This window comes from Crinia signifera, chromosome 4 (assembly GCF_055691185.1).
Source record: "Crinia signifera chromosome 4, ASM5569118v1, whole genome shotgun sequence".
Lineage (NCBI taxonomy): Eukaryota > Metazoa > Chordata > Amphibia > Anura > Myobatrachidae > Crinia > Crinia signifera.
Window position 1 is genome coordinate 3,335,703 of NC_139220.1, and position 134,170 is coordinate 3,469,872.

A 134,170-nucleotide genomic window follows, 5' to 3' on the forward strand; every position below is an offset into this window, starting at 1 on the left:
TGGTTTCCCTGTAGTGTGACCGCCCCCCCACATCGGGATTACAATGGATGGGTTCCCTGTAATGTGACCGCCCCCCCACATCGGGATTACAATGGATGTGTTCCCTGTAGTGTGACCGTCCCCCACCCTCGGGATTACAATGGATGTGTTCCCTGTAGTGTGACCGCCCCCCCACATCGGGATTACAATGGATGGGTTCCCTGTAGTGTGACCGTCCCCCACCCTCGGCATTACAATGGATGGGTTCCCTGTAGTGTGACCGTCCCCCACCCTCGGCATTACAATGGATGGGTTCCCTGTACTGTGACCGTCCCCCACATCGGGATTACAATGGATGGGTTCCCTGTACAGTGATCGTCCCCCACCCTCGGCATTAAAATGGATGGCTCCCCTGTAATGTGACCGTCCCCCACCCTCGGCATTACAATGGATGGGTTCCCTGTAATGTGATAGTCCCCCCACCCTCGGGATTCCAATGGATGGGCTCCCTGTAGTGTGACCGCCCCCCACCCTCGGCATTACAATGGATGGGTTCCCTGTAATGTGATAGTCCCCCCACCCTCGGGATTACAATGGATGGGCTCCCTGTAGTGTGACCGCCCCCCACCCTCGGCATTACAATGGATGGGTTCCCTGTAGTGTGACCGTCCCCCACCCTCGGGATTACAATGGATGGGTTCCCTGTAATGTGACCGTCCCCCACCCTCGGCATTACAATGGATGGGTTCCCTGTAGTGTGACCGCCCCCCCCACCTCGGGATTACAATGGATGGGTTCCCTGTACTGTGACCTTCCCCCACCCTCAGCATTACAATGGATGGGTTCCCTGTAGTGTGACCGTCCCCCACCCTCTGCATTACAATGGATGGGTTCCCTGTAGTGTGACCGTCCCCCACCCTCGGCATTACAATGGATGGGTTCCCTGTAGTGTGACCGTCCCCCACCCTCAGTATTACAATGGATGGGTTCCCTGTACTGTGACCGTCCCCCACCCTCGGCATTACAATGGATGGGTTCCCTGTAGTGTGACCGTCCCCCACCCTCGGCATTACAATGGATGGGCTCCCTGTAGTGTGACCGTCCCCCACCCTCGGGATTACAATGGATGGGTTCCCTGTAATGTGACCGTCCCCCACCCTCGGCATTACAATGGATGGGTTCCCTGTAGTGTGACCGTCCCCCACCCTTGGCATTACAATGGATGGGTTCCCTGTACTGTGACCTTCCCCCACCCTCGGGATTACAATGGATGGGTTCCCTGTACTGTGACCTTCCCCCACCCTCGGGATTACAATGGATGGGTTCCCTGTACTGTGACCGTCCCCCACCCTCGGCATTACAATGGATGGGTTCCCTGTAGTGTGACCGTCCCCCACCCTTGGCATTACAATGGATGTGTTCCCTGTAGTGTGACCGTCCCCCACCCTTGGCATTACAATGGATGGGTTCCCTGTACTGTGACCTTCCCCCACCCTCGGGATTACAATGGATGGGTTCCCTGTACTGTGACCGTCCCCCACCCTCGGCATTACAATGGATGGGTTCCCTGTAGTGTGACCGTCCCCCACCCTCGGCATTACAATGGATGGGCTCCCTGTAGTGTGACCGTCCCCCACCCTCGGGATTACAATGGATGGGTTCCCTGTACAGTGATCGTCCCCCACCCTCGGCATTACAATGGATGGCTCCCCTGTAATGTGACCGTCCCCCACCCTCGGCATTACAATGGATGGGTTCCCTGTAATGTGATAGTCCCCCCACCCTCGGGATTACAATGGATGGGCTCCCTGTAGTGTGACCGCCCCCCACCCTCGGCATTACAATGGATGGGTTCCCTGTAGTGTGACCGTCCCCCACCCTCGGGATTACAATGGATGGGTTCCCTGTAATGTGACCGTCCCCCACCCTCGGCATTACAATGGATGGGTTCCCTGTAATGTGACCGCCCCCCCACCTCGGGATTACAATGGATGGGTTCCCTGTAGTGTGACCGCCCCCCACCCTCGGCATTACAATGGATGGGTTCCCTGTAGTGTGACCGTCCCCCACCCTCGGGATTACAATGGATGGGTTCCCTGTAGTGTGACCGCCCCCCACCCTCGGGATTACAATGGATGGGCTCCCTGTAGTGTGACCGCCCCCCACCCTCGGCATTACAATGGATGGGTTCCCTGTAGTGTGACCGTCCCCCACCCTCGGGATTACAATGGATGGGTTCCCTGTAGTGTGACCGCCCCCCACCCTCGGCATTACAATGGATGGGTTCCCTGTAGTGTGACCGTCCCCCACCCTCGGGATTACAATGGATGGGTTCCCTGTACTGTGACCGTCCCCCACCCTCGTCATTACAATGGATGGGTTCCCTGTAATGTGACCGTCCCCCACCCTCGGCATTACAATGGATGGGTTCCCTGTAGTGTGACCGCCCCCACCCTCGGGATTACAATGGATGTGTTCCCTGTAGTGTGACCGCCCCCCACCCTCGGCATTACAATGGATGGGTTCCCTGTAATGTGACCGTCCCCCCACCTCGGGATTACAATGGATGGGTTCCCTGTAGTGTGACCGTCCCCCACCCTCGGCATTACAATGGATGGGTTCCCTGTAATGTGACCGCCCCCCCACCTCGGGATTACAATGGATGTGTTCCCTGTAGTGTGACCGCCCCCCACCCTCGGCATTACAATGGATGGGTTCCCTGTAATGTGACCGCCCCCCCACCTCGGGATTACAATGGATGGGTTCCCTGTACTGTGACCGTCCCCCACCCTCGGCATTACAATGGATGGGTTCCCTGTAATGTGACCGTCCCCCACCCTCGGCATTACAATGGATGGGTTCCCTGTAGTGTGACCGCCCCCACCCTCGGGATTACAATGGATGTGTTCCCTGTAGTGTGACCGCCCCCCACCCTCGGCATTACAATGGATGGGTTCCCTGTAATGTGACCGCCCCCCCACCTCGGGATTACAATGGATGGGTTCCCTGTAATGTGACCGTCCCCCACCCTCGGCATTACAATGGATGGGTTCCCTGTAGTGTGACCGCCCCCACCCTCGGGATTACAATGGATGGGTTCCCTGTAATGTGACCGCCCCCCCACCTCGGGATTACAATGGATGGGATCCCTGTAGTGTGACCGCCCCCCCACCTCGGGATTACAATGGATGGGTTCCCTGTACTGTGACCGTCCCCCACCCTCGGCATTACAATGGATGGGTTCCCTGTAATGTGACCGTTACCCACCCTCGGCATTACAATGGATGGGTTCCCTGTAGTGTGACCGCCCCCACCCTCGGGATTACAATGGATGTGTTCCCTGTAGTGTGACCGCCCCCCACCCTCGGCATTACAATGGATGGGTTCCCTGTAATGTGACCGCCCCCCCCACCTCGGGATTACAATGGATGGGTTCCCTGTAATGTGACCGTCCCCCACCCTCGGCATTACAATGGATGGGTTCCCTGTAGTGTGACCGTCCCCCACCCTCGGCATTACAATGGATGGGTTCCCTGTAGTGTGACCGTCCCCCACCCTCGGGATTACAATGGATGTGTTCCCTGTAGTGTGACCGCCCCCCACCCTCGGCATTACAATGGATGGGTTCCCTGTAATGTGACCGCCCCCCCACCTCGGGATTACAATGGATGGGATCCCTGTAGTGTGACCGCCCCCACCCTCGGCATTACAATGGATGTGTTCCCTGTAGTGTGACCGCCCCCCACCCTCGGCATTACAATGGATGGGCTCCCTGTAGTGTGACCGCCCCCCACCCTCGGGATTACAATGGATGGGTTCCCTGTAGTGTGACCGCCCCCCACCCTCGGGATTACAATGGATGGGTTCCCTGTAATGTGACCGTCCCCCACCTCGGGATTACAATGGATGGGCTCCCTGTAATGTGACCGTCCCCCACCCTCGGCATTACAATGGATGGGTTCCCTGTAGTGTGACCGCCCCCCCACCTCGGGATTACAATGGATGGGTTCCCTGTAATGTGACCGCCCCCCACCCTCGGGATTACAATGGATGGGTTCCCTGTAGTGTGACCGCCCCCCACCCTCGGGATTACAATGGATGGGTTCCCTGTAATGTGACCGTCCCCCACCTCGGGATTACAATGGATGGGTTCCCTGTAGTGTGACCGTCCCCCACCCTCGGCATTACAATGGATGGGTTCCCTGTAGTGTGACCGTCCCCCACCCTCGGCATTACAATGGATGGGTTCCCTGTAGTGTGACCGTCCCCCACCCTCGGGATTACAATGGATAGGTTCCCTGTAGTGTGACCGTCCCCCACCCTCGGCATTACAATGGATGGGTTCCCTGTAGTGTGACCGTCCCCCACCCTCGGCATTACAATGGATGGGTTCCCTGTAATGTGACCGTCCCCCACCCTCAGCATTACAATGGATGGGTTCCCTGTAGTGTGACCGTCCCCCACCCTCGGCATTACAATGGATGGGTTCCCTGTAGTGTGACCGTCCCCCACCCTCGGCATTAGAATGGATGGGTTCCCTGTACTGTGACCGTCCCCCACCCTCGGGATTACAATGGATGGGTTCCCTGTAGTGTGACCGTCCCTCACCCTCGGGATTACAATGGATGTGTTCCCTGTAGTGTGACCGTCCCCCACCCTCGGCATTGCAATGGATGGGCTCCCTGTAATGTGACCGCCCCCCCCACCTCGGGATTACAATGGATGGGTTCCCTGTACTGTGACCTTCCCCCACCCTCAGCATTACAATGGATGGGTTCCCTGTAGTGTGACCGTCCCCCACCCTCGGGATTACAATGGATGGGTTCCCTGTAGTGTGACCGCCCCCCACCCTCGGCATTACAATGGATGGGTTCCCTGTACTGTGACCGTCCCCCACCCTCGGGATTACAATGGATGGGTTCCCTGTAATGTGACCATCCCCCACCCTCGGCATTACAATGGATGTGTTCCCTGTAGTGTGACTGTCCCCCACCCTCGGCATTACAATGGATGGGTTCCCTGTAGTGTGACCGCCCCCCACCCTCGGGATTACAATGGATGGGTTCCCTGTAGTGTGACCGTCCCCACCCTCGGGATTACAATGGATGGGATCCCTGTAATGTGACCGTCCCCCACCCTCGGCATTACAATGGATGGGCTCCCTGTAGTGTGACCGTCCCCCACCCTCGGGATTACAATGGATGGGTTCCCTGTAGTGTGACCGCCCCCCCACCTCGGGATTACAATGGATGGGTTCCCTGTAATGTGACCGTCCCCCACCCTCGGGATTACAATGGATGGGTTCCCTGTAGTGTGACCGTCCCCCACCCTCGGGATTACAATGGATGGGTTCCCTGTAGTGTGACCGCACCCCACCCTCGGCATTACAATGGATGGTTTCCCTGTAGTGTGACTGTCCCCCCACCTCGGGATTACAATGGATGGGTTCCCTGTAGTGTGACCGCCCCCACCCTCGGGATTACAATGGATGGTTTCCCTGTAGTGTGACTGTCCCCCCACCTCGGGATTACAATGGATGGGTTCCCTGTAGTGTGACCGCCCCCACCCTCAGGATTACAATGGATGTGTTCCCTGTAGTGTGACCGTCCCCACCCTCGGGATTACAATGGATGGGTTCCCTGTAGTGTGACCGCCCCCCACCCTCGGGATTACAATGGATGGGTTCCCTGTAATGTGACCGTCCCCCACCCTCGGCATTACAATGGATGGTTTCCCTGTAGTGTGACTGTCCCCCCACCTCGGGATTACAATGGATGGGTTCCCTGTAATGTGACCGTCCCCCACCCTCGGGATTACAATGGATGGGTTCCCTGTAGTGTGACCGTCCCCCCCACCTCAGCATTACAATGGATGGGTTCCCTGTACTGTGACCGTCCCCCACCCTCGGCATTACAATGGATGGGTTCCCTGTACTGTGACCGTCCCCCACCCTCGGCATTACAATGGATGGGCTCCCTGTAGTGTGACCTTCCCCCACCCTCTGCATTACAATGGATGGGTTCCCTGTAATGTGACCGTCCCCCACCCTCGGGATTACAATGGATGGGTTCCCTGTACTGTGACCGTCCCCCACCCTCGGGATTACAATGGATGGGTTCCCTGTACTGTGACCGTCCCCCACCCTCGGCATTACAATGGATGGGTTCCCTGTAGTGTGACCGTCCCCCACCCTCGGGATTACAATGGATGGGTTCCTTGTAGTGTGACCGTCCCCCACCCTCGGGATTACAATGGATGGGTTCCCTGTAATGTGACCATTCCCCAACCTCGGGATTACAATGGATGGGTGCCCTGTACTGTGACCTTCCCCCACCCTCGGGATTACAATGGATGGGTTCCCTGTAATGTGACCGTCCCCCACCCTCGGGATTACAATGGATGGGTTCCTTGTAGTGTGACCGTCCCCCACCCTCGGGATTACAATGGATGTGTTCCCTGTAATGTGACCATTCCCCACCCTCGGGATTACAATGGATGGGTTCCCTGTACTGTGTCCGTCCCCCACCCTCGGGATTACAATGGATGGGTTCCCTGTAGTGTGACCTTCCCCCACCCTCGGCATTACAAAGGATGGGTTCCCTGTAGTGTGACCGTCCCCCACCCTCGGCATTACAATGGATGGTTTCCCTGTAGTGTGACCGCCCCCCCACATCGGGATTACAATGGATGGGTTCCCTGTAGTGTGACCGTCCCCCACCCTCGGCATTACAATGGATGGTTTCCCTGTAGTGTGACCGCCCCCCCACATCGGGATTACAATGGATGGGTTCCCTGTAATGTGACCGCCCCCCCACATCGGGATTACAATGGATGTGTTCCCTGTAGTGTGACCGTCCCCCACCCTCGGGATTACAATGGATGTGTTCCCTGTAGTGTGACCGCCCCCCCACATCGGGATTACAATGGATGGGTTCCCTGTAGTGTGACCGTCCCCCACCCTCGGCATTACAATGGATGGGTTCCCTGTAGTGTGACCGTCCCCCACCCTCGGCATTACAATGGATGGGTTCCCTGTACTGTGACCGTCCCCCACATCGGGATTACAATGGATGGGTTCCCTGTACAGTGATCGTCCCCCACCCTCGGCATTAAAATGGATGGCTCCCCTGTAATGTGACCGTCCCCCACCCTCGGCATTACAATGGATGGGTTCCCTGTAATGTGATAGTCCCCCCACCCTCGGGATTCCAATGGATGGGCTCCCTGTAGTGTGACCGCCCCCCACCCTCGGCATTACAATGGATGGGTTCCCTGTAATGTGATAGTCCCCCCACCCTCGGGATTACAATGGATGGGCTCCCTGTAGTGTGACCGCCCCCCACCCTCGGCATTACAATGGATGGGTTCCCTGTAGTGTGACCGTCCCCCACCCTCGGGATTACAATGGATGGGTTCCCTGTAATGTGACCGTCCCCCACCCTCGGCATTACAATGGATGGGTTCCCTGTAGTGTGACCGCCCCCCCCACCTCGGGATTACAATGGATGGGTTCCCTGTACTGTGACCTTCCCCCACCCTCAGCATTACAATGGATGGGTTCCCTGTAGTGTGACCGTCCCCCACCCTCTGCATTACAATGGATGGGTTCCCTGTAGTGTGACCGTCCCCCACCCTCGGCATTACAATGGATGGGTTCCCTGTAGTGTGACCGTCCCCCACCCTCAGTATTACAATGGATGGGTTCCCTGTACTGTGACCGTCCCCCACCCTCGGCATTACAATGGATGGGTTCCCTGTAGTGTGACCGTCCCCCACCCTCGGCATTACAATGGATGGGCTCCCTGTAGTGTGACCGTCCCCCACCCTCGGGATTACAATGGATGGGTTCCCTGTAATGTGACCGTCCCCCACCCTCGGCATTACAATGGATGGGTTCCCTGTAGTGTGACCGTCCCCCACCCTTGGCATTACAATGGATGGGTTCCCTGTACTGTGACCTTCCCCCACCCTCGGGATTACAATGGATGGGTTCCCTGTACTGTGACCTTCCCCCACCCTCGGGATTACAATGGATGGGTTCCCTGTACTGTGACCGTCCCCCACCCTCGGCATTACAATGGATGGGTTCCCTGTAGTGTGACCGTCCCCCACCCTTGGCATTACAATGGATGTGTTCCCTGTAGTGTGACCGTCCCCCACCCTTGGCATTACAATGGATGGGTTCCCTGTACTGTGACCTTCCCCCACCCTCGGGATTACAATGGATGGGTTCCCTGTACTGTGACCGTCCCCCACCCTCGGCATTACAATGGATGGGTTCCCTGTAGTGTGACCGTCCCCCACCCTCGGCATTACAATGGATGGGCTCCCTGTAGTGTGACCGTCCCCCACCCTCGGGATTACAATGGATGGGTTCCCTGTACAGTGATCGTCCCCCACCCTCGGCATTACAATGGATGGCTCCCCTGTAATGTGACCGTCCCCCACCCTCGGCATTACAATGGATGGGTTCCCTGTAATGTGATAGTCCCCCCACCCTCGGGATTACAATGGATGGGCTCCCTGTAGTGTGACCGCCCCCCACCCTCGGCATTACAATGGATGGGTTCCCTGTAGTGTGACCGTCCCCCACCCTCGGGATTACAATGGATGGGTTCCCTGTAATGTGACCGTCCCCCACCCTCGGCATTACAATGGATGGGTTCCCTGTAATGTGACCGCCCCCCCACCTCGGGATTACAATGGATGGGTTCCCTGTAGTGTGACCGCCCCCCACCCTCGGCATTACAATGGATGGGTTCCCTGTAGTGTGACTGTCCCCCACCCTCGGGATTACAATGGATGGGTTCCCTGTAGTGTGACCGCCCCCCACCCTCGGGATTACAATGGATGGGCTCCCTGTAGTGTGACCGCCCCCCACCCTCGGCATTACAATGGATGGGTTCCCTGTAGTGTGACCGTCCCCCACCCTCGGGATTACAATGGATGGGTTCCCTGTAGTGTGACCGCCCCCCACCCTCGGCATTACAATGGATGGGTTCCCTGTAGTGTGACCGTCCCCCACCCTCGGGATTACAATGGATGGGTTCCCTGTACTGTGACCGTCCCCCACCCTCGTCATTACAATGGATGGGTTCCCTGTAATGTGACCGTCCCCCACCCTCGGCATTACAATGGATGGGTTCCCTGTAGTGTGACCGCCCCCACCCTCGGGATTACAATGGATGTGTTCCCTGTAGTGTGACCGCCCCCCACCCTCGGCATTACAATGGATGGGTTCCCTGTAATGTGACCGCCCCCCCACCTCGGGATTACAATGGATGGGTTCCCTGTAGTGTGACCGTCCCCCACCCTCGGCATTACAATGGATGGGTTCCCTGTAATGTGACCGCCCCCCCACCTCGGGATTACAATGGATGTGTTCCCTGTAGTGTGACCGCCCCCCACCCTCGGCATTACAATGGATGGGTTCCCTGTAATGTGACCGCCCCCCCACCTCGGGATTACAATGGATGGGTTCCCTGTACTGTGACCGTCCCCCACCCTCGGCATTACAATGGATGGGTTCCCTGTAATGTGACCTTCCCCCACCCTCGGCATTACAATGGATGGGTTCCCTGTAGTGTGACCGCCCCCACCCTCGGGATTACAATGGATGTGTTCCCTGTAGTGTGACCGCCCCCCACCCTCGGCATTACAATGGATGGGTTCCCTGTAATGTGACCGCCCCCCCACCTCGGGATTACAATGGATGGGTTCCCTGTAATGTGACCGTCCCCCACCCTCGGCATTACAATGGATGGGTTCCCTGTAGTGTGACCGCCCCCACCCTCGGGATTACAATGGATGGGTTCCCTGTAATGTGACCGCCCCCCCACCTCGGGATTACAATGGATGGGATCCCTGTAGTGTGACCGCCCCCCCACCTCGGGATTACAATGGATGGGTTCCCTGTACTGTGACCGTCCCCCACCCTCGGCATTACAATGGATGGGTTCCCTGTAATGTGACCGTTACCCACCCTCGGCATTACAATGGATGGGTTCCCTGTAGTGTGACCGCCCCCACCCTCGGGATTACAATGGATGTGTTCCCTGTAGTGTGACCGCCCCCCACCCTCGGCATTACAATGGATGGGTTCCCTGTAATGTGACCGCCCCCCCCCACCTCGGGATTACAATGGATGGGTTCCCTGTAATGTGACCGTCCCCCACCCTCGGCATTACAATGGATGGGTTCCCTGTAGTGTGACCGTCCCCCACCCTCGGCATTACAATGGATGGGTTCCCTGTAGTGTGACCGTCCCCCACCCTCGGGATTACAATGGATGTGTTCCCTGTAGTGTGACCGCCCCCCACCCTCGGCATTACAATGGATGGGTTCCCTGTAATGTGACCGCCCCCCCACCTCGGGATTACAATGGATGGGATCCCTGTAGTGTGACCGCCCCCACCCTCGGCATTACAATGGATGTGTTCCCTGTAGTGTGACCGCCCCCCACCCTCGGCATTACAATGGATGGGCTCCCTGTAGTGTGACCGCCCCCCACCCTCGGGATTACAATGGATGGGTTCCCTGTAGTGTGACCGCCCCCCACCCTCGGGATTACAATGGATGGGTTCCCTGTAATGTGACCGTCCCCCACCTCGGGATTACAATGGATGGGCTCCCTGTAATGTGACCGTCCCCCACCCTCGGCATTACAATGGATGGGTTCCCTGTAGTGTGACCGCCCCCCCACCTCGGGATTACAATGGATGGGTTCCCTGTAATGTGACCGCCCCCCACCCTCGGGATTACAATGGATGGGTTCCCTGTAGTGTGACCGCCCCCCACCCTCGGGATTACAATGGATGGGTTCCCTGTAATGTGACCGTCCCCCACCTCGGGATTACAATGGATGGGTTCCCTGTAGTGTGACCGTCCCCCACCCTCGGCATTACAATGGATGGGTTCCCTGTAGTGTGACCGTCCCCCACCCTCGGCATTACAATGGATGGGTTCCCTGTAGTGTGACCGTCCCCCACCCTCGGGATTACAATGGATAGGTTCCCTGTAGTGTGACCGTCCCCCACCCTCGGCATTACAATGGATGGGTTCCCTGTAGTGTGACCGTCCCCCACCCTCGGCATTACAATGGATGGGTTCCCTGTAATGTGACCGTCCCCCACCCTCAGCATTACAATGGATGGGTTCCCTGTAGTGTGACCGTCCCCCACCCTCGGCATTACAATGGATGGGTTCCCTGTAGTGTGACCGTCCCCCACCCTCGGCATTAGAATGGATGGGTTCCCTGTACTGTGACCGTCCCCCACCCTCGGGATTACAATGGATGGGTTCCCTGTAGTGTGACCGTCCCCCACCCTCGGGATTACAATGGATGTGTTCCCTGTAGTGTGACCGTCCCCCACCCTCGGCATTGCAATGGATGGGCTCCCTGTAATGTGACCGTCCCCCACCCTCAGCATTACAATGGATGGGTTCCCTGTAGTGTGACCGTCCCCCACCCTCGGCATTACAATGGATGGGTTCCCTGTAGTGTGACCGTCCCCCACCCTCGGCATTACAATGGATGGGTTCCCTGTAGTGTGACCGTCCCCCACCCTCATAGAAACATAGAAACATAGAATTTGACGGCAGATAAGAACCACTTGGCCCATCTAGTCTGCCCCTTTTTTTAAACATGTTACCTCAAACCATATTTGATCCTTATTTTTTTGTAAGGATATCAATATGCTTATCCCAAGCATGTTTAAATTGTACTACTGTATTTGCGTCTACCACCTCTGTTGGGAGGCTATTCCACTTATCTACTACTCTTTCTGTGAAAAAATTCTTCCTCACATTTCCCCTGTACCTTCCTCCCTCTAGTGTCAGTGCATGTCCTCGTGTTCTGTTGCTCCTCTTCCTGTGAAGAATGTCTCCCCCCTGTACCTTCCTCCCCCTAGTGTCAGTGCATGTCCTCGTGTTCTGCTGCTCCTCTTCCTGTGACTAATGTCTCCCACCTGTACCTTCCTCCCTCTATTGTCAGTGCATGTCCTCGTGTTCTGTTGTTCCTCTACCTGTGACTAATGTCTCCCACCTGTACCTTCCTCCCCCTAGTGTCAGTGTATGTCCTCGTGTTCTGCTGCTCCTCTTCCTGTGACTAATGTCTCCCACCTGTACCTTGTTAAAGCCCTTGATATATTTGAAAGTTTCTATCATGTCCCCCCTTTCCCTTCTCTGCTCTAAAGTATACATATTAAGATCTTTTAGTCTTTCCTGGTACGTTTTGTGATGTAGGCCATGCACCATTTTAGTTGCTCTTCTTTGTACAGTCTCTAATGTATTTATATCCTTCTGGAGATATGGCCTCCAGAACTGAACACAATACTCTAGGTGAGGTCGTACCAATGACCTATACAGTGGCATTATTACTTCTTTCTTTCTACTGCTGATACCTCTCCCTATGCAACCAAGCATCTGACTTGCCTTCTTCATTGCTTTGTTACATTGCCTACCTGCTTTTAAGTCCCCTGAAATAGTGACACCTAGATCCCTCTCTTCCTCAGTAGTTTCCATTATAGTGCCATTTATACTATATTGAGTCTTTGGATTTCAGAGACCCAAGTGCATGATTTTGCATGTTTTGGCATTAAACTGTAGTTGCCATTCTCTTGACCATTTCTCTAATCTGCCTAGATCCTCAATCATTTGTTTTACCCCTCCTGGTGTGTCTACCCTGTTGCATACCTTTGTGTCATCTGCAAAAAGGCACATTTTACCCTCAATTCCATTTGCAATATCACCAATAAAGATATTAAAAAGCACCGGTCCAAGTACAGATCCCTGGGATACTCCACTTGTAACCTTTCCCTCCTTTGACTGTACTCCGTTTACTACAACTCTCTGTTTTCTGTCCTGCAACCACGCTCTTATCCATTCAACTATTTTAGAATCCAATCCCAAGCTTTCAAGTTTATTTAACAGTCTGCGATGTGGGACAGTGTCAAAAGCTTTACTAAAGTCTAGATAAGCTACATCTACAGCCCCACCTTGATCTATTACTTTAGTCACCCAGTCAAAAAAGTCAATAAGATTTGTTTGACATGATCTTACCCCAGTAAACCCATGCTGTTTTGGATCCTGTAAATTGCTGGTTTTGAGGTATTCTACAACTCTTTGTTTTAAGAGTGTTTCCATCAATTTCCCTACTACTGATGTAAGGCTCACTGGTCGATAGTTGCTTACCTCTTCCTTGCTTCCACTTTTGTGCAGTGGGACTACATTCGCTGTTTTCCAGTCCTCTGGGATTACTCCAGTAGCTAGTGACTGGTTGAATAATTCTGTTATTGGTTTTACCAACTCCCCTTTAAGCTCTTTTAGTATCCTTGGATGTATCCCATCTGGCCCCATTGATTTATCCACTTTCAGTTTTGAGAGTTCTGTGAGGACTTTCTCCTCTGTAAATGTACTTGTCTCTCCCTCAGTTTTCTGACTATACTTGCAACTTAACTGTGGCCCCTTCCCCTCTCTTTCAGCAGTGAATACTGAGCAGAAATAATTATTAATATTACCTGCTATTACATTGTCCCCCTCAAGAAAACTTCCACTCTCTGTCTTCAGTCTAATTATTCCACTTTTTGTTTTTCTCCTTTCACTTATATACCTAAAAAAAGTTTTCCCCCCTTTACCCACTGACTGGGCCATTTTCTCTTCAGCCTGTGCTTTTGCACATCTGATTACCTTCTTAGCCTCCTTCTGTCTAACAAGATCTAACACCTCTTTGTCCTCATTCTTCTGCGTCTGCTTAAATTTCTTAAAGGCCAACTTTTTTGCTTTCACAATACTTGCTACTTCTTTTGCAAACCACCCTCGGCATTACAATGGATGGCTCCCCACCCCCCGCTGCTCTCTAACAATGGCTGGTTGGATAAATTCTGTGTCCAGGTTTAGGAAAGACACAAATACACAAATCCAGCCCCAAATCTCTGATTCCGGACAGCCGGCTGCAGCCTGTGTGGGGTCACCTGGCACAGCAGGTAACAGGTCTGGGAAGGGGACAATCAGGGCAGCTGTTTGTTCTGGAGAAGTTAATGATTGCTGACATGTCATTCCTACAAATAAGAGTCTCATCCTGTGTGCAGCCAGTGGACGGGACGGTCACAGCTGGACAGGTAATCCCTCTATGTTACCTTATGTGTTACCCCATTTATATAGGGTGTTCTGCCTCCTCTCTGGGGCGTGTACGCGTTCTACGCTGCCTGTCTGTGGTAAATGGCGCATTGATGAAAACCTTCCCTCGTGTGCACTGGTTTTAGGAAGAAGCAGGGAAGCTGGAGACATGTTGGGCGATATGTACAAATGATACGTACACTAACGATGTTAATGATATTTCTGTGTATATCGTCCACTATGATTGTGTCCCCAGCTGATATGTTTAGTGAGAACCCTCCTCTACTCCTTTTATCAGTACTTTGAAAAAACTTTTTGGGACATGTCTTGAGGTGTTTGAGCAGGAGACGGAAGGTTCAGTTCTCCTGAAATCCGAATGTTCTGCACCTGAACTGAACCAAACTCCAGTTTTTCCCGATCAGTTTTGACAGTAGAATTTTCAGTAGAAAGATCCCAGTCAGCATCAGATCCAGGCAGAGAGAAATCCGCTCACTGGTATTGTACTATGGGGGTGATGCGGATTGAATCGGTAGCGTTCGCATGGGGGGCTGATTTTTGGCGACTGCGCATAGTAGTTATTTATGCGGATGGGCAGCTGCTGTGTGCGAGCGTGAAGTACAGGCGTGGGAGGGGGGCATGGGGCGGCGGGCCAGGGGATTCGCCAATGGGAATGACCAGTGTTTCATGGGCTGTCCAAAGAAAATGTTGGGCATTCTCATGGTGAGTCCCCAACAACAGATACCGTGTGAGAACGATGCACTGTATACAGTATGTGGACCCATTCACTAATATGGGATATGGGCAACCCACAGCCACGAAGCATGGGAAGACTGCACTCTGCACATACTCAGTAGTGATTTCAGCTGCCATCTTGGGATAGGGCATGAAGCCACCCCAGACAAAGGGAAGACTGCACTCTGCACATACTCAGTAGTGATTTCAGCTGCCATCTTGGGATAGGGCATGAAGCCACCCCAGACAAAAGGAAGACTGCACTCTGCACAGTAGCGCACTCCTTAAAGAAGGGGAATGATCATCATTAGAAGGATAAAATATGCCGGTTATATTCCCAATGATAAAGTTACTCATTGTGACATTTACACTGCAATATCAAACTGGTTGTGCAGTGTAAGTGATTGCCGCTTTTAAATAACTGGAGATTTCTCACCCAATCTCTCATCCTATTACATTTCCCCCAATGTATATTTTCTCCCAGTATTCAGCAGATTGTGTGAGTGTGTAATACGCCCCTGGGGACATGTAACGTTATCTTTCAGACTAATCTGCAACATGACTGCGGAGAAAGTCTGCAACGAGCTTGAGAACGCAAAGTGCAGCTTATCCCCGCCAGACGGAACCATATCTGCTCCCGCCAAGAAGTCCCGGTGCTGCGCCCCTCTGAAGGTAATGTCATGTCCCCCGCAGGAGGGCTACATTGTATACGGGGGGTGATAGATCTAGGCTTGGAGAGAGATAGTACCAGCCAATCATCTCCTGTCATATTTCAAACACGACCCGTAGAATGGCAGTTAGGTACTTATTGGCTGGTACTTTATTTCTCTCCAATGGTTGATGTCCAATCAGGACACTATTACACTAATAGGATCTCTAAATGCCATATCTAACCTGTATAGTTCCTTTACATCCTGGAGGTAAAATACACTGTTCGGTGTAACCCGGAGATACAACGGCAGCTTTGCCATAGATGCCGTAGATGAACGATGACACTAATATATGGGGCTGGATGTAACGCTGTGCCAGTCCTGGTGCTGTGCTGGATGCTGGCCGAAGTTTATTCTAACGGGGCAATAGTTTTTTACACGGTATGGTTTTGCCTTGTAAGTGATTGCCCCGTTAACAAAACCTCCAAGTTGGGCCGGAATACTGCACGGCCGCTGGACCAGGACACACAGTATCAGAGGTGTCTCGATTGGCGTTCCTGGGCGGTTAATGGGTGGAGTCTTAGCACATGTACTGTACAAAGATGGGTGGTTACTGGGCGGTGCCTTAGCACATGTACTGTACAGAGATGGGTGGTTACTGGGCGGTGCCTTAGCACATGTACTGTACAGAGATGGCTTTTACTGGGCGGAGTCTTAGCACATGTACTGTACAGAGATGGGTGGTTACTGGGCGGTGCCTTAGCACATGTACGGTACAGTGATGGCGGGTTACTGGGCGGTGCCTTACCACATGTACTGTACAGAGATGGACGGTTACTGGGCGGTGTCTTAGCACATGTACTGTACAGAGATGGGCGGTTACTGGGCGGTGTCTTAGCACATGTACTGTACAGAGATGGGCAGTTACTGGGCAGTGTCTTACCACATGTACTGTACAGAGATGGGCGGTGTCTTAGCACATGTACTGTACAGAGGTGGGTGGTTACTGGGCAGTGCCTTACCACATGTACTGTACAGAGATGGGCGGTTACTGGGCAGTGTCTTACCACATGTACTGTACAGAGATGGGCGGTGTCTTAGCACATGTACTGTACAGAGGTGGGTGGTTACTGGGCAGTGTCTTACCACATGTACTGTACAGAGATGGGCGGTTACTGGGCAGTGTCTTACCACATGTACTGTACAGAGATGGGCGGTGTCTTAGCACATGTACTGTACAGAGGTGGGCGGTTACTGGGCGGTGTCTTAGCACATGTACTGTACAGAGATGGGCGGTTACTGGGCGGTGTCTTAGCACATGTACTGTACAGAGATGGGTGGTTACTGGGCGGTGTCTTAGCACATGTACTGTACAGAGATGGGTGGTTACTGGGTGGTGCCTTAGCACATGTATTGTACAGAGATGGGTGGTTACTGGGCAGTGTCTTAGCACATGTACGGTACAGTGATGGCGGGTTACTGGGCGGTGTCTTAGCACATGTACTGTACAGAGATGGACGGTTACTGGGCGGTGTCTTAGCACATGTACTGTACAGTGATGGCGGGTTACTGGGCGGAGTCTTAGCACATGTACTGTACAGAGGTGGGCGGTTACTGGGCGGAGTCTTAGCACATGTACTGTACAGAGATGGGCGGTTACTGGGCAGTGTCTTAGCACATGTACTGTACAGAGGTGGGCGGTTACTGGGCAGTGTCTTAGCACATGTACTGTACAGAGGTGGGCGGTTACTGGGCAGTGTCTTAGCACATGTACTGTACAGAGGTGGGCGGTTACTGGGCAGTGTCTTAGCACATGTACTGTACAGAGATGGGCGGTTACTGGGCGGTGTCTTAGCACATGTACTGTACAGAGATGGGTGGTTACTGGGCGGTGTCTTAGCACATGTACTGTACAGAGATGGGTGGTTACTGGGTGGTGCCTTAGCACATGTATTGTACAGAGATGGGTGGTTACTGGGCAGTGTCTTAGCACATGTACGGTACAGTGATGGCGGGTTACTGGGCGGTGTCTTAGCACATGTACTGTACAGTGATGGCGGGTTACTGGGCGGAGGTTTAGCACATGTACTGTACAGAGATGGGTGGTTACTGGGCGGTGTCTTAGCACATGTACTGTACAGTGATGGCGGGTTACTGGGCGGAGTCTTAGCACATGTACTGTACAGAGATGGACCGTTACTGGGCGGTGTCTTAGCACATGTACTGTACAGTGATGGCGGGTTACTGGGCGGAGTCTTAGCACATGTACTGTACAGAGGTGGGCGGTTACTGGGCGGAGTCTTAGCACATGTACTGTACAGAGATGGGCGGTTACTGGGCAGTGTCTTAGCACATGTACTGTACAGAAGTGGGCGGTTACTGGGCAGTGTCTTAGCACATGTACTGTACAGAGGTGGGCAGTTACTGGGCAGTGTCTTAGCACATGTACTGTACAGAGGTGGGCGGTTACTGGGCAGTGTCTTAGCACATGTACTGTACAGAGGTGGGCGGTTACTGGGCGGTGTCTTAGCACATGTACTGTACAGTGATGGCGGGTTACTGGGCGGAGTCTTAGCACATGTACTGTACAGAGGTGGGCGGTTACTGGGCAGTGTCTTAGCACATGTACTGTACAGAGGTGGGCGGTTACTGGGCGGAGTCTTAGCACATGTACTGTACAGAGATGGGCGGTTACTGGGCAGTGTCTTAGCACATGTACTGTACAGAGGTGGGCGGTTACTGGGCAGTGCCTTAACACATGTACTGTACAGAGGTGGGCTGCCTTCTGGGCATGTTATGGGCATGTCAGGGTGTGTCGGTGAAAGTGGTTGTGTACAGACAAGAGGCCGCACTCGGGCAGAGAAACTGCACCGACCAATTGTGGAGCCTACAGAGGCACTAATCAGTATTTGCGAGTGTCCAGTCCCTGACTGTGGGCGTCTCAGTCCTTCCACGGATCATGTGACCCAGGGGAGGACTTTGCAGCAGCATTTGCATAGGGTTTCGAGAAGCCGCAACATGTCCCGGACATTACCAAAGAACACTGCAGTGGCCGATTGTAGCAAAGGTTGCTAGGCAACCAGGGCTCATATGGCCGCAGTGTTTTCTGATGCTGTACACCTATGTCATAATTAATTACATGGGGCCTGGCTGTTCAGAGGGCAAGACAGCCCAAGAGATCCCACAGTCCAGGAGCCCTCACAGCCCAGTGGTCCTCACAGCCTAGTGGTCCACATAGCTCAGGAGACCCCACAGCCTTGGAGACCCCACAGCCCAGGGGTCCTCACAACCCAGTAGATCGCACAGCCCAGGGGTCCTCACAGCCTAGTGGTCCATACAGCCAAGGAGACCCCACAGCCCAGGAGACCCCACAGCCCAGAAGATCCCACAGCCCAGGGGTACTCACAGCCCAGTAGATAACACAGCCAAGGAGACCACACAGCCCAGAAGACCCCACAGCCCAGGGGTCCTCACAGCCTTGTGGTCCACACAGCTTAGGAGACCCCACAGCCCAGGTGTCCTCACCACCTAATGGTACACACAGCTCTGGAGACCCCACAGCCCAGGAGACCCCACAGCCTGGAAGATCTCACAGCAAAGGGGTCCACACAGTCTAGTGGTCCGCGGGTGTGGTATAGTAGCCCGACAGTCGGGATTCCGACAGTCATTAGTCAGACGTCGGAATCCCGACTGCACAGCGTGGGGAGCGCAATGAAGCCCCTTGCGGGCTCGCTGCGCTCGCCACGCTGCGGGCACGGTGGCGAGCTGAGCTCGCCACCTATTTTATTCTCCCTCTATGGGGTCGTGGACCCCCACGAGGGAGCAGTCGGGATTCCGACGTCGGAGTATTGACTGTCGGAATCCCGACTGTTGGGGAGCCATCCGGCACCCTGGTCCGCACAGCCCAGGAGTGTCATCAGCACAGTGCTGGTATTCACACAGTGAGCCTTGTCCTCTCCTTCATTGACCCTGTTTTCCCCATAGTAGGAGAACCTCTCTGCCTGGCCCCTCTTTTCCACTGGGCTGGTTGGGCTACTACCCAGGGGCCCCACAAGCATAGGGGCCCCAGAGCAGCCTACGGCTGGCCAGCATTGGCCGGCATCCCTCCTCCTCCAGTGGTCACACTGAATGTTGGGTGTGACATCATCATGCCTGATGTTGTGTAGGTAGGGGCCCCACTTCCCTGCTTTGCCCGGGGGCCCATAATGCTGTTAAGACAACCTTCCAGAACAGGATGACTGAGGATGTGGCTGAGGATTTGGGATGGGGTAACATAACATCGCCTCTGTCTTGTGTATTTATGTGACCTATTACATCATGTCTCTGTTATTGCATACCTCCCAACTTCTGTCCGCATGAAATAGGGACACTTGCGCGTCCGAAACGGGGCGTGGCATATGCAAATGAGGGCGCGGCTTATGCTAATTAGCCGCGACCTAATTTTCATACGAGAATAGACGCTGTGCGCATGCGCACAGCGTCTATTCTACTAGATTGGGGGTCTCCCAATTGTCACCCCCCCCCACAGCGGGACAATGCCTGCCGCGGGTGGGACAGCGGGACAGGACCCGAAAATCGGGACTGTCCCTCTAAAATCGTGACAGTTGGGAGGTATGTTATTGACTTACTGCCATTTATAAGCTCAGCTGCCACCTATATACCATGACCCCTGGTGTGTGCTCAGTACTGGAATACAGGCACTTTGGCTGCAGAGTGGACCCAGGAGAACGAGGCTGTTTGGTTTAGTTATCAGATCCCACCGGGGATGGTGAAATATCTGGATAATGTTTAAACCATTATAAAACGTAGAAGCTAGTGTTGGATTACCCCGTTATCTGCCCTCTCTACGTTGCCCGATGCCGCTACCTGCTGGAGTCTCCCAGTGGTGGGATCCGTCACGTTTAATGCAATATGCCCCTAGCCGGCCTGTTTCTTATCCATGACATGATGTGCAAACTGCAGGTTCCCAATTATCTTCTATGTACTAATAGCCAAACGCTGCACATTTCACAGGGAGCTCCTTTAGAGGGCTAATTGGCACCCACAGCGCAATCCCCATTATGGTCAGACCCCTGTGACACCCCCAGTTTGGTGTGACATCAGCGAGTGGATCGTTCCTCTAGGCTCCTCCTACTGCGGCACGCTTTGCATATGGCATGAAGGTTTGTATTTGTCCCTCCCAATAGCACTGCGTAGGGTAAAGGCACTGCGTAGGGTAAAGGTTAGTACATAACGCAATACCAAATACAAATACCGAGGCCTATGTAAGCTTAGCGACTCGCTTCCCAGCAGACAGTGTAAACAGACAATAGCCACTTTATGTCTGATGGTCAATAACAATTGCGCAAACGATGCGTTCCGCACATTGTAATCTTTAAAGAATTATCAACAAATGCGCAAAATTAACACTTTTCCGAAATAGGAAGCAAGAAGCACAACGTCCCTGTTAGTGAGTGATTGCGGAACGTCTCTATTCTGTGTGGTACAGCCGGTGCCCTGCACAGGGATGATGGAGACTCAGGGAATTCATGTAAACTAGGGAGTAAACTGGCTGGGACACACTCATTGTATAACTTGGGGACTGTTACAGTGATGCTGTGTTTGGCCACAAGGTGGGGCTGTAGAAGCGGCTGGGACACACTCATTGTATAACTTGGGGACTGTTACAGTGATGCTGTGTTTGGCCACAAGTTGGGGCTGTAGAAGCGGCTGGGACACACCTCATTGTATAACTTGGGGACTGTTCCAGTGATGCTCTGTTTGGCCACAAGGTGGGGCTGTAGAAACGGCTGGGACACACCTCATTGTATAACTTGGGGACTGTTCCAGTAATGCTGTGTTTGGCCACAAGGTGGGGCTGTAGAAGCGGCTGGGACACACCTCATTGTATAACTTGGGGACTGTTCCAGTGATGCTGTGTTTGGCCACAGGGTGGGGCTGTAGAAGCGGCTGGGACACACCTCATTGTATAACTTGGGGACTGTTCCAGTGATGCTGTGTTTGGCCACAAGGTGGGGCTGTAGAAACGGCTGGGACACACCTCATTGTATAACTTGGGGACTGTTCCAGTGATGCTGTGTTTGGCCACAAGGTGGGGCTGTAGAAGCTTCTATTCGTATAGTAATACAGTAATATCGTTATCGAGTGCTCACATTGGGGGTGATTCAGGATTGATTATTAAGACGCAAATTAAGTGCGTCAACCAATGTTTTGGGTCTGCGCATACACATGTACGAACGCCTTTGTGGCAGACAGTGTTTCCTGGGCATACCCATGTGAACGCAGGTGGGTGGAAGCCTGCACAGGGTGGGCAGCTGGCATCACATGTGTGTACTGGCACAACGTTGTGTCTCTAGGATCCGCCTGTGACAGACATATTGGTGTAATAACAGTGTAACGTCTCTACCCTGCAGCTGTTCCTGGTGTCGCTATGTTTCGCTTACTTTGCAAAAGCTTTTTCCGGAAGTTACATGAAAAGTTCCATAACGCAGATCGAGAGACGATTCGACATTTCCTCCTCCACGGTGGGAATGGTGGATGGGGGCTTTGAGATTGGTGAATATCTTTCCCCTCTCCTAATACCACGTGTCTCTGACCGTCACATATAACCTTGTGTCTCTGACTGTCATACATTGCCACGTGTCTCTGATGTCACATGTAACCACGTGTCTATGACCGTCACATGTAACTGTGATGCTGTCAGACTATGGTTACGGTACCTGAAGTTCCGGGTCTTCTTTCCGGCACTGCTCGTCTGCGACCTGCCTGTTTCACTCGCCTGCAATTCGGAGGGCGGAGGGACAAAGGCACCCCAAGGAGACAATACCCCCAAGAACACCCCACAGAGTGGTCACTACACGTTGGGACGGTGATCAAATAGTTTATTTCGCAGCAAGGAGGACCGTAGATCACCGTTATGGAAAATATGATTAAACAATGCAATAATACAATGCAGTACTATTCAAGAGAAACAAAGACAATGGGTAGACTATGAAGAAAGATTTAAAGAATACTCCGTCTGCCTGATATTGTGCGCAATAGGGCCACTGTGGCACCATAGGCCGCACCTCACACAATATACTGCCACCAAGGAATGACCTGACTCACACAACAATTTCAATGAATGGCAAAAGAATGCGAATATTCCCCAAAGAGGATACCGTGTGCACTGGGGCCACCGGTGACACTTGTAGGCCGCAGCTCACACGGTATGCTGCGTTACTGAGATCACCAGGCAATATGACTTTAGTGTAAACAATGCAAACCATAAAAAAGAACATGTAGTAGGTTTCCCAACAATTAACAGTAAGATGCAGCACTTGATACTTGCATACATAACCAAACGTGTCCATACACGACAGAATAAGTCCCTGAACTGCAGTTCAATGATCAATCCTAGGTACCATGTGGCCTAGGTGCACCGTATTGGAAATAAACCTAAAGCTAGATTGGTAATCCAGGGTACTTGTGTCCAGTGCTCCGGCACAATATGGGCACTTGAAGCAAATAACAGAGAAAGGGGAAAGCTCCTTTATGGCAATGCTGGTGGAACTGTGGCCCAACACAATAAGTAGGGGTGCAGTGTTCTCCGCACCAGGTCACTGGGGCCAACAGGGCAGTTGTCGCTGGTGTATTGATGGAAAAGTCCCGTCCCTTGGGCTGTTGCCACTAGTGAGGCACTCTCAATGTGGGGAAAACAGAAGCAGCCCGGTGTAAACGGCTAGTACAAAGGCCTAGGACGGCGTCTGGGTGCGGGGTGTCAATAAGCCTGTAGCATGGGTGAGCGGGGCTGTGACAGGGTACCTGTGTCTCCGGTGCCGTTGCCAGCTCCTGCCGGTCACTACTGGAACAGGGAGCTCACTGCGGTGCACTTGGGACCTCTGCTGGGCACTTGGTTTCTCTGCTGGGCACTGGAGTCCTCTGCTGGGCACTTGGCTTCTCTGCTGGGCACTGGAGTCCTCTGCTGGGCACTTGGCTGCTGTGGAGGGGGTCCCGCTCTGCGTAGTGTGCGTCTCGGTCTCTTGGAGTCTCCCCGGCGGCTCAGCTGTCACTCACCGCCAGGCGTCGGACCGCGATCTCCCCTTCCTCCACACTAGCCGGGCGCTTGTCGGCGGCACTGTCTGACGGGGTACCTCTGCAGCTCGCTTCTCGCGCTGGACTTGGGCGTCACGCTGCTCCGTTCTGGCTTCCCCTTCGCCTGTCAGCTCCGGACCCGCGCTTCCCGCACTCCTCTCTCCTTCCGCTGTTCAGCCTCCGGCACCGCCCGCTCACCTCCCTCCTCCCCTCACTTTTCGCGCCCTTCCACTCTCTTCCTCACGTCCTGCGCTGGCAACATATCTTTCTCCCCAGCAACAGGCTGGGACGTCCCACAGCCTTGGCGCCCCCTTGAGCCACCAATGGAAAAGGGTCCCTGGGATTTCAGCCAGCGATCCAGCTGCGGGGCGGTTGCCTAGCAACCCCCCGAGTGCACATGAACCCACCATATTGACGATGGGCAAGGAAAAGGGCAAAAAGGGGGATACCCCTGGTTCTGGGGTACCACACGCTCCCACGCTGTAAGAATGCCAGTCCGCGGGCATTATGGCAGAAGCGACGGTAGTCCGGTTACAGTCTCTTGGTGAAGAACAAACATATGAGGCCTGGGCATTTCTGCATAAATAATAACTGTACATTCAGGTAAGAACGGTTTAAGGAACAATTTACAATCGTACAATAGCATTAAGGAAAAACACTTTACATTCTATACCTCAAGGGTGGGACACCCTTGGTTGTGCGTTCCGACCTACGTGTCTGAACCACCGGAGAATGGACCTCAGGGGAACCATGGCCGACCACTGGTAGGGGTTCCTCTACCACAGGAGTGGGGGATACACATGGAAGGAAGGGTACTGGGGCACTCATGAAGACTAACATGTCAGTGGGGTTGTCCCAAGGCATGCCCCCCCAGGTTCCCTGCCCCTCCACCTCAGGCGAGACTCTCGATTCCACTGGGACTTCAGCAGTGCAGAGCTTGAGTTGATCTCTGGACACCACGTTGATTGGTCCTCCAGGGGTCCTTTGGATTTCGTAGGTGTACCGGTCACCCGCGGGTGTCCTGACGACTGTGTATGGTTCACTTTCCCACATGGCGTCGAGCTTACTTGAGCGGTGGTTCCGTTTCTTCCATACAGGATCTCCCACTTTCAGGGTCTCGGGCTTATTGTGAGAGTTATAATCCTTTCCTTGTCGACGCTGAGCGCCCTCCATCCGTTGAGTAACGACTTCCCTAGCAGCGTCAATCCTCTGCTGGTGCTCACGGACCCAGTCGGTCTGGGGTTGGGTTGATGGGCCTTCCATCGGAGACAGTTCCAAGTCTTGCGGTAACTTGCCCTTGCGGCCAAACATTAGGTAATACGGGGTGAAGCCGGTGGAGCAATGTTCGGCATTATTGTAGAGGTACGCCAATTCGGGGAGTAGGGTCGGCCACTTGTTTCGGTCTCCTGCCGACAGACTGCGGAGCATGCCGATGATGGTCTGGTTAGACCGTTCGCAGAGCCCGTTTCCCTGGGGGTGATAGGCCGTGGTCCTGATTTTCCGACATCCATAGTAGGAGCATAACTCGTGAAAAAGCTGGGACTCAAAGGCGGGCCCTTGGTCCGTGAGGATGCAGTCAGGATAGCCGTAGGGTCTCGCGAAGTGCTTAAGAAACTGCTCTGCTGTAGTCTTGGCGGTGAGGTCTCGAACCGGGGTGACCACAAGGAATTTGCTGTAGTGGTCGGTGATGGTCAAGGCATATTGATGCCCACTGGAGCTAGGTTCGAGTTTGACGTGGTCAAGAGCCACGATCTGCAACGGGCGTTGGGTCTTGATGGAGTGTAATGAATCTCGCTGGGACGCGTCAGGAGCTCTCTTTAGACTGCAGGGAATGCAGGCACGGCACCAGTTGTCAACGTCTTCTCGCATACCCACCCAGAAGTACCGGGTACGCAGGATGGCTTCCGTCTTCTGCACGCCAAAATGGCCGGATTTGTCGTGGTAGGCGGCCAGAAGTAGTGGAGCCTGTTTTCTTGGAACAACCACCTGAACCACGGGGTGGTGTGTGCCGGGGTCCACACTGTCACGGACCAGGATGCCTTCTTCCTGGCGAACTCGGTCGCGATGCCGCAGCAGCTTTACCAGTTCGGGGTCAGCTTCTCTGCGTTGGTCTCGATCCAAGTGGCGGCGTTGATTGAGCAGAACCAGGAATTCCTTCAGCACCGGGTCTTGACGCTGAATTTTCCTCCAGTCGACTGTAGGGGTGTCGAGTAGGTCGGCCTTCTGCAGGCGGGAGTCTGTGACGGACAGGGGATCCGAGGTTGCCAGGTTCCTTGCTCTATACGCCTTGAATATGGGCATTTCTACATCCTCATTCGGGTCCCCTACCTCTTCGGGGGCATCGGTCACAGGCAGTCTGGAGAGGGCGTCTGCATTGGCGTTGGCCTTGCCACTACGGTAGTTAGTGGTGAACCGGTAGCTGGCGAGGCGCGACATCCACCGCTGTTCTAGAGCTCCCAATTTGGCATTCTGTAGGTGCACTAAGGGGTTGTTGTCGGTCATGACTACAAATGGGGTGGCGGCTAGGTAGTGCTTAAACTTCTCGGTAACTGCCCATACCAGGGCGAGCATCTCCAGCTTGAAGGCACTATAATTTTCGCAATTCCTCTCGGTCTTACGGAGGCCTCTGCTGGCATACGCTATTACTCGCTCGCGCCCCTCTTGAGTCTGGGAGAGCACAGCACCGAGCCCGCGGTTGCTGGCGTCCGTGTAGAGTTGGAATGGTTTGTCATAATCGGGGTAAGCCAGCAAGGGAGCGTCGATTAAAGATCTCTTCAATTGGTTAAAGGCCTGCTGTTGCTCTTCTCCCCAAGCGATTAGGGCCGATCCCCTTCGCTCCTGGCCCGACTGGCCCCTCAGTAGCTCATGCAGGGGGGATGCCACCTTCGCAAAGTTCTCGATGAATCTTCGGTAGTAGCCCACGAACCCCAGATAACTGCGGACCTCTCTGACGGTCTTGGGCGCTGGCCAGTCTCTGACGACAGTGATCTTCTCTGGGTCGGGCATCACGCCTTCCGCGCTAACGACATGCCCGAGGTACTGTACTCTAGGCTTCAGCAGGTGACATTTGCTGGGCTTCAGCTTCAAACCGCTCTGTATCAGTCGTTTGAAGACCTCGTCCAGGTGCCGCAGATGGTCGTCATAGCTCCTTGAGAAAATGATCACGTCGTCCAGATAGAGGAGCACCATTTCGAAGTTGTGCTGCCCAAGGCAGTGCTCCATCACACGCTGGAATGTGGCGGGGGCGTTACAGAGTCCGAAGGGCATTCTGTCGAACTCGAACAGGCCCATTGGCGTCGTGAAGGCCGTCTTTTCTCTATCTTCTGGGGCCATCTGGACCTGCCAGTACCCGCTGGTCAGGTCAAGGGTCGAGAAGTATTCCGCCGTTTTCAAGGCCGTGAGCGACTCCTCGATCCTAGGGAGCGGATAGGCGTCCTTATGGGTTACGGCATTCAGTTTGCGGTAGTCCACGCAGAAGCGCAGACTACCGTCCTTCTTTTTGACGATCACCAGGGGGGCCGCCCAGGGGCTATGGCTTTCTTTGATGACACCCGCCTCTTTCATTTCGGTGATCATGTTCCGGACGGGCTGGTACATGGCTGGTGGGAGGGGTCGGTGCCTTTCCTTGACCGGGGGAGCCGATCCTGTAGGGATGTGGTGGTATACCTTTTCTGCCTTACCGAAGTCGCTCGGGTGTTGACTGAACGCGGCAGCATTCCGTTCCACAACGCGGAGGACCCCCTCTCGCTTCTCAGCCGGAGTGTCCCCATCTCCGATCTGTATGGCTGCGTGCCAAGGGGGTTCGCTGTCGTCTCTCTCTTCCTCCATCACCCCTTGCTGAGCCGCCACGGCGCCTTGCCCCAAGATGTCTTGGAAGTCCACCCAGCTGATCCTGGCCACTTGACAATACTTATATAGTCTGACTGCGTATGGGTGTGGATTCAGCAGCCTCACTGGTACTCTCCCTTGGACCACCTTCGCCAGGGTCCTGGCAACTGCGAAGGGCTGTCGATCGTCAGTATCGCAGGGTTCTATCAGGGCTTCGTAGTCTCTGCCTCCTGGTCCTGTTCTGGCCTTGCACCAGACGACTTGCTCCGAGTTTGGGCGCAGGAGGATCGGGCGGCGGTCTGCGATTCGGGCCTTCCCCACTTCTCCTTGCTCGTTGACGAACCTCTGCTGACCCGCGATCAGTCGCACTGTTTGCTGCAAAGCCTTCTTCTCTTGGGGGGGGGCTGTTCTCATTTCCCACTGTAGTGCTTCCACTACTTCGCCCGGGCAGTTCCTTAGCACATTCATGCCCAGTATTATCGGCGGCAAGTATTCGTTAGAGTTGGTGGTGACCAAGAACCCCTGTTGGCCCAGGGTGGCTTTTCCCACTTGGACGTCAGTTTCCCAATATCCTTGGAAGGTGATAGGCTGGCCGTTACTGGCTAGTAGGTGTAACCAGGTTGCGGGGGGAGACACGATGTCTTCTTGTGCCCAGTGTTGTAGGAAGTCGGTGATCCTGATGGTGGACACCTGTGACCCTGTATCCAACAGGGCTGTCATCTGTACCCCGTTCACTCTGATGCTCAGGTGGGGGCATTCCCCGACGTATCGGGGCCACCATTCTGCTGGTGGTGTCGGACCAGTTAGTGCATCTCCTCCCGAGGGTCGGTCCCTTGCCTCGGGGTCCCCTCGTTTAAAGCCGTTTCTGGGCAATTTCTCTCGACGTGCCCGCTCAGCCGGCACCTCCGGCAGATCGGTCGCCCTTGCTGGTCGAATTGATCGGATGGTCTTCGGCCAGACTCGCGTGTGACTTCCCATCTTGGGCGGTTCCTTGGGCCACGGTCTTGTCGCCATTCCCCTTGTCGACTTCTGCCTTGGTTTCTGTCTAAGTCTTCTAATTTCTGTGACATGCGCGTCATATTATTAGTTAGCTCGGACATCTGGCGAGTCAGCACGTCGAGCGGGCTTGGTTCTGTGGGGGCTTGTGCCTGTTGTGTAACGGGCCTACTTGGGTATAGGGTGTCCGTGGTTTGCCCTTTTGGGGCCTGTTGGTAGACCTCTCCTTCTGCCGACTCCTCTTCTTCATCCCGGCCACTCTGGTTCATGCCCAGGATCTGCAGGGTGGTCTCTTTAAATTTGGCGAAGGAGCTGTCAGGTTGTTGCCGCCTCCACATACGTAACTGTGACTTGACTGCCTCCTCTCTCGCTCCTTCGATGAAAAGGTTGGTCAACGTTTCATCTACTAGTTCTTTCGGTGTCTTTTCCCTCAGTTGTATGGCCTTCATGGCTTCCTGCAAGCTTAGCGCGTATTCCCGCAGAGGCTCGTTCGGTCGCTGCTTTCGTGAATACAGGCGGCTCTTTAAATCTGCTATCGTCTTCGATTCGAAGATCTCCCGCAGTTTTTCAAAGATCTGTTCTACCGTTTTCTTTTCATCGGTTTCCCATGTTCTCACTTCGCGTAGTGCTGGGCCTCTCAGTTGCCCCACCAGTATTTCTACTGCTTGTTTGTTGCCGAGCTTGTATAACTGTGTCATGGAGAGTATCCTGTTTTTAAATTCCTTCAGTGTGTGTGTCCCCGGGGTGTTGTTTCCCGAGTAAGTCGGTACCCAGGGTGCTCCAAAGTAGTATGGCATGGTGATGGGTGCCGCCGTCATTTCCACCGAATCTCTTTCTCCGGGTGATGCAGGGAGTCGTCTCCTCCTGGTTGACGTAGGGGCCTGTGCTTGGTCCGAGTCTGACATCGCTGAATCCTGTTCGCGGACGCCAAATGTGATGCTGTCAGACTATGGTTACGGTACCTGAAGTTCCGGGTCTTCTTTCCGGCACTGCTCGTCTGCGACCTGCCTGTTTCACTCGCCTGCAATTCGGAGGGCGGAGGGACAAAGGCACCCCAAGGAGACAATACCCCCAAGAACACCCCACAGAGTGGTCACTACACGTTGGGACGGTGATCAAATAGTTTATTTCGCAGCAAGGAGGACCGTAGATCACCGTTATGGAAAATATGATTAAACAATGCAATAATACAATGCAGTACTATTCAAGAGAAACAAAGACAATGGGTAGACTATGAAGAAAGATTTAAAGAATACTCCGTCTGCCTGATATTGTGCGCAATAGGGCCACTGTGGCACCATAGGCCGCACCTCACACAATATACTGCCACCAAGGAATGACCTGACTCACACAACAATTTCAATGAATGGCAAAAGAATGCGAATATTCCCCAAAGAGGATACCGTGTGCACTGGGGCCACCGGTGACACTTGTAGGCCGCAGCTCACACGGTATGCTGCGTTACTGAGATCACCAGGCAATATGACTTTAGTGTAAACAATGCAAACCATAAAAAAGAACATGTAGTAGGTTTCCCAACAATTAACAGTAAGATGCAGCACTTGATACTTGCATACATAACCAAACGTGTCCATACACGACAGAATAAGTCCCTGAACTGCAGTTCAATGATCAATCCTAGGTACCATGTGGCCTAGGTGCACCGTATTGGAAATAAACCTAAAGCTAGATTGGTAATCCAGGGTACTTGTGTCCAGTGCTCCGGCACAATATGGGCACTTGAAGCAAATAACAGAGAAAGGGGAAAGCTCCTTTATGGCAATGCTGGTGGAACTGTGGCCCAACACAATAAGTAGGGGTGCAGTGTTCTCCGCACCAGGTCACTGGGGCCAACAGGGCAGTTGTCGCTGGTGTATTGATGGAAAAGTCCCGTCCCTTGGGCTGTTGCCACTAGTGAGGCACTCTCAATGTGGGGAAAACAGAAGCAGCCCGGTGTAAACGGCTAGTACAAAGGCCTAGGACGGCGTCTGGGTGCGGGGTGTCAATAAGCCTGTAGCATGGGTGAGCGGGGCTGTGACAGGGTACCTGTGTCTCCGGTGCCGTTGCCAGCTCCTGCCGGTCACTACTGGAACAGGGAGCTCACTGCGGTGCACTTGGGACCTCTGCTGGGCACTTGGTTTCTCTGCTGGGCACTGGAGTCCTCTGCTGGGCACTTGGCTTCTCTGCTGGGCACTGGAGTCCTCTGCTGGGCACTTGGCTGCTGTGGAGGGGGTCCCGCTCTGCGTAGTGTGCGTCTCGGTCTCTTGGAGTCTCCCCGGCGGCTCAGCTGTCACTCACCGCCAGGCGTCGGACCGCGATCTCCCCTTCCTCCACACTAGCCGGGCGCTTGTCGGCGGCACTGTCTGACGGGGTACCTCTGCAGCTCGCTTCTCGCGCTGGACTTGGGCGTCACGCTGCTCCGTTCTGGCTTCCCCTTCGCCTGTCAGCTCCGGACCCGCGCTTCCCGCACTCCTCTCTCCTTCCGCTGTTCAGCCTCCGGCACCGCCCGCTCACCTCCCTCCTCCCCTCACTTTTCGCGCCCTTCCACTCTCTTCCTCACGTCCTGCGCTGGCAACATATCTTTCTCCCCAGCAACAGGCTGGGACGTCCCACAGCCTTGGCGCCCCCTTGAGCCACCAATGGAAAAGGGTCCCTGGGATTTCAGCCAGCGATCCAGCTGCGGGGCGGTTGCCTAGCAACCCCCCGAGTGCACATGAACCCACCATATTGACGATGGGCAAGGAAAAGGGCAAAAAGGGGGATACCCCTGGTTCTGGGGTACCACATAACCACGTGTCTCTGACCTTCACATGTAACCACGTGTCTCTGATCGTCACATGTAACCACGTGTCTCTGACGTCACATGTAACTTTGTGTCTCTGACTGTCATACATTGCCACGTGTCTCTGATGTCACTTATAACCACGTGTCTCTGACCGTCACATATAACCACGTGTCTCTGACAATCACATATAACCACGTGTCTCTGACAATCACATATAACCACGTGTCTCTGACCATCACATATAACCACGTGTCTCTGACCGTCACATGTAACCACGTGTCTCTGACCGTCTCATGTAAGCACGTGTCTCTGACCGTAACATATAACCACGTGTCTCTGACCGGCACATGTAACCCCGTGTCTCTGACCGTCACATGTAACCACGTGTCTCTGACCATCACATGTAACCACGTGTCTCTGACCGTCACATATAACCACGTGTCTCTGACCGTCACATGTAACCACGTGTCTCTGACCGTCACATGTAACCACGTGTCTCTGACCATCACATGTAACCACGTGTCTCTGACCGTCACATCATAACCACGTGTCTCTGACCGTCACATGTAAGCACGTGTCTCTGACCGTAACATATGACCACGTGTCTCTGACCGTCACATGTAACCACGTGTCTCTGACCGTCACATGTAACCACGTGTCTCTGACCGTCACATGTAACCACGTGTCTCTGACATCACATGTAACCACGTGTCTCTGACATCACATGTAACCACGTGTCTCTGACCGTCACATGTAACCACGTGTCTCTGACCGTCACATGTAACCACGTGTCTCTGACCGTCACATGTAACCACGTGTCTCTGACCGTCACATATAACCACGTGTCTCTGACAGTCACATATAACCACGTGTCTCTGACCGTCACATGTAACCTTGTGTCTCTGACATCACATGTAACCACGTGTCTCTGACATCACATGTAACCACGTGTCTCTGACATCACATGTAACCACGTGTCTCTGACCGTCACATGTAACCACGTGTCTCTGACCGTCACATTTAACCACGTGTCTCTGACCGTCACATATAACCACGTGTCTCTGACCGTCACATATAACCACGTGTCTCTGACCGTCACATGTAACCTTGTGTCTCTGACTGTCATACATTGCCATGTTGTTACACTTCTGTCCCGGACCCGCCGGGACAGACAGTGTAGACGAGTGCCGGGGGAGACGTTAGCGGCGTCGCGCAGCAACGCCCCTGGCTTCCGTCCCCACGGCATCGTCAGCAGGCATCGGGGTGTTGCCGGGCAACGACCCCGAGCGTCTCCGTCGGCGTGCCGGCGCGCTGAGGTCATGCGCCCGGCAGTGCGGCGCACGTCAGCGTCAGCGGGGATTTTGAATAAAGAGCCGGCGTCTGCCCAGGACAGGCGCTGGTTATAGCTTTTGCACCTCAGGGTCTCAAGTGTTCCTGGTTCCCACCTATCCACTGCTCCTGGTTCCTGTGCCCAGTCGTCCTGTGTCCTGTCGTTAGATTCCCAGCCGTGTCCTCCGTTCTGTCTCTTGTCCTCCTGGTGTCCGTGCGTTGTCCAGCTGTCCGTACCCTGGTTCCCGCTGCCGTTGTCTCCTCGGAGCACAGATAAGTGGGGTCTATCCCCAGACTGCCCTTACTCGTATCTTTATTCTGATGAAACACCTCTGTGTATTGTTACACCTGTTTGGTATAGGTTTGTGTTACATCTTTACGTATTGTTACGTCTACCCTGTTTGCTACAGAGCAAGGGTGACCTCGCCTTCTTGGGGTAGTTAGTCATCCCCTTGTTCATCCTTGACATTGGTGGCAGCGTTGTCAACTCTCAAGACCTGGTGGCATCGGGGGCGGAGCCTGACTAACGGGCTCTGTCGAACGCGGCTATTATAGGCGAAGCCTAGCACTAGCACGCAGCCATCAATCCCATTCGATGACAACGGAGTTAGGGTTGGCGAGGACTCCCGGATATCATCTCTTATATATTTAGCCAGATCTGTCACTCAATCCCTGTGGAGAACGTTCCTGTGTAAAACAGTTTCACTTTCATGTGTCTGACGTTCCACCTCCTTGACATCACCTCCCCCCGCCCAGCCAGGGCTACAGTACACGCCCACCATCCACCATTACTCCACACCCACCATCCACCATTACTCCTGCACATCCCTACCCTCTGCCAGGACCCCCGCGACCCCCCCCTCCCGCGATTTGCGGGCCCCCCCGCGACCCCCCCGAGACCCCCCCTCCCGCGATTCGCGGGACCCCCCGCGACCCCCCCTCCCGCGAATCGCGGGACCCCCGCCCCCCCCCTCCCGCGAATCGTGGGACCCCCGCGACCCCCCTCCCGCGATTCGCGGGACCCCCGCGACCCCCCCTCCCGCGATTCGCGGGACCCCCGCGACATCTCCTCCCGCGATTTGCTGAACCCCCGTGACCCCCCCTCCCGCCATTCGCGGGACCCCGCACCCCTCCTCCCGCGATTCGCGGGACCCTCGCTTTCCACCCTCCTGCGAGACGCGGGAACCCCGCGGGACCCGCGGGAACCCCGCGGGACCCCCGCGAACCCCCCCTCCCGCGATTCGCTGGACCCCCGCGACCCCCCTCCCGCGATTCGCGGGACCCCCGCGATCACCCCGGTATCCGGACTATTGTTATTGTTACATCGACAGCCATTACATCGACACCATTAGTTCAACAGCTCAATAGGTCGACATGGTTTTAGGTCGACATGTCATTATGTCGACAGCTCATTAGGTCGACAGCTCATTAGGTCGACAGCTCATTAGGTCGACATGTTTTTAGGTCGACACTGCCATTAGGTCAACAGTGTCTATGTCGACAGTCAAAAGGTCGACATGGGTTTTTTCACTGTTTATTGAGCCGACATGTGCCGACAGGCGGTATTTCATGCCCTACTATCCACTAGGGCGTGGTGGGAGAATAAAATAGTGTGCCGAGCGCAGCGAGGCACCGTGCCCGAAGCATAGCGAGCGGCTGCGGTACACTTCAAACTGTGTCCATGTCGACTGTGTCGACATTTCGGCCAAAAAAACAGTGAAAAAACCCATGTCGACCTTTTGACTGTCGACATAGACTCTGTCGACCTAATGACAGTGTCGACCTAAAAACATGTCAACCTAATGAGCTGTCGACCTAATGAGCTGTCGACCTAATGAGCTGTCGACATAATGACATGTCGACCTAATGGTATGTCGACCTAAAACCATGTCGACCTATTGAGCTGTCGAACTAATGGTGTCGATGTAATGGCTGTCGATGTAAGTGCTGTCTAATATCCGTCCTAGACCCGACCACCCCCTCCCGCGATTCGCTGGACCTCCGCGACCACCCCCTTCCGCGAAACGCGGGACCCCCGCGACCCTCCCGCATATCGCGGGACCCCAGCGACCCCTCCCGCGATTCGCAGGACCCCTGCATCCTCCCCTCCCGCGATTCGCGGGACCCCTGCGACCCCCCCTCCCGGCATTAAAAGGGCCCATGCCCCCCTCATGCAATTCACGGCACCCCCCATACCCCCCTTTCTGCGATTCGGAACCCCCCACGACCCCCCCTCCCGCGATTCATGCCCCCTCCCGCGATTCACGGACCCCCGCACCACCCCCCTGCGCCCACCCTCCCTTGATTCACGCCCCCCTCATGCAATTCACGGCAACCCCCCACACCCCCCCTCCTGCGATTCGCAGCCCCCCCACGACCCCCCCCTCCTGCGATTCATGACCCCTCCCGTGATTCACGGACCCCCGCACCCCCCCCCTTGACTCACGGCACCCCACGCGCCCCTCCCGCAATTCACGGACCTCCGCAACCCCCCCTCCCGCAATTCACTAACCCCGACAACCCCCCTCCCGCAATTTGCGGACCCCCCTTCCCACGATTCAAGCCCCCCCGCGCCCCCGCCCACGATTTGCGGACCCCCTCCCGCTAACCGCGGATCCCCACACACCACCCCCCCTCCCGCAATTTGCAGACCCCCTTCCGGCAATTCCACCCCCCAGCGGACCACCGCGGCCCCCGCTCCCGCATTTCACGTAACCCCGTGACAATGGGGGATCCTGTACCACCACAAGCAGGTACCGCCCCTAGGTGGGAAATCCGGCCCTGGCTGCCGCACTGCAGGTTTCCCCACTGCCCTCTGCACCAGCGCCACAACTTTTATCAATGTCTTGCCCACATACCACTATTATACAGCCTCCTGCTCTCATGCACGCTCACTCCCTCCCAGTGGGAGGAGACGCTCACCCACTGCCGGGAGCTGCATACTGTCCCCCACCCTCCTCCAGTTCTAGGGATGCCCATCGACCATCAATGATTTTCAAATAATCGATGGTTTATGGCCGATGTTAAATACTTTTGCCATCAATGTGGGAGGACACTGCCCTGCCTCCTGTTCTCCTGCCCCGTAACTTCCGCCAGTGGAGACCCGCTCACCCTGTGTTGCCCACATTCCCCTATCATGCTTTACCGCCCAGCCTCCTGCTCTCATGCACCCTAACTCCCACCCAGTCGGAGGAGACATTGACTCCTGTATTTCTGTGCTGCCACGCTGGACCCTCACCCAGTGGCAGAAGCTGCACAGTGTCCACCACCCTCTTTAGTCCCCCGTATGCCCACACACCCCTATCACTACCCAGCTTCCTGCTCTCCTGAACCGTAACTTCCACCACTGGGTAATCGCTGACGCTGTGTTGCCCACATACCCCTATCATGCCTCATATCCCAGCCTCCTGCTCTCATGCACCCTAACATCCACCCAGTAGGAGGAGACACTGACTCAGGGCCACCGTCCGGTACTCCAGTGCTGCCACGCTGGACCCTCACCCACTGCCAGAAGCTGCAATACAGGGCATCTTTCATACAATTCTAACCATATTTCTCACAATACAAATGTTCACAAATTAAGGGGCGTAGCCCCTTACGCCGGTGTGAAGAGCGCCCGTAGGGCGCAATGAATCACCTAGTAACATTATAACCGGCCAGACCATACTCTGAGACTGTTGTTGCCCCTACAGCTCAGAGGTTCGGTAGTCGTGGGGAAACCCAATCATGGATCCGTCACAGCAGGCTGCTGCCCACTCTCTTGCAGGACAGATGCACACGCTGACGCAGAAATTGCAAGAGCTCACCCTACGGGTAAACTCACACGAGCAACGGTCTCAGTCTAGCTCCTCCTCCGGTGGGAGTCTGGAGCCCAGGTTAAATCTCCCTGACCGTTTTTCAGGTGACCGGTCTTTGTTTTTTAATTTTAAACAGTCATGCAGGCTTTATTTCAAATTGCTCCCAGGATCTTCTGGTTCTGAGGCTCAACGGGTTGGAATGGTTATATCACTCCTGCAGGGAGATCCTCAGTCTTGGGCCTTCGGCCTTTCAGATGGTGCTGAGGCTCTCTCTTCAGTGGATGCATTCTTCTCAGCAATGGGGTTATTATATGATGACCCGGACCGGGCGGCCTCGGCCGAGTCAAATCTTAGAGCCCTGCGTCAAGGGCAGGACACAGCTGAGGCATACTGTACTAAGTTCAGACGTTGGGCTATTGATTCTGGCTGGAACGACCCAGCGCTTCGTAGTCAGTTTCGGATTGGTTTATCCGAATCCCTTAAGGATGCATTAGTACAGTACCCCACTCCCAAAGACATTGATGGGATCATGCAGTTAGCCATTAAGGTGGATAGGAGATTTCGGGAGCGGCAGAGAGAGAGACGGTCTGGAGTGTTGCCTTCCTCATCTGTAGACGAGTCTACCGAGGTACCCGGAGACGAGCCTATGCAGTTGGGGGCCACTCGACTATCTTCCTCCGAAAAAAAACGCCGACGTCTCAAGGGCCTCTGTTTGTATTGTGGGGGTCCCGGTCATCTCGCTGTTGCTTGTCCGCTGAAGGCGGGAAAAGACAGGGCCTAAGTGATACTTGGGGGGTTCACTTGGGCCTGTCGAGCTTTTCTCCCTCAGATTCTGTATTAATTCAGGTATCAGTCTCTGTTACCGACCGTTCTTGGAACGGATCTGCCTTTGTGGATTGTGGGGCGGCCGGTAACTTTATAGATGAAGGCCTGGTGCAACAATTGGGCCTTATGCCCATACCCTTGGAAAATCCCGTTTCTTTTTGTGGGTTGGATGGCCGTCCACTGTCTAAAGGCGGTATATCTTTTAGGACTCCCTCCCTTCGTCTGTCGGTGGGGGCTCTTCACTCCGAAGATATCACCTTTCTTATTTTTCACTGTCCTCTCACTCCTATAGTCCTGGGGCTGCCCTGGTTGAAAAAACACAACCCTGAATTTAATTGGGAAACTGGTGAGATCACTCGGTGGGGAGGGTCCTGTTCGGATGTTTGTCTCACTCTCCCTCTCCGTGTGATGCACCCTGATTTTCAAGCTCTCCCTCCTCAGTACCGTGATTTTTCAGATGTTTTTTCTAAAAAGGAAGCCAACACCTTGCCTCCTCATCGCCCCTTTGATTGTGCCATTGATTTAGTGTCTAATGCCAGACTTCCTAAGGGTCGTTTATATGCGTTATCCGCACCTGAGTCCCAAGCCGTGGACCTCTACATTAAAGAAAGCCTTGAAAAGGGGTTCATTCGGCCCTCAAAATCACCGGTGGGGGCGGGGTTTTTCTTTGTTGAGAAGAAAGATGGGTCTTTACGGCCCTGTATTGATTACAGAGCCCTTAACAAAATTACGGTAAAAAAAAATCCTACCCATTACCCCTCATCTCCGTATTATTTGACCAGATTCGGGAGGCAGTGATTTTTTCCAAAATAGACCTCAGGGGGGCCTACAACTTAATCAGAATTAAAAGTGGTGATGAATGGAAGACCGCGTTTAATACCCACTCGGGGCATTTTGAGTATCTTGTGATGCCTTTTGGTCTAGCTAATGCCCCGGCAGTCTTCCAAGACTTTATCAATGAAGTCCTTCGACCGTTTTTAGGGGGTTTTGCCGTAGTTTACTTGGACGACATTCTCATTTTTTCCAAATCTCTTCCTGAACATCGGCAGCACGTCCGCCTGGTGCTGCAGAAGCTACAGGAGAATCATCTATATGCCAAGTTGGAAAAATGTGAATTCGAAGTGTCACAAGTGACTTTTTTAGGGTATATTATTTCCCCTCAAGGTTTCTCCATGGATCCATCTAAGGTTCAGGCCATTCAATCCTGGGCTCTCCCAACCACGCTCAAGGCCATTCAGCAATTTCTTGGTTTTTCTAACTACTATCGCAAATTTATCCGCTCCTTTTCGGACATCGTGGCACCCATAGTGGACTTGACTCGGAAAGGGGCTGACCCAGGACAATGGTCTCAACGGGCGATGGATTCTTTCAAAAAATTAAAGAAAGCGTTTTGCTCAGCCCCAATTCTGCACCACCCAGATCCCAGGCTACCCTTTTTAATCGAAGTCGACGCCTCTGATGTGGGTGCTGGAGCAGTCCTGTCTCAGAAGGGGCCACTGGATCTAAAGATTCATCCCTGTGCTTACTTCTCCCGCAAATTCTCTTCAGCCGAGAGAAATTATGATGTAGGCAATCGTGAGTTATTGGCCATCAAATGGGTGTTTGAGGAGTGGCGTCACTGGCTTGAGGGAGCTCAGCATACCATCACCGTGATCACCGATCACAAGAATCTCTCTTATATTGAGTCCGCCAAACGCCTCAACCCACGACAGGCTCGGTGGGCACTATTCTTCACCAGATTCCGGTTTATCATCACCTTTAGGCCGGGATCTAAGAACGTGAAGGCGGATGCCCTCTCCCGCAGTTTTCAGACTTTCCAGGGGTCTGAGGTGAAAGCATCTCCCATCGTCCCTTGCTCAGTAATCATGGCGGGCCTGACCCAAGATTTAGCCACCTTAGTTATTGCTGCCCAAGCGTCGGCTCCTCAACAGACCCCACAGGACCGTTTATTTATTCCCCAGAAATTACGGGAGGCGGTTCTCATGGACTTTCACTCGGCAAAAAGCTCCGGGCATCCAGGTATTGCCAAAACTTTTGAACAGTTAGCCAGGACTGTTTGGTGGCCCTCTATGAGGCAAGATGTCGACAGATTTGTGGCCTCATGTCTGGTCTGTGCGCGACACAAATCGTCTCGACAGTCTCCTATTGGGCCGCTGTTTCCCTTGTCCATTCCAAAAAGACCATGGTCCCATATTTCTATGGACTTTATAGTTGACCTGCCTCCGACTAGCAAGTTCACCACCATCTGGGTTACTGTGGATAGATTTTCCAAAATGGCTCACTTTACTCCATTACATGGGCTTCCTACTGCTAAAATTCTAGCAAATTTATTCATCACCAACATCTTTAGGCTTCACGGACTCCCGGTCGATATTGTCTCGGATAGAGGTTCCCAGTTCGTGGCCAGGTTTTGGAGACAGTTTTGTGCAGCCTTAGGGATTCAGGTCAGTCTCTCCTCTGGCTACCACCCGCAGTCGAATGGACAGACCGAGAGGGTCAACCAGGCTTTGGAACAATACCTCCGCTGTTTCGTTTCAAAGTGCCAGGACAATTGGGCTGAGCTTATTCCATTAGCAGAGTTCGCATACAATAACTCTTATCATTCAGCTATCAAGAGCTCTCCTTTTTTCTGCAACTCAGGTTTGCACCCCAAATGTAGTTCATTCATGCCCCCGGTTGATCCGTCAAGATCCTCGTCCACTGTCTCGTTTTTTAGGAAAGCCTGGAAGAATGTACACATAGCCCTTAGACAATCCTCAGCCCGGTCTAAGATTTTCTTTGATAGGCACAGAAGACCGTGTCTCTTTAAAGTGGGTCAGAGAGTATGGTTATCCACACGCCATATTAGACTTCGACAGCAATGTCCCAAGTTGGGTCCCAGGTTTATCGGTCCATTTCCGATTATCGGACAAATCAACCCTGTGGCATTCAGACTTCAGCTTCCCAGGTCTCTGCGCATCAATAATGTCTTTCATTGTTCCCTGCTCAAACCTGTCATCGGAACCCTTCCATCCAGCTCTACACGTACTCAAAGACCTGTCTTGGTTCGAGGGCATAAGGAGTATGTGGTGGAACATATCTTGGATTCCAAGGTAGTCAGGGGTCAGCTCAAGTTTCTTGTCCACTGGAAGGGGTTTGGAGATGAGGAAAGATCTTGGGTCCCAGAAAAGTTTTTGCATGCGCCCAGGCTAAGAGCGGAGTTTTTTAGAAAATTTCCCTGGAAACCGGATTCTAAGGGTTCGGTGACCCCTCCTCAAGGGGGGGGTACTGTTACACTTCTGTCCCGGACCCGCCGGGACAGACAGTGTAGACGAGTGCCGGGGGAGACGTTAGCGGCGTCGCGCAGCAACGCCCCTGGCTTCCGTCCCCACGGCATCGTCAGCAGGCATCGGGGCGTTGCCGGGCAACGACCCCGAGCGTCTCCGTCGGCGTGCCGGCGCGCTGAGGTCATGCGCCCGGCAGTGCGGCGCATGTCAGCGTCAGCGGGGATTTTGAATAAAGAGCCGGCGTCTGCCCAGGACAGGCGCCGGTTATAGCTTTTGCACCTCAGGGTCTCAAGTGTTCCTGGTTCCCACCTATCCACTGCTCCTGGTTCCTGTGCCCAGTCGTCCTGTGTCCTGTCGTTAGATTCCCAGCCGTGTCCTCCGTTCTGTCTCTTGTCCTCCTGGTGTCCGTGCGTTGTCCAGCTGTCCGTACCCTGGTTCCCGCTGCCGTTGTCTCCTCGGAGCACAGATAAGTGGGGTCTATCCCCAGACTGCCCTTACTCGTATCTTTATTCTGATGAAACACCTCTGTGTATTGTTACACCTGTTTGGTATAGGTTTGTGTTACATCTTTACGTATTGTTACGTCTACCCTGTTTGCTACAGAGCAAGGGTGACCTCGCCTTCTTGGGGTAGTTAGTCATCCCCTTGTTCATCCTTGACATTGGTGGCAGCGTTGTCAACTCTCAAGACCTGGTGGCATCGGGGGCGGAGCCTGACTAACGGGCTCTGTCGAACGCGGCTATTATAGACGAAGCCTAGCACTAGCACGCAGCCATCAATCCCATTCGATGACAACGGAGTTAGGGTTGGCGAGGACTCCCGGATATCATAACACATGTGTCTCTGATGTCACTTATAACGACGTGTCTCTGACAGTCACTTATAACCACGTGTCTCTGACCGTCACATGTAACCACGTGTCTCTGACCGTCACATGTAACGTTGTGTCTCTGACTGTCGTACATTGCCCCGTGTCTCTGATGTCACTTATAACCACGTGTCTCTGACCGTCACATGTAACTACATGTCTCTGACCGTTACATGTAACCACGTGTCTCTGACGTCACATGTAACCTTGTGTCTGACTGTCATACATTGCCACGTGTCTCTGATGTAACTTATAACCACATTTTTTTGACCATCTCATGTAACCACGTGTCTCTGACCGTCACATGTAACCACGTGTCTCTGACCGGCACATGTAACCCCGTATCTCTGACCGTCACATGTAACCACGTGTCTCTGACCGTCACATGTAACCATGTGTCTCTGATGTCACTTATAACCACATGTCTCTGACCGTCACATGTGACCACGTGTCTCTGACCGTCACATGTAACCACGTGTCTCTGACATCACATGTAACCACGTGTCTCTGACATCACATGTAACCACGTGTCTCTGACCGTCACATGTAACCACGTGTCTCTGACCGTCACATGTAACCACGTGTCTCTGACCGTCACATGTAACCACGTGTCTCTGACCGTCACATATAACCACGTGTCTCTGACCGTCACATGTAACCTTGTGTCTCTGACATCACATGTACCCACGTGTCTCTGACATCACATGTAACCACGTGTCTCTGACATCACATGTAACCACGTGTCTCTGACCGTCACATGTAACCACGTGTCTCTGACCGTCACATTTAACCACGTGTCTCTGACCGTCACATATAACCACGTGTCTCTGACCGTCACATATAACCACGTGTCTCTGACCGTCACATGTAACCTTGTGTCTCTGACTGTCATACATTGCCATGTGTCTCTGATGTCACTTATAACGACGTGTCTCTGACAGTCACTTATAACCACGTGTCTCTGACCGTCACATGTAACCACGTGTCTCTGACCGTCACATGTTACGTTGTGTCTCTGACTGTCGTACATTGCCCCGTGTCTCTGATGTCACTTATAACCACGTGTCTCTGACCGTCACATGTAACTACGTGTCTCTGACCGTCACATGTAACCACGTGTCTCTGACGTCACATGTAACCTTGTGTCTGACTGTCATACATTGCCACGTGTCTCTGATGTCACTTATAACCACATTTTTTTGACCATCTCATGTAACCACGTGTCTCTGACCGTCACATGTAACCACGTGTCTCTGACCAGCACATGTAACCCCGTATCTCTGACCGTCACATGTAACCACGTGTCTCTGACCGTCACATGTAACCATGTGTCTCTGATGTCACTTATAACCACATGTCTCTGACCGTCACATGTAACCACGTGTCTCTGACCATCACATGTAACCACGTGTCTCTGACCATCACATGTAGCCACGTGTCTCTGACCGGCACATGTAACCACGTGTCTCTGACCATCACATGTAACCACGTATCTCTGACCATCACATCTAACTACGTGTTTCTGACCGTCACATCTAACCACGTGTCTCTGACTGTCACTTCTAACCACATGTCTCTGACTGTCACATGTAACCATGTGTCTCTGACATCACATGTAACCACGTGTCTATGACCGGCACATAATACCACGTGTCTCTGACCGTCACGTGTAACCACGTATCTCTGACCATCACATCTTACCACGTGTCTCTGACCGTCACATCTTACCACGTGTCTCTGACCGTCACATCTAACCATGTGTCTCTGACGTCACATCTAACCACGTGTCTCTGACCGTCACATGTAACCACGTGTCTCTGACCATCACATGTAACCACGTGTCTCTGACCATCACATGTAGCCACGTGTCTCTGACCAGCACATGTAACCACGTGTCTCTGACCATCACATGTAACCACGTATCTCTGACCATCACATCTAACCACGTGTCTCTGACCGTCACATCTAACCACGTGTCTCTGACCGTCACATCTAACCACATGTCTCTGACTGTCACATGTAACCACGTGTCTCTGACATCACATGTAACCACGTGTCTCTGACCGGCACATAATACCACGTGTCTCTGACCGTCACGTGTAACCACGTATCTCTGACCATCACATCTTACCACGTGTCTCTGACCGTCAAATCTTACCACGTGTCTCTGACCGTCACATCTAACCATGTGTCTCTGATGTCACATCTAACCACGTGTCTCTGACCGTCACATGTAACCACGTGTCTCTGACCGTCACATCTAACCATGTGTCTCTGACGTCACATCTAACCACGTGTCTCTGACCGTCACATGTAACCACGTGTCTCTGACCATCACATGTAACCACGTGTCTCTGACCATCACATGTAGCCACGTGTCTCTGACCAGCACATGTAACCACGTGTCTCTGACCATCACATGTAACCACGTATCTCTGACCATCACATCTAACCACGTGTCTCTGACCGTCACATCTAACCACGTGTCTCTGACCGTCACATCTAACCACATGTCTCTGACTGTCACATGTAACCACGTGTCTCTGACATCACATGTAACCACGTGTCTCTGACCGGCACATAATACCACGTGTCTCTGACCGTCACGTGTAACCACGTATCTCTGACCATCACATCTTACCACGTGTCTCTGACCGTCACATCTTACCACGTGTCTCTGACCGTCACATCTAACCATGTGTCTCTGATGTCACATCTAACCACGTGTCTCTGACCGTCACATGTAACCACGTGTCTCTGACATCACATGTAACCACGTGTCTCTGACCGTCACATGTCACCACGTGTCTCTGACCGTCACATGTAACCACGTGTCTCTGACCGTCACATGTAACCACGTGTCTCTGACCGTCACATATAACCACGTGTCTCTGACCGTCACATGTAACCACGTGTCTCTGACCATCACATGTAACCACGTGTCTCTGACTGTCACATGTAACCACGTGTCTCTGACCGTCACATGTAACCACGTGTCTCTGACCATCACATGTAACCACGTGTCTCTGACCGTCACATCATAACCACGTGTCACTGACCGTCACATGTAACCACGTGTCTCTGACCGTCACATATAACCACATGCCTCTGACCGTCACATATAACCACGTGTCTCTGACCGTCACATGTAACCTTGTGTCTCTGACATCATATGTAAACACGTGTCTCTGACATCACATGTAACCACGTGTCTCTGACATCACATGTAACCACGTGTCTCTGACCGTCACATGTAACCACGTGTCTCTGACCGTCACATGTAACCACGTGTCTCTGACCGTCACATATAACCACGTGTCTCTGACCGTCACATATAACCAGGTGTCTCTGACCGTCACATGTAACCTTGTGTCTCTGACTGTCATACATTGCCATGTGTCTCTGATGTCACTTATAACGACGTGTCTCTGACCGTCACTTATAACCACGTGTCTCTGACCGTCACATGTAACCACGTGTCTCTGACCGTCACATGTTATGTTGTGTCTCTGACTGTCGTACATTGCCACGTGTCTCTGATGTAACTTATAACAACGTGTCTCTGACCGTCACATGTAACCACATGTCTCTGACCGTCACATGTAACCACGTGTCTCTGACGTCACATGTAACCTTGTGTCTCTGACCGGCACATAATACCACGTGTCTCTGACCGTCACGTGTAACCACGTATCTCTGACCGTCACGTGTAACCACGTATCTCTGACCATCACATCTTACCACGTGTCTCTGACCGTCACATCTAACCATGTGTCTCTGACGTCACATCTAACCACGTGTCTCTGACCGTCACATGTAACCACATGTCTCTGACCATCACATGTAACCACGTGTCTCTGACCATCACATGTAGCCACGTGTCTCTGACCGGCACATGTAACCACGTGTCTCTGACCATCACATGTAACCACGTATCTCTGACCATCACATCTAACCACGTGTCTCTGACCGTCACATCTAACCACGTGTCTCTGACCGTCACATCTAACCACATGTCTCTGACTGTCACATGTAACCACGTGTCTCTGACATCACATGTAACCACGTGTCTCTGACCGGCACATAATACCACGTGTCTCTGACCGTCACGTGTAACCACGTATCTCTGACCATCACATCTTACCACGTGTCTCTGACCATCACATCTTACCACGTGTCTCTGACCGTCACATCTAACCCTGTGTCTCTGACCGTCACATGTAACCACGTGTCTCTGACCGTCACATATAACCACGTGTCTCTGACCGTCACATGTAACCACGTGTCTCTGACCGTTACATGTAACCACGTGTTTCTGACCTTCACATGTAACCACGTGTATCTGACCGTCACATGTAGCCACGTGTCTCTGACCGTCACATGTAACCATGTGTCTCTGACATCACATGTAACCACGTGTCTCTGACCGTCACATGTAACCACGTGTCTCTGACATCACATGTAACCACGTGTCTCTGACCGTCACATGTAACCACGTGTCTCTGACCGTCACATATAACCACATGCCTCTGACCGTCACATATAACCACGTGTCTCTGACCGTCACATGTAACCTTGTGTCTCTGACATCACATGTAACCACGTGTCTCTGACATCACATGTAACCACGTGTCTCTGACATTACATGTAACCACGTGTCTCTGACCGTCACATGTAACCACATGTCTCTGACCGTCACATGTAACCACGTGTTTCTGACCGTCACATATAACCACGTGTCTCTGACCGTCACATATAACCACGTGTCTCTGACCGTCACATGTAACCTTGTGTCTCTGACTGTCATACATTGCCATGTGTCTCTGATGTCACTTATAACGACGTGTCTCTGACCGTCACTTATAACCACGTGTCTCTGACCGTCACATGTAACCACGTGTCTCTGACCGTCACATGTTACGTTGTGTCTCTGACTGTCGTACATTGCCACGTGTCTCTGATGTCACTTATAACAACGTGTCTCTGACCGTCACATGTAACCACATGTCTCTGACCGTCACATGTAACCACGTGTCTCTGACGTCACATGTAACCTTGTGTCTCTGACCGGCACATAATACCACGTGTCTCTGACCGTCACGTGTAACCACGTATCTCTGACCATCACATCTTACCACGTGTCTCTGACCGTCACATATAACCACGTGTCTCTGACCATCACATGTAACCATGTGTCTCTGACGTCACATCTAACCACGTGTCTCTGACCGTCACATCTAACCATGTGTCTCTGATGTCACATGTAACCACGTGTCTCTGACCGTCACATGTAACCACGTGTCTCTGACATCACATGTAACCACGTGTCTCTGACCGTCACATGTAACCACGTGTCTCTGACCGTCACATGTAACCACGTGTCTCTGACCGTCACATGTAACCACATGTCTCTGACCGGCACATGTAACCACATATCTCTGACCGTCACATATAACCACGTTTCTCTGACCGTCACATGTAACCATGTGTCTCTGACCGTCACATGTAAACACGTGTCTCTGACGTCACATCTAACCATGTGTCTCTGACCGTCACATGTAAACACGTGTCTCTGACCGTCACATGTAACCACGTGTCTCTGACCGTCACATATAACCACGTGTCTCTGACCATCACATGTAACCACGTGTCTCTGACCGTCACATGTAACCATGTGTCTCTGACCGTCACATATAACCACGTGTCTCTGCCGTCACATATAACCACGTGTCTCTGACTGTCACATGTAACCACGTGTCTCTGACTGTCACATATAACCACATTTCTCTAACATCACATGTAACCACGTGTCTCTGACCGTCACATGTAACCACGTGTCTCTGACCGTCACATGTAACCACGTGTCTCTGACCGTCACATCTAACCACATGTCTATGACCATCACAAATAACCACGTGTCTCTGTGTGTTACATATGACCACATGACTGTCACATATTATCACGTGTCTCTGTTACATATGACTACATGACTGCCACATATGACCACGTGTCTCTGTTACATATGACCACATGACTGACACATATGACCACGTGTCTCTGTTACATATGACCACGTGTCTCTGTTACATATGACCACATGACTGTCATATGACCACGTGTCTATGTTACATGTGACCACATTACTGCCACATATGACCACGTGTCTCTGTTACATATGACCACATGACTGTCATATGACCACGTGTCTATGTTACATGTGACCACATTACTGCCACATATGACCACGTGTCTCTGTTACATATGCCACATGACTGTCACATATGACCACGTGTCTCTGACCGTCACATGTAACCACGTGTCTCTGACGTCACATGTAACCACGTGTCTCTGACGTCACATCTAACCACGTGTGTCTGACGTCACATCTAACCACGTGTATCTGACTGTCACATATAATTTTCTCTAACGTCACATGTAACCACGTGTCTCTGACCGTCACATGTAACCACGTGTCTCTGACCGTCACATGTAACCACGTGTCTCTGACCGTCACATGTAAACACGTGTCTATGACGTCACATCTAACCACGTGTCTCTGACCGTCACATGTAAACACGCGTCTCTGACCGTCACATGTAACCACGTGTCTCTGACCGTCACATATAACCACGTGTCTCTGACCATCACATGTAACCACGTGTCTCTGACCGTCACATGTAACCACGTGTCTCTGACCATCACATATAACCACGTGTCTCTGCCATCACATATAACCACGTGTCTCTGACTGTCACATGTAACCACGTGTCTCTGACTGTCACATGTAACCACGTGTCTCTGACTGTCACATATAACCACATTTCTCTAACATCACATGTAACCACGTGTCTCTGACCGTCACATGTAACCACGTGTCTCTGACCGTCACATGTAACCACTTGTCTCTGACCGTCACATCTAACCACATGTCTATGACCATCACAAATAACCACGTGTCTCTGTGTGTTACATATGACCACATGACTGTCACATATTATCACGTGTCTCTGGTACATATGACTACATGACTGCCACATATGACCACGTGTCTCGGTTACATATGACCAAATGACTGACACATATGACCACGTGTCTCTGTTAGATATGACCACATAACTGACACATATGACCAAGTGTCTGTTACATATGACCACATGACTGACTTGTCTCTGTTACATATGACCACATGACTGACACATATGACCACGTGTCTCTGTTACATATGACCACGTGTCTTTGTTACATATGACCACATGACTGACACATATGACCACGTGTCACTGTTACATATGACCACATGACTGCCGCATATGACCACGTGTCACTGTTACATATAACCACATGACTGCCACTTATGACCACGTGTCTCTGTTACATATGACCACATGACTGACATATGACCATGTGTCTCTGTTACATATGACCACATGACGGACACATATGACCACGTGTCTCTGTTACATATGACCACTTGACTGCCACATATGACCACGTGTCTCTGTTAAATATGACCACATGACTGACACATATGACCACTTGTCTATGTTACATATGACCACATGACTTACACATATGACCACATGACTGACAAATGACCACGTGTCTCTGTTACATATGACCACATGACTGACAAATGACCACGTGTCTCTGTTACATATGACCACATGACTGACATATGACCACGTGTCTGTTACATATGACCACATGACTGCCACATATGACCACGTGTCTCTGTTACATATGACCACATGACTGCCACATATGACCACATGTCTCTGTGACATATGACCACATGACGGACACATATGACCACGTGTCTCTGTTACATATGACCACATGACTGCCACATATGACCACATGTCTCTGTTACATATGACCACATGACTGCCACATATGACCACATGTCTATGTTACATATGACCACATGACTGCCACATATGACCACATGTCTATGTTACATATGACCACATGACTGCCACATATGACCATGTGTCTCTGTTACATATGACCACATGACTGACATATGAACACGTGTCTCTGTTACATATGACCACATGACGGACACATATGACCACATGTCTCTGTTACATATGACCACATGACTGCCACATATGACCATGTGTCTCTGTTACATATGACCACATGACGGACACATATGACCACGTGTCTCTGTTACATATGACCACATGACTGCCACATATGACCATGTGTCTCTGTTACATATGACCACATGACTGACATATTAACACGTGTCTCTGTTACATATGACCACATGATGGACACATATGACCACGTGTCTCTGTTACATATGACCACATGACTGCCACATATGACCACATGTCTATGTTACATATGACCACATGACTGCCACATATGACCACGTGTCTATGTTACATATGACCACATGACTGCCACATATGACCACGTGTCTCTGTTACATATGACCACATGACTGCCACATATGACCACATGTCTCTGTGACATATGACCACATGACGGACAAATATGACCACGTGTCTCTGTTACATATGACCACATGACTGCCACATATGACCACATGTCTCTGTTACATATGACCACATGACTGCCACATATGACCACATGTCTATGTTACATATGACCACATGACTGCCACATATGACCACATGTCTATGTTACATATGACCACATGACTGCCACATATGACCATGTGTCTCTGTTACATATGACCACATGACTGACATATGAACACGTGTCTCTGTTACATATGACCACATGACGGACACATATGACCACATGTCTCTGTTACATATGACCACATGACTGCCACATATGACCATGTGTCTCTGTTACATATGACCACATGACGGACACATATGACAACGTGTCTCTGTTACATATGACCACATGACTGCCACATATGACCATGTGTCTATGTTACATATGACCACATGACTGACATATGAACACGTGTCTCTGTTACATATGACCACATGATGGACACATATGACCACGTGTCTCTGTTACATATGACCACATGACTGCCACATATGACCACATGTCTATGTTACATATGACCACATGACTGCCACATATGACCATGTGTCTCTGTTACATATGACCACATGACTGACATATGAACACGTGTCTCTGTTACATATGACCACATGACTGCCACATATGACCACGAGTCTCTGTTACATATGACCACATGACTGCCACATATGACCACGTGTCTCTGTTACATATGACCACATGACGGACACATATGACCACGTGTCTCTGTTACATATGACCACATGACTGCCACATATGACCACATGTCTATGTTACATATGACCACATGACTGACATATGAACACGTGTCTCTGTTACATATGACCACATGACGGACACATATGACCACGTGTCTCTGTTACATATGACCACATGATGGACACATATGACCACGTGTCTCTGTTACATATGACCACATGACTGCCACATATGACCACATGTCTATGTTACATATGACCACATGACTGACATATGACCATGTGTCTCTGTTACATATGACCACATGACTGACATATGAACACGTGTCTCTGTTACATATGACCACATGATGGACACATTTGACCACGTGTCTCTGTTACATATGACCACATGACTGCCACATATGACCACATGTCTATGTTACATATGACCACATGACTGACATATGACCATGTGTCTCTGTTACATATGACCACATGACTGACATATGAACACGTGTCTCTGTTACATATGACCACATGACGGACACATATGACCACGTGTCTCTGTTACATATGACCACATGACTGCGACATATGACCACGTGTCTCTGTTACATATGACCACATGACGGACACATATGACCACGTGTCTCTGTTACATATGACCACATGACGGACACATATGAACACGTGTCTCTGTTACATATGACCACATGACGGACACATATGACCACGTGTCTCTGTTACATATGACCACATGACAGACACATATGACCACGTGTCTCTGTTACATATGACCACGTGCCTCTGACCAGCGCAGTCTGTCATTGCTCTCTCACTTTACCGTGCAGGTAACTTACTGATGATCGCCATCGTTAGCTATTTTGGGGCGAGACTCCACAGGCCGCGGATTATTGCAGCCGGTTGCATCGTGATGGCGTTGGGAAGTTTTCTCACCGCTACGCCGCACTTCTTCATGGGACCGTACGTGACGCCATTGCCTCATTTCCGTATTATATAATTCATGGATTCTCCTCTTCTGTGATGATCTCAATGTGTGATTTCTCCACAGATATCGATATGAATCGCTGAGGACACACCGGAGCTCACAGAATAATTCCACTTTCAGTGTTTCCCCCTGCTTGGCCAATGGGACGGTTACTGAGGCCATTAATCCAGGTACACACTGAATCCACACCCAACTACATTTCTCTATGGACTAAAACAGTGGTGGCCAACTACGGTCCTCGGGAGCTACCAACAGGTCACATTTTCCAGACATCCTAGCTGCTGCACAGGTGCACTCATTACTGACTGACACATTCCAAAAGATCCACAGGTGCAGCTAAATACTTCACTTCTATGAGGAGATCTGGAAAACATGCACTGTTGGTAGCTCTCGAGGACTGTAGTTGGCTACCCCAGGTCTAAAATATCACAAGGAGCAATCACCTTTTTATTTCTTTAGTTTTTCTGTCCCCGCCATGACACGACCTTGGTGACCTGGCCACATAACATGATCTATGTAGAACACAGCGGGCGGGACTGTGGCTGAGACGCCATTATTATACGTTCAGTGTCGGATGGCTAACCTTGTTCCAATTGCAGATGACCAATGGATTGCTCAATATGTTCTCATACCCCCTTCAGCAGACTGTCATCATCATCAACATTAATGTACACTCATTGGTGCAGGCATAGAGCCACTGTCAGAGGTGCAAATACAATGAAGTTGTGGAGTCACAGGGCAGAGAACCAAGGATGGGGTCCAGTTATAGCTGGTGGGCACGAGCTATAGGAGATGGAGGGTGAAAGAGGGTGGGGCAGACTTCTGTACATGGTCATATGGTTATGTGGACAGGTGGGTTTTCGATGACAGGTTGATGTACAGGATGGGGAGGTAGTCTGATAGAATGAGGGAGAAGTCTCGGATTCCGGAGTGAAGTGCGGATACCAGAGGGGAGGAAAGGTGATAGTCATCAGCTGGCCAGAGTGGACTGTGGGATTATGGGAGTATTTATTCCAGGCCTACTGGCGCCCAAGCAAAAGTTCAAAGTGCGCCCCCTTCTGCGGTTGTGGGTGCAGCGGGCAGTCCGGGGCGAATACAGGTACCCGGGCAGCGTTTGGTCCGGAGTGTAGGCAGCGTGAAGCGCCTGGGAGCTATGGGTGCGGCAGCAGTTGGAATTGAAAATGGAAATGGGCTCTGATTGGCTGGTAGAGTGAGCACTCTGAGTCAATCAGCAGCCAGCATATCTTCTGAATTATCAAATTCTGACGCACTGTCCCCAGTGTCCGCACACTCAGCACTTACCAGACAATGCGGACTGCCTGCTTCACCGCCGCAGCCACAGCCCCCGGACCCCGCGCTGCCCCTTCCCCTGTAACCATCCCTGACTGAGGCCGCCATTAGGAGTCGGGGCCCAATGCTGGCAATGTTAGCAGCAAAGCCTGGCATGTAGGTCATACACATGTATAATGTCACTGACTAGTTCATATGAAAGGACAGGTTATATAGCAAAGGTAGTAACATTGCACTAAGAGAGTACATGTAAACCCCATGGGTAACCGTGCTAGTCAGGGCATCTGGATTATCAGCGCTTTGAACCCATAATATATGTGGTCTACAACTAGAGGTGGTCAGTAAGAATAGGGAAATATGACATGGGAGGGGGGGGGAGTATAAATATATATATATATATATATATATATATATATATATATATATATATACATATACACACACCACATGAGGGAGATAAATCAGGGAAATGTGACTCTGGGATTTGGCCAAGTGAAGATCATTGGTGACTTTGGTCAGGGTAGTTTCAGTGGTGTACAGGGGGAATCCAGATTGGAGAGTAGCAAGCAGGGAGTTGTCAGACAGGTTGCTGGTCAGATGGTTGTAGACAATTCAATATATTACAGATTTTTTTCAACGATCTAGTTCTATTATTTATTTCCTATACCCCAGGTTAGGAATTCTAATCTGCACCCTGATCTCATAGGCAAAGGTGTCTCCTGTACTATTATGGAAATATGCCCCCTGATCTCCTAGGGAAATGTGCCCCCTAATCTCCTAGGGAAATATGCCCCAAGATGTCCTAGGGAAATATGCCCCCTGATCTCCTAGGGAAATATACCCCCTGATCTCCTAGGGAAAGATGCCCCCTGATCTCCTAGGGAAATGTGCCCCCTGATCTCCTAGGGAAATGTGCCCCCTGATCTCCTAGGGAAATATGCCCCCTGATCTCCTAGGGAAATGTGCCCCCTGATCTCCTAGGGAAAGATGCCCCCTGATCTCCTAGGTAATTGTGCCCCCTGATCTTCTAGGGAAATGTGTCCCCTGATCTCCTAGGGAAAGGTGTCCCCTGATCTCCTAGGGAAATGTGCCCCCTGATCTCCTAGGTAATTGTGCCCCCTGATCTTCTAGGGAAATGTGTCCCCTGATCTCCTAGGGAAATGTGCCCCCTGATCTCCTAGGGAAATGTGCCCCCTGATCTCCTAGGAAAATGTGCCCCCTGATCTCCTAGGAAAAGGTGCCCCCTGATCTCCTAAGGAAAGGTGCCCCCTGATCTCCTAGGGAAATATGCCCCAAGATCTCATAGGGAAATGTGCCCCCTGATCTCCCAGGGAAAGGTGCTCCCTGATCTCCTAGGGAAAGGTGCCCCCTGATCTCGTAGAGAAAGGGGCCCCCTAATCTCCTAGGGAAAGATGCCCCAAGATGTCCTAAGGAAAGGTGACCCGTGATCTCCTAAGGAATGGTGACCCGTGATCTCCTAAGGAAAGGTGACCCGTGATCTCCTAAGGAATGGTGACCCGTGATCTCCTAGGGAAATGTGCCCCCTGATCTCCTAGGGAAAGGTGCCCCCTGATCTCCTAAGGAAAGGTGTCCCGTGATCTCCTAGGGAAATATGCCCCCTGATCTCCTAGGGAAATATGCCCCAAGATCTCATAGGGAAATATGCCCCCTGATCTCCTAGGGAAATGTACCCCCTGATCTCCTAGGGAAATGTGCCCCCTGATCTCCTAGGGAAAGATGCCTCCTGATCTCCTAGGGAAATATGCCCCAAGATGTCCTAAGGAAAGGTGACCCGTGATCTCCTAAGGAATGGTGACCTGTGATCTCCTAGGGAAATATGCCCCCTGATCTCCTAGGGAAAGATGCCCCCTGTACTCCCACAAAATGTTGGCCCCTGTAATCCTAAGAAAATAAATATTTAGTGGTGGTCATAGACAGTCTAAAAAAAACAAGGAATTGTATCATTCAGACACACAAGCAGACTCTGCTGACTAAAATGTTATGTGGCATACCTATATGATGTGTGTGACTGCAGCTATATCTGCATACAAACGTTGACGTTAGCTGAGTTGCACGTGACCTGCCGGCTCACTGACGCCAGCCATCTCGCACTGCATGACGTATCGCAGCTACATGTATGAGGACACATTTATAGTACCTCTATGTATTTACAGAGTGTGTGAAGGAAGGCGGCTCCTACATGTGGGTTTATGTCTTAATTGGAAATATGCTGCGAGGAATTGGAGAAAGTCCCATTACCCCCCTTGGAATTTCGTACATTGATGACTTCTCTGGACCTGAAAACACTCCTCTTTACATAGGTAATACTGGCGGTTCCAAAGATCCATCACCCCATGACCTTATCTGACCTTCTGACCCCGGGGGTATCTGACAGCACTCCTCTGTATATAGGTAATACTGGCGGTTCCAAAGACCCATCACCCCATGACCTTATCTGACCTTCTGACCCCGGGGGTATCTGACAGCACTCCTCTGTACATAGGTAATACTGGCGGTTCCAAAGACCCATCACCCCATGACCTTATCTGACCCCGGGGGTATCTGACAGCACTCCTCTGTATATAGGTAATACTGGCGGTTCCAAAGACCAATCACCCCATGACCTTATCTGACCGTCTGACTCCGGGGGTATCTGACAGCACTCCTCTGTATATAGGTAATACCGGCGGTTCCAAAGACCAATCACCCCATGACCTTATCTGACCTTCTGACCCCGGGGGTATCTGACAGCACTCCTCTGTATATAGGTAATACTGGCGGTTCCAAAGACCCATCACCCCATGACCTTATCTTACCCCGGGGGTATCTGACAGCACTCCTCTGTATAGGTAATACCGGCGGTTCCAAAGACCAATCACCCCATGACCTTATCTGACCGTCTGACTCCGGGGGTATCTGACAGCACTCCTCTGTATATAGGTAATACCGGCGGTTCCAAAGACCAATCACCCCATGACCTTATCTGACCTTCTGACCCCGGGGGTATCTGACAGCACTCCTCTGTATATAGGTAATACTGGCGGTTCCAAAGACCCATCACCCCATGACCTTATCTTACCCCGGGGGTATCTGACAGCACTCCTCTGTATAGGTAATACCGGCGGTTCCAAAGACCAATCACCCCATGACCTTATCTGACCTTCTGACCCCGGGGGTATCTGACAGCACTCCTCTGTATAGGTAATACCGGCGGATCCAAAGACCCATCACCCCATGACCTTATCTGACCTTCTGACCCCGGGGGTATCTGACAGCACTCCTCTGTATATAGGTAATACCGGCAGTTCCAAAGACCAATCACCCCATGACCTTATCTTGCCCCGGGGGTATCTGACAGCACTCCTCTGTATATAGGTAATACCGGTGGTTCCAAAGACCCACCACAGCATGACATCATCTGACCTTCTGACCCCGGGGCATCTGACAGCGCATAGCCTGGGGCATCTGACAGCACATACCCCAGGGCATCTGACAGCTCATTCCCCGGGGCAGCTAACCACTACAGCACATTCCCCGGGGCATCTGACAGCACATACCCCCGGGGCAGCTAACCATACTACAGCTCATTCCCCGGGGCATCTGACAGCACATACCCCCGGGGCAGCTAACCATACTACAGCACATTCCCCGGGGCACCTGACAGCACATACCCTGGTGCAGCTAACCACTACAGCACATTCCCCGGGGCACCTGACAGCACATACCTCGGGGCAGCTAACCACTACAGCACATACCCCGGGGCACCTGACAGCACATACCCCGGGGCAGCTAACCATACTACAGCACATTCCCCGGGGCACCTGACAGCACATACCCTGGTGCAGCTAACCACTACAGCACATTCCCTGGGGCACCTGACAGCACATACCCCAGGGCAGCTAACCACTACAGCACATTCCCCGGGGCACCTGACAGCACATACCCCCGGGGCAGCTAACCACTACAGCACATTCCCCGGGGCATCTGACAGCACATACCCCCGGGGCAGCTAACCATACTTCAGCACATTCCCCGGGGCACCTGACAGCACATACCCTGGTGCAGCTAACCACTACAGCACATTCCCCGGGGCACCTGACAGCACATACCCCCGGGGCAGCTAACCACTACAGCACATTCCCCGGGGCACCTGACAGCACAAACCCTGGTGCAGCTAACCACTACAGCACATTCCCCGGGGCACCTGACAGCACATACCCCCGGGGCAGCTAACCATACTACAGCACATTCCCCGGGGCACCTGACAGCACATACCCTGGTGCAGCTAACCACTACAGCACATTCCCTGGGGCATCTGATAGCTCATTCCCCGGGGCAGCTAACCACTACAGCACATTCCCTGGGGCACCTGACAGCACATACCCCCGGGGCAGCTAACCACTACAGCACATTCCCCGGGGCATCTGACAGCACATACCCCCGGGGCAGCTAACCATACTACAGCACATTCCCCGGGGCATCTGACAGCACATACCCCCGGGGCAGCTAACCATACTACAGCACATTCCCCGGGGCACCTGACAGCACATTCCCTGGTGCAGATAACCACTACAGCACATTCCCCGGGGCACCTGAAAGCACATACCCCGGGGCAGCTAACCACTACAGCACATACCCCGGGGCACCTGACAGCACATACCCCCGGGGCAGCTAACCATACTACAGCACATTCCCCGGGGCACCTGACAGCACATACCCTGGTGCAGCTAACCACTACAGCACATTCCCTGGGGCACCTGACAGCACAAACCCCAGGGCAGCTAACCACTACAGCACATTCCCCGGGGCACCTGACAGCACATACCCCCGGGGCAGCTAACCACTACAGCACATTCCTCGGGGCACCTGACAGCACAAACCCTGGTGCAGCTAACCACTACAGCACATTCCCCGGGGCACCTGACAGCACATACCCCCGGGGCAGCTAACCATACTACAGCACATTCCCCGGGGCACCTGACAGCACATACCCCGGGGCAGCTAACCACTACAGCACATTCCCCGGGGCACCTGACAGCACATACCCCAGGGGCAGCTAACCATACTACAGCACATTCCCTGGGGCACCTGACAGCACATTCCCCAGGGGCAGCTAACCATACTACAGCACATTCCCCGGGGCACCTGACAGCACATACCCCCGGGGCAGCTAACCATACTACAGCACATTCCCCGGGTCACCTGACATCACATACCCCGGGGCAGCTAACCATACTACAGCACATTCCCCGGGGCACCTGACAGCACATACCCCGGGGCAGCTAACCCTACTACAGCACATTCCCCGGGGCACCTGACAGCACATACCCCGGGGCAGCTAACCCTACTACAGCTCATTCCCCGGGGCACCTGACAGCACATACCCCACGGCACCTGACAGCACATACCCCGGGGCAGCTAACCATACTACAGCACATTCCCCGGGGCACCTGACAGCACATACCCCCGGGGCAGCTAACCATACTACAGCACATTCCCCGGGGCACCTGACAGCACATACCCCGGGGCAGCTAACCACTACAGCACATTCCCCGGGGCACCTGACAGCACATACCCCCGGGGCAGCTAACCACTACAGCATCTGACAGCACATACCCCGGGGCAGCTAACCACTACAGCACATACCCCGGGGCACCTGACAGCACATACCCCCGGGGCAGCTAACCATACTACAGCACATTCCCCGGGGCACCTGACAGCACATACCCCGGGGCAGCTAACCACACTACAGCACATTCCCCGGGGCACCTGACAGCACATACCCCGGGGCAGCTAACATACTACAGCACATTCCCCGGGGCACCTGACAGCACATACCCCGGGGCAGCTAACATACTACAGCACATTCCCCGGGGCACCTGACAGCACATACCCCCGGGGCAGCTAACCCTACTACAGCACATTCCCCGGGGCACCTGACAGCACATACCCCGGGGCAGCTAACCACTACAGCACATTCCGAGGGGCACCTGACAGCACATACCCCGGGGCAGCTAACCATACTACAGCACATTCCCCGGGGCACCTGACAGCACATACCCCGGGGCAGCTAACCACTACAGCACATTCCCCGGGGAACCTGACAGCACATACCCCGGGGCAGCTAACCACTACAGCACATTCCCCGGGGCACCTGACAGCACATACCCCGGGGCAGCTAACCACTACAGCACATTCCCCGGGGCACCTGACAGCACATACCCCCGGGGCAGCTAACCATACTACAGCACATTCCCCGGGGCACCTGACAGTACATACCCCCGGGGCAGCTAACCATACTACAGCACATTCCCCGGGGCACCTGACAGCACATACCCCGGGGCACCTGACAGCACATACCCCCGGGGCACCTGACAGCACATACCCCGGGGCAGCTAACCGCTACAGCACATTCCCCGCGGCACCTGACAGCACATACCCCCGGGGCAGCTAACCACTACAGCACATTCCCCGCGGCACCTGACAGCACATACCCCCGGGGCAGCTAACCACTACAGCACATTCCCCGGGGCACCTGACAGCACATACCTCGGGGCAGCTAACCATACTACAGCACATTCCCCGGGGCACCTGACAGCACATACCCCCGGGGCAGCTAACCATACTACAGCACATTCCCCGGGGCACCTGACAGCACATACCCCGGGGCACCTGACATCACATACCCCAGGGCAGCTAACCATACTACAGCACATTCCCCGGGGCACCTGACAGCACATTCCCCCGGGGCAGCTAACCACTACAGCACATACCCCGGGGCAGCTAACCACTACAGCACATTCCCCGGGGCACCTGACAGCACATACCCCCCGGGGCAGCTAACCATACTACAGCACATTCCCCGGGGCACCTGACAGCACATACCCCGGGGCAGCTAACCTTACTACAGCACATTCCCCGGGGCACCTGACAGCACATACCCCCGGGGCACCTGACAGCACATACCCCCGGGGCAGCTAACCACTACAGCACATTCCCCGGGGCACCTGACAGCACATACCACGGGGCAGCTAACCCTACTACAGCACATTCCCCGGGGCACCTGACAGCACATACTCCGGGGCAGCTAACCCTACTACAGCTCATTCCCCGGGGCACCTGACAGCACATACCCCACGGCACCTGACAGCACATACCCCGGGGCAGCTAACCATACTACAGCACATTCCCTGGGGCACCTGACAGCACATACCCCGGGGCAGCTAACCACTACAGCACATACCCCGGGGCACCTGACAGCACATACCCCGGGGCAGCTAACCACTACAGCACATTCCCTGGGGCACCTGACAGCACATACCCCGGGGCAACTAACCACACTACAGCACATTCCCCGGGGCATCTGACAGCACATACCCCAGGGCAGCTAACCATACTACAGCACATTCCCCGGGGCACCTGACAGCACATACCCCGGGGCAGCTAACCACTACAGCACATTCCCCGGGGCACCTGACAGCACATACCCCGGGGCAGCTAACCACTACAGCACATTCCCCGGGGCACCTGACAGCACATACCCCGGGGCAGCTAACCACTACAGCACATTCCCCGGGGCACCTGACAGCACATACCCCGGGGCAGCTAACCACTACAGCACATACCCCGGGGCACCTGACAGCACATACCCCGGGGCAGCTAACCATACTACAGCACATTCCCCGGGACACCTGACAGCACATACCCCCAGGGCACCTGACAGCACATACCCCCGGGGCAGCTAACCACTACAGCACATTCCCCGGGGCACCTGACAGCACATACCACGGGGCAGCTAACCCTACTACAGCACATTCCCCGGGGCACCTGACAGCATATACCCCCGGGGCAGCTAACCACTACAGCACATTCCCCGGGGCACCTGACAGCACATACCCCGGGGCAGCTAACCATACTACAGCACATTCCCCAGGGCACCTGACAGCACATATCCCCGGGGCACCTGACAGCACATACCACGGGGCAGCTAACCCTACTACAGCACATTCCCCGGGGCACCTGACAGCACATACTCCGGGGCAGCTAACCCTACTACAGCTCATTCCCCGGGGCACCTGACAGCACATACCCCACGGCACCTGACAGCACATACCCCGGGGCAGCTAACCATACTACAGCACATTCCCCGGGGCACCTGACAGCACATACCCCGGGGCAGCTAACCACTACAGCACATACCCCGGGGCACCTGACAGCACATACCCCGGGGCAGCTAACCACTACAGCACATTCCCTGGGGCACCTGACAGCACATACTCCGGGGCAGCTAACCCTACTACAGCTCATTCCCCGGGGCACCTGACAGCACATACCCCACGGCATCTGACAGCACATACCCCAGGGCAGCTAACCATACTACAGCACATTCCCCGGGGCACCTGACAGCACATACCCCGGGGCAGCTAACCACTACAGCACATACCCCGGGGCACCTGACAGCACATACCCCGGGGCAGCTAACCACTACAGCACATTCCCTGGGGCACCTGACAGCACATACCCCGGGGCAGCTAACCACACTACAGCACATTCCCCGGGGCATCTGACAGCACATACCCCAGGGCAGCTAACCATACTACAGCACATTCCCCGGGGCACCTGACAGCACATACCCCGGGGCAGCTAACCACTACAGCACATTCCCCGGGGCACCTGACAGCACATACCCCGGGGCAGCTAACCACTACAGCGCATTCCCCGGGGCACCTGACAGCACATACCCCGGGGCAGCTAACCACTACAGCACATTCCCCGGGGCACCTGACAGCACATACCCCGGGGCAGCTAACCACTACAGCACATACCCCGGGGCACCTGACAGCACATACCCCGGGGCAGCTAACCATACTACAGCACATTCCCCGGGACACCTGACAGCACATACCCCCAGGGCAGCTAACCATACTACAGCACATTCCGAGGGGCACCTGACAGCACATACCCCCGGGGCAGCTAACCACTACAGCACATTCCCCGGGGCACCTGACAGCACATACCCCGGGGCAGCTAACCATACTACAGCACATTCCCCGGGGCACCTGACAGCACATACCCCGGGGCAGCTAACCACTACAGCATCTGACAGCACATACCCCGGGGCAGCTAACCACTACAGCACATACCCCGGGGCATCTGACAGCACATACCCCCGGGGCAGCTAACCATACTACAGCACATTCCCCGGGGCACCTGACAGCACATACCCCGGGGCAGCTAACCACAGTACAGCACATTCCCCGGGGCACCTGACAGCACATACCCCGGGGCAGCTAACCACTACAGCACATACCCCGGGGCACCTGACAGCACATACCCCGGGGCAGCTAACCACTACAGCACATTCCCTGGGGCACCTGACAGCACATTCCCCGGGGCAGCTAACCACACTACAGCACATTCCCCGGGGCATCTGACAGCACATACCCCGGGGCAGCTAACCATACTACAGCACATTCCCCGGGGCACCTGACAGCACATACCCCGGGGCAGCTAACCATACTACAGCACATTCCCCGGGGCACCTGACAGCACATACCCCGGGGCAGCTAACCACTAAAGCACATTCCCCGGGGCACCTGACGGCACATACCCCCGGGGCAGCTAACCATACTACAGCACATTCCCCGGGGCACCTGACAGCACATACCCCGGGGCAGCTAACCACTACAGCACATTCCCCGGGGCACCTGACAGCACATACCCCGGGGCAGCTAACCACTACAGCACATTCCCCGGGGCAACTGACAGCACATACCCCGGGGCAGCTAACCACTACAGCACATTCCCAGGGGCACCTGACAGCACATACCCCGGGGCAGCTAACCACTACAGCACATTCCCCGGGGCACCTGACAGCACATACCCCGGGGCAGCTAACCATACTACAGCACATTCCGAGGGGCACCTGACAGCACATACCCCGGGGCAGCTAACCACTACAGCACATTCCCAGGGGCACCTGACAGCACATACCCCGGGGCAGCTAACCACTACAGCACATTCCCCGGGGCACCTGACAGCACATACCCCCGGGGCAGCTAACCACACTACAGCACATTCCCCGGGGCACCTGACAGCACATACCCCCAGGGCAGCTAACCATACTACAGCACATTCCCCGGGGCACCTGACAGCACATACCCCCGGGGCAGCTAACCACTACAGCTCATTCCCCGGGGCACCTGACAGCACATACCCCGGGGCAGCTAACCACTACAGCTCATTCCCCGGGGCACCTGACAGCACATACCCCGGGGCAGCTAACCACTACAGCACATTCCCCGGGGCACCTGACAGCACATACCCCCGGGGCAGCTAACCATACTACAGCACATACCCCGGGGCACCTGACAGCACATACCCCAGGGCAGCTAACCACTACAGCACATTCCCCGGGGCACCTGACAGCACATACCCCGGGGCAGCTAACCACTACAGCACATTCCCCGGGGCACCTGACAGCACATACTCTGGGGCAGCTAACCATACTACAGCACATTCCCCGGGGCACCTGACAGCACATACCCCGGGGCAGCTAACCATACTACAGCACATTCCCCGGGGCACCTGACAGCACATACCCCGGGGCAGCTAACCATACTACAGCACATTCCCCGGGGCACCTGACAGCACATACCCCGGGGCAGCTAACCACTACAGCACATTCCCCGGGGCACCTGACAGCACATACCCCCGGGGCAGCTAACCACTACAGCATCTGACAGCACATACCCCGGGGCAGCTAACCATACTACAGAACATTCCCCGGGGCACCTGACAGCACATACCCCCGGGGCAGCTAACCACTACAGCACATTCCCCGGGGCACCTGACAGCACATACCCCCGGGGCAGCTAACCATACTACAGCACATTCCCCGGGGCACCTGACAGCACATACCCCCGGGGCAGCTAACCATACTAAAGCACATTCCCCGGGGCACCTGACAGCACATACCCCAGGGTAGCTAACCACTACAGCACATTCCCCGGGGCACCTGACAGCACATACCCCGTGGCAGCTAACCACTACAGCACATTTCCCGGGGCACCTGACAGCACATACCCCCGGGGCAGATAACCATACTACAGCACATTCCCCGGGGCACCTGACAGCACATACCCCGGGGCAGCTAACCACACTACAGCACATTCCCCGGGGCACCTGACAGCACATACCCCGGGGCAGCTAACCACACTACAGCACATTCCCCGGGGCACCTGACAGCACATACCCCCGGGGCAGCTAACCACTACAGCACATTCCCCGGGGCACCTGACAGCACATACCCCGGGGCACCTGACAGCACATACCCAGGGCAGCTAACCATACTACAGCACATTCCCCGGGGCACCTGACAGCACATACCCCGGGGCAGCTAACCACACTACAGCACATTCCCCGGGGCACCTGACAGCACATAACCCGGGGCAGCTAACCACTACAGCACATTCCCTTGGGCACCTGACAGAACATACCCCGGGGCAGCTAACCATACTACAGCACATTCCCCGGGGCACCTGACAGCACATACCCCCGGGGCAGCTAACCACTACAGCACATTCCCCGGGGCACCTGACAGCACATACCCCGGGGCAGCTAACCATACTACAGCACATTCCCCGGGTCACCTGACAGCACATACCCCGGGGCAGCTAACCACTACAGCACATTCCCCGGGGCACCTGACAGCACATACCCCGGGGCAGCTAACCATACTACAGCACATTCCCCGGGGCACCTGACAGCACATACCCCGGGGCAGCTAACCACTACAGCACATTCCCCGGGGCACCTGACAGCACATACCCCGGGGCAGCTAACCACTACAGCACATTCCCCGGGGCACCTGACAGCACATACCCCGGGGCAGCTAACCACTACAGCACATTCCCCGGGGCACCTGACAGCACATACCCCGGGGCAGCTAACCATACTACAGCACATTCCCCGGGGCACCTGACAGCACATACCCCCGGGGCAGCTAACCAAACTACAGCACATTCCCCGGGGCACCTGACAGCACATACTCTGGGGCAGCTAACCACTACAGCACATTCCCCGGGGCACCTGACAGCACATACCCCGGGGCAGATAACCATACTACAGCTCATTCCCCGGGGCACCTGACAGCACATACCCCCGGGGCAGCTAACCATACTACAGCACATTCCCCGGGGCACCTGACAGCACATACCCCCGAGGCACCTGACAGCACATACCCCGGGGCAGCTAACCACTACAGCACATTCCCCGGGGCACCTGACAGCATATACCCCCGGGGCAGCTAACCACTACAGCACATTCCCCAAGGCACCTGACAGCACATACCTCGGGGCAGCTAACCACTACAGCACATTCACCGGGGCACCTGACAGCACATACCCCGGGGCAGCTAACCACTACAGTACATTCCCGGGGGCACCTGACAGCACATACCCCGGGGCAGCTAACCATACTACAGCACATTCCCCGGGGCACCTGACAGCACATACCCCGGGGCAGCTAACCATACTACAGCACATTCCCCGGGGCACCTGACAGCACATACCCAGGGGCAGCTAGCCACTACAGCACATACCCCGGGGCACCTGACAGCACATACCCCCGGGGCAGCTAACCATACTACAGCACATTCCCCGGGGCACCTGACAGCACATATCCCCCGGGGCAGCTAACCACTACAGCACATTCCCCGGGGCACCTGACAGCACATACCCACGGGGCAGATAACCATACTACAGCACATTCCCCGGGGCACCTGACAGCACATACCCCGGGGCAGCTAACCATACTACAGCACATTCCCCGGGGCTCCTGAAAGCACATACCCCCGGGGCAGCTAACCATACTACAGCACATTCCCCGGGGCACCTGACAGCACATACCCCCGGGGCAGCTAACCACTACAGCACATTCCCCGGGGCACCTGACAGCACATACCCCCGGGGCAGCTAACCATACTACAGCACATTCCCCGGGGCACCTGACAGCACATACCCCCGGGGCAGCTAACAATACTACAGCACATTCCCCGGGGCACCTGACAGCACATACCCCGGGGCAGCTAACCACTACAGCACATTCCCGGGGCACCTGACAGCACATACCCCCGGGGCAGCTAACCATACTACAGCACATTCCCCGGGGCACCTGACAGCACATACCCCCGGGGCAGCTAACCACTACAGCACATTCCCCGGGGCACCTGACAGCACATACCCCCGGAGCAGCTAACCACTACAGCACATTCCCCGGGGCACCTGACAGCACATACCCCGGGGCAGATAACCATACTACAGCACATTCCCCGGGGCACCTGACAGCACATACCCCCGGGGCAGCTAACCATACTACAGCACATTCCCCGGGGCACCTGACAGCACATTCCCCAGGGGCAGCTAACCATACTACAGCACATTCCCCGGGGCACCTGACAGCACATTCCCCCGGGGCAGCTAACCATACTACAGCACATTCCCCGGGGCACCTGACAGCACATACCCCCGGGGCAGATAACCCCTACAGCACATTCACCGGGGCACCTGACAGCACATACCCCGGGGCAGCTAACCATACTACAGCACATTCCCCGGGGCACCTGACAGCACATACCCCCCGGGGCAGCTAACCACTACAGCACATTCCCTGGAGCACCTGACAGCACATTCCCCGGGGCACCTGACAGCACATACCCCCCGGGGCAGCTAACCACTACAGCACATTCCCCGGGGCACCTGACAGCACATTCCCCAGGGGCAGCTAACCATACTACAGCACATTCCCCGGGGCACCTGACAGCACATACCCCCGGGGCAGCTAACCATACTACAGCACATTCCCCGGGGCACCTGACAGCACATACCCCCGGGGCAGCTAACCACTACAGCACATTCACTGGGGCACCTGACAGCACATACCCCGGGGCAGCTAACCATACTACAGCACATTCCCCGGGGCACCTGACAGCACATACCCCCCGGGGCAGCTAACCACTACAGCACATTCCCTGGAGCACCTGACAGCACATTCCCCGGGGCACCTGACAGCACATACCCCCGGGGCAGATAACCACTACAGCACATTCCCTGGAGCACCTGACAGCACATTCCCCGGGGCACCTGACAGCACATACCCCCGGGGCAGATAACCACTACAGCACATTCACCGGGGCACCTGACAGCACATACCCCGGGGCAGCTAACCATACTACAGCACATACCCCGGGGCACCTGACAGCACATACCCCCGGGGCAGATAACCATACTACAGCACATACCCCCGGGGCACCTGACAGCACATTCCCTGTGTGTATAGAGATATTGCGAATTAATGTTCTGCGGGGATCATTGAATAATCGGCTCTTCCGTCCGGCAGCATGTCTCCACACCGTGGCGCTAATTGGCCCAATGATGGGCTTCATGATGGGATCTTTCTGCGCTAAACTCTACGTGGACATTGGCTTTGTGGACACGGGTAAGTCTCCATATGTATATTTAGGAAACATGAACACACCTAGCCAGAGTTGTAAATATCAGTGTATCAGAAAAGGGTTCTAATATACAGGTATGTGATCGTCTTACTGCATCTTCCTAAAAAGACAGCACAGATGGAGAATATACAGAAAGGCGGCCTCTGTATTCAGTCACATATGGGAACCTTTAGGATTGTCATTGCTGGGATCAGAGTCATCCACTTTGAAGTTTGGGGTCATTTGGATAATTGATAATCAAGTTCAAAGTTCTGTTAAAGTTCCCTCAGGATTAATAAGACGACCTCTCAGATCACGTGTCAGATTTTATTTTATTTAAGGTACTTCTGTCTCCATGTCTCACTATTGCAAATAATACACTTTTCGGGATAATCCCCTACGTTTGCTCCAGAGCTCGGATATGTACAAGACATTGCAGGATATAATTTCTCTTCTAGAGAGTATAACCATTACACCGCAGGACACGCGTTGGGTCGGTGCCTGGTGGATCGGATTCCTGGTGGCTGGAACAGTTACGTTAATTTCAGGGATCCCTTTCTGCTTCCTCCCCAAGACTATGACTAAGGAAGGGACCAAACATGACCTCAACTTACTGAAGTTCAAAAAGAACGAAAAATCAGAGTCGGAAAGTCCTAAAAGTTCAACAATGAAAGGTGAGTTGTTAGTGTGTCTGTGTTTGTGTGGGGGGATCCCAAATGTTTAAAGGGTCATTATAATGCAAAGATTAAATATCCATTAACTGCTACAGTATAATAAATTAATAATGCGTCATAGTTTGTATATAAAGTGTATACAGCCTATATATCTGATATAAGAGATGTAGCGGAACCAGAGCAGGAACTCATTGATGGTCTTCACTCAGGGTTTCTCCTCGCTCTGAAGAAGCTGGGCAGTAACCGTCTATACGTGACGCTAATGTGTCTGAATATGCTGCAATTGAACAGTTTCTTAGGATATATAACGTACAAACCCAAGTACATGGAGCAGCAGTACGGCCAGTCCATCTCCAAGTCCAACTTCTTAACCGGTAAGTGGGCACTTTATTATAACCATCATAAAGGGGGATGAATAGAAGATGAGTCATGATGTCTCCCCCCATGCTGTTTTATGCCCCAGTCCTAGGGTAGAACAATGGGTTCTTGCTATAATTAATCCCTTGGTGAAGGGGGATGATAGCCGGTCACTTGGACATTTATCCCATAATAGTCATTTGTGACCTCAGAGGGGCTCCAGCTTCCTGTCCTTAGTGTCTTTATAGGAAGTGACTGGCTAGGAATTAAACCTAACACCTGGCCCTCTTTAAGAACATTAGTCATCTGTTCAATTCTGTGCTACAACATTGTCGAAATGGACTTGGGACAGTCCATTCTGTCACAAGTATGTTATATATTTAAAAGGTCATGCAGTTTTACAAACCAAGCAATTCAGCGACAGGGACTACCACATTTGTGGCTGAAGTGATTGGTTTGTTTTGTCCCTCACAAAACAAGTTACCAATGGGCTTATGGCAGCTAAACTAATAGTGCTGTGAATGATCTCTACTGTGAATGATGTAGCCATCAATATTATCCTCATCCTCAACCTCATCCATCTTAACTTCATCATCACACAATATGAATTCACCCCCCTGGAATCCACCATTATAGAAGTTTACGTGCTTTGATGTAATTGCTGTTAAAGGAGTTCCTCATGAAATTTGTAGGCTATTTGGATGAACATCAACTTTTCCACATTTTAAGAAAGTAGACTCCTTCACCTATCACTCACAAGGTTCCCGATTGCATTGAAAACTCTTTTCGAGAATGCACTTCAAGGTGGGAGCCTAAGTAATACAAAGCCAGTTTGTACAAGGGCCTCCAAAATGCCCTTTCCCCCCTCCCAGTAGTCAAAGGGACTGTCTGATATGACTATTTTTGGGGGGGCTTTGGTGGCTTTTGCTATATGTACTAAGCTTGGCAATGCTGGGCTTCAGTGCAGAGAGTAACGCCAGCAGGAGGACTCCCTGGCCTGAAACCCAGAAGAGACGGCATCACAAAAGGCAGCTTTTTCCGACAGAGCTGTCCTTTGCAATACTGACAACAAACTAGTAAATATGGGATTAGTATGATTGCAATAAGTGGTGTGATGTACTGGAAAGGCTTAGTACATTATGCGCTGAGTCACTTTAGAGGTGTCAATAATGTTGGGCAATTGTTTAGACCTGACCAGATGTCATAATGTTGTGTCACTCTGGTGCGCTACATCCTCAACAGTAGTGGGTCTCTGGGAATGGATAGTTTTCTGCTGGCGGCAGCAACAGCGCTAGTATTTGTTTTCTGCTCCTGCTCGTCTGTCGACTGATCACAATCCATGTTAACTCGCATTGCTTATATTATTAATGAGGTGGCGCAGCACCCACTGTTACTGTAAAACAATGCCACTGTCTGGCACTGAACACACACACGTTTAAAAAAATGCAAGATATAAGACATTTTGCCTTATTTTGGAATCAGAGTCAGCCGGGATGATCAGAGCCTGAACTCGGATCACCATCACGTGGGTTTGATTTTCTGAGAACCAGACATGCTCATCTGTACTAATAAGTCACTTAGCAAGAGGCTGCTGCCGGTATTTACTGGTCCCAAGATAACTAGAACAATGGCCGTTAGCTGCAATAATCCATACTTTCCCCTTCAGGAGTTACCACCCTGCCCGCCGCTGCTCTGGGGATGCTGCTCGGTGGGCTGATCATGAAGAAGTACAAGTTTGGCCTGCTTTCAGCTTGTAAGATGGTCTTTGTGACATCATTTACTGCCTTCATCCTCTCTATGTTTCTCTTTATGATTGGCTGCAAGAATAATGATGTCGCTGGGATAACGGTCACATACAACGGGCAAGTCATGATTTTTATTTCCTAAGTATGCGTTTAATATACCATTGTGTATGTATTGCTTCCAGTCCATAAGGAAAAGAGAGGCAGGAAACCATTGCCAGATCTCTTATTATTGTTACTAGCAGTTTTGTATACAGTGCAGAAAATACTGTACTATATAAGACAGACAGTCATGGAGGTAGGAGGGCCCTGCTCGCACGCTTACACTGAGATAGGCATGTGATACACACAGACAGGTGCGCTATATATATATATATGTTTCATAATGTCCATGAGATTGTAGAGGCCTCTCTGGTGGCTGTATGATCCAGTCACCCAGCAGGATGATGGGAAAGTGAGAGAGATAAAGTGTGTGTGGGGGGGGGGGGGGGGCTACTTCTCTGTATTTACCATTGCAGCAGCCTGTAGGGGTCTTTGCAGAAGTATAGTGGGGGGCTGCCAATCAGCTCTTCTGTCCTCTAGCAATGGGGAGAATGGTCTGCACAGCACAGCTTCCCTGTTACCACTGCAGGGGAGGCGCTGTAGTGTAGGACAGATGGCGACTGTGGCGGAAACCCTGTATTATATGTGAGAGGCGATGGCAGATAAGAGACCACTGCTGATTGGCTGATTGACACGGATAGGTGCTCTCTGTGTGGCTTGCTACGGTATATCTGCTGTACCAGGAGGCGTCGCAGTTTTATTGATGCATAATAGGGAAGGTGGATACTTTTAAGCAGCGCAAATGCTTAAAATTGGATTTAGTGTGAGGTGCATCCGGCGTATAGCGGGTGCATAGGCTGGCGCTGAGCTGTGTGTACCTTGCAGTATGTAGGTTATTATCAGGTGATGTCATCAGGAGTCTCCCCTCCTCTATTTCAGGAGCAAACTGAACACTTTCCAGGACAACTTCTTATCCGCCTCCTGTAACTCAGACTGCAGATGTGTGACCAGCCGCTGGGACCCGGTGTGCGGGGAAAACAACGTCACCTATATGTCCGCATGCCTGGCCGGGTGTAAGTCGTCCATTGGAGGTGGAAAAAACACGGTGAGTCCGGCGGGCACTTACCACTAATCCAGGAAAGAATAGTGAGAACCGTAGGGGTGTGTCTCATATAACGCCTGTGCGCAGAAATGGCCTGTAGTAACGCAGTCATGGCTTAGTGGGAATGCCACAACCGCATACCTCCCAACTTCTCCAAAGCTGAAAAAAGGACAAGTAATAGAAAAGGGGTGTGGCCTATAACACTGGGCGTGGTCCCGTGGGATGATGCGTCCTCAGGCCATGCCCTCGTTTTCCGCCCGTCTGCAATGCTGAACAGACGCTGTACGCATTGTGCGACTTCTGTATCCCAGACTGGGCCCATACACACTAGAAGATATGACGCTGGGGAACAATTCCCCTTGAGCTGATCATGAAAGATATTCTGCATCCACACTGAGAGACATAAGATATTGGCTATAATGACTGCGCATGTAAATAAAGGGCTGGTGTGCAGAGTACTGCAGGGTGTAATCAGGCCATGTATATATATATGTACGCAGTGTATCACACGCTGCTGCCGTACATCTAGGCTATACATTGGTGGTCAGTGTGGAGGGGGCATAGACCAACATTGGTGGCCGGTGGGGTGTGCATTATTAACGTGCACTAGTTCTGCACCTTGAAAACGGGAGTTACGTACCCCCGAAATATCGGTTCTTTTTTGCACAATGTAATTGGGATAAAAGTTTTTTTCAAGTATTGAAGTCTCAGAGTGCCACTGATTATCTGCTTCAATTATATATATATATATATATATATATATATATGTGTGTGTGTGTGTGTGTGTGTGTGTGTGTGTGATATATGGTGCACAAATAGCGCTTTCACTCACTTAGTGTTTCCCAGTATTTCAATAATAAATAGTACAAAGTGTGACAATGGTTATACAAGTGATAATAGTGTTTAGTAAAGATCTATTCTAAAACACTCCAGAATCTGTGCTGTGTCGTCAGAAGTCATCGAATTGGCCTCATTTCCGTAGGACCATAAAGTACATGTAGAGAGGTGACTTCTGCGCCTTCAGTGTTTAAAGCAGTTTACATGGTGACAATCCTTCTTCATTTCCTATATACACAGCGAGTTCTGTAAGTGAGAATTCTCATGTAGCGATATCTGTCACTGGAACGATCTCCTACCGTCACTTTCTCTCCTCTCAGCCGTCTCATTGGAGCATTTCAGACATGAGGGAAGTGTCAGGAGGAGGTTGTTATATATCCAGAGTGGGATTGGGATAATACCTCTACTTTTGCTAATGTACAGGTCCACCCACAGTTTCTATATATTTATACCTTTTTAGTTGATTTGTATTGTTTTAAATAAATGTTGGTACTTATGAGTTATCTGGGCGCCCGATTTTTTGATTGTATGCCTTAAGTTAAGGCATACAATCAGATGCGATGCGATGCGATATCGCATCGCATCGCATGCGACCATCGGATGCGATGACCCGATTTTTCCATAGGAATCAATGTTAAAATGGACTGAGTCCATTTTAACATGGAATTCAATGGGAAAAAGGGGTCCTTTTCATACCCCTACTATCCAAGTGGGCATGGAGTTGGATATAAACCTGTGGCGAGCGTAGCGAGCCCCCGAGCCCGAAGCGTGGCGAGCGAAGCGAGTCCCGCGAGGGGACGGTATTCTGTGTCCCCTCGCGGGGCTCGCTACGCTCGCCACGCTTCGGGGTCGGTGGCTCGCTACGCTCGCCACAGGTTTATATCCAACTCCATGCCCACTTGGATAGTAGGGGTATAAAAAGGACCCCTTTTTCCCATTGAATTCCATGTTAAAATGGACTCAGTCCATTTTAACATTGATTCCTATGGAAAAATCGGGTCATCGCATCGCATCGCATCGCATCCGATGGTCGCATGCGATGCGATGCGATGTGCCCGATCCGACCCGATTTAGAAATCGGGCGCCCAGATAACTCACAAGTACCTAAATGTTAAATTTTTTACAAAAACAATATCACGCTATGAGTTTTTCCCGTGCTGGGAGACTTTTTTGGTTTTAAGGGTCTTGGGTGACACCTGCTGGAAACACCACCTGGATACTTACAATCCAATTGTGAGTTCTTAAAATAAATGACATTTTAAAACTTGTTTTTCACAAGGCGATCGCTATGTGCATTTAAATCAGTATAACCACAAGGTGGCGGCGTTCACCAATTTATCTTGTAAGCACAAGTACCTACAGTATAAAGTGTTTTTTCACTGCGTCACATAATGATCACTCTGGATATATAACAACCTCCTTCTGACACTTCCCTCATGTCTGAAATGCTCCAATGAGACGGCTGAGAGGAGAGAAAGTGACGGAAGGAGATCGTTCCAGTGACAGATATCGCTACACGAGAATTCTCACTTCCTGCTGGTATCTCTTATATATTTAGCCAGATCTGTCACTCATCCCCTGTGTATATAACGTTCCCGCCCCGCAGGATACACAAATCCACCCCCCCCCCCTCCCCAGGGAAAAGTGTGCTATGTGTATAACGTTCTACACACCCCACCCCCATACCTCCCAACTGTCACGATTGCAGCGGGACAGTCCCGATTTTCGGGTCCTGTCCCACTGTCCCACCCGCGGCAGGCATTGTCCCGCTGCGGGGGGTGGCAGTTGGGAGACCCCCAACTGCCACCCCCGTCTATTCTCGTATGAAAATGAGGTCGCGGCTAATTAGCATAAGTCGCGCCCTCATTTGCATACGCCCCGCCCCTTTAATGCACCCCCTTGACATCATCATCCACCATTACTTCACAGCCACCATCCACCATTACTCCCGCACCCCCCCCCCCCATCTGCCAGCAAACACCCCCCCGGACACCCACGACCCCCCTCCCACGATTCGCGGACCCCCCCTCCCGCTATTCACGGCACCACCCGCGGACCCCATCCCGCGATTTGCGGCCCCACGCGACGCCCCCTCCCGCGGCTAATTAGCATAAGTCGCGCCCTCATTTGCATACGCCCCGCCCCTTTTATGCACCCCCTTGACATCACCATCCACCATTACTTCAAAGCCACCATCCACCATTACTCCCGCACCCCCCCCCCCCATCTGCCAGCAAACACCCCCCCGGACACCCACGACCCCCCTCCCACGATTCGCGGACCCCCCCTCCCGCTATTCACGGCACCACCCGCGGACCCCCTCCCGCGATTTGCGGCCCCACGCGACGCCCCCTCCTGCGATTCGTGGCCCCACACAACGCAACCTCCCGCAATTCGTGGCACCCCTGCGACTCACGGCACCACCACGCCCCCTCTCGTAATTTTCTGCACCCCCCTCCCGCTATTTGCAAACCCCCGAGACACCCCCCGCGCGATTCACACACCCCTCCAACGATTCACGGCACCCCCGCACCCGCCCTCCCGCGATTCGCGGCCCCCCACGACCCCCCCTCCCGCGATTCATGACCCCCCATGCCCCCCTCCAGCGATTCGCGGACCCCCGCGCGCCCCCTCCCTTTATTCACGGCACCCCGCGCGCCCCTCCCGTGATTGACGGACCCCCACAACCCCCCTTCCCGCAATTCACTGACCCCCACAACCCCCCTCCCGCAATTTGCAGACCCCCCTGACCCCTTTCCGGCAATTCCTTCCCAGCAGACCCCCGCTCCTGCATTTCACATACCCCCGTGAGAATGGGGGATCCTGTACCGCCACAAGCAAGTACCGCCCCTAGGTGGGAAATCCGGCCCTAGCTGCCGCGCTGCAGGTTCCCCCACTGCCAGAAGTGATCCCACGGTCCTCTGCAGCAGCAGCAGTAGCAGCACCACAACTTTTATCAATGTCTTGCCCACATACCACTATTATACAGCCTCCTGCTCTCATGCACGCTCACTCCCTATTCAGTCAGATATATTGGATGACCATCGATAGCTACAACAATCGATGGTTATACAAGTAATATGTTACTACTATCGATGGCATGGTGCAAAATCGCCATCAATGCCAACCATCGGTGGCGTCTGCACCAATGGCCATCCCTACTCTGCAACAGCCAAAAACCTTTACTACCCCTCATGCCCACACACCTCTATCACTGCCCTGCCTCCTGTTCTCCTGCCCCGTAACTTCCGCCAGTGGGGACCCGCTCACCCTGTGTTGCCCACATTCCCCTATCATACATAGTTACATAGTAGGTAAGGCTGAAAAAAGACTTGCGTCCATCTTGTTCAACCTGGTATAGATATCCATTGCTGATTTGGTAGGTTCTGGTAATTTACAGACAAATTATATTTCTTATTTGTACCCATGGATGTTTTTCTCCAGTAAATGTTTGTCCAACTTTGCCTTGAACGCATTTAATGAGCCAGCCGTTACCTCCTCTCTGGGAAGAGAGTTCCAGAGTTTGACTGTTCTGACCGTAAAGAAATTCTTTCTACTTGCTGAATGAAATCTTTTTTCTTCTAATCTATACTCATGCCCTCGTGTCCTAGATTCCTTTCTAGTAGAAAAGAGGGTGTGTGACAGTTCCTTATATTGGCCCTTGATATACTTGTACATGTTGAGCATGTCCCCCCTTAAACGTCTCTTTTCTTATGTAAATAGTCCCAAATTGCTTAATCTCTCCCCGTAGCTTAAATTCTCCATTCCCCTAATAAGCTTTGTTGCTCTTTAAAAAAGTCAGTCCACACAGTCTCAAGCGCTCTCCCCCTGCAGCTGCTGAATCCCAGGTGAAAATATTCAATCAATGATTATTTCAATGGACAATCTCTATGCAAAAACAGGGATTATCTGCAGCGCTGGGTTAATGTGCAATTCTTTATATGGGGTTCGCAGGTTTTCAAAATTAACAGATTATTCCAGAAGTTTTTTCTTCTTTTACCCAAAAAACTTTTATTTATGAAGCCAATATATATGCAAAAAAACTTTTGCCAAAGATATAAGTAAAAAACTTTTCCCAAAGATATGAATAAAAAATTGCAAAAAATACAAAATATAAAACACAGTATACAGTCTCGTTCCTTGCAGAAAAAAAGTTTTAAAATAGGCTCACCGGACCTCTCGGGGGCAGAATCTCCTACCACTTAGATGTTTCTCAGTGGGATTTCTTTAGCAGGATGAAATGCTGCTCCTTCACTGGTACTCTTCCCTTCAGGCTCCACACTGCCACTGTGGTGACCCTTCGGGTTTTCCCTGTGTTTGGATAAAGTATTCCCTCGTGTGTAGGAGATAGGGACAGGTAATCCTTAGAGCAAAAAGAACACACAGCCTGCGTTCCTCTCACCAGCCAGCACCTGCCTGCGCTCGCAGTCTGGCAGGGTCACCGGGACGCTGATCTTTAAGGCGTCTATACATTTATTTGGCTTGAAACTCTAACACACTCTTTAAGCTAGCTTAACTAAAAATAACTCACGCTGAGACAATAAAGACACGGACACCGTAACAATTAGATTTAAAGGCCATAAGTATATTTATTAATGTAGTATGACCCTCTCGTAAAGGGCTGGCAATAAGGCGCCACGGAATGCCCAGCTCTAGTCACATTTCAAAATGGCGGCGACTTAAACGCCCCAACTGATTGATATTAAATATGGGACGACTGATACGGCCCATCTGTCTAAGGCACAACCTAACGCTGGGAAGTCTCACCACCCCCGCTCTGGCCAGTGTGGACACTCCGCTGACGGAGTGCCCACCGCGCCCCCCCCCCCCCCGCAAAGGCAGGACACCCTGCCGTTTTTCCAGGGGGCAGTGCCTCCCAGCGCCCTCTCATGCCACAAGTGACCGCTGGACCGTGACGCCCTACCGCCTTAGCTGAGATAATGGTAAATGTACCAATGATTTGACTATAAATTGAAATGCCAAAGGCAAGGGAGGGTGGGTGGGGCTGAAGAAATTCTGCAAGAGGAAGTACCCCTGTAAGGACCTGCCTATATATACCCCTCTCCCTAAGCTCATGCCCCCCCCTCCAGTTCACCCAAAGGCTAATTAAACAAAACTGAAACCAACTTTAAACACACTAGCAGTCATTAACCCTTTCCTGCCAACCCAAAAAATGTAAGCCTCTTAAGTACGCTCTGGCTTAGGCAGCCCTTGCTTAATCTAAGGCGTCTATACATTTATTTGGCTTGAAACTCTAACACACTCTTTAAGCTAGCTTAACTAAAAATAACTCACGCTGAGACAATAAAGACACGGACACCGTAACAATTAGATTTAAAGGCCATAAGTATATTTATTAATGTGGTATGACCCTCTCGTAAAGGGCTGGCAATAAGGCGCCACGGAATGCCCAGCTCTAGTCACATTTCAAAATGGCGGCGACTTAAACGCCCCAACTGATTGATATTAAATATGGGACGACTGAGACGGCCCATCTGTCTAATGCACAACCTAACGCTGGGAAGTCTCACCACCCCCGCTCTGGCCGGTGTGGACACTCCGCTGACGGAGTGCCCACCGCGCCCCCCCGCAAAGGCAGGACACCCTGCCGTCTTTCCAGGGGGCAGTGCCTCCCAGCGCCCTCTCATGCCACAAGTGACCGCTGGACCGTGACGCCCTACCGCCACCGCCAGGCTCTAAGAGACAAACTAAAAATAGGCTCGAAGAGCCGCCGCATGCCACCCGAACGAAAACTGACCTAGGTGTCCGTTAACTTAATTTAAACAGGAAAAAATATCCCCCAACAATACCCCTAACCCCAAATTAGATAGGTGGACCCCATCGTTGGCAAAGTACTAGGTACTAGATCTCACTAGCAAGGGGTGGCGAACTGCTGATCCCCCCTTACTTAAAACAAATTTCGACACCGCAAAGTTCACCTTCTTCCTAGCTTTGTCAACCGCGGAGACATTAATGGAACCACGCCAAACTGTGCGGGGGACAATATCCGACCAGACTATGTGGACCAAAGGCCAAAGGCGCATCACCTCTAGGAGGTCCGCCTTGATTGCTAATATGACGGCCATGCCCTTCGTCTGGCACAAATCGTTCCCACCCAGGTGAATAGCTATTATGGCGGGGCGACCCCAAGCCCTCTCCTCACTCAGCAATAAGGGCAATAGACCGGACCACTTAAGACCCCTGACCCCAAACCATCTCACTAGCCGTCCACCGGACAATTCAGAAGCTCTCCTAGCTAAAGGGTGCCGTTCGGCCCAAAATACAAAAGAATGTCCCACTACCCACATCTGTCCTGGGGGTATTGAAGGGGAAGCTGAAAGAAAAAGGTCCTAGCATCAGAAATTATACATTCCAAAGGTTAGTACAGCAGGTAAGTTAGTAACAGTGGACCCAAGTGAAGTCGAAAACTTGATAAAAACCTCTCGTGTGTCCCGGAAGGGGGAGGTGGGCCGAATTGAAATTACTGAGGACCCACGGAGGTAAAAAAAAGCAAGAAAGCCCTTCACACCCCTGATTCCGGAACACTAGCTGTTCCAAAACCAGCGAGTAAACAACGTTTTTGGGTCAGCGCATAAGGCGCAATACAACTAAATCTTATCTAACCTTATGTAAGTCTTAAATGCAGCGGATTTCCATCGACCCATTGCTTGAATGGAAGAGTCAGGAAGCCCGCTGGCCGCTGCGCATGTGGCTGCCCCAATGCGGAAGGAGTGCGTACCATATTCGCCCTCCCTCAAACCTAGATGGTGCAAGCAACGCTTAAATACCGCTCCAAACTGAAACTTGGAAAGCGGAGTCCCGTCACTATGCAACAGCCATTGGGGCCCGCCCTGAGGTCTAGCAGCTGCGTAAATGGTGGCCAAAGCCACGGGGCACAACCTTGGCTCCGGATGACCCTGCATGGTTATCCACTTCCCTCGGCCTAGCTGATCGGTCTTAGACCGAGGAATTTTGCACTTAAGAGCACTCTCCGACAATACTACATCCGTGAACAGTATTCCTGTGTTCGCAGAAGCCCTACTGGCTGCAACCAGCTCGCTGATCCTGAAAGCGCCAAAGAAGGCCACGGAGAAGGCTAACCCAAATAGACTAGACTCAAATGGGGAGTCAGCGATTTCTGACAATGCCCCCATCAAGCTACCCAATAGGTGTAAATCTATGGGCCTGCGCGTATCAGCCTTGGGGGGGCGCTCTTTAGCCCAACCTCGCAAGGCCTTACTAAGCACGAAGGATCTAGTAGGATCTTGCATTCCCCGCAAACGTGCATGAAACGCAATTCCCGCCAAAGCGGCACCCATGGCTGCCCTGGACCTACCCCGGCAGAAATGATCCCAAACAAACGCCAGCAAGCAGTCCTCCTCAGACTTACCCTGAAACGTAAACCTAAGGCGGTGTGCTTCCCAGTCTTGCCAGGCAGCAAAGTAGGCCCGACGGGTAGAAGGTGCCAAGGATTGCCGGGCTAAGTCCGTCATCCCTGTTCTATAATCTGCCAGACAGAATGCGGGCATGTAAGACCTACCGAAGACGCTGCTGGCGCTAGCTCCCGAAAGCGTGGGAAGTCAAAACGGGAAAGGGCATCGGCAATACAATTATCCACGCCTGGCACGTGGGATGCAGAAAAATCAATCTGGGCACGCAAGCATGTAAGCACTAGATAACGCAGCAGCCGCAAAGCCTGCGGCGAGGACGCCCGCTGATTATTAATTGCCTGAACTACCCCCATGTTGTCGCACCAAAAAACAATCGTCCTGCCGGACAATTGCGTTGCCCACAATTCTACTGCAACAATAATGGGAAACAGCTCAAGAAGAAGCAGATTCCTGGTAAAGCCCCGGGAGACCCACGAAGGGGGCCAAGACCCAACGCACCATTCGCCTTGGAAGTATGCGCCAAAGCCGGCTGAACCGGCTGCGTCCGTGTGCAGCTGCAACCGTAAGCTGGACACCGGCCGTGATGGCCACAACAACTCTCGATTGAAATCCTCCAAAAAGGAGGACCACACTCGGAGGTCGCCCTTAATCTCGCCAGACAAGCGAATGGTGTGGTGAGGGTTGGAAATCCCCGCCGTGGCCCTCTCAAGCTTCCTACAAAAAACCCACCCCATAGGGATAACCCGGCAAGCAAAGTTCAGGGACCCAAGCAGGGACTGCGCTTGGCGTAGTCTAATTCTAACTGACCGAAGACATTCGTTCAACTGCCCCTGAAGACGAGAGACCTTGTCAGCCGGGAGGCGGCAACAACCAGCAGCCGTATCAACCTCAATCCCCAGGTAGGACAGACAAGTGGAGGGGCCCTCCGTCTTGTCGTCCGCCACGGGCACTCCCAGGTCTTGAAATAGCGACCCCGCGAAGGCGAGCAACTCCTGGCAAGCCGAACCATCTCGTGTGCCCACAAAAAGAAAGTCGTCCAAGTAATGGGCGATGCCCCTATGGCCGGTTCCCTCCTGAATACACCAGTGGAGAAAAGTACTACATTTCTCGAAGTAGGCACACGAGATGGAACAACCCATGGGCAGGCAACGGTCAATATAGAAACGACCCTCCAACCGGAAACCCATGAATCGAAATGACGTGGGATGGAGGGGCAAGAGGCGGAAAGCGGATTCCACATCAAGTTTGGCCAAAAGGGCTTCTGGGCCGAAACCCCGGATTACGTCCAGGGCCTCATCGAAAAGCTGGTAACGAACCCGGCAAAGCTCGGCAGGAATGGCGTCATTAACGGACCGCCCGTGTGGGTAAGACAGGTGCTGGATTAACCGGTACTTACCGGGCACCCTCTTGGGCACCACCCCTACTGGGGAGATGCACAAGTCGGTTAAAGGCTGAGAGACAAATGGGCCGCACATGCGACCCAATGCAATTTCCGCGTCCACCTTCTGTCTCACCACATGGGGCAACTCCGTAGCCGAACGCAAATTCCTGTGTGAGATAACCGTCACTCCCTCCCCTATGGGCAAACGAAAACCCGAAGTGAAATCCTCTAGGAGGAATTCCGCGTTCGGCCTGTTGGGGTACCGTGCCAGCCAAAGAGCCAACGCGGGCACCCGAACAGGTGATTGGGCCTTACTTAGCGACTGCAGCGGGCTCACTGCGGGACGCTGCAGCATCGGCGGACTTACAATCCTTAGAGGGGTGGCCTCCATCACACACTCGGCAGGCGTGTCTAAAACGGCAACTGGCGCCGCGTGTGCATTTGGAATCATTGAACGCGAAGCACTTTCCCTTGTTGGAAGGGGGCGTTGCCCCCTTCTTCCCTGGAAAGGGCTTCTTGACCGATGATTCGGACGTGGTGATCTGGCCGGTGACTTCCAGCCAGATCTCCACGTCCTTGAAACCGAGGGGTAAGGTGGTGTTACCCTCTTGGTTGCGACGGAACTTGTTGTCGTAATCCCTCCAGGCATACCCCTTGTACTTGTACAAATTTACCCTCCTTGATCTTATCGCATACCCTTTTGCGCAGGCCCCTGGTAACCGCAGTGTTGGAGCAATGAACCATCTCCGCGTGCAAGGGCGGTTCCTTCGGAACCGCTGCCTTCTTAGGCGCGCTGGCCTTCCCTAATTTCTTTGCCACCGCCCGCGCGATCAACTTTCTAATTTTATGCGGGCGCCCCTCTAGGCCTGACTCGTCGCTGCTGGCTGAGCTGTCAGTACCCGATGACCCAGATGTGGATGTGCGTGCAGCAGTAATCTCACCTGATCCTGACGGGAGCACTTCTGCCGCTGGCAAAGCGGAAGTCCCGGCCTCAACCACATCGGCGGTTCTCGACCTCACAGGGGAAGGAAGGACGGTGGATGTACCGGATGTCTGGACTTCGGCAGACGGACGTGCTGACCCGACGCCCTCGACAGCCGCTTCCGGGATCACGGGAGGCGAAGGCAAGAGGGCCGGCTGGGCCCCGGGAAGGATCGCGGGTATAGGTGGAGCAACATTCCCGCTCGGATCCATGTTGGATGGTAAAGAGGTAGTGGTGGCTGGAGCCGGCCACCTGGAAGAAACTTCTGAGGAAACAAAAGATGAAAAGTTAACCGATGAATTAGCCACGCTATCGAGGGGCCGCAGCGGCGGCCCTGCCATGGACTGCAGCATGGGGGGGTATGGGGGGGGTGGAAGCTGATGCGGATCCGCTTCCCACATGCGCATTGAACGGCGGGGCCCAAGGGGGGTATGAAGAGGCAGGAGGGGGCCCAAAGGGGTGGGCCTGCTGCCAAAAGTTCTGCTGTTGCCAGGAACCAGGGGGGCCGTAACAGGGGTAACCCGGGGTTGCCTGCGAATGCGCGGACCCCAGCTGGGAGTTGAAGGACCACGTGGGCTGGGGACCGTAATGGGGGGGGAAACGCGGGTAATGGGACGGAGCAAAAGATGGTGTCATTGACACCGGGAGAGACTGCTGCTGGGAGGAGTAGGTCTGCCAGGCAGCCATGCTGGGTTGGAACCACTCCCCCTGCCCGTATCCCTGCGCAGGTGAAGGACGGAGGGGGATCGCGAAAGTGGCAGACACTGAGGACTGGGCCGACACCAGTTGGACCACGCCAGAGGCTGGCGCAGCGGGGGCCGCGGCATTCCACACCGTGCCCGTTGGGGCACGTTGTGGTGCGGGTGGCGGACCCCCGGCTCCCCGGCTGGGGACGAGGGAGCCAGGGGGGGGGGGGGGCAGGAATGTTCGGCACTCCCTGGGCAGCAATGGTGGGGGTCACCAGTGACTGTATTCCCCCCGGGGCAGGGACGGGCGCTGATGGTGCCCGCAGCCCCCTTAGTGGGGTGGACGGGAAGGGGTACCCGTCCCCAGGCCCTGGAGGGGCCTGTAACACCGGGCTTTCATAGGTGGGTGGGACCGGCAGCCGTGTGGCAGTTCCTGGGATGTTGGGGCCGGCCCCGGCTGGGAGCTGAATGAGGCCCCTTATCTGGTATGCCGGGGACAGAGGTGGGGGCGGGGCCTGACTGGCGGAGGCGCCCCCGGGTGACCATGCACCCGGGAGCCGGGTGCCGCCATCCTGAATTGTGGCGCTGGCACCTCCGCAAACATTTATGATTGATGGTGTGGTGGACGGGGCGCCCGGGAGATGCGCTCCCTGCGCGAGCATTGACTGGGCGCCCGCCCCGGAGAACCTGGGATCGTGTAAAGACGCGCGGACGGAAGTGCCATCCGCCGCGTCATAGGCCTGCACCCCCCTGCGCGCTGTGGCGTCATCCGCCTCAGGCTCCGGCCTAGCCGGCGGGGGATCGTACGGTGAGGCAGCGGGCGCTAGGAGAGCGCCCGCTGCGGTGACCAAGGGGGAGGGAGGGGGAGCCGGGGCCACCGCACAGCCAGCCGCGGCCGGGCCAGATCCGGATGAGTCCGGATCAGGCCCCGGAAACACGAGGTCGTGAGTAAACTCTCCGGTGGGGGGGGGGGAGCTGGCTGAGAGCCCCAGGGGCGGGCGGGGGAATTGGCATCAAGGCCGGGGCACCCCCTGAGGTGGGAGCCAGGGGGGTAGGCATGTTGGAAGCCTGGATGGGCAGGTAGTCATCCAGGAAGCGCCGGGGAGGGGGAGCTGAGCGGCGGGGACGGGACATGCTGTTAAAGCACACGGGAATAAATCCAAAAGTTATACAGACAGGCACTTAGCTGTGTAAACGCTGCTGGGCTGTGACTGCACGACTGCAAGCTGCTGAAGAAATTCTGCAAGAGGAAGTACCCCTGTAAGGACCTGCCTATATATACCCCTCTCCCTAAGCTCACGCCCCCCCCCCTCCAGTTCACCCAAAGGCTAATTAAACAAAACTGAAACTTTAAACACACTAGCAGTCTTTAACCCTTTCCTGCCAACCCAAAAAATGTAAGCCTCTTAAGTACGCTCTGGCTTAGGCAGCCCTTGCTTAATCTAAATGTATGCTGCATCTTGAGAAAGACCCAAGAGGTTGAAACTAGTAGATGAGCAGCTGGAGATTGGAGCTCACAGAAAAGTAAAAAGCCGCCAGACACAAGGGAGCAGTACCGGGGTATATACAATCGCACCACGAGAGGCTCACATACATTCAAGTGAAGCCTGGGAGAGGTATCTGTGATACGCCGCGGGTGGGGGTAGATAAATACCTTGAGTCGCTGGATACTCCTGGTTCCACACCGGTTCTTCGCCGTGTCGGCTGTAGAGAACACACCACCCCAGGAACTCAAGCAAGGCGTTCAGCAGGTACAACCGCTTGTGTTTTATTTAGTGTAAAGAAATAAACAAACCATTGTCATGGTATTTCAAGGCTGTAACCAGCCTAATCAGCCTAGCACTACAATACTGACCGTACACCCGCCTAGCAGGGTCCTAGGTCCATGAACATCAACAATTTACCTTTAAAATACGCCGCGGTTCCTCCGCGTCACTGGCGAGTGGGAACACACCTCCCGCAAACCATCAACTAGGTACGGGAGAATAATGTCCCCACTTGGCAATATTGGCAACTGTGTGGGCCTAGCCACCTATTCACATTTGCTAACAACCCAACACGGATCTGATGCATACAAAACGGGGCGATGAGGAACATACAATTTGACAGTCAAATATATCTTATCAATACCATCCTGGGGAAATCCCGCTTAGGGATGCGGACCGGAATGCTGTCCTGGGCTAAAAGGCGAATGCTGGACACTTTAATTAAATCAGGCAATAACCCCTTGCAGTCTGAACTTTGGCCACAAGATGGCCGGGTTCCCTTGGATTAGGCCAGGGTAACAGCAGGGACAGCAGTGTCTTTACAACTTGCAGTAACTTTTCTACTGAGGCCCCTTTTAAGTGGAGGGTAAACACACTGTTTAACCGGGACTGGTGCGGATCCCCTCAGTATTATAGGTGGCCAGAGGGCTAACCTCACTCTGTTTTATATGCCCACTTGGTGCCCAGTACTCCAGGGCTTTGCTGTGATGGAAGCTCCATACCCACTGGTACCTTCTAGTGGGGTGCTGGGGGTGGCATGGGATGAGGCAGTCAAATGGTCAGTTCGGTAGAACAGATGCACCCGGGCAGGGTAAAAAGGAGGGTGCCCGCTAGGGTATACTGCGTCGGCGGCAGGGAGTGGAAGGGAGGCAGGTCTGGGGTGCAGAGGATACCTGGCATCGGGAACAAGTCGCAGGCTCCTGCCCGTCACGATAGGGTCTCTGGGCACCTGGAACGGCTGCTGCTGGTCACTCTTCTTCAGGAGAGCGTGCTAGTGAGGGCGCTGCTACTGCAGCGTTGCCTCACTCCGCCGCGCTGCTCCTGCTCCGCATTGAGGTCTCTCCCCGTCGGCTGCTTCTTCTCCCCGACGGCTTCTTCTTCTACTGCTGCGGCGTCAGCGGGTCCTTGGCCGGCATTCAGGCTCTGCCCTGTACATGCCGCTGGTCTTCTCCCCTCCTCCGGCACACACACTTCTTCAGCTCCCGCAGTCTCACACGCCGCGCTTCCCTGCTGCTGCTGCGACGTCTCTCGGTCCCCGTCCTCCTTCCAGCCTCCTCTCCGGCGGCACCTCTCTTGTAGCTCTGCCTCCCTCCTTTTTACTGGTTCCCCCGCTCTGTCCGTCACCCGAGGGTTCTGTTTCGCGCCCTCCGCTGCCTCCAGGAGTAACCCCTTAGGTCCTGGACGCGGGGTTTTCACGGGGCTGCGGTTGCCTAGCAACCCAGCACGCATAGTCCCTGCTGGGGTGCCACATATCCACCCACTTTAAGGATGCTCGTCCTCGGGCATCGAACTAGGTAACAGAAATGTTCCTGAAGAAAGTCTTCTGGGTTTGAATTTGGGCCCGAATGTGTACTGTCCTCGGAGAGGAGGTCCACCTACCTAAGTCATCATTTACAGTTCTTAACACAATATATACAGTGCACATCATTACGCCAGACATTATGTACAGCATGCCTATTCCCTGTACCGCAGGGGTAGCACGCCTTGCGTGCTCCTAACTGAACGCCTCGCTCCAGTCCCAGGGGGCGCGATCCCAACGGCCGCAGGAGCAGGTTCAGTGATCCTCGGACCGGTCTGCGGCGGTATTTTCGGAAGGAGTGGCACGGACCAACCGACATTCGGCCTCAGTTCCCACGGGTCCTGGGGCCACCTTGTGACGGGATCTTCCTTTTCGGGGTTCTCTTCACTATTCGGTCTGGAATCTACTGGAGTTTGGCTCAGATACGGCTTGCTCTGATTGATCCGCTGGGAGTGGGTGCCAACGCGCTGGGTGATGCCGTAGGCTGCTGCTGTATCCCGTGGTTTTTCTGCTACCACGTAGGGGTCCGCTTCCCACTTCGCATCGAGCTTACGCTTGCGACGATTGTTTCTTTTGAACACCGGGGTACCAACAGGTATGCGGTCAGCGTGGGCATTCTGGTCAGGATGAATCTTCTGGCGGTCTCTACTTCGCGCCAACTTTTGGTCGCCCAAGGCTCTTGTGTTAGTCAACCTGGGCTGATGTTCTTGCACCCAGGGTGCACATGGTTCCCAGCGGGACGGTACTGGATTGGTGAAAGCGGGTGCCTCTATCTGCTCTCTGTTATCCTCCACCTCTCCCTCTGGGTGTAGAGGCAAGCGGGAGGGGGCATCGGCGTTACTGTGGCAGCGCCCACTTCGGCACCGGTGGAAGCGCCTGCGGGCACGACGCCTGTCTGAATCAAACCGGCTTCCTCTTACTGGTACCCCACCTGGGCCCGTCACGTCTATCGCTTGAGCACCCTTTTCTCCTTCTACAACATCGAATTCCACCGTCTCGCCATCTTCGACACCGTGTAGAAACTTCTGCGGGTGGTTTCCCTTTATGGCCGTCCGGTGGACAAAAACATCATCTTTTGTGTCATTTCGGTTAATGAAGCCAAATCCCCTTCGGCCGTTAAACCACTTGACAGTTCCTCGTACCCGTGTGGCCAGTGCTCTCTTCACCACCTGACTCCTCTGGACGCAGATGATGTGCTGCAGGGTTACCTCCTCAGCCTGATCTTGGTCAACCAGTTCCTGCTTTAGGGCCGAAATCAGCTCTTCAGGGCAATTTCTTAGGATGTTCATACCCAGGATGATGGGGGAAACCTTTCCTTCTCCACAGGTGATCACCAAATACCCCTGTTTGGGTAAGTGCGCTCGTCCGATCTTCAGGTCGGCCTCCCAGTACCCGTTGCAGGTGACCTCTCGGCCGTTGGCAGCGACCACTTTCACTTGCGTGGGGGGCGGTCTAAATGGTACTTCTTTTCCCCAGTATTTTTGGAGGGTGGGTAGTTGTATCATGGATACTTGCGACCCGGTGTCTATCATGGCCACTGTCTCTATCCCATTGATCAGCACTTTGATCCTCGGGCATTGTCCTACGTACTGGGCCAACCATTCCTCCGTGTCTGGGTCTACTCCCGGTGTTCCTGGTCGCTGGCGTATTTCCCCCTGCATATCTGCCATGCTGACGGTGAGGTTCTCAATCTGCTTTTGTAGAACCTTGAACTGGTCGTCCGGTACGTTCTGTGCGGCCCGTATGGCTGTGTCTCTGTTCTTCTTTGCCCCATCTGGGCTGGTAGGGAAGGCTCTCCGTGAGTACGGCTGTTCGTGAAACCCTAGTAATTCAGGGTACTCCTCTCCTGCTTCATCCTGTGTCCCGACCACCCCAATGGCGGCGTCTTTGAAGTCGGCGAAGGTCGCACCCGACATCTGCCTTCGCAACAGTCTCAGTGGTGCCCGTATGCTCTCTCGCCCGGCTCCTTCGATCAGCTGAACTATTAGTGTCTCGTCCACATTCCTTATTTCTTCTGGGTCGAGGGCTTGTATTGCCTTACTCATTTCTAGTAGGCTGAGAGCATAGTCCCTCAACGTCTCGCCCGCTCGTTGTTTTCTTCCGTAAAACTTCAATTTTAGTTCTGGGAGGCTTCGCGTCTCGAAGGTGGCGGATAGCTTCTTTAGTATCTGTGCTACCGTCGTCTTGTGTTCGGGTGCCCATGACCTCACTTCACGGAGGGCAGATCCGGTCAGTTGTCCTATTAGGATCTGAATCTTCTGTTGTTCCTGCAGGGTATACAGTAGGCATGTTGACTCCATTCCCCTCTTGAACTCCGCAAATGTGGTTCCCGGTGCCTTCTTTTTGTCTCCGCTGTAGCTGGGCAACCATGATGCCCCGAAGTAGTAAGGGAGCGTGATTTGGGTGGTTGGTGCAGCGGCGGCTTGTCCTTGTTGTTCATCCCCGGGTGCTGGTATCTCTCTGCCTTGCACTGGCGCAGCTGGTTGCGCCGGTGCTTGTACCGCCGGTTGTGCAGCTTGTTGCTCCATCTTCCCTGCTTGGTTGTCCTCTCAGCCGACTCGTATCCTGTTCGGTTTGACGCCAATTGTGATACGCCGCGGGTGGGGGTAGATAAATACCTTGAGTCGCTGGATACTCCTGGTTCCACACCGGTTCTTCGCCGTGTCGGCTGTAGAGAACACACCACCCCAGGAACTCAAGCAAGGCGTTCAGCAGGTACAACCGCTTGTGTTTTATTTAGTGTAAAGAAATAAACAAACCATTGTCATAGTATTTCAAGGCTGTAACCAGCCTAATCAGCCTAGCACTACAATACTGACCGTACACCCGCCTAGCAGGGTCCTAGGTCCATGAACATCAACAATTTACCTTTAAAATACGCCGCGGTTCCTCCGCGTCACTGGCGAGTGGGAACACACCTCCCGCAAACCATCAACTAGGTACGGGAGAATAATGTCCCCACTTGGCAATATTGGCAACTGTGTGGGCCTAGCCACCTATTCACATTTGCTAACAACCCAACACGGATCTGATACATACAAAACGGGGCGATGAGGAACATACAATTTGACAGTCAAATATATCTTATCAATACCATCCTGGGGAAATCCCGCTTAGGGATGCGGACCGGAATGCTGTCCTGGGCTGAAAGGCGAATGCTGGACACTTTAATTAAATCAGGCAATAACCCCTTGCAGTCTGAACTTTGGCCACAAGATGACCGGGTTCCCTTGGATTAGGCCAGGGTAACAGCAGGGACAGCAGTGTCTTTACAACTTGCAGTAACTTTTCTACTGAGGCCCCTTTTAAGTGGAGGGTAAACACACTGTTTAACCGGGACTGGTGCGGATCCCCTCAGTATTATAGGTGGCCAGAGGGCTAACCTCACTCTGTTTTATATGCCCACTTGGTGCCCAGTACTCCAGGGCTTTGCTGTGATGGAAGCTCCATACCCACTGGTACCTTCTAGTGGGGTGCTGGGGGTGGCATGGGATGAGGCAGTCAAATGGTCAGTTCGGTAGAACAGATGCACCCGGGCAGGGTAAAAAGGAGGGTGCCCGCTAGGGTATACTGCGTCGGCGGCAGGGAGTGGAAGGGAGGCAGGTCTGGGGTGCAGAGGATACCTGGCATCGGGAACAAGTCGCAGGCTCCTGCCCGTCACGATAGGGTCTCTGGGCACCTGGAACGGCTGCTGCTGGTCACTCTTCTTCAGGAGAGCGTGCTAGTGAGGGCGCTGCTACTGCAGCGTTGCCTCACTCCGCCGCGCTGCTCCTGCTCCGCATTGAGGTCTCTCCCCGTCGGCTGCTTCTTCTCCCCGACGGCTTCTTCTTCTACTGCTGCGGCGTCAGCGGGTCCTTGGCCGGCATTCAGGCTCTGCCCTGTACATGCCGCTGGTCTTCTCCCCTCCTCCGGCACACACACTTCTTCAGCTCCCGCAGTCTCACACGCTCTTCCCTGCTGCTGCTGCGACGTCTCTCGGTCCCCGTCCTCCTTCCAGCCTCCTCTCCGGCGGCACCTCTCTTGTAGCTCCGCCTCCCTCCTTTTTACTGGTTCCCCCGCTCTGTCCGTCACCCGGGGGTTCTGTTTCGCGCCCTCCGCTGCCTCCAGGAGTAACCCCTTAGGTCCTGGACGCGGGGTTTTCACGGGGCTGCGGTTGCCTAGCAACCCAGCACGCATAGTCCCTGCTGGGGTGCCACATATCCAGATAACATCGGAGCCCCACAGCATACATTTAAAGATCAGCATCCCGGTGACCCTGCCAGACTGCGAGCGCAGGCAGGTGCTGGCTGGTGAGAGGAACGCAGGCTGTGTGTTCTTTTTGCTCTAAGGATTACCTGTCCCTATCTCCTACACACGAGGGAATACTTTATCCAAACACAGGGAAAACCCGAAGGGTCACCACAGTGGCAGTGTGGAGCCTGAAGGGAAGAGTACCAGTGAAGGAGCAGCATTTCATCCTGCTAAAGAAATCCCACTGAGAAACATCTAAGTGGTAGGAGATTCTGCCCCCGAGAGGTCCGGTGAGCCTATTTTAAAACTTTTTTTCTGCAAGGAACGAGACTGTATACTGTGTTTTATATTTTGTATTTTTTGCAATTTTTTATTCATATCATTGGGAAAAGTTTTTTACTTATATCTTTGGCAAAAGTTTTTTTGCATATATATTGGCTTCATAAATAAAAGTTTTTTGGGTAAAAGAAGAAAAAACTTCTGGAATAATCTGTTAATTTTGAAAACCTGCGAACCCCATATAAAGAATTGCACATTAACCCAGCGCTGCAGATAATCCCTGTTTCTGCATAAAGCTTTGTTGCTCGCCCTTGGACTTTTTCTAATTCTATGATGTCCTTTTTATAGTGTGGGGCCCAGAACTGTACTCCGTACTCTAGGTGAGGTCTCACCAATGCTTTATATAGTGGCATAATTACCCTTGAGTCCCTAGTTTCCATTCCCCTCTTAATACATGCCAGAATTTTGTTGGCCTTTTTTGTAGCTACATTACAATGGGCACTACATCCTAGTTTTCTGTCTATTTGGACTCCTAGATCCTTTTCACTCCTAGATCATGCTTTACCACCCAGCCTCCTGCTCTCATGCACCCTAACTCCCACCCAGTAGGAGGAGACACTGACTCAGGGGCACCGTCCTGTACTCCTGTGCTGCCACGCTGGACCCTCACCCACTGGCAGAAGCTGCACAGTGTCCCCCACCCTCCTCTTTAGTCCCCCGTAAGCCCACACACCCCTATCACTACCCAACTTCCTGCTCTCCTGAACCGTAACTTCCACCACTGGGGAGTCGCTGACGCTGTGTTGCCCACATGCCCCTATCATGCCTCATAGCCCAGCCTCCTGCTCTCATGCACCCTAACTACCACCCAGTAGGAGGAGACACTGACTCAGGGGCACCACCCTGTACTCCTGTTCTGCCACGCTGGACCCTCACCCACTGGCAGAAGCTGCACAGTGTCCTCCACCCTCCTGTTTAGTCCCCCTTATGCCCACACACCCCTATCACTACCCAGCCTCCTGTTTTCCTGTGTCGTGACCTCCGCCAGTGGGGAGCCGCTGACTCAAAAACACCCTACTATACTATTGCACACACACACATACACCCAGGGGCGGATCCAGGATAAAATGACAGGGGGGGCACCATGATAAAAGAGGGTTTAGGTGGGGGAGGGGCAGTGTTAGTGGTGCCAGTGTACATGCTAAGAGAGTAGCAGGAGAGGGTGGGAATGGAATTAAAAATAGGCCCTGGCATATAAAGTATGCAGGCCCACCATGGCGACAAAAGTGAAGGATGTAGTTGTGTGCGCGCCAAAGGCGCGCTCCGGAAAAGGGTGTGTGGCCACTCAACAGGGGGCGTGTCAACACCATATACAACTTCTACACATTATGCAACAAAACACTAGACCCCATTATACTTGCCCCTTACACATGATGCCAAATGGAATGAGCCAAAATTGACATAATGCCACATGGATTGAGCAAAAATTCAAATAATGCCACATGGATTGTGTCAAAATTCACATAATGCCACATGGATTGAGCCAAAATTTACATAATACCACACGGATTGAGCCAAAATTCACAATACACTTCACAATACACTTCATAAGTTACACGCCATTATGTCCATTATGTGTTATGCCAAACACCATAATGCCTATGTGACAGTCTGGCCACTTTGGCACCCAGAAGACAGAGGCCACCTTGCGGAAGCGATACTTCTGGGTCGGGATGCGTGCTGACATTGAGAGGTGGTGTCGGGACTGTGTGAACTGCAATTTGAAGCGCCCAGTCGAATTGTCCCAGAGGGATCCATTGCACCCGATTCCAAGCAGCCGACCCTGTGAACTTGTAGTACTAGATCACGTCAAGTTGGAACCCACCCCCAGCGGTTTCCAGTACGCCCTCACAATTGTGGACCATTACAGCCATTTCCTGGTAGTGGTCCCAGCTCGTGACCTGACTGCTAGGATCACAGCTGAGCTGTTTATGAAACATTTCGTCCTCCAGTACGGATACCCCGACCGAATCTTGACAGACCAGGGCCCAGCGTTCGAGTCCCAGCTCTTCCACGAATTGTGTCACCTGTACGGATGTCGGAAGCTGAGGACCACGGCCTATCATCCCCAGGGGAACGGCCTCTGCGAGAGGGCCAATCAGACCGTGATTGGAATGCTGCGAAGCCTCTCTGCCGAGAACCGGGCCCAGTGGCCCCGCCTTCTTCCAGGCTTGGCCTACTTATACAACAACACCGAGCACTGTTCAACTGGGTTCACGCCCTTCTTTCTGATGTTCGGGCGGCAGGGCAAGCTGCCTCAAGATATGGAACTGGCCCCTGAACTGGACGAGCCCAGTCTCCCATCCATCGAATGGGTGCAAGAACACCGGCACCGCATCGAGACAGCCCGGCAGGTTGTTGCAAAACACCTGGAAGTGGTTCATGCCCGTCAAGAACGGAATTACAATGCAGATGCTCGACCCGTACCACTACAAGTCGGCGACAAGGTGTGGAAGAAGAAAAATCGTCGGATCAGCAAGCTGGATGCAAGGTGGGAAGATACGCCATACACCCTCGTGACAGTCCCATCAGGCGAGTCATACACCTACCAAGTCCAGGCTAAAGACGGTCGAATCACCACTGTACCCCGTGACCAGCTGAAACTGTGCACCAGCCCAGAAGAAGACTCCGACCGGCAGGAGATGGAGAGCCCTGTGGCGGGGGAGTGGGATCCCTGGGGTGGTATACCACGTGATGACCCGTTCAATCTGCTAATGTTCTTGGGAAATGCTGTTCCCAATCTCAGGGTCAGGAGCGTCGCTCCAGAGTTGTCAGTAGATGAACCTATTGTTGCAGAACCAAATCCTGTGCCAAATGCTGAAATGGTTGTTCACGCTGAAATTGCACCTGATGTAATCGGTGTCAGGAGGTCAGAGCGCCGCACCAGGGGCGTTCTGCCCTCGCGCTACCGAGAATAACTTTACTCCTGTTCATGGAATGTGTATATTTGTTTTTGTATACTGTTACTTGTTTACAAGGAACCTTGAAAAGACTTTATTCTGGACTCACGGTCCCCGTTCTATTGCGTGCGGACACGCATTGTTCCAGCAGGGGGATGTGTGACAGCCCACTGCAGTGGCCTGCCCTTTAAGCTACCCCCGGCACTGAAAGGGGTTAATCCATGTCCCCGTGAGTGTCCAGCTCCCTTTCACGTGAAGGGAGTCTGGTCTCACAGGGATTGGCCAGCTGGAAGCGCGCCAAGGAGAGGAGGAGGAGTGTGGCTGCCCTGAGGGGTTAAGCCAGAAGAACAGGAAAAAAGAAGCGTGGAAGAGAGAAGGGCTGACCTGTCCAGCAGAGCAGCGCGCAGCGGGAGCCGGCGTGCAGAGGCAGCGTTCAGCAGACCGGGAGCCGGAGTGACAGCGGGCGTCCAGCAGCGTGCGGCCGAAGACTAGCTGAGAGAAGACCCGGCGAAGCTGTGTGACGCGGGACCTCGGCGGCTCGTCTAGACGCAGCGGTGACTGACAGGAGAAGCCCCAGTCAGGAGCGGGAGAAGACGCGGTGCAGCCCGGAGACGGAGAGTGACTGCAGGATCCAGCAAGACCCAGGCCACCTTGTACTGAAGGGGACAGCGACAGCAGCAGCCCAAGAGGAAGAGTCCAGCCAGCGTGCATCCTGATCGTGACCGGCAGGAGCCGGCAGCGGCAGCAGCCCCACAGGTACTGTGCTCTCTCTACCCCGGCCACCCAGGGTCCCTGCCACTCCTATCCACCGTCGCCCAGCCTAACATACAGCGGCCATTCTAAACCCTGGACCCCAGACAACTGGTACTCGCCTACCCCCTGGGAGATTGATACTCCCACCATAATTGAAGGTACAGGGGATACTCAACCTTATTGTCCCCATCGCCCCTGTTAGCCCTTTCAGGGCCACGGACCTCAACCTCAGGGTCTGGCTGCACCACAGGACCACCCTTGGCAGCCGTTGGTCACTTGCTCAGCAGGGAGTTACCCAAAAAAACGGGAATTCGCCTGTACCCTTTTTAGGGATTGTTGTTGTGTCCCAAGCCCCTTAGTAGTGTGCACACTAAAGTAGGCCTTCCCTTCTTTTTGAGGATTCACCGTCGCGGGACCTTTAGTAAATTCAGGGACAGTGACTGGCATCAGAAAGTGTAAGGTAATTGCCTCACAAAAGGTGTAGGGTGCCATCTTGTGGATGTTATTCATTAACGCAGTGTAGTTATTTTTTTTGTGATATCAGTCTTTCAGACACTTCTCATTGTACTTGTCTTTTATTGCCGTGTCTGTCACTGTTTTGCTATTATTATATGTGAGATTACTTATTGCTACGGTACCGTAGGTAGGGCGGTTAATGACCAGCGCCGTCTGACCTTTGAGAGCAGACTGGCTTGGCCATTGGTTGCCAGCCCCCACTTAGGAGAGTTTATATGTTCAGTTATTTCTGTGAATGTGATGGTATGCTTATCTATTTAATTGAGTAAAAGCGCAGCCAAATCGTTTTTTTCTCTCCTTAATAAATATCTGTTGCTGCCAGTCATTGTTGTTTTGCTCCTTTGTGGGTCCTCGCTTGGGGTGTTCCATCCCCTGCCACAGGTGCGTTTCCGGCGAGTAAAGGGCCGTGAAGACTCCAAGGCGCAGCTGTCAACTGACCCAGGTACGCTGCACCTAGTCGCTCCCAGGGGCGCCTGCCACACCTATTAAAAATTATGCTACATAAGTGCTGCTTCTACATGCTCATTGCCAGAGGTTCCATGCTCGTTGCCATGTGGGATTACATGGTCATTGCCAAGGGGGAATACATGCTCGTGGTAAATGGGGGACAGCCGCCGCCAGGCAGAAGTGATAGCCACTGACAGTGGCAGAGCTAGGCTGTATTCAGAGCACTGCAGGTCCCAGCTATTTGAAATAATACCCCTTTCACACCAGAAAATGCATTTCCAGGTTGGCCCCTTTTCAGGGCCATCTTAACAGCAGTGTGGGCCCCTGGGCAAAGCAATGCACTGGGGCCCTTACCCATTCTCCCCTCCTAGGGGTGGGGGTGCTATCAGCAGCAGCTTTGATGTCCCACGGGTGGCAGGGGGTGCTCTATCTTCCACTCAACATGTAGGACCTGGAGCAGTAACTTCTGCTAATTACTACTTTACTGCACAGGAGGTGGGAGGGTGAACACTAATGCTGTGTACACACGGGGTAATATGATTGCTGGGGATATATTGCTAGCAAAATATCCCCAGCAATCATATTGCTCAGTGTCTCCTTTTCATCAGCGATGAAAAGGAGACACTGCTACGGGGCGGAGGGGGAGCGCAGCAGCAGCAGACGCTGCTGCTGTCACTTTGATGGGAGGAGGGAGGGAGCAGCCGCACGGGGCTGGGGAGATCAATGCTGATCTCCCCGGCGCTGACCTCCCTGCACAGCGATCACCGGGGAAAGCCGCTGGTCGCAGGAGCATGATCCTGCGACCAGTGACCATTAGGCAGTGCACACGGAAGTGCGCAGCTGGCGATTTATCACCAGCTGCGCTCCAAATCACTGGCAATATGGTCGCTCAGCGACCATATTCCCAGCGATTTTACATGAAATTGCACCCATGTGTACTCACCTTAACATGTGGAAGGGGGCACTGAGCTGAATGAAGGGTCCCTTGTAAATGACTTCCAGGGAGGTAGGGGGTGTTTTATACGCAGGGGAGGGTTGTGGGCTTAATATTCGTCATTTTCCGGTGGATGGGCAGCATGTTTGACTGCAGATATAGTCATTATCTGGAAATAGATTTCTTAGCCTTCAATAGTATAAAAACCTAGAGTCCCAACTTTCAGGAGGTGCTGGGGACTTGGGGATCAGAGATCAGGAGCCAGAGCAATCCATTGACAAAAATATAAAACTGTACACCAGACGTTTGGAGCTGGAGCAGGGACCGGCTGCTGGAAGGCTGATATCTCTGGTTCTGGGCATGATACAGACAAGCCGCTAGTGTCGACAGAAAGGGGAGAGTCCCAGCTTTTGGAATATACTCTCTGAAAAACTCTAAGGGTCACATTTATCAACCAATATTTGCTGCTAAATTTCCGAAAACACCCGTTATCGGGGGTTAACCGCAAATATTAAATATCCCCCTAATGTATCACAGGGGACCATGGCAGAAATCTCCGATCCCTGCTGCGATCCCCCCCTGCAGCGCCGCCGGCCGCGCTGCCCGATGTTGATACATCGAGCAGCTTTGCATCCCCCATAGAAACCTATGGGGGATGCGAAGCTGCTTGATGTATCAACATCGGGCAGCCCGGCTTCGCACCCCTGGGCTATCGCCATTCTGATATGGTGATAGCCCATTGTAGCCTATGGCTACACATCCGGTCAGCAGGGTCGCGGGGGGGGGGGGTGTCAGCGCGTAACCGCGCATGCGCAGACCCCCCGGCTTCCGGCTCCAGGCATCGCAGGGACGGGCTCTTTTTGGAGCTCTGTCCCTGCGCCTAGCAGGTAATACATTGGGGCGAAATGATTGCATTGGGTGGTAATATTCCACCCAGATCGCATTGTAAATGCAATCAATGGTAAATGGGGGCCCTAGTCAGAGAGAACCTGAGAAATATGACTGTGAATTGCAATTCACAGGTTAGATGCGGACTGCTGCTTCGAAGTTGGATATCTCCAGTTCCGCAGGGCCGATTTTCAAAATCCTGGTATCCCTGGAAAAAGGGGATCCTCAGCTATCAGAATAGGGCCCTTATACACTTGGGGCCCCTGGGCAAGTGCCCATTAAGCCCATACGAAAAGACGGCCCTGCCCCTTTTACACCAGCCTAGTCCCTGCATTTTCTGGTGTGAGGGGGAGAGTAAACCCCCCCCCCCCCCTTTAACCAGTTATATCATTTAACCGGCTATATCTTCGGAACCAACAGACCCATTTACATGAGACAAGTATCATATTGAAGAACTTTTGAGTGGGCTTTGAATGATTTTGGTCCAGTGAAACTGGAACGTTTGGTTCCAGAGTAATCTGCCCTCAAAGAACATGAACAGCCATGAAATTACATTTCAAAAATAAAAAAATCGGTTTACACACAATATCTCTGGAACCGATTGACCGATATGGACCATCCTGGTATCATATTGAAGGCCCAGCGATTTGGAATTGAATGAAATCAACAAGCTTCTGTGATGCCAGGGCGGGAACTGGCAGCCGTCGGAACCGGGTGGGGGTCGGAATTGACGGGTCCCATATTATCCTATTGGGAAAAAACGTTACAGGTTTGCCAGTCGATATCTCCGGTTCCCGGGGGGCTAGAGACACGGGGCTGGGCTCGTTGGAAAGCCCTGGTCCTCAGCTACAAAATAAATGACAGGTGCCCCCCCCCCTGAATCCGCCATTGCACACACCTCAACAACATGCACACACAGCACCCCCCCCCCCACACACCCACAAATGTCACTGTACCATCCACACTATCAATGTACATCTTACTCTGTAACCGCTTTTTTATTAAACAAAACAACACACACCCCCTTCCACATCATATGCTCTCTATTTAACACATTTCACCTATAACTCAAGTTACAATACAGGCCATCTTTCATACAATTCTAACCATATTTCTCACAATACAAACGTTAACAAATTAAGGGGGCGCCTTAATCACCTAGTGCGTATATAAGAAATGAAGAAGGATTGTCATCATGTAAACTGCTTTAAACACTGAAGGCGCAGAAGTCGCACCACTTTCTACATATATATATATATATATATATATATATATACTGTATATGCGTTATATATTCATGCTTTATATATTCATGCTTCATGCTTGGCAGGTGTATCAGGACTGTTCCTGCGTAGGACTTTTAGGGACGGCGTCCAGGAATTCCTCGGCCAGGCTGGGCGTGTGCCCCAGAGATGACACCTGTAACACAATGTTCCTGTATTATATAATAGCACAAGCCATCTCCACGCTGGTGTACGCGTTTGGTGGCTCCGCAGCGTACGTCCTGGTCCTCTGGTGAGTGTCCTGCTTCTCCGCGTCTGGCGTCCCATCTGTGATCCCTGATGCTACGTTATAGAATTCCTCCCAGATAGATACTTATTCATACATGTAGCTATCATTAATACTAAGCTTTAGAGAGAGATAAAGCAGCAGCCAATCAGCTCCTGGCTGTCATGTTACAGCTAGGAGCTGATTGGCTGGTACTTTATCTTCCTCCAATGCTTAGTATTAGTACATCTCTGTAGTAGTGTCATTTATATGTACTTTATCTTTCAGTTATATTTCACTTTACTTAAAATCAGTAATTGTGCACATGGGACTCAAACTCCGAACCTCATGCATGACTGTAAATAGTACATACTGTATACCCTTCCATCTCACCCCATATCTATATATTACTATCAGGGTGACTTCTGCGACATAGGTCTATGATGGCGCTGTCTGAGATGGGAACATCACAAACCAAATGATTTGCTGGTGTAACTGTTTATGTGGCCAAACCTCCACCAGCCAATCATAAGGCAGCACTATTGTGACAGGTGGTGAACTCTGACCTGGACCACATGACCTGCTGGGCGGTCTGGAAACTGCGACAGTTATTTGCAGCCACCCATAAAGCAAGGATACTATGGGGTGGAAAGGGGTAAAATGTGTTCCACCCAGAAAACCTTTTGCCCAAGTTTGTTGTGGAATACAGAACACAATGTATATATACTCTGCATATGTACACACACACTGTATACAGACCTGTTCTTCTCTGTGCTGTAGGTGCGTCACCCCAGAACTGAAGGCCCTGGCTGTGGGCGTCTATATGTTACTGCTGAGAATGCTCGGTGAGTGGGGGGCGCTGGGCACCTCTATAGGGGGTAACTGGGTATTATAGAGACCTCAATAACCTGTATACTCATTGTAAATGCTTCTGTGTTTATTTTGCAGCTGGGATTCCGGCCCCCATCTACTTTGGGGCTCTCATAGACAGAACATGCCTGAAATGGGGGACCAAACTATGTGGCGGAAGAGGGGCCTGCCGGATGTATGACGCCATCTCCTTTAGGTAAATGAGGCCCTGGTAGTGATAACCACGGTGATACCTGGCGCTGTGGTGCTGGTGTATCAGACTACGGGATGGCTCGTGAACATGGTCCCAAAACGCTGGGCTGGACCCAAAGATGATTTAGGGGCTTATTTACCAATGATCTGGGCTGGGTCCTAACAATCAATATTTCTCATCGCCAAATATGGTGCCAATAAGATAATAATTATTACCAAAATGTACTAAAAATCAGAAGCGGAGACCGAGACTCAGGCAATGGTACCAGCGCAAGGGTCACGCCACATTTTAGGGGTCACAAGGTGGTCCAGCTGCAGGGTCACGCCACATTTTAGGAGTCACGAGGTGGCCTAGCTGCAGGGTCACGCCACATTTTAGGGGTCACAAGGTGATACAGCTGCAGGGTCAAGCCACATTTTAGGGGTCACGAGGTGGTCCAGCTGCAGGGTCACGCCACGTTTTAGGGGTCACGAGGTGGTCCAGCTGCAGGGTCACGCCACATTTTAGGGGTCACGAGGTGGTCCAGCTGCAGGGTCACGCCACGTTTTAGGGGTCACGAGGTGGTCCAGCTGCAGGGTCACACCACATTTTAGGGGAGATGCGGAATTCTCATTAACTTTACCCACAAAGGGTCTGATTCAGACGTGGTTGCAAATGCTGGCACATCAGCGACCATTATCAGTGACAGAGCTGCGAGGAATCGCCAGCGCAGGGCCCAATGAGAACTACATATATTGCGCATCGTATCCGCATCTGTGTGCAGCGCGCTATAAACCCTCGCTTGCCGCAATTAGCGAGTACGATGTACCACAATGTATCCGCATCTGTGTGCAGCGCGCTATAAACCCTCGCTTGCCGCAATTAGCGAGTACGATGTACCACAATGTATCCGCATCTGTGTGCAGCGCGCTATAAACCCTCGCTTGCCGCAATTAGCGAGTACGATGTACCACAATGTATCCGCATCTGTGTGCAGCGCGCTATAAACCCTCGCTTGCCGCAATTAGCGAGTACGATGTACCACAATGTATCCGCATCTGTGTGCAGCGCGCTATAAACCCTCGCTTGCCGCAATTAGCGAGTACGATGTACCACAATGTATCCGCATCTGTGTGCAGCGCGCTATAAACCCTCGCTTGCCGCAATTAGCGAGTACGATGTACCACAATGTATCCGCATCTGTGTGCAGCGCGCTATAAACCCTCGCTTGCCGCAATTAGCGAGTACGATGTACCACAATGTATCCGCATCTGTGTGCAGCGCGCTATAAACCCTCGCTTGCCGCAATTAGCGAGTACGATATACCACAACGTATCCGCATCTGTGTGCAGCGCGCTATAAACCCTCGCTTGCCGCAATTAGCAAGTGTGATGTACTAAGACTCATCTGTGACAATGCCTCTCTCTCCCCAGAAACACCTTCCTGGGCCTGATGGTGGGGATCCAGGCCCCCTCATTTATTCTCTTTATCTGGTTTATATTTATGGTAAAGAAGCAGCTTTCTGTGAAGTCACCAGAAAATGGGGCACCGCAATCGGGCACCACGAAGAAAGACGCGCCCCCAGATGATGCCACCAAAGAGGACAAGGACACCGCCGCTATAGAGATAGAGAAAGAAACGTTCATTTAGTGCGTGAACCCCAGGACGCAGCGTGTCGTCGTTACACTGTGCTCCGATTATACTGAATGTGTGTGTGTGATGTCATCATCGTATGACATCTCGCCTGGGCGCCTGTATATTCCTGTACCATAATAATGTATATATGTATAACAGTGAGTCACATGTAGGGATAGCCATTGTTGCGGTTGCCATCGATGGCAATTCTGCAACTGGCCATCGATAGTGCTAAACTATGCAATGGCTGACCATCGATATTTTTATGTATCGATGGTCATCCATTGTGTTTGATTTATTGGCCTGTGGGGCGGGACTTTGCAGGTGTCGGGGGGGCGGAGCTATGCTCAGTGTCCCGGCACTTTGGAAGAAAAAAAACGCAAAACATCGTTTTGCTGTTCCATTGATGGGGGGAAACCATCTGGTACTCCCCTATTGATGGCAAAAGTATTCGACATCGGCCATGAACCATCGATGATTTGGAATCATTGATGGTCGATGGCCATCCCTAGTCAAAAGATGGTGGATGAATCTGTGCTCGGTCTTAAAGGTCACTGACACAGTGCGTCCTTCTGGCTCATCAAATAGCGCAACACTGCGCAGTGGGTCTGCAATGGGGGGTAGCGCACATCATTGGGGAGGCACAGCACAGGTTATAGGGACAGTTGTCATCAGGCATTCTGTGCACAGGGCTGCTCTCCCAGAGGGGAATTAACCTCGACCTCAATGAGGCCCGAGGTAGCAACCTCCGGCCTATTGATTGGACAGTATGCCATTCCCTTATACATCCAGGGATATCATAGAACAAAGAGCAGCCACAGAGGGATTCCGCGCAGTGTTAGCGAACACGGCTCATAGCTCTGAGTTATGGCGTCTGTCCTGGGCATCCATGTCCCGGTATCTGCAGCTCAGCATTCACCACGGTTTTGTTACGCTTTGTACGTAGCTGCCAACTGCATCCCAAAATCCCTTTCACACTGACTATTAAATGTCCGCGACACACCTCATATTTGGCTTATGGCACAGCGCGGTCCATGCGGATAACTGTCAGCATCAGAACTTATCTGCCGCCATATTCACCTCCGGACAGGCGCGGGCACGGTGAGTGCAAGAGATGCACAGTGCGAAATAGCCTTACTATATGCCCCACCCCAGGTCCGTCTCTATTTCTATGAGGTCATAAGCGATAGACACATATTTTCTGTCATTTTGCAACAACTAAAAAAAAAAAGTTTTGGAAATATGAATAAAAAGTAAAATATTCTGGGACCTCCCACAGAATGGAAGACCGTGCGGCCGTGTGATGGATGACACTTACTGTTCACTAGTAAATTGTCCTTATGCACAAGGTCATCATATACACAAACAAAAGGTTGACATGAAAATGTTGAACTCTCTCTGCACATGTTACATCTGCCCCACCTGCAGTGCAGCATGAATCAGGCTCCAATAACAGTACACGGTGTCACCAGCAACAGTACACGTAGGGTTGCCACCTCATTCATCATCGTTTCCTGGCGATCCCCCCTCATACTACGCTCTCGGGAAAGTGGGAGTGGCCTCATTAAAAGGGCGGGGTCTATTAAAAAAGTGGGCATGGGGGACCCTAGAATGCTAGAGTACTTCTACATATACACTGCTTAACTATTTTCAGTACCTAACAATGGCTGGCTGGGCTGCGCTGGCCACGGTCTCACTAGTAACAGTACACAGTGTCAGTAGTAACAGTATGTGGTGTCAGTAGTAACAGTACACGGTGTCACTAATAACAGTACGTGGTGTCAGTAGTAACAGTACACAGTGTCACTAATAACAGTACACAGTGTCAGTAGTAACAGTACACAGTGTCACCAGTAACAGTACGTGGTGTCAGTAGTAACAGTACACGGTGTCACTAATAAAAGTACACAGTGTCACTAATAACAGTACGTGATGTCACTAGTAACAGTACACGGTGTCACTAATAACAGTACACGGTGTCACTAATAACAGTACGTGGTGTCAGTAGTAACAGTACACGGTGTCACTAATAACAGTACACAGTGTCAGTAGTAACAGTACGTGATGTCACTAGTAACAGTACACTGTGTCACTAATAACAGTACGTGATGTCACTAGTAACAGTACACTGTGTCACTAATAACAGTACGTGATGTCACTAGTAACAGTACGTGATGTCACTAGTAACAGTACGTGGTGTCAGTTGTAACAGTACACAGTGTCACTAATAACAGTACACAGTGTCACTAATAACAGTACGTGGTGTCAGTAGTAACAGTACACAGTGTCACTAATAACAGTACGTGATGTCACTAGTAACAGTACACAGTGTCAGTAGTAACAGTACGTGGTGTCAGTAGTAACAGTACACAATGTCACTAATAACAGTACACAGTGTCAGTAGTAACAGTACGTGGTGTCAGTAGTAACAGTACACAGTGTCACTAATAACAGTACACAGTGTCAGTAGTAACAGTACGTGGTGTCAGTAGTAACAGTACACGGTGTCACTAATAACAGTACACAGTGTCAGTAGTAACAGTACGTGGTGTCAGTAGTAACAGTACACGGTGTCACTAATAACAGTACACAGTGTCAGTAGTAACAGTACGTGGTGTCAGTAGTAACAGTACACAGTGTCACTAATAACAGTACGTGATGTCACTAGTAACAGTACACTGTGTCACCAGTAACAGTACGTGGTGTCAGTAGTAACAGTACTCGGTGTCACTAACAACAGTACATGGTGTCACTAATAACAGTACATGGTGTCACTGGTAACAGTACACTATGTCACCAGTAACAGTACGTGGTGTCAGTAGTAACAGTACACGGTGTCACTAACAACAGTACACAGTGTCACTAATAACAGTACGTGATGTCACTAGTAACAGTACACTGTGTCACCAGTAACAGTACACGGTGTCACTAATAACAGTACACAGTGTCAGTAGTAACAGTACACAGTGTCACTAATAACAGTACGTGATGTCACTAGTAACAGTACACCGTGTCACCAGTAACAGTACGTGGTGTCAGTAGTAACAGTACACGGTGTCACTAATAACAGTACGTGGTGTCAGTAGTAACAGTACACGGTGTCACTAATAACAGTACACAGTGTCAGTAGTATCAGTACACAGTGTCACTAATAACAGTACGTGATGTCACTAGTAACAGTACACTGTGTCACCAGTAACAGTACTCGGTGTCACTATTAACAGTACATAGTGTCACTAATAACAGTACTCGGTGTCACTATTAACAGTACATAGTGTCACTAATAACAGTACATGGTGTCACTAGTAACAGTACTCGGTGTCACTAATAACAGTACACGGTGTCACTAATAACAGTACACGGTGTCACTAGTAACAGTACACTGTGTCACTAATAACAGTACACGATGTTGCCCACAGTGCAACACCTATGCTGGAGGGCCCAGCTTCCTAACTAAAGGGCCCACCTAGAGGGCCAGGAGGGCCCAACAAACAAATGAGCCACGGGCCAAGAGGGCCCGACTAATGCGCACACAGGCCAGAAGGGCCTGAATTTGCCCACGGGCCTAGTGCCCGACACCCGGTGGTCTAGGGTGGATGGAGGGTAGGAGGCCAAAGGCCCCTACCTGGTGTTGGGAGAGGCCGCTGGGGGGAGCTTCGTCAGCTCTTTTGCTTCCCACCCCCGCTGGCCTCTCCGGGAGCCATCTTTTTTTTTCTTGCAGAAGGCGCCGGAGATCTTCTGTCTTGATCCCGGCGTTTTCTGGCCTCTTCAGCGGCGCCGGAACTCTTCTCCCCGCCGCCGTCTTCTGCGCCATCCTCCGGCGGCTTCTCGCGTCTTCAGGAGCGCTCCTGCGCTCCGCCGGCGTGGAGAAGACTTTTCGCCCTCCCGCTGGCGTCTGATGTTTCCTATTGGCCGCCGATGCGGCGTTTTGAATTTGGCAGCCGAATTGGCGCCAAATTCAAAACCCCGCTTTGCAGACGGGATGGGAGGCTGGAGCCGCAATTTACAGCGGTACACGGTGTCACTAATAACAGTAGACAGTGTCAGTAGTAACAGTGCGTGGTGTCAGTAGTAACAAGTACACAGTGTCACTAATAACAGTACGTGATGTCACTAGTAACAGTACACTGTGTCACCAGTAACAGTACGTGGTGTCAGTAGTAACAGTACTCGGTGTCACTAACAACAGTACATGGTGTCACTAATAACAGTACATGGTGTCACTAGTAACAGTACACTATGTCACCAGTAACAGTACGTGGTGTCAGTAGTAACAGTACACGGTGTCACTAACAACAGTACACAGTGTCACTAATAACAGTACGTGATGTCACTAGTAACAGTACACTGTGTCACCAGTAACAGTACACGGTGTCACTAATAACAGTACACAGTGTCAGTAGTAACAGTACACAGTGTCACTAATAACAGTACGTGATGTCACTAGTAACAGTACACTGTGTCACCAGTAACAGTACGTGGTGTCAGTAGTAACAGTACACGGTGTCACTAACAACAGTACATGGTCTCACTAGAAACAGTACATGGTGTCACTATTAACAGTACGTGATGTCACCAGTACCAGTACACAGTAAGTAACAGTACATGGTGTCAATAGTAACAGTACTCTGTGTCACTAATAACAGTACGTGATGTCACTAGTAACAGTACTCGGTACCACTAATAACAGTACGTGATGTCACTAGTAACAGTACACGGTGTCACTAGTAACAGTACATGGTGTCAATAGTAACAGTACTCTGTGTCACTAATAACAGTACGTGATGTCACTAGTAACAGTACTCGGTGTCACTAATAACAGTACGTGATGTCACTAGTAACAGTACATGGTGTCACTAGTAACAATACGTGGTGTCACTAGTAACAGTACTCTGTGTCACTAATAACAGTACGTGATTTCACTAGTAACAGTACTCGGTGTCACTAATAACAGTACTCGGTGTCACTATTAACAGTACATAGTGTCACTAATAACAGTACTCGGTGTCACTATTAACAGTACATAGTGTCACTAATAACAGTACATGGTGTCACTAGTAACAGTACTCGGTGTCACTAATAACAGTACTCGGTGTCACTAATAACAGTACACGGTGTCACTAGTAACAGTACACGGTGTCACTAGTAACAGTACACTGTGTCACTAATAACAGTACACGATGTTGCCCACAGTGCAACACCTATGCTGGAGGGCCCAGCTTCCTAACTAAAGGGCCCACCTAGAGGGCCAGGAGGGCCCAACAAACAAATGAGCCACGGGCCAAGAGGGCCCGACTAATGCGCACACAGGCCAGAAGGGCCTGAATTTGCCCACGGGCCTAGTGCCCGACACCCGGTGGTCTAGGGTGGATGGAGGGTAGGAGGCCAAAGGCCCCTACCTGGTGTTGGGAGAGGCCGCTGGGGGGAGCTTCGTCAGCTCTTTTGCTTCCCACCCCCGCTGGCCTCTCCGGGAGCCATCTTTTTTTTTCTTGCAGAAGGCGCCGGAGATCTTCTGTCTTGATCCCGGCGTTTTCTGGCCTCTTCAGCGGCGCCGGAACTCTTCTCCCTGCCGCCGTCTTCTGCGCCATCCTCCGGCGGCTTCTCGCGTCTTCAGGAGCGCTCCTGCGCTCCGCCGGCGTGGAGAAGACTTTTCGCCCTCCCGCTGGCGTCTGATGTTTCCTATTGGCCGCCGATGCGGCGTTTTGAATTTGGCAGCTGAATTGGCGCCAAATTCAAAACCCCGCTTTGCAGACGGGATGGGAGGCTGGAGCCGCAATTTACAGCGCGGCGAGCCGCGGGTTGGCCACCGCTGCTCTAGTGCATATATAATTACTCACCCGGGTCTAGCTCATCGGGTGGGCAGGAGGGAGGGAGAGCTGGAGGTCTGGCTTAGCGGGCAGGAGGGAGGCCTCGCAGTTCAGTCCCGGCGCAGTGTGACTGACATCTTCCTCCACCCGCACCGTGTACAGCCGCTCAGCCGGGCAGCGCTGAGCACTTGGCTCACCCTCAGACGCTGCCCGGCTGAGCGGCTGTACGCGGTGCGGGTGGAGGAAGATGTCAATTAACATGCACCGGGACTGAACTACAGCGCAGCGAGCCCTCCCTCCTGCCCGCTAAGCCAGACCTCCAGGTCTCCCTCCTGCCCTGCTCCCAACTACCGCCCCCCAGTGGCCAACGCCCTAGGCAAATGCCTAACACTGCCTAGTGGTGGCGCCAGCCCTGACTAGTAACAGTACACAGTGTCAGTAGTAACAGTACGTGATGTCACTAGTAACAGTACATGGTGTCACTAGTAACAGTACACGGTGTCAATAGTAACAGTACATAGTATCACTAATAACAGTACAGGGTGTCACTATTAACAGTACATGGTGTCACTAGTAACAGTACACGGTGTCAATAGTAACAGTACACGGTGTCAATAGTAACAGTACAGGGTGTCACTATTAACAGTACATGGTGTCACTAGTAACAGTACACGGTATCACTAATAACAGTACACGGTGTCACAAGTAACAGTACACAGTATCACTAATAACAGTACATGGTGTCACTAGTAACGGTACATAGTATCACTAATAACAGTACATGGTGTCACTAGTAACAGTACATGGTGTCACTAGTAACAGTACACGGTATCACTAATAACAGTACGTGATGTCACTAGTAACAGTACACGGTGTCACTAATAACAGTACATGGTGTCACTAGTAACGGTACATAGTATCACTAATAACAGTACATGGTGTCACTAGTAACAGTACATGGTGTCACTAGTAACAGTACACGGTATCACTAATAACAGTACGTGATGTCACTAGTAACAGTACACGGTGTCACTAATAACAGTACACGGTGTCACAAGTAACAGTACACAGTATCACTAATAACAGTACATGGTGTCACTAGTAACGGTACATAGTATCACTAATAACAGTACATGGTGTCACTAGTAACAGTACATGGTGTCACTAGTAACAGTACATGGTGTCACTAGTAACAGTACACTATGTCACCAGTAACAGTACGTGGTGTCAGTAGTAACAGTACTCGGTGTCACTAACAACAGTACATGGTGTCACTAATAACAGTACATGGTGTCACTAGTAACAGTACACTATGTCACCAGTAACAGTACGTGGTGTCAGTAGTAACAGTACACGGTGTCACTAACAACAGTACACAGTGTCACTAATAACAGTACGTGATGTCACTAGTAACAGTACACTGTGTCACCAGTAACAGTACACGGTGTCACTAATAACAGTACACAGTGTCAGTAGTAACAGTACACAGTGTCACTAATAACAGTACGTGATGTCACTAGTAACAGTACACTGTGTCACCAGTAACAGTACGTGGTGTCAGTAGTAACAGTACACGGTGTCACTAACAACAGTACATGGTCTCACTAGAAACAGTACATGGTGTCACTATTAACAGTACGTGATGTCACCAGTACCAGTACACAGTAAGTAACAGTACATGGTGTCAATAGTAACAGTACTCTGTGTCACTAATAACAGTACGTGATGTCACTAGTAACAGTACTCGGTGTCACTAATAACAGTACGTGATGTCACTAGTAACAGTACACGGTGTCACTAGTAACAGTACATGGTGTCAATAGTAACAGTACTCTGTGTCACTAATAACAGTACGTGATGTCACTAGTAACAGTACATGGTGTCACTATTAACAGTACATGGTGTCACTAGTAACAATACGTGGTGTCACTAGTAACAGTACTCTGTGTCACTAATAACAGTACGTGATTTCACTAGTAACAGTACTCGGTGTCACTAATAACAGTACTCGGTGTCACTATTAACAGTACATAGTGTCACTAATAACAGTACTCGGTGTCACTATTAACAGTACATAGTGTCACTAATAACAGTACATGGTGTCACTAGTAACAGTACTCGGTGTCACTAATAACAGTACACGGTGTCACTAATAACAGTACACGGTGTCACTAGTAACAGTACACTGTGTCACTAATAACAGTACACGATGTTGCCCACAGTGCAACACCTATGCTGGAGGGCCCAGCTTCCTAACTAAAGGGCCCACCTAGAGGGCCAGGAGGGCCCAACAAACAAATGAGCCACGGGCCAAGAGGGCCCGACTAATGCGCACACAGGCCAGAAGGGCCTGAATTTGCCCACGGGCCTAGTGCCCGACACCCGGTGGTCTAGGGTGGATGGAGGGTAGGAGGCCAAAGGCCCCTACCTGGTGTTGGGAGAGGCCGCTGGGGGGAGCTTCGTCAGCTCTTTTGCTTCCCACCCCCGCTGGCCTCTCCGGGAGCCATCTTTTTTTTTCTTGCAGAAGGCGCCGGAGATCTTCTGTCTTGATCCCGGCGTTTTCTGGCCTCTTCAGCGGCGCCGGAACTCTTCTCCCTGCCGCCGTCTTCTGCGCCATCCTCCGGCGGCTTCTCGCGTCTTCAGGAGCGCTCCTGCGCTCCGCCGGCGTGGAGAAGACTTTTCGCCCTCCCGCTGGCGTCTGATGTTTCCTATTGGCCGCCGATGCGGCGTTTTGAATTTGGCAGCTGAATTGGCGCCAAATTCAAAACCCCGCTTTGCAGACGGGATGGGAGGCTGGAGCCGCAATTTACAGCGCGGCGAGCCGCGGGTTGGCCACCGCTGCTCTAGTGCATATATAATTACTCACCCGGGTCTAGCTCATCGGGTGGGCAGGAGGGAGGGAGAGCTGGAGGTCTGGCTTAGCGGGCAGGAGGGAGGCCTCGCAGTTCAGTCCCGGCGCAGTGTGACTGACATCTTCCTCCACCCGCACCGTGTACAGCCGCTCAGCCGGGCAGCGCTGAGCACTTGGCTCACCCTCAGACGCTGCCCGGCTGAGCGGCTGTACGCGGTGCGGGTGGAGGAAGATGTCAATTAACATGCACCGGGACTGAACTACAGCGCAGCGAGCCCTCCCTCCTGCCCGCTAAGCCAGACCTCCAGGTCTCCCTCCTGCCCTGCTCCCAACTACCGCCCCCCAGTGGCCAACGCCCTAGGCAAATGCCTAACACTGCCTAGTGGTGGCGCCAGCCCTGACTAGTAACAGTACACAGTGTCAGTAGTAACAGTACGTGATGTCACTAGTAACAGTACATGGTGTCACTAGTAACAGTACACGGTGTCAATAGTAACAGTACATAGTATCACTAATAACAGTACAGGGTGTCACTATTAACAGTACATGGTGTCACTAGTAACAGTACACGGTGTCAATAGTAACAGTACACGGTGTCAATAGTAACAGTACAGGGTGTCACTATTAACAGTACATGGTGTCACTAGTAACAGTACACGGTATCACTAATAACAGTACACGGTGTCACAAGTAACAGTACACAGTATCACTAATAACAGTACATGGTGTCACTAGTAACGGTACATAGTATCACTAATAACAGTACATGGTGTCACTAGTAACAGTACATGGTGTCACTAGTAACAGTACACGGTATCACTAATAACAGTACGTGATGTCACTAGTAACAGTACACGGTGTCACTAATAACAGTACATGGTGTCACTAGTAACGGTACATAGTATCACTAATAACAGTACATGGTGTCACTAGTAACAGTACATGGTGTCACTAGTAACAGTACACGGTATCACTAATAACAGTACGTGATGTCACTAGTAACAGTACACGGTGTCACTAATAACAGTACACGGTGTCACAAGTAACAGTACACAGTATCACTAATAACAGTACATGGTGTCACTAGTAACGGTACATAGTATCACTAATAACAGTACATGGTGTCACTAGTAACAGTACATGGTGTCACTAGTAACAGTACACGGTATCACTAATAACAGTACGTGATGTCACTAGTAACAGTACACGGTGTCACTAATAACAGTACACGGTGTCACCAGTAACGGTACACTGTGACATTAATAACAGTACACAGTATCACTAGTAACGGTACGTGGTATCACTAGTAACGATACAATGTGTCATTAATAACAGTACATGGTATCACTAGTAACGGACATGGTATCACTAGTAGGTACATGGTATCACTAGTAACGGACATGGTATCACTAGTAGGTACATGGTATCACTAGTAACGATACAATGTGTCATTAATAACAGTACATGGTATCACTAGTAACGGACATGGTATCACTAGTAACGATACAATGTGTCATTAATAACAGTACAAGGTATCTCTAGTAACGATACACTGTGTCATTAATAACAGTACAAGGTATCTCTAGTAACGATACACTGTGTCATTAATAACCGTACATGGTATCACTAGTAACGGACATGGTATCACTAGTAACGGTACAAGGTATCACTAGTAACGGTACACGGTATCACTAGTAACGGTACACGGTATCACTAGTAGGTACATGGTATCACTAGTAACGATACAATGTGTCATTAATAACAGTACATGGTATCACTAGTAACAGTACACGGTATCACTAGTAACGGTACACAGTGACCAGGGCCGGCGCTACCCACTCAGCAGCTCCTGCAAAGCAGGGAGGCGCCATGCTGAAAAGGCGCTGTCTCCCTCCCTGCTCTGCTAAAGCTGCCTCAGCCCTCACTGTCACTGCCTCCTGCACGCTAAGACAGCAAAGAACAGTGAGTCTTTTATTATACATGTTTATAACATTTAATAATTGTATATTTTTTTTATATTAATTTAGACACTTTTAAAATAATACCTACATATTACGGACACAGCACTGAGATGCGAGTGGTTTGCTACACAGTGAAACATTTGCGCAGTATGGGCTGCACCCTAGCTGTGCAGCCTACAGTAGCTGTGAAGCCAGATGCAGGCCTGCCATGTTTTGGGTTGTGTGCGATGTCACCCAGCTGTCGAAAGCCCTCCACCTGACATGCCTGCATTGTCTCAACCACTCGCATGAAATGCTGAAGCAATGCCCCCACAACAGGCCATTGACTGCAGGGAGGGTGGGTGTTGACGGAGGCTTGCATGAAATGCTGAAGTGATGCCCCCGCAACAGGCTATAGGCAGCGGGGATGGTGGACAGTGCATACGCTCCACAAACGGGCTGCAGCTTGTTGCAATGGCAATGTGAAAGGGCGCAAAATTTATGGTTTGCAGGAGGGCGCCGGACACCCTAGCACCGGCCCTGACAGTGACATTAATAACAGTACACAGTATCACTAATAACAGTACACAGTATCACTAATAACAGTACACAGTATCACTAATAACAGTACACAGTATCACTAATAACAGTACACAGTATCACTAATAACAGTACAATGGGTGACATTCTATGGGATGCGATTTGTTTTTTTTGGCGTTAATTAGACCACAAAATGGCGATATCGCATTTTTCCTTCAAATCGCCAATTTAATGGGATGCGCTAAGGGACTGAAATCGCATATTATGTGCGTTAAAGAATGCTGACCAAAAGTGCGAGATTAATTCGCATTTTTATCGCATCCAGATGTTTTCGTACAGAACAGTATACAACTCGCTTATTTAATGCTATGCGCATTTGCAAATCGCAATTTTTAGTTGTCTAATTATCGCACTTATTTCAGACCAGGGTCTGTTTGGCGAATTAGCCAGAACCCTGCACAGATCGCAATGTTCTGTGCAGGGTTCTGGTGTTAAAAACAAAAAAAAAACGGTTAAAATAAAAAAAAAACGAGCGCGGGGTCCCCCGCCAGAGCATAACCAGCCCCGGACTCATTGAGCCGGTGCTGGTGACATAAAATCAGGGTCCCCGACAAATCGGGGTCCCCTTGATTTCATGAAACCAGCACCAGGCTCAATGTCCGGCGCTGGTTCCCAAAATACGGGGGACAAAATGACTAGGGGTCCCCCGTATTTTAAGAACCAGCACCGGACCCAACCAGCCAGCAGGGTAATGCCACAGCCGGGGGACACTTATTATATAAGGTCCCGCGGCCAAAGCATTAACCCCCTGGCTGGTCAGCATGGGCAGGGGTCCTGGGGAAGTGGGGACCCCCCCAATGAAGGGGTCCCCCCCTCCAGGACTTACCAGCCCATGCTGATAGTCCGGGGCTGTCCCCGATGCCCCTGGGCGGTGGGCATCGGGCTGATGAATTGTGTAAAAAAAAAAGAAGTAAAACTATTGTTTTCTACTGGCAAACTATGAGTCCCAGCAAGCCTACCCCGCATGCTGGGACTTGGAGAACCACAAGTCCCAGCATGCGGGGTATTAAAGGGCCCGCTGGCACTTGTAGTTCTACAGTACAAAAAATAGTTAAAGAAAACACACTGACACCCTGAAAAATAAAAGTTTAATACACACAGAACACACACACACACACACACACACTGATACTTACCTACCTTGAGCCCGTAGGTCGTTCCCTGGATCCTGGGTCCGGGCTCCGGGGCTCCAGGGCAGAAGAGTCCGGTTCCGGGGCCTTGTTCCTGGTTCCGGGGCTGGTCCGGGTTTCCGGGGCTCCTGGCCTGAAGAATCCGGGATCCGAGGTAGTCCCCAGGGGTACCTAAGGAAGGAAATCCTACTCACCTGGTCCTCGGCGACGACCTCGGCATCCTCTCCGGCTGAAGCGCTGCTCCCATCTGGTACCCGGCTTACAGGACTTCACCGGCACAGAGATGTTTCTTCCTCTGCGTCTCTGGACAGAATGATTTCTGGCCAATCAGGAGCCGAGAAAGTCGGCTCCTGATTGGCCAGAAATCATTCTGAATACAGACGCTGAGGAAGAAACATCTCTGCTCTAGATGCGCAGAGATGTTTCTTCCTCGGCGTCTGTATTCAGAATGATTTCTGGCCAATCAGGAGCCGACTTTCTCGGCTCCTGATTGGCCAGAAATCATTCTGTCCAGAGACGTCGAGGAAGAAACATCTCTGCGCCGGTGAAGTCCTGTAAGCCGGGTACCAGATGGGAGCAGCGCTTCAGCCGGAGAGGATGCCGAGGTCGTCGCCGGGGACCAGGTGAGTAGGATTTCCTTCCTTAGGTACCCCTGGGGACTACCTCGGATCCCGGACCCCGGATTCTTCAGGCCAGGAGCCCCGGAACCCCGGACCAGCCCCGGAACCAGGAACAAGGCCCCGGAACCGGACTCTTCTGCCCTTGAGCCCCGGAGCCTGGACCCAGGATCCAGGGACCGACCTACGGGTTCAAGGTAGTTAAGTATCAGTGTGTGTGTTCTGTGTGTATTAAACTTTTATTTTTCAGGGTGTCAGTGTGTTTTCTTTAACTATTTTTTGTACTGTAGAACTACAAGTGCCAGCGGGCCCTTTAATGCCCCGCATGCTGGGACTTGTGGTTCTCCAAGTCCCAGCATGCGGGGTAGGCTTGCTGGGACTCATAGTTTGCCAGTAGAAAACAATAGTTTTACTTCTTTTTTTTTTACACAATTCATCAGCCCGATGCCCACCGCCCAGGGGCATCGGGGACAGCCCCGGACTATCAGCATGGGCTGGTAAGTCCTGGAGGGGGGGACCCCTTCATTGGGGGGGTCCCCACTTCCCCAGGACCCCTGCCCATGCTGACCAGCCAGGGGGTTAATGCTTTGGCCGCGGGACCTTATATAATAAGTGTCCCCCGGCTGTGGCATGACAGGGTATTGTCTAATCGCTGTGCCCAATTATCCCCCCACAAATGACATAACTCTCTTGTTGGATAAAATTGGCCACAGCAGCCATCTTTATTGAAACAATACAAAATTAACAATAATCAAAAACATTCCCCACGGAAGGTGGTCCCCGAGGCCCTCAATAAATCAATCCACACCTCTAAGCACTTCCAGGAGTTGTTACCCCCAGCCGATAGCGATTGGCTCGAGGGCACCAATTGTCAACACCCAGTGCTCATTAATTAGCCTCACCCAGGGGAGTCCAGCCCCCTCATGGGGCCCTCCCCGCCGCATAATTAAGCCTCAATGCCACCAACCTCGAGGACCCCCCTCCGCACAGGCCACTGTGACAAAAGACAACCTATCAATAATTCTTCCTAAAAATTATAAAATTAGGGAGGGTGGGTGGGAGCTGTTCAGAAAAATCTCCCAGTGACCCCTATTTCCTGCCTGCACTCTGCTTATATACCCTTACTACACCCCGTTAAGCCCCTCCCCCTATGACCCTCTCCTTAGACACCCCTTCTATGACTGTCCAGCTAGTCAGCTCCCTACAAACCCTGTCAGGGGAGCCTACCCCCAGGCTTTGCCTCCAGTCCGGCTCCTACATGACAGGGTATTGTCTAATCGCTGTGCCCAATTATCCCCCCACAAATGACATAACTCTCTTGTTGGATAAAATTGGCCACAGCAGCCATCTTTATTGAAACAATACAAAATTAACAATAATCAAAAACATTCCCCACGGAAGGTGGTCCCCGAGGCCCTCAATAAATCAATCCACACCTCTAAGCACTTCCAGGAGTTGTTACCCCCAGCCGATAGCGATTGGCTCGAGGGCACCAATTGTCAACACCCAGTGCTCATTAATTAGCCTCACCCAGGGGAGTCCAGCCCCCTCATGGGGCCCTCCCCGCCGCATAATTAAGCCTCAATGCCACCAACCTCGAGGACCCCCCTCCGCCACCAAGCACGGGGTTAAGCCCTTGACCCCGGGCGACCCCCCCACATCCGGAACGCTGTTTCTATCCCTTCCTGTAGTCCCAAGGACCAAACATCGATCCCTACAGCGTTCAAATGCACCCCGTCTCCTCTCCAGAAAGCACCGGCACCAGACTCAAGTTCCCTGTGCCTCACCACCACCGCGCCGTTTCTAGCCATAAAACGCCCAATTGCCCTGTTGACTTTTATCCGTGCCTTATTGATCTTGTCAGCCGACCTTGCATCCCTCCAATAACGGCGCGGCACAATATCCGACCAAACTGTGATCACCTCTGGAAACATTGCCCATAAACGTAGGAGATCAAACTTGATATCCCGTATCAACTCCCTAAATGGTCTGCTCCCAAGGTCATTCCCTCCCACGTGCAACACTAATATGTCGGGAGCCCTATCGAGCCGAACAAAACGGTGAAATTCCTGTAACATTCCACTCCATACCATACCGCGCTTCCCCAGCCATCGAACCACTGCCTCCTCTCTATCCAAACCTAGCTGGTGGCCGTTCGGTCTGACATCAGCCCGCAAAGCTCCCCAAGAGACATATGAATGTCCTAAAATCCAAATCAGGCACGGGGGATGCCCTAAAATTAGAAAGAACACAATCAGCCTCAACAATCCCCTAAACGAACATATGAACGAAAACGAGACGATTCCCATCGCCCAATGCGCTTAATCAGCTCATCTCCCAAACCCATCCTAGCAGCCTCAGTTGCGGCCCCGATGCGGAAAGAGTGACCCGCGTATTCCTCCCCCTTGAAGCCCAACGTCCGCAGGACTGCTCTAAACACGCTTGTGAACTGGAACCGTGATAAAAAGGACCCATTCGCATGCATCAGCAAAGGATCCCTTTCTCTGCCCACTCTGACTTCCTTAAATATCCTCAGCCGTGCTACCGGGCACATATCTGAGCCCGGTACAGAGAAGAGAACTACCTTCTTCCCCCTCTCTAATTGATCCGTCTTAGACCTCCTCACCACTAACTCCACCCTATCCGAGTATAAATCCACATCCTCCCCTAACAAACCTCCCGGCCTGGAGACGCTTGGACTCACGAGTTCACCAATCCGCAGTGCCCCGAAGAAGGCAAGCGAAAAGGCTACCCCGAACAACCTTTCCTCGAAATTGGAACTACAGACCTCACCCAACTTCCTGCCCATATTCTGCAACAACTGGAAGGACACCGGCCTTCTCTGATCCTGTACTACATGTCCTTTTCCCCAGCCTTTTAAAGCCTGCGCAATCAGGAAATTCTTTGTGACATCAGGCCTCCCACCTGCACGAAACCCAAAAGCTAAGCCCGCCATACAGCGCGTGATCTTAGCCACTGACCAACCAATCTCCTTACAATGGCCTATGTATAGCAAGACAGCCAACTCGTCATCATCCTCTTTCAAACCTACTACCTCACGCCATTCTAACCAGCTCCGCCATTCCTGGTTGTATGCCGACCATGTATTTGGGGCCAAGGATTCCCTGATGAGCTGATCGACTACCCGTCCAGCAGAGCCCAGAGCCGACTCGGGAACCCGGTCCCCTCCCTGTCCGCCTCTGGCGCCAACTCCCGGAATCGTTCCCACTGTGAACGAGATAAAGAATCCGCAATGCCGTTAGAGACACCGGGAACGTGCCTAGCCACAACCCACAAATTCAAAGCCAGACATTCCAATACCAACTGCTGCAAAATAGTAACCACCGGAGGTGAAGATGCCGACAATTGATTAATAGCCATGACCACCCCCAAATTATCGCAGTAAAAACAAATCTTCCTATCGCGGAACAGCTCACCCCAAACAACAACTGCAACCAAAATAGGAAACAATTCCAACAATGCTAAATTTTTAACCAAGCCTCTCTGCACCCAAGACTCCGGCCACCGGCCCACACACCAATGTCCCTGGCAATAAGCCCCAAAACCGCCACTCCCAGCGGCGTCTGTGAAAAGGTCTAGCTCTGTAGCCACGCACGTGTCTGACATCCACAACGCCCTGCCATTAAAGGTTTCCAGAAAAGATGCCCACACCCACAAGTCCCCTTTCAACTCTCTACCTAATCTGACAAAATGATGAGGAAGAACCACCCCTGCTGTCGCTGCTGCCAGCCTCCTGCTGAAAATGCGGCCCATCGGCATAATGCGACACGCAAAATTCAACTTACCCAGCAAGGACTGTAATTCCCTCAATCTGATTTTCTTCAACAGCAACGCCCTCCCTACCTCGGCCTTCAAACCCAGTAACTTTTCTTCAGGCAAGCGACACTCCATATTCACAGTATCAATGACAATACCCAAAAAACTGATCACAGTCGCAGGGCCCTCCGTCTTTCCCGGAGCAATCGGGACCCCAAAGTCTGCCGACACCCTTTCAACAGTCCTCAACAATAAATCACATACACCGGTCCCCCCGGGACCAATACATAAAAAATCATCTAGGTAATGAATAACTGAACTGCACCCAGAGACATCCTTAACCACCCACTCCAAAAAGGAACTAAAGGCCTCAAAATAAGCACACGACAAGGAGCACCCCATCGGTAAACAACGATCAACAAAAAACTCCCCATCCCAACAACATCCCAACAAGCGCAAACTGGTTGGATGAACAGGCAGCAACCGGAATGCCGATTCAATATCAGTCTTTGCCAACATGGCCCCTTTCCCAAACCGCTTCACCCACTTAACGGCCGCATCAAAGGATGTATAAACCACCGAGCAGATGTCGGGGTCAATGCCATCATTGACCGCCCCCCTTTTTGGGAAGGATAAATGGTGTATCAGACGAAACTTGTTCGCCTCCTTTTTTGGCACCACCCCCAACGGAGAGACTATCAAATCTGGCCACGGTGCCGCCCTAAACGGTCCAGCCATACGACCCAGCTGCACCTCCTTAAACAGTTTTTCCTGCACCACTTCAGGATGCTCCCTAGCAGACTTCAAATTCCTCCTAAAACTTCCTGACACCTGCACGTCAGAAGGTATCTTAAAACCTTCCCTAAACCCCTCCTCCAACAAGGCGGCTGTCCGCTGGTCAGGATACCTACGCAGATAACCCAGCATCCTTTCCAGCCGAACTGGTGTCGCCCCCTTTTGAACTACTGTCTCGGGACTTCCCTCTGAAGCATTTATTTGCCCCATGGTTCCCTCCACATGATCAACATTCATGCTTGAATTTGCATTTTGCTCCAAACCGGCATGACCCGTCGTTGAAGGCAAAGCAGAGTCCCTTCTGCATGGCCGTCCCGCTTGTGGCCTCTCTCGCCCCCCCCCCATCCCCACGAAAGGGCTGCCCACTTTTTATGGGGGCCGTTACCTTTAACCATAAAGCAATATCCTTATGATCCCAACGAATGTTGGGGCGAACCGCCTTCCTCTGCCTAAACTGCTCATCATACCTGAGCCAGGCCATGCCCCCGTACACACGGTATGCCTCTCCTATCGCATCCATGTAACAGAATAAGCCTGAACAATTGTCAGGTGCCTTCTCCCCAATCACACTAGCTAAAATAGCAAATGCCTGTAACCAATTTGTGAATGACCGCGGTATCAGCCGATACCGCCGCCGTTCCTCCTCCTCCTTTTTCTCCTCCTTGCGGGGCCTATCCAGGTTAAAACGCTCTAAGGGTAGTAATGAAAATATATCCACATATTCCCCTTTCCAAATCTTCTCCCTCACCTCCTGCTTCAGGTGGGCCCCCAATGGCCCCTCAAAACATACATACACCTCCCCTTTCGCAGTGTCACTAAGCCTCCCACTCTCATCCTGCGTCACCACACTGCCCCCTTCAGCCCCTGCCCTGCTGCTGCTTTGCTCCCCGCCGGATACCAGCACCACGCTGCTCCCCGGCACCCCACTGCTAACCGGCACCCCACTGCTAACCGTCACCCCACTGCTAACAGGCACACTATTACTGACCGGCACACTAATGCTAGCTGGTGTGCCCGAATTCTGCGGTGCCCATGCTGCCGCCGGGGCCGGCCCCGCCCCCTGCCGCAAACCCACCAGCCAATCTGCAAAACCACTCAATAATTCGGTAAAGCCCCTACTCATTTCCCCCTGGGGGGCTAACCCTCCCCCCCCCCTGACTTTGTGCTAAAGCATTAATAGACATAGAGACAGACTCACCAGGCTGCCTGGGGGCTGTGAACCCAGCAGCCGCAGGTCCAGTGTCCTGACGGGTCCCAGATGAAGAAGGACCAGGTATCTCTCCATCGTCTGCTGACGCTGCCATCTCTCTTCTCCTGTCCTCCCGACCTTCAGGTATAGCACCAGCCGGCGTGACCGCATTGGAGGCGGAGCCAGCTGTGCGTCTCTCGCTCCGTGTACCAGGCCTGCGGTCCGCAGCCTGTACTTCTGCCCCCCTGGCACGACTCACCCCGCGCTGGGCAGCAGCATGCCCCGCATGCCCCGCCGCTCCAGGTCCAGACCCACGTGACGCCGGATCTTCTTGCACGTGGGGGGGGTTCCCTCCGCGCGGAGGGTTCCGCCTGCATGTTGGATTCCTCCCAGACCTGGTCCTGCGGGCGGAAGGTGCCCGGCCCGCAGCCTGGCCTGGAGGGTCCCTGACGGGGCTCCTAGAACGGCGCTGAACCCTGGGGGACACGGATGGGCTGAAGCGCTCCGGAGGCCTGGACCTCCGAGGCCGTGCGCCCGCTGGAGCAGCCTCCTGCGTTGCTGCTCCCAGTCCCCCCAGCAGACCTGACATCTGCTGCTGCAGCCACTCTGTCCCTCTGGTGCCTGCTGCCTCCCTGAGGGCAGCCAGCGCTTCAGATACCTCAGCATCAGCGTTTGGGGAAGCCATGGGAGATGCAGTGCTGCTTAGCTGTTCAGAAAAATCTCCCAGTGACCCCTATTTCCTGCCTGCACTCTGCTTATATACCCTTACTACACCCCGTTAAGCCCCTCTCCCTATGACCCTCTCCTTAGACACCCCTTCTATGACTGTCCAGCTAGTCAGCTCCCTACAAACCCTGTCAGGGGAGCCTACCCCCAGGCTTTGCCTCCAATCCGGCTCCTACATTACCCTGCTGTCTGGTTGGGTCCGGTGCTGGTTCTTAAAATACGGGGGACCCCTAGTCATTTTGTCCCCCGTATTTTGGGAACCAGCGCCGGACCTTGAGCCTGGTGCTGGTTTCATGAAATCAAGGGGACCCCGATTTGTCGGGGACCCTGATTTTATGTCACCAGCACCGGCTCAATGAGCCCGGGGCTGGTTATGCTCTGGCGGGGGACCCCGCGCTCGTTTTTTTTTTTTAAACTTTGCGCTTTCCTGCAAACGTGCGATTTTCAGACATGAAAATCTCACATTTTCAGGACTAAAGACAGCGCACCAATTCGCCGCAAATCTCACCACTTCCCACTTTTCAGCCTCCAAAACGCATCACATTAAATATGCGAATTTTGACAGAAAAGTGCGATTTGAAAAAGTGCGATTTGCGGCGATGTGGTGCGCTAAAAAAACATGCGCATTTATCTCAACGCATAGAATGTCACCCTATGTGTCATTAATAACAGTACAAGGTATCATTAGTAACGATACAATGTGTCATTAATAACAGTACATGGTATCACTAGTAACAGTACACAGTATCACTAATAACAGCACACAGTATCACTAATAACAGTACACAGTATCACTAATAACAGTACACAGTATCACTAATAACAGTACACAGTTTCTCTAGTAAGGGTACATGGTATCACTAGTAACGGTACATAATGTCACTAGTAGCAGTACATGGTATCACTAGTAACAGTACACGGTATCACTAGTAACGGTACACAGTGACATTAATAACAGTACACAGTATCACTAATAACAGTACACAGTATCACTAATAACAGTACACAGTATCACTAATAACAGTACACAGTATCACTAATAACAGTACACAGTTTCTCTAGTAAGGGTACTTGGTATCACTAGTAACGGTACACAGTGACATTAATAACAGTACACAGTATCACTAATAACAGTACACAGTATCACTAATAACAGTACACAGTATCATTAATAACAGTACACAGTATCACTAATAACAGTACACAGTTTCTCTAGTAAGGGTACTTGGTATCACTAGTAACGGTACACAGTGACATTAATAACAGTACACAGTATCACTAATAACAGTACACAGTATCACTAATAACAGTACACAGTATCACTAATAACAGTACACAGTATCACTAATAACAGTACACAGTATCACTAATAACAGTACACAGTTTCTCTAGTAAGGGTACATGGTATCACTAGTAACGGTACATAATGTCACTAGTAGCAGTACATGGTATCACTAGTAACAGTACACGGTATCACTAGTAACGGTACACAGTGACATTAATAACAGTACACAGTATCACTAATAACAGTACACAGTATCACTAATAACAGTACACAGTTTCTCTAGTAAGGGTACTTGGTATCACTAGTAACGGTACATGGTATCACTAGTAACAGTACATGGTATCACTAGTAACGGTACATGGTATCACTAGTAACGGTACACAGTGACATTAATAACAGTACACAGTATCACTAATAACAGTACACAGTATCTCTAGTAACGGTACACAGTATCACTAGTAACGGTACATGGTATCACTAGTAACGGTACATGGTATCACTAGTAACGATACACTGTGTCCTTAATAATAGTACATGGTATCACTAGTAACGGACATGGTATCACTAGTAGGTACATGGTATCACTAGTAACGATACACTGTGCCATTAATAACAGTACATGGTATCACTAGTAACGGACATGGTATCACTAGTAGGTACATGGTATCACTAGTAACAATACAATGTGTCATTAATAACAGTACATGGTATCACTAGTAACGGACGGATTCAGTATTGAATCCCGGTGGTCGGGATCCCGGCGTTCAGAATCCCGACGCCGGAATCCCGACAGCCGAAATGCCGACAAGGGGGTGCTACGCTCGGCACGCTATTTTATTCTCCCTCCAGGGGTGTCGTGGACACCCCAGGAGGGAGAAAGTGTCGGCATTTCGGCGGCCGGGATTCCGGCGTCGGGATTCTGAACGCCGGGATCCCGACCGCCGGGATCTTAACTGCATCCCGTAACGGACATGGTATCACTAGTAACGGTACACAGTGACATTAATAACAGTACACAGTATCACTAATAACAGTACACAGTATCTCTAGTATCGGTACTTTGGTATCACTAGTAACGGTACATGGTATCACTAGTAACGGTACATAATGTCACTAGTAGCAGTACATGGTTTCACTAATAACAGTACACGGTATTACAAGTATCTATATTTCTGGCGCTTATCATCACAGAAAGATATCTATAATGTTATGAGATTTATTTTTTTAAATAAATCAGCAATTATTTACCGATATTACAACAAGTAACAGTAACCCACTTGCAGGGGCCTCAGGACCATACTTGCCTACTTTTGTCTCTCCGTGAGAAGCCCAGAAAGGCAACATGTTGAGGGGTCGGGGATGAGGGTAATGTCATTAAGCTCCGCCCTCATGTCCTACAAATGCCGTGATTCGTGGGAACGTGGATACGGGCGAGACATAAATGACGCAAATTTACGCTAATTGCGGCATATTAGCCACGCCCCTCTTGTGGACCCGTGAATTTTGGGATTTTAGTCGCCAGTGAAGGCATACCTCCCAACTTTTTCAGTTGAAGAATAGGGACACTCGTGCAGCGAAGCCAGAAAAGGGGGCGTGGTGTATGCAAATGAGGATGCTCACTTATGCAAATTAGGTAGTACCACGTTTTCGGCCACTGCGTGAGCTTGTTTCTATTCTGTCAGATTGGGGGGACTCCCAACTGCCCCCCCCCTCCCCCTTCAAAAAAAAGTTGGTGGGGTGCAGGGGTTCTAGTAAGCAAGTGGGAGACTTGCCTACCTTCCCGGGGGGCCGGACGGTGGATCCAATTTTCGGGAGCCTCCCGGCCTATCCAGGAGGGTAGGCAAGTCTGCTCAGGAAACTTGCAGGGGTGCCTCTGGTTGGTGGTCCAGGACCAATTAAAATGATATATGGTCAGTGTAATAGACTAAAATCTGAGGAAAAACAGCAAATCCTGTCCCTCGCCACATAACTGACCCTCAGGATGACATCTACGCAATTTTATTTAATTTTTTCCACATTTTTGGGGTGCTTCCGGGTGCTGTGGTTTAAAAAAGTATGGGAACCACTGTCCTAAGGAGCAGTGATTGTGATGAGGTGTAATTATTGAGGCTGCCACAAGAGGGCAGCAGGAGAGGATACAAAGGGTAGTTGTTATTTATTTATTAACAGTTTCTTATATAGCGCACACATATTCCGCAGCGCTTTACAGAGAATAATTTAACATTCCCATCAGTCCCTGCCCCAGTGGAGCTTACAATCTATATTCCCTACCACATGTTCACGCACACACAGACATTCTAGGGTTAATTTATGTTTATTTTTTTATTGGAAGTCAAATAACTTACCAGTATATTTTCGGATTGTGGGAGGAAACCGGAACACCCGGAGGAAACCCACGCAAGCACGGTGAGAATATACAAACTCCACACAGTTAGAGCCATGGTAGGGATTGAACCCATGACCTCAGCACTGTGAGGCAGTAATGCTAACCATTACACCATCCGTGCTGCCCCGTATATATAACACATGGTGGGGATAGAACCCATGACCTTAGCACTGTGAGGAAGTAATGCTATAACCATTACACCATCCGTACTGCCCCGTATATATAACACATGGTGGGGATAGAACCCATGACCTCAGCACTGTGAGGAAGTAATGCTATAACCATTACACCGTCCGTACTGCCCTATATATATAACACATGGTGGGGATAGAACCCATGACCTCAGCGCTGTGAAGCAGTAATGTAACCATTACACCATCCGTACTGCCCCGTATATATAACACATGGTGGGGATAGAACCCATGACCTCAGTGCTGTGAGGCAGTAATGCTAACCATTACACCATCCGTACTGCCCTGTATATATAACACTGAGGGGAATAGAACCCATGACCACAGCACTGTGAGGCAGTAATGTAACCAATACACCGTCCGAACTGCCCCGTATATATAACACATGGTGGGGATAGAACCCATAACCTCAGTGCTGTGAGGCAGTAATGCTAACCATTACACCATCCGTACTGCCCCGTATATATAACACATGGTGGGGATAGAACCCATAACCTCAGTGCTGTGAGGCAGTAAGGCTAACCATTACACCATCCGTACTGCCCCGTATATAACACATGGTGGGGATAGAACCCATGACAATGCTTCTTTATTGAAGATTGCAACCTTTTGTACAAAAATATATACCATTTCATATACAGTATAAAATATAATTTCACATAAATTTACAAACATCAATTTGATCCATATCCCCATACCTTCCCACCATCCCCCCACCCCTTTTTTTTTTTTTTTTTTTTTTTTTTTCCCACCTTCACCACCTAACAATCTTATACAAAATAAACTTTCCTATTCTGTACTTTCTCCTGATCCTGAGCTCCACCATTTCTCCTTCTCCAAAACATCCACCCTGACTTATACCCTCTCATACTCATACCTCCCCATACATCTCTCCTTCCACTCCACTTTTAAACTTACCATCATTTTTACCTTATCCTCCCGTCCTTCCATCTTCATTCATTCTCACTACATTCATTCCTATCATACCTCTCCTCCACCTTCACCACTATACCCATCACCTTTAATACAGAACACATTCATTACCCTTACCCACAAGACGCCTTTCATCTCTTCATTTACTCCCCCCAACCATTTTCTCCACCTACATTTATTTTTTAAGTGAAGGATCTGGTACTAGCAAAACATGTATGTAAAACATTCTTTTATTTCATATTCCATATTCCCCCTATTTTGTGTGAAAATAAAAAGAACAGAGTCCCAGTATGTTCCAGGTTCTACTATTTGCCACCTACTAAGGAGGTTTCAACCGGCCCCACAAGCGAGACCAGCTGATGGCATCCAGCTTCTCCTTTTCCATTTCCATCATTACCTTCACCTCATGTAGAATAAGACCCACCACCGTCCTAACAGGGAGGATCTTTTGTCTCAATATAACATGACACCGTGCATTCCACGTGTGATACCTGACTGCTAAACTAATCATATAAATTGTGCATAAATCAAAATTCCCATAACCTTTGAATGCCCCATAGACCCACTCCGGGTAACTTAGCCCCGAAAGACAAGGGATCCCTAGAGCAACTGAGACATCTTGATAAATGTTTACATTGAAGGGACATTTAAGAAAGAAATGGTCCATTGTCTCCTCCTCCCCAGGACATTCCTCACGTGGACAATCACGGGTATTGGCACCTCTAAACTTAATATTCCCTTTAACGTAAAGTCTCCCTTGGAAAGAAAGCCAGGCAATGTCTCTAAACTTCAGTGGGATCCTCTGCTCATTAAGCAGTTTCAACCCAGCTGAACAGACATCCCCTGGGCAATCTCTCAAAGCCAGTGGAGCATAAAAGTAGGTCTGCAAGATCCTCTTCCCCATCTCCTTTCTCGAGAGATCTCTCACATCACCCACCTTCAAACTCCACTTGGTAATCATCTTTATGGATTGAATCACGTAAATCGGAAGGTAACCTCGCCTGGTCCAAGGTCTTCCCATCCGACCACCATCTATCCATGTTCTAGAATAAGGAGACATCCATTCCATGAAACCATGTACCCATCGAGGGGGGTTGTCTAAAAATAGACCTCCCACATTCAATTTCAAAAAAGTTGTTACAAAAAGGACTACAGGATTGACCATTTCCTGGCCCCCTTCTGCCCTCGATCTGTACGTGATTCCTCTCTTGACTATGTTCATCTTGTTTCCCCAGAACATCTGAAAAAACACGGAACATAATCTAGACCACAAAGACTGAGGCAAAAAACAGACATAGCTGATGTAAAGGAACATTGGTATCAAATAAGTTTTGCAAATGTCAACCCTTTCTCTCAGGGAGAACTTGCACCCTTTCCAGAAATTGACCTTCTTGGTGACATCATCTAGCTTTCTTCCCCAATTTAGCAAGGAATAATCTCCGTGATCAAATTGGATGCCTAATATTTTGATACTATCTTTAGGCCTGGGGAGGGTGTCCGGGAGAGAAAATTCTTTCCCTCCCTCCCCCATCCAGAAAACTTCACACTTGTCCTGATTTATCTTCGAACCAGACGCCTTAGAAAAATCAGTCACTAGTTGGTTGATGTCACTTGCCTCCTCCTCCGCTGACAAGACCACCGTAACATCATCTGCATAGGCTACCACCTTTAGAGTACACTCCGGTGACAGCTGCACCCCTTCCAACCTGCTGCTCTCAATCCTCCTCACGAAAGGATCAATTGCAAACACGTATAAAAGAGGGCTCAGGGGGCAACCCTGACGCACACCCGAGCTTACCCCAAATTTGGGCCCTACCCAACCATTCACAAGCGGGAAGCTCTCGGCCTCTTTATAAAGAACCTTTAACCAATTGACCATTTTTGACGGAAAGCCATACCTTTCAAGTAATTTCCAAAGATACTCATGATTGACACGGTCAAAAGCTTTAGATTGATCCAAGGCCAGCAGGAATTTTCCTTCCCCCCCAGCCCTGCACCGCTCCACGGCTTCCCGGACACCAAGGACCGCACTAAAAGTGCTACGCCCCTTCACTGTACAGTGCTGGGAGGGGGAGAGAAGCCTCTCAGAAAACTCCATTATTCTGTTAAAGAAAACTTTTGCCAAAATCTTCCTGTCCGTATTAAGAAGAGCGATGGGGCGCCAATTCTCAATACGGGCTGGGTCTTTTCCTTTGGACAATAAGATTAGAGCCGACCGTCTCATGGAAGGAGGCAGATTTCCTTCCTCCAAACTTGCATTGAACACATCCGTGAGACGGGGAGCTAATACATCAGAGAATTCCTTATAGAACTCCGATGTTAGACCATCCGGTCCAGGTGACTTTTTTGATGTCAAACCATCAATTGCTTCCCTAACTTCCTCTACTCCAATCTTATTGTCCAAACACTCAAGAGAGCCATCTGGCTCCATCAGACCTGGTGTCTCCCTCAGAAAAGTCTCCATCTTCTCTCTGATAGGTGCTTGCTCAGACAAGAGATCAGAATAATAGGCTCTAATGACTTCCAGGATGCCTTCCCTCCTCTCCTGAAGCACACCCCTTCCATCATATAGGCCACTGACTTCTCTTGCCTCGACGGCTTTTCTACAATTCTGGTAGGGATCCGGTGAGTGGTATGTACCATAATCCCTCTCCAGAATCAAAGATGCCAATCGGTTATACTGAAATTCCTTCATCTGAGCCTTCACCTGGGAGATTTCCCCACCATCTCCACCCTCAGAGATCAAGAAATCCAATTTCCTTTTAAGAACATAGTAGGCACTCTTTTTTTTCAATCCTCTGTTTTTAATCAGTCTTTTGAAAAAACCTTGGACCTTCTTTTTCATTTCCTCCCACCACTCTGATTTACTCCATCCTGCCTCCAACAGTGATTCATGATCCTCAAAGAGACCTCTGAGAGACTGCTTCACACTCTCTTCCTTTAGGAGCTCTGAGTTCAGCCTCCACAGACCCCTCCCTTTCTGGATGGACTGTGAAGCATTCAATGAAAAACTAAGAAAGCAGTGATCTGAAAATTCTACTGGCTCCACCTTGGAAGGCAGAGTTTTCGAATTTGTTTTGACAAAAAATCTATCTATTCTACTTTTATTCTGACCGCTATAAAAAGTGTACCCAGTGAGGTCCGGAGTATGCCTAATATGGACATCCACCAGACCAGCCTCTCTAACCATTCTAACTAAATAATTTGCATCATAGCCCAAGGTCCTACTGCTTCTGGTACCTCCTCTGTCTTTGGTTCTTACAACAGTGTTATAATCACCACCAAAAACGACCTGTTGGGCTGTGAATAAGAATGGTTTTATCACCTCAAAAAGACATTTCCTATCCCAAGCTTTTTGGGGACCATAGATATTGATCAGCCTTAGGTCATGTCCTCTAAAGGTGACATCCAAAACCATACATCTTCCTACTTCAATTTCTATGATTCTGTGCACGGTTACCATGTCGGAAAAAAGTACCGCCACCCCAGTATACGGCTCGGCCGCAAGAGACCAGAATGAGGGCCCCCTACTCCATTCCCTTTTAGCCTTATGCAAGGCTTCTAGGGTCCTCAGTCTGGTCTCCTGGAGGAAAAAGATGTCTACCTCTGCTGTTCTAAAAAAATCAAAAGCCATGAACCGAGCTCGCTCAGAATGTATAGAAGCCACATTAATTGTGGCACATCTTATGGGGTGAGGATCCATGCAAAAAAACATAGTGTAGGGCAATACCAAATCCTTTACTTATTTACACCAGACCCACCACCATCCTTACATTCACCACCACCCAACACATCCATATCCTCAGCCATACCCTCAGACAAACCATCATTCCTTTTTACAGGATCAGGAGGCCTGTCTGAGACATTTAGCAAGTTGACTCTGTTTCTTTCCGGGTCACCTTGCTCTCCTTCATCCCTTGTCACCACCTCTCTGTGTATTGTTTCATGCTCCCCTTCTCCCTTTTTCTCTTTTGAACTAATTAATTTTACCACTTTCCCTGTCTCCAAGGCTACTTTTTCTATTTTCTCCCCCTTTCCTTCCTCCTTCTTACTTTTCTTCCCTTGCGTTTTCCCTTTCTTATTTGCTTTTTTCTTCTTTCTCTTCCCTACTTCTTTCTCAACTTTCCTAAGAGCTAAAGTCTCCCCTTCCTTATAGACTTCCTCCTCCTCCTCCTCCTCCTCACTATCCTCATCTTCTTCGGAAAAAACTAGAAACCTGTTGGATATGCTCACTATCTCTTCATCCCCTTTCCTTTTTGTGGCACTTTTCCTCTTCCTCACTTCCTGAAACTGTTCCTCCCTTTCTGAATCTTTGTCTCTTTCCCAAACTACCAGAGTCTCCTCTTCTACTGTAGCCTTTTTGAATTTCCCCTTTGTTCCCGCTCCAGGTGTTCTATCCATATGGCGCATAGATTCTGGGCATCTACTGTAGGGATGCCCCTCAAGGCCGCACAAGTTACATTTTACTATGTTACACGACCTCGAGGGGTGACCTGCCTCGTTGCAGAGGGAGCATTTTACGTTTCCACATTCACTGCTCATATGCCCCTCTTCGCCACAACGAAAGCAGGTCCTTGGCTGGCCTGGATAGAACACCTGTATACGGTCTCTCCCGATATAAGCAGCCGAAGGGAGATGTTTTGTCCTTCCTTCAACTTGGTGTAATCTTATCTGCACAGACCATGCACCTCCCCAGACTCCTAAGGTGTGTCCAACCTTAACCATGTCCCCTATCCAGATGCATTGTCTACTCAACCAGTACTTTATGTCGTCAGCTGGGATAGTTTCATCCCTCACCAATATCCTTGCTCTGACATTCTCTGGTTTTGACACTGATACAATTTCATAGCCCTTATAAGCTTCTTCAAATTTTCTTACTTGCCATTGGTCTACAACCTCATTCATTTTCCTCATAAAAACAAAACTGAGATCAAAAATTTGAGACCTTTCTGGATGAATACATGCCGTTAGGTCATGAGCACTGCAATCCAGAGTAAAGATTAAATTAAGAAATTTTTCTTTTGTGGGGACCGGATCTGACTGAACCCACTTAAACTGTATCACATTTCTCCTTCTCTGAATGACACTCTGGCTCATGACCTGACTTTGTCTGTCTTCATTTCTTTTATTTGTTTGTTTTATCATATTGGCATAAGATATAGGTGCTGGCATTTGAATTGGGTCTGGAGTTCCAAGCTCAGAAACTCCAGTACCATCACCGGCTTTTACCTGCACTTTCTTTGTACGGATGTTTTCTGCAATCAACTTGAAAGCAGCCCCAGCTCTTTCAGGTACTAGTACATCCCCATATACAGTTTGCATTATTTGTGCCTCATCAGCCTTTAAATTTGCCTTATTTAAACATTTTTGGCCCTGTGCCAACTTTTCAGCTTCACACAATTTTACATTTCTGGTAGAAACATTATTATTACTCTCAGCCGTTTCTTTAACACCTTTAAAACATTTTTGGGCATTAGCAGTGACATTGCTCGGTCCGGGCATCTGCCCATCATCCTTCATCGCACAATTTGTATCCATTTTTTCACTGTCCATATTTCCCCCTCCCCCAGCTGTCCCTGCAAGGTTGGGAGTACTGTCTGCAATGTAGACAAAACTTTCCCCTTTACCTGCACCCACAGCCGGAGTTAGAGCACTGTCCCGTATCATACAGTTTTTTTCATTGGTTTCAGACTTTGCACCAGAGTCTCCCCGGGACACAACATTTGCAACTTTCATACTTACTGTGTCCCGGGGGACCTGCTTCATCTTTTCAGTGCCTTCCACCTCAGCTGTTAGCTGCACTCTCTTTTCCTCTGAGTTCATTTGCATGGGCTTCTCAATCTGCAGCTGCATCTCCATGCTGCTGGTTTTTTCCATCAGCTGATCTGGACTTGCAGGGAATAGGCCGCCTCCTTTGCAGCTGCTCTCCATTAACTCATCTGCATCAGCTGGAGCAAGGGAATCCTGAAGCTCCTGGCTTGCAATTAACCCTTTCTCCGCCTGAGGTAAATCTTTGCTTTTTCTTTCACCTTTCAATTTTTTTGCAATATGAGTCTTTAATTTTGACAATATTTTTGAATTTGTAACAATCTTATCTCTCCATACATGGCGCTCCCATGAAAGGCAAGAATTTCTCTTTTTCTTTGCTTTATAGACTCTTTGGTAAACTTTTTTCGCCTCTTTATTTAATTCCTCCAGACCCATTTTCTCAAAAGCATTATCTTCTTCTGCACTTAAGTCTTCATCCTCAGACTGCATTTCTTCCTCAGACTCTTCTGACACCATTTCACCAGGTCCCCCCGCAGCGACTGCTATGTCACCACCGGCGTTTGCATCCCCGCCGGGTTCTTCCATCATTTCCCCCCGTGGCTGGCTTGCCACAGGGGTACCTCCGGATTCATCCGGGGGGACATTTTCCATTGTACTCACTGTATCTTTGTCTGAGGCTCCTGCTGCAGGTGTTGCAACAGCAGGGATGTTCTTCCTCTTGGACCGGCTCTCAACTGCACGGCCTCCTCCACGTACCATAGAAAGGTACAGCAGGCCCTTGCCTGCAAGCTTCCCCCACCAGGGTCCCCTGGCTTGGGGATTCCCAGAGGAGGAGCTACTGCAAAAGTCTGAGTCTCTACCTTCTCTGGAGCACCTGCAACACACACCCTCCTTGCAGATCACCTCAGAGCTGTGAGGCAGTAATGTAACCATTACACCGTCCGTACTGCCCCGTATATATAACACATGGCGGGGATAGAACCCATGACCTCAGCGCTGTGAGGCAGTAATGTAACCATTACACCATCCGTACTGCCCTGTATATATAACACGTGGTGGGGATAAAACCCATGACCTCAGTGCTGTGAGGCAGTAATGCTAACCATTACACCATCCGAACTGCCCTGTATATATAACACATGGTGGGGATAGAACCCATGACCTCAGTGCTGTGAGGCAGTAATGCTAACCATTACACCATCCATACTGCCCCGTATATATAACACATGGTGGGGATAGAACCCATGACCTCAGCGCTGTGAGGCAGTAATGTAACCATTAAACCATCCGTACTGCCCCATATATATAACACATGGTGGGGATAGAACCCATCACCTCAGCGCTGTGAGGCAGTAATGCTAACCATTACACCATCCGTACTGCCCCGTATATATAACACATGGTGGGGATAGAACCCATGACCTCAGTGCTGTGAGGCAGTAATGTAACCATTAAACCATCCGTACTACCCCATATATATAACACATGGTGGGGATAGAACCCATGACCTCAGCGCTGTGAGGCAGTAATGTAACCATTACACCGTCCGTACTGCCCCGTATATATAACACATGGTGGGAATAGAACCCATGACCTCAGCGCTGTGAGGCAGTAATGTAACCATTACACCGTCCGTACTGCCCCGTATATATAACACATGGTGGGAATAGAACCCATGACCTCAGTGCTGTGAGGCAGTAATGCTATAACCATTACACCATCCGTACTGCCCCATATATATAACACATGGTGGGGATAGAACCCATGACCTCAGTACTGTGAGGCAGTAATATAACCATTACACCATCCGTACTGCCCCGTATATATAACACATGGTGGGGATAGAACCCATGACAATGCTTCTTTATTGAAGATTGCAACCTTTTGTACAAAAATATATACCATTTCATATACAGTATAAAATATAATTTCACATAAATTTACAAACATCAATTTGATCCATATCCCCATACCTTCCCACCATCCCCCCACCCCTTTTTTTTTTTTTCCCCACCTTCACCTCCACCTCCTAACAATCTTATACAAAATAAACTTTCCTATTCTGTACTTTCTCCTGATCCTGAGCTCCACCATTTCTCTTTTTCCAAAACATCCACCCTGACTCATACCCTCTCATACTCATACCTCCCCATACATCTCTCCTTCCACTCCACTTTTAAACTTACCATAATTTTTACCTTATCCTCCCGTCCTTCCATCTTCATTCATTCTCACTACATTCATTCCTATCATACCTCTCCTCCACCTTCACCACTATACCAATCACCTTTAATACAGAACACATTCATTACCCTTACCCACAAGACGCCTTTCATCTCTTCATTTACTCCCCCCAACCATTTTCTCCACCTACATTTATTTTTTAAGTGAAGGATCTGGTACTAGCAAAACATGTATGTAAAACATTCTTTTATTTCATATTCCATATTCCCCCTATTTTGTGTGAAAATAAAAAGAACAGAGTCCCAGTATGTTCCAGGTTCTACTATTTGCCACCTACTAAGGAGGTTTCAACCGGCCCCACAAGCGAGACCAGCTGATGGCATCCAGCTTCTCCTTTTCCATTTCCATAATTACCTTCACCTCATGTAGAATAAGACCCACCACCGTCCTAACAGGGAGGATCTTTTGTCTCAATATAACATGACACTGTGCATTCCACGTGTGATACCTGACTGCTAAACTAATCATATAAATTGTGCATAAATCAAAATGCCCATAACCTTTGAATGCCCCATAGACCCACTCCGGGTAACTTAGCCCCGAAAGACAAGGGATCCCTAGAGCAACTGAGACATCTTGATACATTTTTACATTGAAGGGACATTTAAGAAAGAAATGGTCCATTGTCTCCTCCTCCCCAGGACATTCCTCACGTGGACAATCACGGGTATTGGCACCTCTAAACTTAATATTCCCTTTAACGTAAAGTCTCCCTTGGAAAGAAAGCCAGGCAATGTCTCTAAACTTCAGTGGGATCCTCTGCTCATTAAGCAGTTTCAACCCAGCTGAACAGACATCCCCTGAGCAATCTCTCAAAGCCAGTGGAGCATAAAAGTAGGTCTGCAAGATCCTCTTCCCCATCTCCTTTCTCGAGAGATCTCTCACATCACCCACCTTCAAACTCCACTTGGTAATCATCTTTATGGATTGAATCATGTAAATCGGAAGGTAACCTCGCCTGGTCCAAGGTCTTCCCATCCGACCACCATCTATCCATGTTCTAGAATAAGGAGACATCCATTCTATGAAAC

General features: G+C 51.7%; 1 protein-coding gene across 2 annotated transcripts; it reads left to right on the forward strand.

Annotated features, from left to right (window-relative positions):
- The first annotated feature begins 13,956 nt into the window (after nt 1–13,956).
- On the forward strand, nt 13,957–102,192 carry LOC146073558 (solute carrier organic anion transporter family member 1C1-like). Of its 2 annotated transcripts, XM_083180753.1 has the most exons (15): nt 13,957–14,096; nt 15,372–15,498; nt 21,890–22,031; nt 51,310–51,442; nt 51,531–51,637; nt 54,932–55,078; nt 67,155–67,253; nt 67,707–67,922; nt 68,132–68,296; nt 69,946–70,141; nt 71,003–71,168; nt 98,065–98,249; nt 99,003–99,067; nt 99,171–99,288; nt 100,698–102,192. In XM_083180753.1, exons 2-15 carry the CDS (start codon nt 15,385–15,387, stop codon nt 100,912–100,914), a joined length of 2,070 nt encoding a protein of 689 aa, XP_083036879.1. In that variant the 5' UTR covers nt 13,957–14,096; nt 15,372–15,384; the 3' UTR covers nt 100,915–102,192. The 2 variants fall into 2 exon arrangements, with proteins under 2 accessions (XP_083036879.1, XP_083036881.1); XM_083180755.1 differs by lacking the exons at nt 13,957–14,096; nt 21,890–22,031 and having other exon boundaries at nt 15,369–15,498.
- The last annotated feature ends 31,978 nt before the right edge of the window (nt 102,193–134,170 follow it).

Excerpts from the sequence above, each read along its gene's own strand:
- LOC146073558 (XM_083180753.1), top strand. The coding sequence starts at position 15,385 with ATGACTGCGGAGAAAGTCTGCAACGAGCTTGAGAACGCAAAGTGCAGC. Across the intron at positions 51,443-51,530 it reads CCGCACTTCTTCATGGGACC|ATATCGATATGAATCGCTGA; the intron begins GTACGTGACGCC and ends ATTTCTCCACAG. Across the intron at positions 70,142-71,002 it reads ATAACGGTCACATACAACGG|GAGCAAACTGAACACTTTCC; the intron begins GCAAGTCATGAT and ends CCTCTATTTCAG.